Genomic DNA, 126,762 nt, shown 5'->3' on the forward strand with positions numbered 1-126,762 from the left:
TTTGATTAGGAAAATTAATTACATAAGGTTTTACAACATTGACTAAGAAAATGTTACAAATTAAGATATTTTCTTGGCCATTCAATGCAAAATCATCTTTTCAAAGAGAAATATGAATCCATTATCCCTTTAAGAGAATATTTTTTTAAAAAAGAGACATTCTTTATGCAATTTAATGGAAAATCATCTTTTCAAAGAGAAATATAAATCCATTATCCCTTTAAGAGAAGATATCAAAAAATTATTAGTTAAGGTAAATAACCTAATAATTAGGCATATTATAATAATGGTGATAGGATTTCTTGAATTAATAACAAATACTTTCAATAATATAACATTAATAATTATGATTTTAAGGTTGATACTGTTTATGAGTACTTGTAATCAAATGAAATGTATTTCATATATCTGAAAAGTAGCAAACCATGTAATGCAACATTAGTGAACTAATGGTATATGATTTAATGCACAACTATTAGCATCAATTTTTGAAGACCTTTTTGTACACCATAAATAAAAACCATATTAATGTGGTATTATATTTAATTATATAGACCTAAAATGCTAATTATAAATAGATAACTTACCAAACACGCCATTATTAAAATAGTGATATTTCAAATAATCTCTATCTCCCCTAATTGCTATCCATTATAGATAGTGAATATAATTCTTCATTAAGACTAGCTTCAATTGGGGTTCACTTTTGAATATGCACATAATTTTCTACTAAGATATTATACATAAATATAATGTATAAATCAAGGAAGTTTGTGTGAGGAAAATGTAGGGCCTGCCATCGAAGAAAAAGAGTGCAACGGCTACGCCTGAGCCAATGATCGTACTAGGCTTGTTTGAATATCAGCAAAGAGTACTGAGTAGATTATGGTATCAGGTAAGGTGATTATACAAGGCGTAGAACAGACGGTAGTACACCTTAAATAATGCTACTAATGTGGTGGAGAATCAACGGTGGATATTTTCTGTTAACGTCATGCCATCATCTTTGAAACATACACTCTGTCGAACGTTTATCACTCATTAAAAAATCACCAACACAGAACCTTAAATAATGATAAATTTCTACTGACCCCCAAGTTTTCGGTGCATACATGCATCAAAACTCTTTGCATGCAGGCACTTAGTCTTTTCAAGTCCCTCTCCTGGCAGAGATAGTTGAGTAATCCGTTCAAATAATTTTCTTGTTCTAGAGTTTTGACGGTATTTTATAAGATTAATATTTTTTTTCAATATTGTGATAATGTTGATAGATAAAGAAAGTGGTGAATTACAAGTTGAGAAAAATATGACATCACTTAAACACATAATGGATTTTAGCTATGTAAATAGGTATAATTGAATTTCACAAAGAAATAAATACAACCAACGTTAATGTTTAGGTCATATATCTTTTCTTCAATTATGTTTGTTGAAAGTATAATTGTTTCAAAGAGCTTATATTTAAATCAGTGTCCTTACCCAAGCAAGATATAGAGGAACTGATTTATTTAAGGATATGTAATCTAAAATTTAAAGGACATTAACATCATCTTATTCACAAAGAGAGTTCAAGGGCATGTTTTTACTTATTCTACTTGTAAACCATGAAAACAAGTTGCCATTTGTTCAAAAAATGTTTATGTAACGGAATTATATGTCCATATCTTATATATTCTAGTTCCTATTAATAAAAACATATTTTTAAATTTAAAAATCTTATATACCTATGCAAGTTGATTGTTTCATCATAAATGATGTCGTTACCTCCATTGGTCCTTATGTCTAGCTGAAATGTTGCCCATAGATTATTAGATTTAACATAATATTGAAATGATAGAAAATTGATTTCCTTAATACAAACATGGTGAATATAAAACTACTCTGCTACTTGTCTACTTTCATGTATGGAACAAAATGTTATTCACAAGATTTCTAGTTTCAGCATCTTTATATTCAAGTCATTGAAAATATTTGTGTCAAATTGAGGATTACTAGAATAACAACATTTAATTTTGCAAAAGCATTCAATTAGTTACAACAACATTCTCCTATGCCTAAAGTTGATATTTCCTATTCTGATCTCTATTCAGCCAAATAGGTTCATCCATAGAAGTCAAATCGTTGATTCAATCTTGAGTGTTCATGAGAACATACATTCCCTATCAATCAATAAGAAAGATGGATTTTTTCTCAAATTGGAACACCTTAAGGCCTATGATTAGGTTAGCTACCATTTTCTTTGAAAAGTCCTCTCTATTTTTAGTTTCAATGACAAATTTAGTTGGTCTCTCCACTTATTTTGACCCCTAGATTCTTTGTTATTATCAATTGCTCTCCTTTAGGGTTCTTTTCTAGTTCCAGGGGTATTTGCCAAGGAGACCCCATTTCCCCTTTCCTTTTTATTCTCATGGAGGAAGCCTTTGGGTAGATTCATCTAGAGAGATATGAGTTTGGGGCATCCTAAGAGCCTCTCCCCATCCTCTTCTTCCCTAGTTTGTTCTCATCAATGATTTGTTGATGACATCATTATCTTGGGTGATGGTTCTCTATCTAAAGAAAAAACTCTAAAGAGAATTCTAGTTATATATGAAGCTAACTTAGGTGAAAGTAGTAGCCTTCCGAAAAGTTCTAGTTCCTTTTTCAATAATCAAGAGAGGAGGCAAATCAGATTTGTTGCTATTTGAGGGTGTCATATTATGGAGCTCCCCTCCACTTACCTTGGTTTGCCTCTTTGTTTGAAATTTGTCCTTCATTCCTGTTGGATGGTTCTCGTTGATAGATTTCAATCTAAATTAGATAGTTGGAAAGGGGATTTATTGAGCCATGCTATTAAAAGTTTCAATTAATCAAAGCTTCTCTTCAAAATTTACCAGTTTTTGCTATGAGTCTTTTTTCATGTTCCAAATAATTTTCCAGTTAAGATTGATTAGATTCAAAATAATTTCTCTAGATGAACCCTAAATCAAAGATTATATTTCATCTTGTGCCTTGGGATCACGTCTGCCTTTCGAAGAAATTTGGGGCTTTGACCGTCAGGAAAATTAAGGAGTCCAATAATGCACTATTGGATAAATAGTTATGGATATTTTTGAGAAAAAAAATGAATGAACCTATATTGTTTATAGTAAATAGTTGGCCTCTTAAAATCATTTTTGGAATTTCATATTAGATGATAATTTGTTGGCCTCTTGCTTTGTCTTATGGAACTTTATTTCGATCCCTAAAACAATTTTTTTAAGGGTCCTTAGGCAGTCTCTTGGGAATGGCCTTAATATCCTTTTTTGGGATGATTGGTGGTTTGGGGATGGCCCCCTCTCTCTTTGTCTGTGACCTATTCATTTTTATGTGCTCTCTATTGGGAAAATTGGTTGTCGGGTTGCTAATTATATTCACGACTCTAATTGGATTGACTTATCTCTTCTTGATCTAGCTCTTTCCCCTCTATAAGAATTGTTATTTAAAGTCCATATCCCTTCTCTATAGCGTATTGGTTTGATGGTTTGGGTAGGTTCAATAGATGGTTCTTTCTTGATTTTTAATACTTTCAAGTTGCAGACTGCGATGTTCTCCCCCTAGCCCTTTTATGCTTTAGTTTGGAATTCTAATTTTATCTCTAAAGGAAACATCTATTTTTGGCTTCAGGCTCAAAATTAATTCCTTACTATTGATAATGTTTGCAAGAAAGGTTTTGCAATACCTAATGGATAAGTTTTGTGTTTGGATGTGGAAAATGGTTCTTATCATCTTTTCTTTCCTTGCAATTATGTTCGTGTTATCTAGGCTCATTTCATCCATCTTTGGTCTATTGATTAGCTCTTTCCCGCTTTGATTTTTGAATGTTGGCTTCAGTTGTCTCCTCCCACCTCTAATCCCTCTCTTGTTTTTCTATAGTCTCTCATCATATCTCAAATTGCATGTAGGGTGTACAAGGAAAGAAATAATAGAATCTTTTGCGATGTTGCCTACCCTATACAGATAAATTAGCTTTCAAAAGTTGGGTAGCAACCAAGGAGAAATTTATGGAAGCTTGCTTGAAGGACTTGGTGATAGGTCCCAAACTCATCCCTTCCCAATTTAATTTTCTTGTGACTCAAAATTGGCAGCTCCAGTGGGATAGCTCTATTTCTATTCAAATATCTAAGAAAGTGAGAGATGTAATTGTTTGGAAATCTCCTCCTATAGGGTGGAATAAAATTAGCACTACTCGAATAGCCAAGGGTAATCTTGGGCTTGCTATTTGTGCTGAAGTGGCACATTATTATAATGGTAGGTTTGTTTGGATAGTGGCCCTCCCTTTAGGAATCTAGACAAACTATTATGCTAAGGAAAAAGTAGCCTACATTGGTATTAAAATGCAAAAATCTAATGGATATCAGAAAGTCTATCTAGAAAGTGATTCCTTAAACATTATTAATTCTTTAATTGGTGTTTAGGCCTCTAGCTATACAATCAAAAGTTTAATCCTTGATAGAATTGATATGTTGTTAGCAAGATTTGGATTTGATTGTGTGAGAAAAATTTTACCATCAATGTTTCAAATCACACTCCATGATTCTGAAGAACACAAATGATCACTGAGAGGGGGGTGAATCAATAATAATCAGAAATTTAAAAATTTAATTTAAATTGTGCCAAGTCTAAAAACAAACAGATTAAGTAAATAAGAGGCAGACACTTAACACATAGATATACGAGGAAAACACATGATGGGGGAAAACTTCAGTGAGAAATGTTGCTAGAGTCTACTAATCCAATCCAACATCACAATGGAAGAATGATTGCAATATGTTTTAGGGCACCAACCCATGTACTTTATGAGCATCAACCCAAAGGAGCACCAACCCCTATAGTTTATGAGCACCAACCCAGAGGATCACCAACCCTTGATTTTATGAGCACCTACTCAAGGAGCACCAACTCTTGCTCTAAACACCTACTCTAAGATTTACAATGATTCAATAACCAATTTGATACTATAGAAACCTTGTTACAAATGAGTTTTGTAACACCTTTCTCATTTCCAACTGCTTTCTCACAGTATGTTATGCACGTTCTACTACTGTGTTATGCTACTATTTTGATTTCCCTTTTCTTATATACCTCTTCCCTTTTCTATTTCTAACTTCCTCACCTCTTTGCTATATCTTTCTGCCTTGTCTGCTCTGCCTTCTTAATCCTATATTTTTTTCTCTCTACATCGACCTTTGGCTTCCACTTATTTTCTCGTAATCTTCTGAATACATTGCCAACAATATTTTCTATGATGTTATTGACTGCTTGGGCATCGTGTTATTAACACCTATGGAATACAGTTTTCTCCAACCTCTTTTTTTTATCTTTGTTTACTACTATATTTTTGTAGAGCTTCTATCTATTCAATCCTCCAACTCCCTCATTCATCAATATTTTTAACTTCTAAAAGAGCTTCACTTCATGGCAATCTGCATACAACCAAATTTGTCCCTCCAAGAAAAATGAATAAATTAATCTTCTCAACCTCTAAGAAATCCAATCTTCCTATTGATTTGATCCTTCAAACATTATGTTTAGACAACTATCCATCAATGTCCAAGGGGTTGAGCTTAGCTAGTTAAAGAATTGAGTTCTCAATGTGGAGACCCAAATTCAACTCCCATGAGGGACACCTTTGTGTAGAATTATAAGTTGTGACTCTTGGTCTTCCATTGTTGTTTAAAGTGGATTTCTAAGTTGTGACCCTTGGTCTTCCAATTGTTGTGTCTAGTTTGGTGCTCGAAAGGAGCTAGTATTTGTACTAATTTTTCTCAAAAGGAGATGGTATTTGTAATAAGTTTGTAACATGGATGCTCGAATGAGAAAAAAATGAGCTTTGTGATTCTATGATACTTAATACAAAAAACTAGCCATCAATAATAAATGATCCCCTTGGAATCCTTCTAAAATTACATTGTATCTCTGAGCATGGATTATTATTTTTAGTAATCTTGGATTTTGCATTCCATTCGAAGATTTTCATATCATTCTAGAGTTCCTCCACCTTTTGCAATATGTCTGCATTAAATATTGGTGTCTCTTAACCTCTGTCTAAGAGTACTGCAATCAAATTTCATATTTCATGCAATCCCCCATTCGAAAAATAAATCACCAACTTCATATATCCTCAAAATTTATTTTATATCTTATTTATGTACTTACTAAAATATTTTCTTTCGATACATGTGTTGTTGGCTTCAAAAATCAATCAAACATTTTTCTCACAAAGAATCCACATGTCACTTTACCACCTAATGAATGGTGGGACTCATTTACATCATCATCTGCATACAAAAAGTCCAAATGTGAATAAAATCCATGTTGGATTCATGGGTTGCATTGATGTGTTAGTCGTATAACATATGTGTTATACACATCATGAAATAGTCCAAACTATCCTTCATGCGGGCTAGCAGGATAACACACTTTCTACCGATTTCATTATCCTACATCACTTTATTGAAGGCCTTCTAACCCATGTGGGATGGCAGGGTGCCTCTTGATGATATGATGAAAGAATAAGCATCTGGTAGATTACTGAGAGCGGGGGTGAATTATTAACTAGAAAAATTGATACAAACTTCCCAAACTCAAACTCAAACTCACAAAGTAAACTTATCAATGAAATACCACTGTCAAGATCAATAATCATAAGAATACCAGTTGACTATTATAGCAACTTAACAGTAAACAATATCAAACTTGTAAACATCCAAATGCTTCATTTCTCAACACTTCTGGTTATCATGCCTTATCATAAATAATTAATAAAATCAATCATAAGATCATAACCACAAAACGTTCACCACATGACACAAGTATTTATACGTGGAAATCCCAAATAGGTAAAAGTAACAGTGAGATGAGACTCATAAGAAAATATTTGAACTCTTTTGAAGTTCACCCTATTAGGAGCTGAGCCTATTAAAGCTTTTACAAAAGTCCTGTTAAGAACTGATCCTGTTAGGAATCACTCGATTAAAGGAATGACTACAAATGCCTTATTAGAAGAAAATACCCTATAAGGAGTAACCTTAGTAGAGGATTTGAAAATCCAAACTAATGGACCACCTTGTTAGAGGATTTAATAAGTAACTAAGCTTGTTAGAGCTTACCCGATTAGGGGATTTCAATTTTGTTGTAATTGTCAGAAAACAACAGGAGTTTCTTGATCTGTCTAAATAGCACTACATTTGCTTGATTAGATCCATTTAAGCTTCCATCTTCCTTTACTCAAACTGCAAACTCATTCTCCGGTTAGGCAACCACACACTCAACTGATTTCTGCCAACCCTTGCCAACACTAAAACAAAACAACTTCATTAACCTTAAATATAAATCAATTAGGTCGGGAACACAACAAAAATCTAATCCTCTCATCATCGAGATTACAAACAAGTCCATACAAGCATGATCATTGGATTTCATAGCAATCTCATCACATCACATTAATCAAGAAAACCTCAACCGCTCCTTCATTACCGCTTCATCGAGCTCAGTAACTCATCACGCGCTTTGCATTAGATGCAATACATTTTATTCCTTCCTGAGACAAACAAACCTGCCAAAACATTTTGAACTTATCTTCATACAATGAACTTATGTGTCACCATCATTACCGCTCAACATCAAATCATAAACCAACATAACCAATTCAACAACCTTAATCAGTTAGGGTTTAACAAAAAAAACTAGTATGGTTTCCCAGGTTACATAACATAGAAAGGGTTTAACCTTTTACTCCAATTATCGATTCAACTCACAAACTTACAGACCGGTTTACAATAACCTTCACAAAGCTCTTCCTACTAGTTACAAGACAATATCAACAACATCATTAATATCATTACCAGTTCAATTGACATCAATGACAACATAACATATTATTAATGCAATCTTCATGCAAATGCCAACATACAACAGATCTCTAACCATCTAGCACTTGAAAAATTCACTTTGTCTAAGAGAGCCACTTTTGATCAGATCATTGAAAGAGAGAAGAAAAAGATTAGGAGAAATTAATTTTGATAGAAACTTATTTGAAACAAGGTACTAATATATATAGGGTATGTTGCAATACAAAGATTCTTACTGCAAAAATAGATGAAAAGATAAAAGAGGTACAAGACAAGATTGCTAGTATTGCTAACTCTTTTGATGGACTAACTTCACTGACCACATCTATTGATGGACAAATTTGGACCTTGGAGAATCAAATTTCTTCTCTTGAAAGGAAAAAGATAAGATCATTCAGAGAGCCAGAAGTCTTAGAAGTTTGGTGAGTCCAAGATTAGATTCACTTGGTGTACATAAGAGGGAATGCCTGGATATGCTTGGTAAGCCCACACCGGAAGAAGTTAATGAGAAAAAATCACTTGCATATTTAATGAGTGGACTTGAATCTATCTCTGGCACATTCAAAATAGGTTGGGATACTTTTGTAGAGTTATTGGAGAAATCTTACCCGAAAATCTTGAAATTGGTCAAGCTCCAGTAAGACATTTTTGGAGGTATCCAGTGTACAGTTATTATTCTTTAACATTCTTTTTACAATTTTTGGGCATTGATGTCAAAGAGGGAATAGTATACATGTGAAAAAGAATGAAGGGTTGCATACATTAGGGGAAGTTACAGAGTTTTTGGAATTTTGGAGATAGGGAGCATTTTGCATATTCAGCTTAGGAGAAGCAAGGCAGGATGAAACCGATAGTTGAAACCATGACCATTTTTCACATGAGTGTTGTCATCAATGCCAAAGGGGGAGATTGTTGGAAATTGACACTCTATTTGTTAGGTTTCATTATGTTTTCACTGATGGCAACATGATTTTGGGTTTTGGCTTCATATGGTATACTGATAGGCACTTCACAAACTCTACACCAACACCGACATCGACACTAGTAGGATAGAATATTTCTTTGGTCACTGACAATGTAGGCAGACATGGTATGGTAAAGATCATTAGTATTGGAGGCTGACACATCTTGGATCCAACATCGACAACTTGGTTTGATGCTTATTCATTTATGCTATATAGCTGACATGTAAATGTGATATTGTGTATATCTTTGTAAGCCAACATAAGGTATAAATTTGTATAGGGTATATAGGGGAAATTGATTAGATCATTTTGTAATAAGAAGATAACGGATATACATGTAGAATGGATATAGATATGTAATGTAATGCAAAATATATCTGAGAGACTATGTATGTGAGGAATTCATTATAAGGGTTATTCCGGTATTGAGGTTTAGGGTTTTAATCGAAAGAGACAGAGCTTAAACTAGAACTGTATTCTGGCATAGGAGATGCTATATTGAGCAGTTCACACTTCTTTGGATTGTTGTCTAGATTGTTATATAGTCAATGAGGCTCCTATTTTGATAAGCAGTGTACTCTAGGTTGTAAGCCTTCCTGCAAGTGTAGGCCCATCATATATTATAATATCTCTTCATATGGCTAGTGAATTGATATTGTGGGTCACAAATCCCACTGTGGTTTTTCCTCATTGAGGTTTTCCACGTATAAATTTGTGTGTTATGGTTCTCCTTTATGTGTTTGGCTTAATGGTTGCATTACTTCTTTCAATTTTGTTAATACCAGTATGCCTGTTGGTGTATGAATATTGTGTTAAAGCTAAAATATTCTATTTAGGTAGAACACTGATTCACCCCCCTCTCAGTGTTATTGGTTTCCAACATCATTCTGCACACATAACTAAACCTATGGTCGTGGTTGTGATCCTTGAACTCTCTCTTGTCTACCCTATTTTTGGTGGATCGTGGATCCTAAGGTGTCCTCATCCTAGGACCATGATGCCTAGGGTGTTCTATTCCTCCTCAAACTGAACCCATTTTAAATGGGTTAGTATATCTCCCTTCCATGGTGGTTTTGGTTCTTGGTATCTCAATTTTACCATTGGAAGTTCGCCTAATCAATAAATTACCTTGGGAACCTTATATAAGATCATTATTCTTACTCATTTTCATCTGATATTCTAATACATCTATCACATCCACTCATAGAGTAAGAATTTTTTCTCTTCTGACATTAATCATCAAGTATTCAAGGTAACATTTCATCCCACAATATCCTTCAATCATCATGGAGTAGCAAATCTACTTCAATATTCATGCAAACATGTGTGTTTGATTAGGTCATTCATGTTCATATTATTGTGACAACACTTGTGATCACATCTAAAGAACATTGCATCATCATCCATTATAAATTATAGTAGATCTAAGGTATACCATTCAACATTTACTTCAGTATTTCAATTCAAATCAATGGTTAATTCAAACCTAGTGTTTGACCTAGGAAAACCCTATTAGCAACACTATTTCGTTTTGCTTGTATACACGAAATAGATCTAGGATCCATAGATGGACATTATAGCAGAGAAGACAATGAGGATCAGTTCAAACTTTTGTAGAGGCAAAAATTAGAGGACCAAGTCAACCAATGCCACACAGTCCTAGGAATTTCTGATAAACTTCTAGGATAAGATTTTGAGTGAAATCCCAATTCTAAAAGATTATTGCCTGTCTCCATCTAACATCAGAGACCCAATCACTAATTGCCACATTGTCCCATACTTTTGGTATGAATATTCTATCATGGGTTCTTCTCTATTTCTTTTGCTCATACTTAGCTTTGTGTTTGCATTATGTGTCTATAACTTGGTGTTCTTGCTATTTGACGTCACTTCTCTATCATTCACCCTAGATCTAGCATTAAAACACATTTAAATCAATTTCAACTAAACAGAGAAAAAAGAGCTTGATCTATATTCAATCCTTTTGTATTGGATCAATTGATTTCTCCGTTCATTTAACTTTTTATTTGCAAAGTTAGGTCATTTCCTAGTTTACAAGGCTTAACTTGTGAAACCCTAATTTTCCATCCAATACACCTAGTCCTTGAAGACTCCCTTTCTCATTCGCTCTTGAGCAAGACTCGCCTTAATGATGCACTTGAAAAGCTAAATAGTCTTAAGGATTATAGATACAATGAAGCTAAGGAACAAAATGTTGGTTGTGGTATGATTGGTTGGTTTGATTTTCAAGTATTTATTTTTCTTTTTGACTAATGATTTTTTATTTAGATGTATAACGAGTTTGGGCCCTTCCTCCCAATCTAATAAAAGCTATCATGCAATCATCTATCAATATATAAACATTTCTATAATCAATTTTAACAAATTGTAAGAAACGTACAATGCATAATCACCGACTAAATTACAGTACATAAAAACATAATAATAAAGGAAAGCATGTATCCTTTGAAAAATTAGGCCTTTCATATACAATTAGAAGATACATCTACCAAAATCCATAATCCATTTCAATAAAGAATGCATTGTAAATACATTAAGTCGTAGTAGAAGGCAATTGTTCTGTAGTAAAGTCGTACCCAAACTTTAAATTCTACGTGAACAACATGGCATTAATTGGATGATAAAAGGACTAAACCAGAATCCTATTCGAACTGAAAAATAGATTTACAAAGTCTTTGATCTGACGTCAGTCTTTAAAGGAGATGGGTGAATGCATTTGAAGATGAGACAGACGTGCCATCCACATCATTCAGACGTGCCATCTACATCATCCAACTAGTTTCTTTCTTTGTACAGTTAATCCAAGTTTCATGTTGTAGTGCACTGAATGCTCTTTCTTTACACCACACCATTTGGAGGTCAAGTCAGTCGAATTCAATGAGATTGTAGTTCGCAAAGAATATTCCGAATAAATTATATAGAAAAAGTTTAAATCGTTGGTTACGAAATAGACGACATAATTATACATGCATCTGTTAAAGAGTCTCGAAAGTTGTTAGCTTGCGAAGAAGACTTAATGGACTCGGGTGCATTTCCCTTAGACTAAGAACAACATGCATGCATATGGACAAAGTCAATTCAGTCCATTCTCCATATGTATGCTGTGTCATCACGACCTCTATTTTCTCTACAATGATACGTCCTAGAAAAAATAAAGCTTAATAAGTCTGATATTTTATTACTTATGTTGAGTAAAAAAAGTTTTTTTATGTCTTCTTGGAGTTTATTTTATATTTTATTTGAGTTAATTGTTTTGAAAAATCAATTACATGAATTTAATTTTTCCTTATAGTTGTAAGGATTTCTTAATATATGATAAATGTTTGAAGTGGGTGATATTGAAAATGAAGATTCATGTACCACATATCTATGTAGACCAAAGATGTCAACAATTCATGTATCTAGATGAAACATTAAGAAAAATTAGTTTCCCTTAGACATGGTTTTTGAATCCAAAGATCAATTGAAAAATAATATGAAAGTCAACTGAATTATTGAATAGTAAGAAAATAAATGTTCGGTTCTTTAAGGAGATTAAAAAAAAAAGAAAATGAAAGCAAGTGGAGCACCTACCTAAAGATTCTCTTTTTTTTGTCATGATTTGTCAATTCTAATGTTTAGATATAGTTTGTCAGAAGGATTGGTGAAATAGCATGACAAGTTGTGGGAGAATCTAACAAATATTATTTTATTAATTGTACAATTTAAAAGTGATTTCTATGTGTCTTATAAGAAAAAATAAAATAAAAAATAAAAAATAAACAGTCATCAATAATATTCATAGTATTTAGTAAGGTGGTTAAATCAAGTTATAGATTAAGTTCTAATTGTGAAAATGGATGGATTCTCCTATGCAGTTCATTGCCTCCAAAAGACAAATGGCCTTTGTGTTGGCAATTGACACTTATTTGATTGGTTTCAATATGTTTTCATTGATGGCAACATGTTCCAACTTTCATATCTTGGTTTGGTTGTTCACCAGCAAACACTTCACCAGCACCGACAGGTTTCTTCACTGATAGGAAGGATTCTTTGGATACCGACATTGCAGGTCGACATGACTCACATTCAAGTTATCAACATAGGAGGCCAACATCATTTGGGAGATCTGGCAATCGGCAATTGATTTTGATATTAATGTATATATGTAATTAAGTCGACATGTATATTCATTTTATAATTATCTATGTAAGTCGACATAGGGCATGAAAGATTGTAAGGGTATATAGGTCAGTTGATTAAATCATTTTGTGATATGATGTAATGTGATATGTATGAGAGATATGTTAGGTTATGAGAGAGATGTTATGATTGTAATTGAGGATCAATAATGCGAAGGTTATTCTGGTAAGGGTATAGGGTTTCAGAACTAGAACAGACATAGCTTGTACCAGAACTATACTCAGGCATAGGAGATTCTATCATTGAAGTTCATTCTATCCTCTAGATTATAGTCTATATTTTTATGTAGTCAGTGAGACTCCTTTTTTGATGAGGAGTGTTCTCTAGGCTGTAAGCCTTCCTGCAAGTGTAGGCCCCCATATTTTGTAATATCTCCTCATATGGCTAGTGGATTGATATTGTGAGTCACAAATCCAACCGTGGTTTTTCCTCTTTGAGGTTTTCCATGTATAATTATTTATGTTATGGTACTAATTTGTGTGAATGGCTTATTGATTGCTTTACTTCTTTCAATCTTATATGTACTAGTTTACCGGTTGATGAATGCATGTTATATTAAGTTTAAAATTGCATATTTTGGTAGAACACTGATTCACCCCCCCCTCTCAGTGCTCTTGGATTCCAACAATTGGTATCAGAGCCTTGTGCCTCAGAAGAAGAATAACAACTTGAGGGAGATCCCGAATCCAGAATCCATGGATATGAGCTTGGAAAAGAAACTTGAGGTAGCACTTGAAGATTATGATGCTGAAAGGATGAAGAACTTGAAGTTACAAGATGAATTGAATTCTACTCAGGAATTCATTCTGATTCTATAGGAGAGGTTGTCATCTATTCAATCTAGGAGGAAGGAACTATTGCAAAATCAAGATAATGAAGAGAAAGATGCCCTTAATGAAAGATGTCAGAAGCTAAGTCAGGAGAATATGGTCATGAGGAATGCAAGCCCTAACTATGAGGATGCCATAGGAGATTCAAGATCGGAAGATGAATGAAGAAAACCTAGGGAGATCTCTGAAAGATAAATCTAAAGAATGCATCCGGTTGGTTCAAGAAAATGATATGTTGAGAACTATATTAGTGCAATCCCAAAGAAATGAACAAGAACTTGAAAGAAAAATGATAATTATGAGAGATGATCTGATTATTGCAAGTGAGTACAAGGACAAATTCAAGGTTAGTTTAGTACAACTTGATGAATTATTGAAAAGACAAAGACAGAATGGAGATTCCCATGGACTTGGATTTGAACAAGGATAAAGCTCCAGTACTGCAAATGAAGATCAAAACTAGAAGGCACTAGTAAGGCAGCTCAATGCTTACAAATTTAATGGTAGATGCTTTGTTTGTAATAAAATTGGTCATATGGCTAGGCAATATAGAAATAGAGAAAATCAAAACTATAGTTATGCTCCTGGTCAATGTTCTAAATGCAATAAGAATGTTCATAAGACAAAAGATTGCAGAATGAATGTTAAATGGCATGCATGTGAAAAAATTGGACATATGGCTAATCAATGTAGGTCAAGCAATTATACCGGTTTTAACAAAACAATTTAAAAGAACAATGTTACATGTTATGCATGCAACATGATTAGACATATAGCTAATTTTGGTAGAAGCAAAAATCCACTAGTTGACAATGATGGATCAAATGATAAAGGGAAAGAGAAGGTCAATGAAATCTGGCAAGATCATACCAAGAGATGGGTTAGGAAGTCAGATGATCAATCAACAAATGGGATTGCTTTGGTTAGTCAACCGACAGAGGAGGTTGCTCCTACACCGACAAGAAGCTAATCCAGTAACTGAGGCAAATGCCTTAGGGGTGGGCAAAATTCATGATAATAGTGCATATGCCCTGGGAAGGAGTTCTAGAAGATGTTCTAAACATTGGAAACGCTTATCTGACATGGAGATGTTTGACTAAGATCCAGTATCTTTCACTAGAAGTCATTCATATCAATGATGAATTAGGGTTTTTCTTGGAGGTTAAAAGGTTGAATCCACTCCATTTTTTATCACCTTGCATTTAGAGCGATTAAGAGCGATTCAGAGTGAGTCTAAGGTGATTTAGTGTGATCAGATATCTTCTTCAGTAATTTCACCAATGATCAGAAGAGTTCTTTGGGGTTTCACAGACAACTATTTCTTAGGTACTTATCAAATTTATCTTTTAGCATGGAAGCGGGATCATCCTTAGCACCTACTTTTATTACAAATCCTACTATTTTTGAGGTTAAGGACCATCCTAGCCCAATTTTCAAGCAATGTCCGCATATTGCCACCTTGGATCATTCGGTTGGCACATTTTCTTGTGTTCCTGAAGGAGTTATATATGTGGAAGATGTTAGAGCATACATTCACTTCCACATTGGGGATTTGGGTACCAATGATATCAAGAGTATGTATATGAGCAAGTTGATGGGAGACTCTAGAAAGATCAAGCCTGAGTACAAGCATATTGAGGATCTATGGTTTACTGTCATTATGGATATTCCTGAATTTGAAGATGAGATCGTCAGATATGTATTGAGTAAAGTGCATTGAGAATTCATCTGGTTGGATGGACCTTATAAAATTTTGAAGGAGGCTATTAAGGCCATCACCAGTTTACCGTAGATTGGTCAGCATCAAGAGAAGAAGATTTCTAACAATCAGGTTAACAAACTCATCAATGCAACATCAGACTAGCGATCAATGAGGGTTAGCACCATCACAGATAGATACATCAGATTTAGAAGAATTATTATTGGATACAAGATAACTCAATCCAATCATCTTCATTCTTTTTCTAGCTCCTAAATTTATGCCGCACATAAGATCATGAGGGAAAATGAGAAGTTAGATCTTTGTGGATGGATGTTAGATGAGTTGTTAATTAACCTAGGGAAGATCAAAGGAGAGAAGAAGGGGACATTCTGGTATGGGAATTTTATTGTCTGTTTCATGCTATTTTCATTAATAAAACTCCCATTTTTGGGAAGAGACAATTGACATTTGATATGCTGATAGGAAGACAACTGAAATAATCTATTTCTACTTTGGGTAGTCAGTGAGATGATAAGGTTCGGGGTTAATTCAAGGTATTAAAGAAGGCAATAAAATCTAGGGAAAGGATTCCTAAGCATATTGTTGAGAAATACTGAATCGATATATGCTTCATGGTTAAAAAGGATGAAACCTTGATGGAAGCAATCAAGCCTCGGAAGATTTGGATTGAAGAAATGGGTTATGAAGTTGATGCATAGACTTTGGATGCTTATGCAAAGATGTTGATTGATGCACCTATTGATGAGGCTAAGAAATCCTTTGGTACTACAAAATAGAAGGAGCAAGAGGTTGAAACTAAGTTTAACCAGAAGAAGAGGGAGAAACAATAGGGCAAGGCCAACAAATTTGTTCAACAGGTATCTTAGGACATCAAGGCATTAATTGATGTTGTTCCAGAAAAAGGAAAGAAGAGGAAAGAGCCCGATGTTTTTATTGAGCCTATTCCATCAGACTCTGGAACTGAGGATGACATACCCTTAACATTCATGAGGCTATTGAGGAAGAAAGGTGAAAAGTCTAAGGAGGAAGCAAGGAAGCAACCGGTAAGTAAGGTTACAATCAAGGCATCGACAAAGAAGAGAGGTCCAAAGGAAACACCTTCTGCACCATCCGGTAATGAAGAAGAAAGAAGATGGATGACTCAAATCTTGCAATTGTACCTGGTAAAGTAACTATTATTCCATCTAAGACTATGTGTAGAATTGGTTGATGAAATAACTAAGGATGGTATGTTGAAAAATGTACAATTCTATTATGATCATTTAGATGATGATGAATAGAAATAAGTTGAGGAAGCAGTTTTATTATATCTGGATATATATAAGAAAGCTTTGTTGGAAATTGAGAGCCAAATACCTGCACAACTATATGACAACCTAGATGCTAGGAGATTATCAACTATGGAGGAGGATAAACACATTAAGATTCAAGAGTTATTGACTACCTATGCATCCATTACTCTAGAGGAGTTGGATAGGACACTTGAGGTTGTAGACAGGAAAATCTTTCAAAGCAAGCACAAAATAATCAATCTTATGTTAAGAAGGGTTAATGAGATAGTCACTGAGAAACACAAGGCATGGGTTCAATTCTTGGCTACAAACCCTAGTTTCTATAGTTCATCAAAAGCTAAAACTAATACTTCAGACATCCCGGTTAAAGGGAAAGGAGAAGGTATTGTGGGTACTTCATCATCAATTTCAAAAAATATTAAGATATTGGATATATAGCCCCGTGTAGAATCTAATATACAAGACATAGAGGTGATACTGGAAAATGTGGATATACCATCAGATACTCAAAATGTACAGGTTGAGGTCATAGTTCATAAGGAGGAACCGACAGTAATTGATACTGCACCAAGTGGCGAAGCAAACTGCGAAAAAGAGGAAGTTATTAAAGTTAATAAACCATCTGAGGAGAAGAAAGATGAATCTGATAGGGAATCGGTAGTGAGGGCATCATTGTTGTCAGTTGACACCTCACAGGTAGAACAAAAAAGCCTAACTGAGATGAGTTTTACTAAGCTCATGATGATGGTTGCATAGAAGATGATGAAGGAAGGATCTATGGACAAAGGAATGATTGATCAGTCAATCCCAATCTTTCATAGACTTGTCACAGAGTGCCATCTTAATAAAGGATCAAGCCCATCCGGAAAGCTTAAAACAATCACAGAGAATATTTCTAAGGATTTTCAATCTTTATAGCAGATATCTAATCGACAGGCATTGGAGAGGTTCACACAAGCTAAGAGAGCAACTTTTGATCAAATGATTGAGTTAGAGAAGAAGCAGATTAATGATAAGTTGAAGTTGATTGATAATGCTGTAAGGAAATATACTAATATTTATAGAATATGTTGCAACATAGGTTTACTTACAACAGATATAGATAAAAGGATTAAGGATACTCAAGAGAAGATTGTAGGTATAGTCAATTATTATGAAGGATCAAATTCTTTGATAACATCTATTGATGGTCAGATCTTATTGTTGGAAGCTCAAGTTTCAGCTCTTGAGAGAGATAAAGATAAAATCATTAGAAGAGCTAGAGGTCTCAGAGGATTGGTGAATCCCTTGTTGGACTATTTCAGTGTAAATAAGAAAGAATGCATTGATATGGTTGGTAAGCCCACACTGATAGAACTTAAGGATAAAGAGTCATATGCTCACATGCTTAATAGACTTGTATATATTTCTAAAACACTCAAATTAGGTTGGGATATTTATCTAGAGATTTTGGAGAAAGCCTATCTAGAAATTTTCAAATATATTTATCTCCGGTAAGGTATTTTGGGACATTCTTTGTATAGTCTTTCATTCTTCGTCCTGATTTTTGGTATTTTTTTTGGAATTGATGTCAAAGGGGGATGTTTAGGTGAAAAATATATTCTTGACATTAGGAGATATGGATTATTATGTTCATATCATAATCACAGATGGATATTCAGCTCGGGGGGAGCGGTCTATCATTTTTCACATGAGTGTTGCCATCAATGTGAAAGGGGGATATTGTTGATAATTGAAACTCGTTTGATTGGTTTCAATATGTTGTCATTGATGGCAACATGTTCCATCTTTCATATCTTGGCTTGGTTGTTCACTGACAAACACTTCACCGACACCAACACCGATAGGTTTCTTCACTGGTAGGAAGGATTCTTTGAATATCAGCATTGCAGGCCGACATGACTCACATTTAGGTTACCGACATAGGAGGCCAACATCATTTTGGAGATCTGACAATTGGAAATTGATTTTGATATTAATGTATATATGCAATTAAGCCAACATATATATTCATTTTGTAATTATCTATGTAAGCCAACATAAGGCATGAAAGATTGTAAGGGTATATATGTCAGTTGATTAGATCATTTTGTGATATGATGTAATTTGATATATATGAGTGATATGATAGGTTATGAGAGAGATGTTATGATTGTAATTGAGGATTAGTAATGCGAAGGTTATTCCGGTAAGGGTTTAGGGTTTTAGAACTGGAATAGACAAAGCTTGAAGCAGAACTATACTCAAGCATAGGAGATGCTATTATTGCAGTTCATTATATGCTCTAGATTGTAGTCTGGATTTTTATGTAGTCAGTGAGACTCCTTTTGTGATGAGCAGTGTGATCTAGGCTGTAAGCCTTCCTCCAAGTGCAGGCCCCCATATTTTGTAATATCTTTTCATATGGCCAATGGATTGATATTGTGGGTCACAAATCCCATCCTAGTTTTTCCTCTTTGAGGTTTTCCACATATAATTATCTATTTTATGGTATTCATTTGTGTGATTGGCTTATTGATTGCTTTTCATCTTTCAATATTATATGTACTGGTTTATTGGTTGGTGAATGCATATTATATCAAGGTTAAAATTTCATATTCTGGTAGAACACTGATTCACCCCCCCTCTCAGTTTTCTTGGATTCCAACACTTTGTAGGTGAAATTAAGGAAAGATGATTGCAGGAAGTCCTAAATCTGTCTCACCCTTTAGTTGTTAGGGCAATGAAAAAGATCTTAGGTGAGGATTTTCTTCAATTTGATCACAAATATAGGGTAAAAATAGATATTGTTGTGTTGTTTGTGGCAATGCTTCTTCATATGGGCCTACCGAAAGATAAAATAGAAAATATTTGTAGGAAAGTTTTTAAGGTTGAATTGTTGGGAGATTTGAGTAGGGTTCTCAAAATATAGATACCAATTTCACCATTCCTATTCCTAAAGACTATATGGTGATGATCAAGAATAGTAAACCCCCACCATGATTTCCTATTCTCTTCATTGAAGATATGAAACCATTTAAAGCTAGTAAGTTTGGGATCAAGGAGAATGCAAATTTTCTATGGAAATTATTTTGTCTCTCCAAGATTAAGAAAGAGGACTAGATCAATGACTATCTAAAAGATGACAGAATCACATTATCTACTTTAGAAGAGAGGATTAATGCATGGGTGGAAGAGATTCAAGAATTAGCTGGAGATTTAGGGCTTGAACCGTTGGAAGTTGTGATTTCTTTCCCTAGAGTTCTTCTCCTTCAGTTCATCCAATTTAAAGAAGAATCTTCTAGCCATAGAGGGGTCAATCAGGGTATTGATTTGGTGGGACCTAATGTTGTTGCTTCATCTACTTCCATGATCCCATGGATTAAGACAAGTGCTCTGTTTTGATAGATTTCATAAGTATCTTATCATAGATGATGGAGTTTTCTAGGAAGATTTTGAAGATTTCTTAGAAGAAATTTGTAGTATTTTATACCTTGGTATTTATCTAGTTTTATTGGCCCTATTCGAGCATTAGACTCTTGTTCATAAGAAGTTAAGATTAGTTGTAGGTTCTATTTTATATTCCTCACTCTTTCTATGTTTTTTATCTTTATTTATAATATTAAATACATATTCGCTTTGGCCCTTTTTTGACCAAGAAAACAAAAGAAAATATTCAGTATTTAGTTTTGATGGAGAAAGAAAGGTTGAAAAACACTTGTCACATTTTGATCACATAAAGAATTTTAGTTGCACGTATATCATGATGCACTTGATTATTGGAAAGTAACGAATTAAGTGACTCTCAATCTGCATGTTTTATGTCTTAAGTCAACTAGTGTCTACCTTTTCTATTATAAACTATAAAAAATAGGGCTCCTATATGTTTTCATATGAATTGCTAAAGAATTTCAAAGAGTTTTTTTTTTGAAAGATTTCTCTTATATAAAACAGAGTTGGAGCTATTGATTCATTGAAGAAAAATAAAATTGAGCATTGAGGACACCGACAATATTTTTTATTTAATGAAATATCATATATATTCTATTACTTAAATTATTTTTATAGCATGCAAAGAAGAACTAATTTCTATTTAAATAACATTTTTCATAAATTGGATTACTAAAATATCATGGTACGGGAGAGGGACCAGTAGTCATGAGGGCTAACTTTGTCAATATGTAGTAGTCACATGGAATATCGTAAGACCTCCATTTTTTCAGAAATGTAAAATGGCACTTAACTATGTACAACTAAGGTTTGAGGGTGTAACTCATCATGCAACACATCAAAATAACATGTCTAGTGTGAAGTGTCAAAAAAATGACTTTTTCATAGATTCAACCAAAACTTAATCCAAATATCCCTAGAGATTGAATAAAAAAATATCATTTGTAATTAGCATAATATCATATTTTTATGTAAAATGTAACTTTTATGCAACTTAAATGGACCAAATACCTATTATTAATCATAAATGTGTGTTATCTTTAACTTTTATATCCAACACCAAAGGACCAATAGTTGAACATAGAAAATTATTTGTTGTTATTAAAGTAACATATTATTATATAAAATACATCTTATATTGAACACAAAGGGATCAATTGTTGAACATTAAAACCTTTGGACAATCCCTCACATTTCAAGAAAAGAAAGGTTTTTATTGTGTTCACCTTTTATATTTGTGATACAACACATCATTAATATGAAATACTCTAATGCATATACATTGCTACCCCAATAGTTGTACACATAAGAATAATATATTTTCTTCACTATGATAACAATACTTTTTTAGGTAAAGAGATAAAGAAACACTACAATCACTCTAATGTTGTTAATGACAAGAGTAGGAGAAGGAGCAGGAGCAGGAATTTCGGTTCTTTTAGGTTGGAATTTGAATGGTCGTGGTGTGGGTTTTTTGGGTGATGGGGGTTTGGGGGGTTTTCCCCGTGACTAGTCCCTCTCTCGAATCAAACCCTGATCCCACAGATGGGGCCTCAAATGATATGTGGGATGGTGGTACCCTGCAAAATACAAACAATGGTAAATTTGTCATCTCCGACAAATCTAGTGGTGTTGAGGGCCCCAATACTGCAGAGGCTTTTTTTAAGATTTTGTCTATGGAGTGTAATAAGAAATGGGCTTCATTATTTGGGTCTAAACCTAAGGGTAAGGCCATTTTGCCGATTCTGCAAAAAGTTGACCTTGAATCTGGGGCTTTCTCCATCTCTATCCCAGACTATATTTTGGATCAGAATATGGCTTACATGAACTTAGTCTTAGTGGGTAAGTTTGTAGGACCTCTTCCCAACATTGAAGCTATTAGAACCTGGGTGTCTAGAAAATGGAAGGGTAAGGGTCAAATTGATGTTGTTGCTATGGTTGGTGGTTTATTCTCTTTTTCATTCACTTATGAGGAAGATCTTCGATATATTTTGGGGGGTGGTCCCTGGATGCTGGGCAAAGCATCACTGGCCCTCAAAAAGTGGGAACCAAGATTTAATCCCAAAGATTGGGAATGTAATGAAGCCCCAATCTGGGTCAGATTGCCAGGTTTACCCATGGAGTTCTAGGGATAAGAGATTTTTGCAGGAATTGCAGCATGTTTTGGAGAGCTAATTTCAATTGACCCAATGACTATAGCTAAAAAATGCATGGTTTATGCCAAACTACGTGTCAATGTTAAACAATCTACCAATTAGCCATTTGAGATTGATCTTTTTTCTAGGTTGGGCAGATGAGTGGAGAAAGTGGAGTATGAATCCATCTCTTTTGCATGTTTCCACTGTTAAAAAGTGGGTCATAGGGCCAGGCATTGTTCTTCTAAGCCAAAGAAGGTATGGAGAAAGAGGAATGACATGCCGATCTTAGAGAAGAGGGATGCCTTGCCCTCTAATCCCCCTCTAGGAGGATTGTGAAATGATTCAAATGGATCTGTTGATCCCTCTATCCCTCCTCCCATTATGGAAGATGGGTTCATGCCTGGAGTAGCTTCTGTGGTCCCTGCTCCTAGTCCTCCGCTCTTAGAGGAGAATGTTTGGGAACCCCCTATTGTGAATGCTCCCTATAATGAAGGGAATACTCTGAATGCTAACGAGACTGTACCAGATATTCCCATTCATCTGGTCATTGACATGGGTAACTTGGTCGAGGTGAAACCCTAGGTTTCTCTCACACTGCAACCATTCCAAAAGGACTCTTGTCCTTTTATTGATGTTAGACCCAAAAAAAGAAGAAGGAAATCCCCTATTGGCCAATCTACTCTAGCTTCTGGGGGGGTTCAACCAAAAATAGACAAAAAACAAACTGTGGGTTAGATTTATGGGGGGTGGGGAGGTCACCTAATGCAGTTAGTAGAGATAGGTAGAGTCAGGCTTCCATTGTGGACGGAGCCTAGAGAATGTTACCTAAATTGGGGATGGGATCCCCCTCACTTTCCAAATGAAAATTATTTTGTGGAATATAAGGGGATTGAATCATCCCCATAAGCATGATTTTCTATCCAACCTGGTTAGGGATCATAAGCCGGATATTTTCCTTGTTCAAGAGACTAAAATGTCTGGTGGTAAAGTGGAAAAGATTAAATTGGCAATTTTTGGAGATTGTGGTGTTCATTGTGTTGATGCGGATGGTGCTTTTGGCAGTGTCACTACTCTTTGGAACCTGAGATTGTTATGTGGTAAGGTGGTTCTCTCTTCTCCTAATCACAATGCTACTAGATTCTATAATCTTAAAGATGGATCCTCCTGGATTATTTCCAACATCTATGCTCCTAATGGGAGAACTACAAGGAAAGTTCTTTGGTCTTCCATTTGTCAGGCTAGATCACTTTTCCCTAATGAGAAATGGATTATTCCTGGGTGATTTCAACACCCCTCTCTCAAACTTGGAGAAATCTGGGGGCATGCCTATTTCTGTTGATAGTAGACAAGACCTAGCTAATATGATTAATTCTTTGAGCCTGTTGGACCTAGATCTTGTTGGGGCCAAATTCACTTTGTCTAATAGATGTAGTGGGGAGGACTTCATATAGGTTAAGTTGGATAGGGGCCTTGTCTCTCCTAATTGGATACATAATGCTTCTTGTAAATTCGCCTTGACTAGATTAGGATCTAATCACTTCCCTATTTGTCTTTCAGTGATTTCGTTGTCTGGAAGAAAGGCGTACCCCTTCAAATTTGAGAAATTTTGGAGTGGTGGAATATTGATATCCAAGGTACGACCATGTTTCATATTGCTAAGAAGCTATCCAATGTCAAGTCCAATATTAAACGTTGGAACAAGTCCTATTTTGGTAATATTTTCAAAATTAAAGATAAGCTCAAGCAAGATCTTGAGGAGGTTCAGAAGCATATCCAAGATTTTGGGTTTAATAATGACATCTCGAACAAAGAAATTGAGATTTTAACTGAACTGCATGATATTATTTCCAAAGAGGAGGAATTATAGAAGTAGAGATCTAGAGCCTTATGGCTTAAAAGTGGTGACAAAAATATTGTTTTTTCATATGACGTCCCTCAAGCACAGAGCTGCTAATAGAATCAGTAAAATTTAGATTGGCTAGAGATGGATTGATAAGCATGAAGAGATCTGCCAGGAAGCCATCAGCTACTTCACTAATCTCTTATCGGCTGGTGACCCTCTTAATGCTTTGGCCCAAGATGAGATCTTGAAGGAAGTTCCCAACATTGTCTCTTAGGATATAAACATGGAGCTAATTAGAATCCCCTCTCATGCTGAAGTTCGCAATTCGTCTTCTCTTTTGAAGGTAACAAAGTCCCTGGCCCTGATGGTTTCCCTCTATTATTCTTTCAAAAAATTTGGCAAATTTTAGGCTCTAATGTGGTCATAGCAGTGCAAGAGTTTTTTGGGTTCCGCTCTCTTCTGAAGGAGTTGAATACCACCTTCTTTGTCCTCATTCCCATGACACTTGATGCCAGTTCTTTTCAGGATTTTAGACCTATTAGTATATGCAATTCCATTTATAAAATTTTCACAAAGATCTTGGTGCTTAGGCTTAAGAAATATCTCCCCTCTTTAATTTCAAAACACCAGAATGGGTTTGTTCCTGGGAGGCAAATTTTGGATTCCATAATTGTGGTGCATGAGAACATTCACTCCTTATCTATCAATAAAAAACATAGTTTTTTTTTTTTAAATTGGATCTGTTGAAACTTTTTGATAAACTCAATTGAAGTTTTCTTCTCAAAATCCTTAGGGCATTTGGATTTGAAGATAATTTCATCCAAATTATTTCTCAATGTGTGTACACTCCCAAATTTTTAGTCTTGATCAATGGTGTTGCCTCTGGTTTCTTCTCTACATCAAGGGGCCTTAGACAAGGGGATCCGTTATCTCCTTTCCTTTTCATTCTAATGAGTGAAGCTCTCAGTAAAATAATCCAAAGGAAAGTTAGAAAAGGAAATGTTTTGGGCTTACATCCCTCTTCTTAGGCCTCTACCTATTCTCACCAACAATTTGTGGATGATACTTTGTTGATGAGAGAAAGTTTGGTTAAGAAAGCTAAGAATTTGTAAAACACTCTGGACACTTATGAGCAAGGTACTGGACAAAAAATTATCCTGGCTAGAACTTTCATTTTTTTCTTTAACACCCCAGATCATAGGAAAATGAAGATTGCCATGATTATGGAATGTAAAGTTGGGGTTATGCCTGACTCTTATTTAGGTCTTCCCTCTATCATGGCCTAGCCCAAGATTCCTTCTGAGCAAATCTTATTGATAGATTCCAAAATAAGCTGGCTGGGTGGAAAAGTGCTTTGTTAAGCTAGGCTGGTAAGCTCTAGCTACTCAAAGCTATGCTATAGAGCATCTCAGTGTATGCTATGAGTTTATTCAAAATTCCCATCAAAATTGCTGCTAGACTAGAAAGAATTCAAAAAAAAATTGTAGACAGGAATTGAAATTAACAATAGATTGCATCTTGTGTCTTGGAAACAAGTTTGCATTCCGAAGTCCATGGGGGTGTTGGACATAAAAAATTTGAGATAATTCAATAGATCCTTGATGGGCAAGCAATTGTGGAGATGTCTTAAAGAGAATAATGAATGGATTGACATTTTCAAACATAAATATCACATCTAGGGTATCTGAAACACACTAGAATCTTATGACCTTCCCATCTATGTCTGTGATTTATGGAGTAACTTCTTTGGTACCACCAATATTATCTTGCATGGTTGTAGATGGGTGTTGGGGAAAGGAACTAAAATCGGATTTTGGGAGGATTGGTGGATTGTTGATGGCCCCCTTTTGGATTTTGTTTGGGCTCCTCCTTTCAAAGAATTATGTCTCAGAAAAATTGGCTCCTGGGTGGTTGATTATATTAGAGATGGAGCCTAGTTAGATCTCAAATCTATGGATGATGATTTGATACCTTTGCGAACTTGGTTAAACTGTATTCATATCCCTTTCTCTCATGTTTAGGATGAAGTGTTCTGGAATTTCTCCTCTTTAGGTAAATTCAAGGTTGCTGATGCCTACAAGTTCATCTCCAGAAGTTTCTCTCCTTCCCCCTTCTGGGCTGGTATCTGGAATAAGCTTTTAACTCTGAAAATTGACATCTCTTTTTGGTTTTTCATGCAGAGTAAGATTTCTACCATTGACAACCTTTGCAAAAGAGCTCTTCCTATTACTAACAGAGGCTTCCTATGCAAAGAAGCGATGGAAAGTGTTGGACATTTGTTTCTTCACTACTCTTTTGCCATGGAAATATAGAGTTTCTTACTTGATATCTGGAAGACTAATTGGGTCTTCCCTGATACTATTCAAACATTATGGTTTGAATGGAAATGCCCCTTTGACAATCAGGCTTTGGGAGTCCTCTGGAACATGTCTCTTCCTCACATTGCTTGGGGTTTTTGGAAAGAAAGAAACAATAGAGCTTTTAGAGATTTGGAATCTCCTACACTTGTAGTGGATATTAGAATTAGAAATGCTATCAAGGTGAATTTTCTTCACTCTTGCCCCAGTATAAGGACCGACCATCCCCTCCCTACTCTCCAGGATGAGTGGGATATTATCAAATGGTGGGAAATTGGATAGAATATCTCCATTCCTATGCACAAAATTAAATAGTGCAGGCTTAATGTTCTATGGCATCCCCCCTATGGGATGGATCAAAATCAATATGGATGGGGAAGCTAAAGGGAATCTTGGGCCGATTAGGTGTGGGGAAGTGTCTAGGAATCATACGGGTTTGTTGGTTTCTATAGTGGTGCTCGCTTTGGGCACCCAGTCCAACCATTTTGTAGAGGCTAGTGCTGCCGATTTAGGGTTACACATGGCTAAAAGGGAAGGATTTAGAAAGGTCTGGATGGAATCTGACTCACTTAACATTACCAACTGTTTGAATGGGCATATGGATCCTAGCTGGACGATTACCAACTTGATCAAAGATAGTTGTGATATGATTAAAGAGTTGCATGAATTCAAAATCTCTCATGTTTTTTGGGAAGGCAATAAAGCAGTGGATTTATTGGCCAATATGGTGGTGGGCTACATGGTGGCAAAATGGTGGAGGAATCGAGACTCTTTCCCAAAAAACTTGTACAACCTGGTATATGATTATACCATCCACTCGCAGTAATTAATGAAGAACAATCATGATTTGATTAAGTTGTTAGGGAAATGGTTTCCTTTTGATTTCCCTATTTGAAGATCTAAAAACTTCCCTTGTGACTAGATTTTTTGTATTAATTTGTGGCTCCTGTCTTGCTCCTATTTGAAGACTTGTCTTGTGTGGCCCATTTCTTTCTTTTGTTTGGCGACCCGAACTATTATGGGTGGGGACAAGAATAGGCAAGAACAACCCACTTTTGATAAATGGAAGAAAAATAAGGTGTGGCAGGAAATTGTTGATGGGGGAATGGTTCCCTTCTTGGAAAGACTCCATGGCCCTTCTCCTCTGCTCACAAAAATGTTTGTCAACAGGTGGAAGAAAGGGGTTATGAAGGCTTGTGGTGCTGAATTTTAGGTGGATGAAACCATGGTGGGTATGGTTATGTGCTTGGCTATGAATGGTAGAAGGCTTTATAGAGATAGAAAAATAGGGGAGGAAGACATAGCATTTTTTTTTGATAAAGATAAGGAGCGTTTAAGAGTTAATAAAATGGTGGATGGTGGCTACAACAGAAAGGACTTAATGGCTCCCTCGGTGGATATGGCCATGTTCATTATGAGGTACATTATGCTTGGTGGAAGATATGCCAACATCTTTTATTTTCATTTTAAATCACTTTAGGCATGGCAAAGTTATTTCTATTTCATTCTATTTGGTTTCTTCTTTAGAGAATAGTCTTGAAAAACATGTTGAGAATCTGAATAATTTGGTCCTCCATGAAGGGCCTATTGTACTCATTATGGAGTATGCCAAAGCCCATGATGTTGTGCACTCTCTCTTTGAGAAAGGCCAAATCCCTATTACTGATGTTCAAGATGTCTTTGATACGGATATGGAGATGGAGGATAGTGGGAGTGCCAAACCTCTTGTTGACCCTGATTACAAGCTGGTTGAAGAGGATGAGAAGTTGGTCACTCCTAGAACCCATAGTAGTAAGAACCCCCCTAGATGAGCTACAAGTAAATATAAATCGACTAGCAAGATGATCTCTCAAACTAAGCCTTATTCCAAAAAGAAGAAATTGGTTGCTAAAGACTATGATCTGAAGACCTTCGACCGGAAATCAAATTGGACATTCCTCTTCATTTCTTGAAGGAGAAGTAGGGGAATCTACCTAAAGATGTGGATAGTGGCTTACAAAAGGAAATTACTTCGATGAACCTGGTAATGGAAGTGACTAGAAGCTAAGAGAACTACTAGAAGTGGGTGGGGAAGGAGGTTTTTACCCTCAAAGAGTGGATTAAGGAGATAATTGATATCTTCATTGATTCGCCTGATCCTAACAAAATGGAGAAGCTCATGATCATGACCTAGAAGATTTCCCATGATGTGGAAGCTCTGAAATGTAATCATGAGCAAAGAATTGAGAAGGTTGAGCAGTCTATGGAGGATATCAAGAATAACATTAAGAATTTGGTCGACATAAGCAAGGAGTCCATGAGAAATAATATGGAGGGGCTGGAAAAGATCAATGCCATGGTGGCCAAATACAGATTTAATCCTATTGACAATGTCTATCCTGGTGACACTAACAAAAAGAAAGAACTCGGTGGTGAAGACTCTCCTGTGGGTGGCAATAAAACTATGTGCCCTAATTCAAGGACCAGAAGTAGGAGAAGTAATATGTTAGGGTTCCCACATATACTGAGAGGGGGGGGGGTGAATCAGTATCTAACCGGTAATGTAATTTTCTTAATATAAAACATGCAGAACATAAAGTAACAATGTACTGGTATGTAAGAATTAATGTAATAAACAGAATCAAAAACATCCATATGAAAAGAACACCATAACACAAGATGTTTAACAAGGAAACCTGGTATGGGAAAAACCTCAGTGCGATTTGTGACCCACAATATTCACTTACTGGCCAATAAGAGAATATTACTTACAATAGGGGCCTGCACATGCAGGAAGGCCAACTACCTAGAGCACACTGCTCAGTGAGAAGTCACACTGACTTACAATGAGGATTACGCTAATCCAATATTCTATACTGCTTTATAATAGGATCTTTAATGCTAGATTCAGTACCAGTTCTTGCTCTATTCTTTACATATATCCTTGACCAATAATTCGCACATTAGGTCTGCCTAATAATTTTATTTATGATCCCTTACCTATTCTACAAATGTCTACAATGATCTCCTTTATATACAAGAGTCATTTTACAATTTGCCAAGTTGACTTATAATTAATAAACAAAATATTACATATCAAAAATCCTGTCGGCCTCTGTGCCGGTATACATCTTTTCTTCTGTCCCGGTGCCAGTGCTAGTGTAGAGTGGTCTTGTTGATGCTGGTGCACTGTCTTGCTTGAATAATGCTTTGCCGGTAGAATGTCTTGCTGGTGCCATAGGATTGCAAGGTTGCCATCAATGACAAAACCTTCAATCACACACAATATCTCATTGGAGTGTCCATATGCCAAGAATCTCCCCCTTTGGCATTGATGGCAACACTCATGAGAAATTTCAAAAATATATCCAAAAATGTGTAGACGAAAAAAATTAACCAAAAAAAATGAGGGACTCCCCCTGAGCATATGATCCCTGTGTTTTGAATTTTCTCATCCTACTACTCCCCCTTTGGCATCAATGACAAAGGTTAGTAGAGTTTGTAGTTATACTAGTCCATAACCTCAACCTTGTAGTTGGGTAGTTATTATCTAAAAAAGATCACCCAAAATTAAGTTTATACTATCCATAAACTTTTTGCTATCTTTTATTGTGGTTTCAGTTCTCTTCATAGTGCCGGTGAGATGATGCAATTGCTCTGCCGGTGTTTTACTTCCTGGTGTTAATGCCTCTATGATTTCCTTCCATAGAGATGCTAGATAATCCAATCTTGGACTCCGTTTGGATCTCAAGTATTTTGCCTTATTTATTATTGTCTCTTTCTCTTTCTCTTGTTTAAGTAATTCTGTCTCAAAATTTGCTAACTTATCTTCAAAAACAGATAGAATCCTGTGAGTTGACAAAATTGTCTACAAGCTTGTTTATCTCTTCCTGTGTCTTGCTTATCTTTTTGTCTATATCTATAGTCAGGAAGTTTGTTTTGCATGTGTCTTTCTACAGGTTTCTGTACTCTTTTAACAAACTACACAGTTCTGGTAGAAGTGTGTCAAAATCTTTGTTACACTTCTTAATTTCTTCCTCAAAGAATTTTTGTTTCTCCTTTTTTACAATGTCCTTTACAGATTCTACCTTTATTTGCTCAATATTTCCAGAAATGTATTTACATAGTGTATCTAACTATCCTAAAGAATCTTTATTATCTATATTACAATTAGGAGCTATTGTTTTCAAAAATGGGATTGAATCATCTATTGCTTTGTAAGCTTGTGAGCTATAGTCAGTTATTTTCTTGATAGATTCAAGTAATACCTCAGTCACATTTGTTGACTTTGATGGTGACCCAACAAACTGAGTACCGGTGGAAGTGACCATGCTTGTATTGACCTCTGGCAAGTCGGTTTGTGTCTGCATTTCCTTTAGCACTGGTTTTCCTGCTTCATTTCTTACTGGTGGCATCTGTTCTGGAGCCTTTAGCTCTGTTGGTTTCTCTGTTTGTGCTTCAGATTCAATCTTTTTGCCTGTATCCACTACCGGTTGCTCTGTATTTCCTATTACTGGAGGCTCTTTGGCCATATCTGATTTTTCACTTGGGTCTTTATCAACTGTTATGTTGATCTTTTGGGTATCAACATTTACAGTGAATAGGACTTCAGGATTTGTATTGCTATCCTCTATATTCATGCTTTCAGTTGCCGGTTGGTTTTCAGGGATTGTAATTTTTACAGGTGGAGGTAGGTTATCTTTAATCTTTATGCTTGGAGGTCCACCAACTTACCCTTTCCCTTTGTCCTTTTGATATACCTTAATAGGCTTGGGATTCCTATATTCTTCTTGTTTTTCTTTTTCAACCAAAAATATGTCCCAACCATCTTCTATTTCCTCTGAAACCTCTATAACTCTACCTGCCATCAGTGAAATTTGCCAGTGTGCAGTGGAAAAAACTATCCAGTTAGCCTAAGCTATTAGATCATCAATTTCTTTTGGGGAGTTTACCGGATATACTGCAAGTAGTTTTTCTATTTTTATTTTCTTATCCAGTTCAATTACTCCTTGCCTTCTGGCCTCAATTCTTTTGTATAAGTCATCAGAAATTTCATTTAAGACTTGCAACAAAAACTTTTTAAACATGTCCATGTGTAATATTACACTCTCCTCAACTTGCCCTTTCTCATCATTCGATAGGGTGTCATAAATTTTCCCTATGTTCTTCAGTTTTCCTTCCTTTATGATCTCATTTAACAAAATTTCTAGAGGTGCCAAGTCAGTTGTTGTCTTTTTCTTTTTCTTAGGGGTCAGCTTCTTTTTAGGTGTGACCTTTCTGACTAGAGATCTCATAGCTTGTTTCTTCTGCCTTGTCCTTCTAGGTGAAGGAGTGGTTGCCAGTGGGGGATCTCTTTTCCTAACAACTCTTTTAAAAGTTGCTGGTATATCTCCTTCTGAGGAAGTACCTACCGGTGATAGATGAGCTTCAGGTTGTGGGTCTGCCAACTCATTTTTAGTTATGCCAGTTTTCTTCAATATATCTTCCTTTATGTCTTTTGCTTGTCTGGATCCCTTTCTCACAAATGCCTCAACCTTTTTCACTCTTTTCTTTGATTGAATTTGGCTTTCTATGGTTTCAGCACTACCAAATATTTCTTCTTTAGGTTCATTTGGGGCTTCTAGAAGTGCTTTGGCATAAGTTTCAACTATGTGGTCATCTGTTTCATAGCCCATTTCTGTTACCCAGATTGTCCTAGAGGTGACTGCTTCCATCCATATTTCATCCTTTTTGATAACAAAGCATATATCATCTTTGTATTTGTCTACAATCTTCTGTGATAGCCTTCTCATTTTCTTCATTTTTGTTTTTAGTGCTTGGAAAAAGTCATGAATGATGTTTTCCTTATTGTCATCCATGGTATTGAATACTTCTGTCAGTTGCTTTCCTACAGGTATGTCATATCCAAAAAATTTATATCCTATACCGGGAACTTGTTTTGTTATATGAAGCATTAGACACACTAACAGATTTCCAAATCTGAAGGTTCCTTTCTTATCCTTCTTTATCTTCCCAAGGTTGTCTATTAGTTCATCCTTTAGCCATTCACAGATGTCAATTTTTGCATTGTCGGTTATTATGTCATAAGCACTCTTGATGCATAAACTTGAAACTGAGTTGAGTCTATTGGCATGAGTGGCTTTGTAACCTAATATCATGCTTATGAATCTCACATTTGTATCCTTTACATCATTAACCCTTAAGGATCTTTTATCAGATGTTGCACCTGTTAGGTCAATGACTAAATCAATTGAAACTTTCTTGTTTTTATCTGGTCTTTTACCAGTGGTCGGTAACCCTGTGACACCCTTTACTGCTTGCTTGGTGATCTTATGAATTGTATCTAACCAGAAAAATTCTCCATGAACTTTGCTTAATACTATCCTAATCACATCCTTAGGAAATTCAGGAATACTAAGGATTTCTGTGAATCCTAGGGTTTCAATGATTTTGTGTTCAACTTTGATATTGCTAGTATCATCACATATCTTAGTTTTGTACATGGTTTTGATTTCATCATCTCCTAGCTCTTCAATATTGTAGTGTATATACATTCTAGGGTCTTCAGCATATACAACACCTTTAGGGATTTGAGAGAATGCACCTAAGGTATCATCTTTCTTTGCTATTTCAGGGACCGACTAAAATACGGGCCTAGGTCTTTTAATTACTTCCACAACAGTAGGGTTCACTATGTATTCAATTGCAGAGGAGGATGCCATGATCAAATACCTTTTTTTCTGTCTTGGATGAATGATTGCTTGGAGTGTGCTTGCTTCTTGCTCGAAATGCCTTAGCTCGGAAATCTTCACGCTCTCTAAAAGTTTGAAATCACGGTGAAATGAAATGGAGCCAAAACCTTATTTTATAAAGTCTTTTTCACTACCTACCACATTAATTGCTTGCTGGTAATGTATTAGCTTAACTTTATTTGCCGGTAATGAGTGATTTTCAACTTCTTTTCTCTAACCAAGGGAATAATAGCACATGTCTCATTAGATTGCCAAACCCTCAAGATAATTTTCTTCAATTAGATGAAGAACTTCCTGCCAGTGGAGCATTGCTCTATCCTACCAGTGGAGCATCACATTGTCCTGTCGGTGGAGCATTTGTTGGTTCTACCGGTGAGGAGTGTTCCCAATATTTAGATCAGATTTTCTAATCCATTGCTTTGAGAATTCTTGCTTAACTTCTTCAACCTTTTCTTTAGCTTTCAAGCTAGTACTTTTGTTGTCTACCGGTGTACCTTTACTTCTACAAAATTTAGCAATATGACCAATCTTGTTACATGCATAACAAGTTACATTATTTTTCTAAATAGCTTTCTCATAACCTATGTCGGTTTGTGTTCTGCATTGATTTGATAAATGTCCAAATCTTCCACAAACATAACATCTTACATTCATTCTACAGTTTTCAGAGTTATGACCAACTTTGTTGCATTTGGAGCATTGACCGGTGGGAGGATTGATATTTTGATAATCCCTAGATCTACATTCGTTTTCCCTATGACCATATTTATTACAGTTAAAGCATTTTCCATTGAATTTATAAGTATTAGGAGGCCTTACCAGTTTGCTGTGATCCTGAGTATTTGCAGTACTGGAGCTTTCTCCAACTTCAAATCCAATTCCAAAAGTGTCACCTTTGGGTTTTTGATTCTTTAATAAGGTACCAAGTTCTTCTGAGATTTTCTTGAATTTTCTTTATATTGATTTGCAGTTTCCAATTCCCTTTCCAAGATTTCTTTTTGTCTCATTAGTTCATTCGAGTCATTCTAAGTATGCATCAGATTTGTCTTCAACATGTCATTTTCATAGCTAAGTCTTATGTTCTCATTTGCTGCATCACTTAGTCTTCTAGTCAATTCTTCTTCATTCTTCTTTCTATCCTCAATCTCTTTACAAAATCTCATAGTCATATCCTGCATTTCATTTTTTTTTGTCATGATTTCTTGTTTCAATTTGCCTATCATATCATTAAGTGATTCCTTTTCATCATTTTCATTTTGCAATTTTTCACAAAGTTCTCTTCTCTTATTTCTTGTAACAGTAAGACTTTCTTGAAGTGTCTGAATGATATCCTGAGCTACTTTTAAATCATCTTCTAATTTGATATTTTTCAACTTCTCTACATCATAGTCAGTAAGAGTTCCTTCAAGTTGCTTCATCAAATTTTCTATTTTTACTAGTGTCAAGATCTTCCTCAAGCTATTAGGCTTCTAAAAATAGAGGACCAGGGTCTGATACCAATTGTTAGGGTTCCCACAGATACTCTCAAGGGGGGGGTGAATCAATATCTGACTGGTAATGTAATTTTCTTTATATAAAACATGCAGAACATAAAGTAACAGTGTACCGATATGTAAGAATTAATGTAATAAATAGAATCAAAAACATCCACATGAAAAGAACACCATAACACAAGATGTTTAATGAGGAAACCCAGTGTGGGAAAAACCTCGGTGGGATTTGTGACCCACAATATTCACTTACTAGCCGATAAGAGAATATTACTTACAATAGGGGCCTACACATGCAGGAAGGCCAACTGCCTAGAGCACACTTCTCAGTGAGAAGTCACACTGACTTACAATGAGGACTATGCTAATCCAATATTCTGTACTGCTTTATAATAGCATCTTTAATGCCAGATTCAGTACCGGTTCTTGCTCTGTTCTTTACATATACCCTTGACCTATATTTCGCACATTAGGTCTGCCTAATAATTTTCTTTATGCTCCCTTACCTATTCTACAAATGTCTACAATGATCTCCTTTATATACAAGAGTCATTTTACAATTTGCCAAGTCGGCTTAAAACTAATAAACAAAATATTACATATCAAAAATCATGTCGGCCTCTGTGCCGGTATACATCTTTTCTTTTGTGCTAGTGTTGGTGCTGGTGTAGAGTGGTCTTGTTGATGCCAGTGCACTGTCTTGCTTGAATAATGCTTTGCCGGTAGAATGTCTTTCCGATGCCATAGGATTGCAAGGTTGCTATCAATGACAAAACCTTCAATCACACACAATGTCTCATTGGAGTGTCCATATGCCAACACAATAAGGGTACCTCTAGATTCATTATGGAGGACTTGGAGGAAATCAACAAGGTTGTCATCCAAAAGAACAAGGAGCTGGTGCACTCGCTTAACTAAGTGCTTGTCTATGCTTTGTTTTGTTGTCTGTTGTATCTTTTTGCTTTTGAGCTTAGTCTGGGGTGTTCCCCTATTTTGTTGTTGGTTGGCTGATGGCCAATTTCTATAAAACTCTTGGTTTTGCATCCATGTAAAACCAATTTATCTTTATCAAAAATAATACTTTTTTAGGTGAGCACGTTATTTTATTAAATGAGGATCTTAATTTACAAATGATACACTTAGAACGAATAACTATGATATTTTATTTGAAACAAAAATTATTTATTTCACTTGTTAATGTATGTATTTATGCCCTTTTTATATAACATTTATAGGTTCTTTTGCATTCAAGTATTGGTCCATTTTGACCAACATTTGATAATTTTTTTATTTACATGTGTATTATTTATATACAATATATAGTATATCTATGGCAAGACTAGATAGTATAAGCATGAGTGGGTGTATAACTATTGGACCCTATACAACTACTAGCCCCTCTCCCTTAGAGAATATTGGTAGAGGATTTCTCTTTGTAATGTAAAAATATAAAATGTTATATAGATAGTTTTATTATAAGTAATATATCTTCAATTTTCAAAACTTACATTGCTATCAAATAGCTCTCTTTCATATATTTTGAATGTTCTCGTATTTACCTCAAATTCTTTTCTATTAGCCTTTCTTAAAATAGAAAAATAATTTTTAGTTCACCCTATACCTATAATTTTTGCATCATTTCCATTTATTTATACATTTTCATTATGATGAATGTATGAATAGAAATTGTGATCACAAAAAGCAAACTATAAGAAAAGTATCAGTTTAGAAATGACAGTAAAAAAGAAGTAAGAATTAACATAACACATGTTCAAATTTTTTGGTTAGGATTAGGTTTTGGTAAAAACCCTATGCTCTTGGTTTTGGGAGCTAGTTTAAAACCCAGGTTGAAAGTTAGGGGAGCCTGTCAGAACCCTTTGTGTTCAGATTAGGAATGTATGGTTATATGTTGTAATTTGGTGTTTATGAAGGTTATGGGTGATTGAAAACACCCTTGGTACCTATTGAAGGTTAAGGGATCCTTGTTGAAACCCTTGTGCATGAGATAGGTGCTGGATTTTCTGTCATGGCTGAGGTTGGGCTGCTGATTTTCTAAGATTATCTTTCTTGGTAGTATTATATTGTGGATTTCAAATCCTAGTAAAATCTGATGGTTTTAGTTCCCTTCAAAACCTTTTGTAAGGGGTTTCGGGTTCCCCTCAAAACTTGTTTTACCCTTAATCAAAAACTTTGAACATGTGTTATGTTATTTTTTACTTCTTTTTTACTATCATTTCTAAACTGATACTTTCCTTATAGCATGTTTTTGTGATCACAATTCCTATTCATACATTCATCATTTGTTTCCTTATAATTTGGCATCTCTAATTATATGATTTGACCTTTTCTATTTTCATTTATATTTTATTTTGTCACTTAAGGGTAATATTATTTTTTATTGATTATATGTTTAGTTAAAATGTATGTCAATGTTCTCATTATCACTTTATTTCACTCTTACATACTTTATTTATGACCTTGTGTGTTCATGTGTTCCTCTCTATTCCCTTATCCAATGTCATTTTATTATGGTCTATGATTTATGATAGTCTTATGAAATTTTCTATTCATTATAATGGTGTTCTTTCTATTTTGTTATTCCTCTTATCATAAGTCTAATTGTCTCCATATCTATGTCTAGCAACTTCATTCTTATGACACTTATCATATTCACATCAAATGTATATCATCTTTATCACAATTACTATATAATGTTATACTTATCACATTATGTTATGATCTTACTTATGTTTATTGCATATACTCATGATTTCACATATACATATACACATATCACACTTTGGTGACATGCTCAGAATGATTATCTTAACAGTCATGAGTAAAAATATATATTTATCTTACAATTATCTCATTCTATTTTTGTATATTTAAATATAGAGAAAATAAATATTTAATAATGTAATTAACAAGTTTCCTATTCTATACCTAGTTACACCTTTTGTTGAGGAAAGGATAAAAAATAAACAAAAGGGAGAAATGTTCACACCAAAAAATACACTAATTAATACATGTTATGGCAGGGATGATTTTATTTTGATAAGATATTATCTATTTGTTGATTGAAATGCCATAACCTTGCTTCTAAATATTGTTATAATAAATTTCTCGAGGAAAGGTTCATTTATAGATTCTGGTTGTTGTTATGTGGTAATTGATGATGTTGTTGGGCATAAATTTTAGTGACTGATAGTGATTTTTTCACCCAAATAAATTCATGAGGAAGTGGATAGAATACAAATTATACTATGGTGTCTAAGGGACTCATGCCCTCAAAACTTGTGGTAGGGGTCTAGGGATAACACCACTAAACATGGAATTGATGGGTTGTGGGCAACACCCTAAAACCAAAATTTACCCATTATTTAATAAAGGATTCAATTATTATTTTGGTATGATAACCTTTCTTTCTAAACCAACAAAGATGCTTGATATATAAGTAGCATTGAAACATGAAAATCTATGACATTATAATTTAATCTTCACTACATAATAGAAGAAAGTGTGTGGTTATTGTTATGTGGAGTAGCCCACATTGCGTGAACTATATTAAATATTTGTAATGTTATGATTATTTATTTAACATTTTACTTACATTTTATTTTATATTATTTATTGCTTTCTTCCACCTAAACCTAATAGGGATGATGGATGGATATAGTTTGACCTTTTATAATATTAATGATGGGACTTATAATTTATTTCCAAGATCTATGATAAGAATCTCAAACGTGTTATCTTGTGATTGGTTCACATGATTACAAAAAGTATAGTTATGATATAGTGGGTGGATATTTTATCAAATTTTGTTAGCAGTGAGGATTAAAAAATAATTTTTTTCAATGTTTATAATCCTAGAGTAGCCTAAAATATATTTTTATCATTATGCAAGATTGGATTTATTCACTTTAAACAATGTGATGGAGTAAAGTAAGAGTTGTTAATTAGTTAACTAGACCTAATTTTTAAATCAAATAATAATGAGAGAAATTTTAAAGGGCTTATAAACTAAACCTAATTTTTAAATCAACTAATAATAACGAGAGGAATCATAAATGAATTATAAACCTATTTTTTATCTATTTAATTTATCATATAATGTTGATGGGATGATTAGTCTTATTAAATAGATGTGATTTATTTTTATTAATATAGGAGATTTTAATTAAAAATGAAATGATTGAATTAAAATAAATAAAGAATTTATTTTATCAATCTCCCAAAAGTATTCTCATTTATGAATTAAATAATCAATATTTATTTAATTAATATTATAAATTTTTTAGATACATCAATTTTTAATATTATATATAGTTTACAAATCCAAGGTCATTACATTATAAGGAGTCATTACTAATTTTGTTAACTAGTACCACTTGAATCTTTCTAGCGAGAGAAAGAAGATGAGTCTACCATTTGGTTTAATTCTTCTCTAAAATTTTATATAACTAGTACCACATTTCTTGTAAAGAATAAATTTCAAAGGGAATATAAAAATACTTAACCCATTTATTAGGGCCTCCCTAATACCAAGATTTACCCACAATCTAAGAGGAAGGGTCATGTGACCAACCGAGAACAATAGACTTACAAGTAGAGATTCTCAAACTAGAAGCTACAAAAAAATATCAAATATTTTAACTATGTTATCAAATTTTATCAACAATTAAATGAATAAGGTAATATCATCTAGAAAATGAGAACTTAGTAGTTATTCTTTGTTACATAATTAGATAATATACATAAGGAGGAGATAGGACTATTTCTCATGATATAGTGTAGAGAACTAGCCACAATCACAAATAGAGTTTAAGTAATAGGACAACCTAGGCTAATGGCCCTCTAGGGAAAATAGGTTTAGTAAGCTCCCTATTCACCTCAAATTTAGTAAAGGAGCAACTAAAAATAATATCAATTCATATATTAAATTTTGCAGAAAAACTAATGGCCTAAAACATATCTAATACAAAGGGCCATTAAATCTTATTATATGTTTTTTAAATCCCATAGAATCATTACAACATTCTTATTATCATACTTAGCCCAATGCATTCCCTTCCAACTAGTAATCATGTCATAAATTATATATATCTACCCTTAATAAAACCTATTTGATTGACTAAAACTACTTTTTTCAAGACCTCATATATTTTGTCAACAAGTATTTTGGTCAATATCTTATAAGAGACAATTAAAAGAGTAATGGGTGTTTAATTTTCTACTAACAATATATCCCCATTCCTAAGAATCTATTTAATTATGCCTCCATTAATATTAGTTCCCATGTAATTATTTTTGAGGGCCTCATTATACACAACTAACATTTCAAACCAAATCAAAATAATATTGGTCTTCTAAAATTAATAGTAAAACCATCAATACCATTACTAAGAGATGAAATAGTATTTTTATTTTCTTCCACAATAAGATCTCTATCCACCCTAGAGAATCCTTTAAAATAATTTTATTTAGAAACATCATTTGGTAAAATATTTTAGTCTCTTGAGCTCTAGCATTGTCATCTAAGAAGAACTAATTCAAAATGAATGAAATGCCTCTTTCATGAATGTACTATCATTGGATGGCCCAATTTCTTCATTTTTTTGTTAGTATTGACTAAGGTTGAAAAATATTTGGAGCCACTATCACCATCTTGAAATTAGTTTATCTTAGCTCTAATTGTTGCTCCTTGAAATTTGTTGCTCATTTGAGTTGGACTATAACTATTCATCTAGTTCAAGCATTTTTTGTTGTAAGTGTTGGCATTAAGGTGCCTCAACCTTTGAGAGTTTTTGTATCATTTATTAAATTGATTAATTTAATCCAATGCTTCATATTCTATTCATTATAACCTAAGAGTTAAGATTCTAAGTTTCTATTTTACTTTATTTGACTTGATTGTGAGTTGATTTCCTATATGTTAGGTGTGAAACATGAAATTAAGCCACTTATTAATTTCAAACCCATTTACAAAGAGAAATTTTTAAAAAACCTCTTAAAGGTGCACTTGGGTGAAAAATTTCCATGTTCATTGAGACAACTATCAGTGTGATATAAAAACTACTAATTCAAGACTTGCAAGTTAAGAGGAGTTATAATTTATATTTATGGCAACTTCATTTCAATCGTAACATTATGCATGGTGGATGCCCAAATGTGGATTTGGAAATTTTCTATATAGTGGGTGTGTTTGTATATGGAATTTTAAAATTATGGAAGGATAGGTGTTATTGGCTTAGAATATTCTATTTGCAAACTGTAAAAGGACTTGAAATGTTGTTATTTTGGACACCAATTTTCTACCTAGATGTGGGAGATGGTTTTGAAAACCATGGGAACCTATCATTCATGCATGAGATCTATAAATATGTTGGTTCAAAATCTATTTTGGTGAGACACACTTATTATTCTCTAAGCCATCACTACACTATTTTTTTGTAACTAAACCTAAGATATCACTGACTATGGATTTTATTATAATTGTTGTTACTTATAACACAATCAATCTCTATGTTTTGAAGTGTGGGTTTTTTCCTATAAGTTTTTTCCCACATAAATTTGATGTTCATTTATTTATGTGTTTATGTGCTTGAAAATAATTTTTTCTTTGTGCATCTAAATCTACAACTAATATAAAAGTCTATAAGATTTTTTTGCATGCACTCTACTATGAGATCCTGCACTTAGAAGAATTATTCAACACTTAGCTTCCTTTTAGTTGGTATTAGATCCTAGCCAACTTTATTTTTTATTAGGTAAAACAAGTTTTGAAGGGGCATCAAAAACCTTTACAATGGACACCAAATTTCAAGAAAAGATAAACAAACTTAAACCAATAGTAGACCTACAACATTAGCAAAGAAACCAAATCACACAACCAAATAAAAAAATAGGGAAAAGGCCTAAACCAAACTACAATAATTCTTTTAGAATCTCAGTAGGTTCCACGTCCTTATGAATAATTTGGTCATGACTATTCATGACCTCTTTTATCACCTAGGTAGGATCTCTAATAGCCTTTCACTTGCTCCAAGTCTTAGTCAAGGGCCCCTACATCTTGGAAAATTCCTATTTACCTGAACCAACAACAAGGCCAACAACCTCCACCTCTTCACCAGTAGCATTAGCACCCAATTTTGAGTTGTTATCTTTCTTCTTCTTTCAACACGTATATAAGTTTTGGGATTCTTCATTAAGCATAAAGAGACCCTAAACTACTTCCTTGCTAACATTAACCATAGCTTTGATATTTTTGTTAACTTTGGTGATCAAGAATTCTAAGATGTTGATTTTATTCTCTTGATTGGACTTCATATGCTTAACATTGTGAGCATCCACCTTGACAGTGTCAATATTTTCTTGGACTCGTTATTCTCCATCCCCCTATTTCCAATTATTTGAAGACTATCCACCTTATCTGAGAGGGAGCCAAAAATTTTCCCAATGTCATTAATATGTGAAACAAACTAATTGGCTAAATTGGCTTATCTATCAATGGTTTTTATGAGAAATGTCTCCACATCCTCTTTGCAATTCATAGGGTTATCTTCTAGAGTCTCATCCAAAACACCCCCTTGGGAGTCATTACTAGTCTACAAGCCATCATCCTATACATCCCCATCTCTATCCATAGCCTTCTCCTCACAATTAGGCATAACAAACTAGGGTATTTCACCTTCCACATTCTAACTTTCACCCAACTCCACACTAACCCCTTTGGCCTTATTACCTTGAGAGTCCTTTTTCACCTTATAAGGTTTAAGAGCTTCCCCAATATCAACACTATGGCCTAGCCTAGGTCTTTTCTCTTTTTCATCTTTCTCTAGCAAGTTTGAAAAGGGCTAGGTCTCACAGCTGAAATAAATTCCACCTCATCATCCTAAGTTTAAAATCCCTTAGACTAGGAGTGTGAGGGACTTATCTTGGGTTTATTTCAAGGATGCAAGCTTCTTTCTATTACCAATGTGACAGAAAGCCTCTTAATCCAAAACCTCATCCTCAGAACTAGTAGACATATTAGAGTAGTGCACCATCACATTCTAGCCATACTCAGTTTTGGATTTCCTCATTTGGGGATTAAGAGAACTAGACATAGACATAGCATATTCCATAATGAGAAGGATAAGGCTCTCATTGAGGAAAAGGGAAGTGGGTCTTTTTCTATGGTCTTAACACTAGAAATAAGAGAAGAGACTGGATAAAAAGAAAAACAAACAAAGAACTTATGGAAAAAGTGATTTAATAGAATAAAATGGTGACTAAAAAGACTAGATCAAATGGCCATCTAGGATTTTTTAGTTTTGTTATCCTTGTTGGGTTGAAGGATTTTTTGTGCAAATCTTGTTTCAGTGTGATTTTTGGATAGAAAGGTTTCATATCCTTTTTGTAGCTTTGTGATGACAAGTACATATAATAGAGTGGACATGGAGAATTTTAATGGTGGCTATTTAGAGTTGTGGAAACTCAAAATGGAGGATATTCTCGTAGATAGAAATTTATGGGCTGCAATAGATAGAACTAAACCTGAAATAATGGGTCAAGATATATATGATACAATGGACCATAAACCCATGGGTTTGATAAGACTATGTATGGATGATTCTATGCTCATGAACATCCATGAGCACAAAACTAAAAATCACCTTTAGAATAAGCTTGGTGATATTTATGTTGGTGTAAACACCTCCCAGTATCACAATCTAAAAAAAATCACCTTCACAATATGAGAGAAGTAAAAGCGATTTCACCAGAATGAGATGAATTTATTTTGAGATGCAAAAATAATGTACACTAATCAAATGATAGTGTTAGATGCCTAAGTAAACTAAAGAATAGGAAAATGGTAAAAACACATTTACTCCAATAATTTATTAGGGGAAATCCTTTGTAAATAAGGTATTCCTAAGAAAGAATTTGTACTTTTGTAGGATGGAGGAAGGAGGATCCCTTGTGGGTCATATGAATGTATTCAACATGCTTGTTACCTAATTGGGATCTATCGGTATAAAGATTCATGAGAAAGATAAATTAATGCTTCTATTATGTTCTTTCCTAAACTTGTCAAATAACCCTATAATGGCTATTGGAAGTGTAAAGTGGAAAATAGAGCCCTAGTGACTCCCCACCTAGGAGAGAGAAAGGAAGTCACTTGTATGATTTTCACTTGGGGGAAACTTTACATTCAAAAGAGGGGCTTGAATCCAATAAATCCAAATCTAAGGGAGGCAAGGATATGAATTCCTAGTGGATTGCAAGGATTGAAGTGTGTTTTGCCCTCTTTTGTAAATAGGAAAGTTGACTTGTTGATTATGTAGAACAAAGAGAGAAAATGAGTGAAATGAGGAGCTACTGGTCCAGGATCATTTTGTAACTTCGGATCTGAGCTAATTTGAATGATAAGAGTCTTCCCTGCAAATTTGGATAAAATTCGTCGGCACCATGGTGAAAGTGTACATAGTCCTCCAAAAAAATTGTGAAACAAAAAGGGTTTTTCTGCCTTTGTAAGTGGAGTCCAAATCTAAAAATACACCTACACACCTATAACCTACACACATAAAAGAAGGGGAGAAAGGTTGTGGATAGGGGATTTCCTTATTCAAACCTTGGTTGAGGAATCAACCCTGAAAGAAAGTAATTGCAAATGTTGAAATGTAAATAGTGGAACTGTATAGCTTGTAGATCTGGAATTTTTCGATGATGGTTGCTTTGCTTCTTGAATGTAATCACAAGTATTGCATGAAATGTCATGTAAAATGACAAAACCCTAACACACACACATTCTTGCAAATGAATGTCATAATATTGCTCCAATGGATGAATGAAGAAGACACATGAAGAGGAATACTTGATGATGTTGGCAATTGACACTCATCCAATTTAGTTGTGTTGTTATCAATGATGGCAAAACACACCATTTTGTGTTGGTCACTTAACTGGTACTCATCGGTATTCATTGTTTGGCAATCGACACTCAAGTCAACTAGCACCGACACCGGTACCGGTTGCCAAGGGAAACCGGCAAACTAGGAACTGCTATATGAGGTCAACATGGGAGATTGATCTAGTAGGTCTACATGACAATGATCAAAGGCATCGATCTCAAAGTTCAATGAATTTATTTTTCTTTATGATGACATGTAAATAAATTGTAATATCATTATACGCTGACATAAGGAATTTGTTTTTATGTTTGGGAAGGGTATTTAAGTAAGTCCAGTTAGGATATTTTGTGTATGCAATGAAATGTAATGGAATATGGTGATGTGATATTGTGCGAGCAATGTTGATCGACAAAATGCAAATATAGTTTTCTATAGCTGGTCTTGGATATTGGTTTAGAGGTTTGGGAAGTGAAGCAACATACCAGTAAGCTAGTACACAGTGAAACTACTATAGACTATGCTTTAACCAGAACTCATCCAGCATAGCAAATGCACCTTGAGAGTTCAAAATTTTGTTTGTAACTCCATATTTGGTGTTTGTAGTCAATGAGGCTCCCTTTGTGATGAGCAGTGTTCTCTAGGCTATTGGCCTTCCTACATGTGCAGGCTCCTATTATAATATTTATTTATTTGGCTAGTGGATAAATATTGTGGGTCACCAATCCCACCGTGGTTTTTCCTCTTTGCAGTTTTCCATGTATAAATCTTTGTGGTATGGTGTATGCTCTTGTGGTTGCTTAATTTCTATTTGTTGTTATATTCTGTAATGTTTCCTGGTTACTAAAATGCATTGTTAATAGGGTTAAAATTAATTATATTGGCAGAACATTGATTCACCACCCCCCTCTCAGTGTTCTTGGATTCCAATAATTGGTATCAGAGCCTAGTGCCTTGGAGTAAGTCTAACAGCTTAAGGAAGATCCTAAATCTGGAATCCATGGAGATGAGTCTACAGAAACAACTTGAAGTAGCACTTGAGGACTATGATGCTGAAAGGATGAAGAACTTGAAGTTGCAAGATGAATTGAACTGCAAAGGAATTCATTCTTACCCTATAGGAGAGGCTCTCATCTATTCAAGCTAAAAGGAAGGAACTTTTACAAAATCAGAATGTTGAAGAGAAGGATGTTCTTAAAGAACAATGTCACAAGCTGAGTTAGGATAATGATGTCATGAAGAATGAAATGCAAGCCATGACTAAAGGAGATTGAAGATCGAAAGAAGAATGAAGAAAATATTAGCAAATCTCTGAAAGATGGATCTGAGGAATGCTTTAGGTTGGCACATGAGAATGATGTGATGAGAACTAAGTTGGTGCAATCACAAAACAATGAGAAAGAGTTGGAAAGAATGATGTCAATCCTAAGAAGTGATCTGGATGCTGCAATTGAATACGAAGAAAAGTTAAGGGTTAGCTCTGCAAGGCTTGATGAATTATTGAAGGATCAAAGAGACACTGGAGACACAAGAGGTATTCGATTTGAGCATGGAGAAATCTTTGATACTGCAAATCAGGGTAATCCACTAGTCAACCAGAATAAGAAATCATCAGTAAGGAAACCCAAAGCACATATAAATTTAATGGTAGATACTTTGTTTGTAATAAGTTTCATCATATCGAAAGACATTGTAAAAATAGAGCAAATCAGAATAATAATTTTATTCCCGGTCAGTGTTCAAATTGTAAGAAGTATGGTCATAGGATAGAAGATTGTAGAATGAATGTGAAATGTCATGCATGTGGAAATTTTGGATATATGGATAATCAATGTAGGTCAAGGAATGATCAAGGATACAATAAGGCAATTCAGAAAAATAATGTCACTTGTTATGCATACAACAAAATAGGACATATTTCTAAATTCTGCAGAAGCAAGAACAATCTGGTAGGAAATGATGAGATAGGAAAACAAAAGGCTGAAGATATCCAAAATGATCATGAGAAGAAATGGGTTAGGAAATCTGAAGATCAACCGATAGAAACAATCAACCTGGTTACTCAACCGGTAGAACAAAATGTTCCTACACCGACAAGAAACTCATTTGATAACTAATGCATTAGCCTTATGAGGAGGCAAATTAATGATGAATCTTTCATTACCCCTAGTAGAGGTCTCAAAGATTGTTTCAGATCTTGGTGAAGTTAGTTTGGAGATTCACCGACACTGAAATTATCGATTTTGAATCTGGTATGATATGGCGACATGCATTAATGTCAATGAAGAATTAGGGTTTTTCGCTGTATAAAATGGAAATGTTGGTTCATTTTTTATCACACTACATTCAGAGAAAAACAGAGCAATTTCAAGGCAATTCAAATGCAATTAAAAGTATTTCAAATGAATTTTAGTGCATTCACAAATGGATTTTCAAGAGCTTTCACCGATGAAGGTTGTGAGGTATTTTATTAGTTTTCAAGCTATATTTTCTTTGCAATGGCTTCTAGATCATCTTCAGCTCTGGGAAGTGTGGCTACTCCTATTGTTGTTGACATCAAGGATCGTCCATGCCCAATTTTCAAACAATGACCTCAGATTGCAAAGGTCAATGATTCAGTTGGCACATTTTCTAGGGTTCCTGAAGAAGTTTTGTATGTCAAAGATGTTTGTGCATACATTCACTGTACTTTGGAGGATTTGGGTTCTATTGAGATTAAGAACATGTATATTGGCACCTTTTTGAACCATGATGGGTCAATGAATCTGAAATTTCAAATTCTGAAGGATGAGGATTTTACCGACATTTTGGAGATGTCAGAATTTGAAGATGAAATGATTTGGTATGCACTGAGATGAGTCCATGGCGAATTCATATGGCTAGTTTGGCCCCACAAGATCACCAAGGAGGGCATTTACCCTAGACCATCCAACCCCTAGAAAGAAGAAGATATCTAACAATGAGGTAGAGAAGTTAACTGGTGCAACATTTGACAATCGATCAATGAGGATTAGCACTATCAGAGACAGAGCAGTTCAATTTGCAAGCATGATCTTCGGTTACAAGGTAACCCAATCAATCGGTTGAACTTTGTTTCTAGTTCATGCATTTAATGTGCTCACAAAATGATTAAGGAGGATGAAAATTTAGATCTATGTCAATGGATGTTTGATGAATTGATAATAAACTGAGGGAAGACTAAGCGTGAGAAGAAAGGTATTTTCTGGTATGGCAACCTTGTTGTCTATTTAATGCTTTTTTTTTTGAATGAGTTACCCAGAACTGGTAAGACACAATGGGCATTTGATGTACTAATAGAAAAACAAATCAAAGATTCTATAAGGAATATGGGAAAACATAGGGACTCCATTCTTTGTGGTTATTTTAAATTATTCTAGAAAGCAATGAAGAAGAGAGAAAGGGTTCCAAAGCATATTGTAGACAAATATTCAACTGAAATCTGTTTTATGGTGAAGAAGGATGAAACATTGATGGAGGCAGTGCAACCAAGGAAGATTTGGATAACTGAGATGGGATATGAGGTAGATGCAAAGATCTTGGACTTGTATATCAGCTCTTATTGATCCCCAAGTAGATGAAACAAAGAAAGCCTTTGGGACTGTAAAGAAAAAAGAAACTGAAGTTTAAATTAGATTCAGTAAAAAGAAAACGTAAGGAAAGATCAAGAAGGTTGGGGAAGTTGTATAGAAGATGTCTTCTAAGATCAAGCAAATCATTTGAGTAGCTGAAGGATCTTCTTTGACAGTAGTTCAGGCCTAATTGGTAGCAACAACCAGCAAGGGAGTAGAGAAGAGGAAGAAACTAGAGACTTAAATTGCCCCTGTTACATCTAGTTCTGATACTGATGTTGTGGCCTCATAGATTCCCAAGACTTACATTAGGATACCAAGGAAGAAGGTTGAGGAAGTAAAGAAGTAGAGAGTGAAGGTTACCCCTTCGACAACACCTAAAATCATTTTGAAGGGGAGCAAGCCCACTAAGAAGAGGAAACTAGTTAAGGAGTCTACATCTACTCCTAGAAAGATGAAGAAATAAGATGTAGATATAGCTCTCGAATCTGGTAAGAGTATTGAAGTCATTCCCCCTCTTTCAGTTGCTAAGCTGATTGAACAAATCACTAAGCATTAAATTTTGAGTAATATCCAGCACTATTATATACATATGGATGATAAGGAGCAAATGGAAATAGAGGAATCAGTTTTATTGTATTTTGACATTTATAAGAAAGCTCTTTTAGAGATTGAAAAACAGATACCAGCAGATTTGTATAATAAACTAGATGCTAGAAGGTTATCATTGGCTGAAGAGAATAAACACATAAAGGTACAGGAAATATTAACTATTTGTGGAGCTATAGCATATGAAGAGATGCAGGAATGTTTAGAGTTTGTAAATAAAATAATTTTTCAAAGAAAAAACATACATGTGAGTCTCATGGTAGGTAGAGTTAATGAGATAGTTAATGAGACACATGAGGCTTGGGTAAAATTCTTTGTAGATAAACCTGTATTCTTTACTACACCGGAAGTCCCTCAAAATTCTAACACTCTAGGCATCCCGATAGATGATAAGGGGAAAGGTATATTAGAGATGGATAAAATGGTTTTGGATCAGAAAATATTAGAGGATATTCCTCTGTTAGAACCAATTGTACCAAATATAGAGATACCAATAGATAATGTTGAAACTATACAAGATAAGCAGGATACACCAGAACATATCATTCTAGATATAAAGGTCATTGATATGGATACAGGAAATAAATAGGATGAGGATATTAAAGCTTCGGCACCAAATGTACATATTGAAGAGGTTAAGTTTGAAAAGGTTACTATACCAAGGGGCGAAGCCACTGCTGCAAGTCATGAGACTAAATCCTCCAGGAAGATTTTGGACAGTCATTCATTATTGGCACATGACTCATCCAATCAAGTTGATTTTGCATAGAAGAATATTGAATAGCTAAGCAGTTTTGAATTAATGTATGTTGCAGCTCAGAAGTTGCGGAAGGAAGGAACTGAAGACAAGTAGGTTATTGAGTAGGTCATTTCGGTTTTGCAGCAGCTGGCACTGGAATATAAAGTTGATCTGATTGGAAACTCATCTAACAAAATGAAAGGTTTGAGTGAGCATATTTCCAAAGAAGTTTACAACTTTTCAACAGATTTCAAACCAACAACTAGTAGTGAGGTACAATATCGCACGGAAGGTCACTTGTGACAACATGATTTTATCAGGCAAGGCTAAGATGGTGGTGGAAATAACAAAGATTGATAAGGCTCTAAATGAGTGTATATTTATATATAGGTCCTATACTAACACCAACAAACTAACAACAGACCTTAAGGTGAAATTGAAGGCGGTAAAGACCCGATTAGAATGTTTGGCTAATAGTTTTGATGGTACTGAGACATTGACTAGTACCATTGATGGTCAAATTTTGATAACAAAGTCTGAGATTTCTACATTAGAGAAGGACATGGATAGGTTAATCTGGCATGCAAGGAAATTATGAGGTTTGGTGAGTCCCCGGTTGAATACTTTGTTACTTCATAAGAGGGAAAGCATTGAGTTAATGAATAAACTCACTCTGGCAGACCTAATAGAAGATCTTCGTGCATATATTCATAATGGTTTTGTATCCATTTTCAGCATATTGAAGATAGGCTGGGATACATATTTAGGATTTTTGAAGGGTTCTTACCTAGATATTTTTAGGTATATCTAGATCCGGTAATCACATTTTTGTTTGTATAGAATTTGATTTCTTATTATTTTTGCCCTAACTTTGCCATTGATGTGAAAGGGGGAGAGGTTGATGTGAAAAATGGTTGGGACATAAGAAGTAATGTTTAGCTCAGGGGGAGAAGTCTTCCTACAGTTTTTGAGATCAGTTTTGGATTTTTTGGCAGGGAACCAAAACAACACTTTAGTGATCTATTTTTCACACGAGTGTTGTCATCAATGCCAAAGGGGGAGAATGTTGGCAATTGACACTCATCCAGTTTAGTTGTGTTATTATCATTGATGGAAACACACACAAATTTGTGTTGGTCACTAAACTGATAGTCACCAGTACTCATTGTTTGGCAATCGGGACCCAAGTCAACCAGAACTAGCACTGATACTGACAGACAAGGGAAACTAGCAAACTAGGAATTGATATATGAGGCCGACATGGGAGATTAATCTTGCAGGTCTACATGGCAACGATCAAAGGCATCAGTCTTGAAGTTCAATGAATTTATTTTTGTTTAGGCTGACATGTAAATAAATTGTAATATCATTATAAGCCAACATAAGGCATTTGTGTTTATGTTTGGGAAGGGTATTTCAATAGGTTTGATTAGGATATTTTGTGTATGTAATGAAATGTAAAGGAATATGGTGATGTGATATTGTGTGAGCAATCTTGATTGAAAAAATGCAAATATAGTTTTTTGTAGTCAATCTTGGATTGGTTTAGAGGTTTGGGAATTGAAGCAATATACTGATAAGGTAGTACATAGTGAAATTGATATAGACTGTGCTTTAACCAAAACTCATCCAGCATAGCGGATGCACCTTCAGAGTTCAGAATTTTGTTTGTAACTCCATATTTGGTGTTTGTAGTCAATGAGGCTCTTTTTGTGATTTGAAGTGTTCTCTAGGTTGTTGGCCTTCCTGCATGTGCAAGCCCCTATTGTAATATTTATTCATTTGGCCAGTGGATAGATATTGTGGGTCACCAATCCCACCATGGTTTTTCCTCTTTGAGTTTTTACATGTATAAATCTTTGTGTTATGTTGTATGCTCTTTTGGTTGCTTCATTTCTATTTGTTGTTATATTCTTTAATGGTTACCGATTACTAAATTGTATTGTTAATAAGGTTAAAATTGATTATATCAGCTAAATAATGATTCATCCCCCCTCTCAGTGTTCTTGGATTCTAACAGATGATTGCTTGAAGACTGGGATGCTTGAACTTTGCCTATCCTTTATATCATATAAATTGCCACCTCTGTCTCTTCCCCCTCAAATGAGAAGACTAATTCCCTTTTATACATGCCTCAGAGAATTAATTCATCTCGCCAAAGGCTGAAATCGGGGAAGTTTGAAATCCCAAAATAAAGATAGGACCGAAGGGACCTATCTTGGTGCCACCATAAGGGGGGGGAAAAGTGTACCATGCCCTTGTCCTAGGGGGACAGGGGTGCCATGCCCCTGTCCTGCCCTATCTTGGGGTCTGGATAGGGTCTTGAGGCCATCTCAACGCTCAAACAGGAAGGGTTCAAGGTGAAGATGCAGAGAGAAGTCCCAATTGGGAAGGAAGATGTTGTCACCAAGGTGAGGACCTCAAATATGGTTAAAATTACTAGGGTCACAATTTTAAGACACTACATGAAGAATAACAACCACTTTAAAGGTGGAGGATGTAGCAACTTTGTTGTTATGTAAAGAGATGTAAAGGAAAAATTTTGAGATGGCTAAGAAGTTTGTAGTTGCTCATGATAGATCAATGAAGAAAGACAAGAAGAAGGACGAAAAGGGTCAATTCAAGTCTCTACAGAGATCTAAGTCTTCTAGTAAAAATTCCAAAGTAAAATTATAGAATTGTGTCAAATTTGGACATATCTTTAAAGAGTGCAACGAGGACAAGAAAAAGAAAGATACAATTGATTTCTCTAATTTTGACTCAATAAAATCCTCTCAAGGTCTTATAGATACTTTTGTTGCAACCTTGGCAACACATGCATCAGAAGATGTGTGGTTGTTAGACTCATGTACTTATTTCCTCATGACCTCTCACATTTCCCCTTTCTAAAAATTGAATTTGATAATATAACTAGTTCATTCTTATTTTTGCATGCACTAGTATTTAAAAATAATGAAAATATTTTATATAATATTTTTATTCTCATAAATTCAATAGTTCATATTTTAATCAGGAAGAATTAATTATTATAAATTAGTTTGTTTACCCAAAAGAGGTGTGGTTTAAGTCAAGATTATTTTTTGATATATAGAATCTATTTTTAGAATATTTATTATTTCTATAATGAGAATGTATGACAACATATATGTAGGTTGATTACAAGTTGATTGTGTTGGCAACACCAATTTAGGAAAACTAAGAGGGGGGGATGAATCAATTTTCATCGGATCTACAAATTTAACCACAACTATAGATCTGATAAACTACAAAAATAACAAAGATAAGAAAATTGAAAGCACAAAACACAACACCAAGATTTAGATGTGGAAAACCCAGTTAAGGGAAAAACCACGATGGGAACCTACCCACAATAAGATGATACTCTACAGTAGTATCTAAAAATAGTACAATGGGGAATGCACCAACATTCATGCACATTGCCTAAGTTCATTGTTCAAAAGATAATGACCTGGAAGGCTACAATCTTCAGGGAAGTCTCATTGACTTACAACAAGATTCAGACTACAATCCGGAAGGAATAAACTGCAATAATAGCATCTTCAAATGCCCAATGATGGTTTCGATTAAGCTCAATTGTCTACACTACGACACCAATCTCTGCTTAATCACAATGTTGAAGGATGAATCATTTCTTCACACATACACCACTCTCTAATAATGTATAAACAACCTTGATACTTAAATTACATGACAATATTACCTATTTATATAAATCATCAATCTTGACAACAAGGTCGGTTAAACCCTCAACTCACAATTACCAAATTACACCACATGATACAAAGATTAACTACCAAACCATTATAATAATATACATGACATATGATGGACCTAAATATAATTCCCAAACTCTCATGACCATTGGTAATCATGCCAAGATCAATCGCAACACGCTACACCACTAGGAAAACCGTATAACATGAAGAACAACACTAGCTCAACAAAATCACCAATAAATTGCACAACGATGAATGAAAATCACCAAAACAAATAGAACATACTCAGGAAACACTAGCAAGAACATTAGAATCATCAGTAACAGTTGTACCAACACCACTTATCAAATCTTCATCGATCAACATCTAAACCTCAAGAATACTCAAACAACAGCAATTGTTACAAAGAAAAGATAACTTGCGGGGAACCAAATCATGAACCATCTAAAATGAAGATACACAATGCCATCCCAAACAATATCTCAAAATATCAGCTCAAGATTTGAACACACCGGAATATACTGGAGGAAATACTGCTCTACAAAATATTGATAAAAATAAATAACTGCATAACCAGATCATCTGACATGATCAATTAAGCTTTCCAGATCACCAAAAACAATACAAAAAAATATAATGATACTATAAATAATCCATACACCAAACCATGATGCCAATAAACCAATCAGTAATCATCGGAGCGAGAATATGTTGACATCGATGACAAGAACATATCCTAGCAGCAACAATGTTCAACAATCTCCCCCTTTGGCATTGATGGAAACATATGAATGTGAAAAACAATCAATGCAAAGAAAGAAAATATCTCCAACAAAATCCTCCTAAGATCAAGCTAATAAAATAGTTTTTCAAATGCTTCTCTCCCCCTTTGACAACAATACCAAAGATTTCAAAATAGAAATCCAAACTTACTCCCCCCCTAAAATAAACAAGTCATGATTCTCTCCATCATATATAGATAAACAATCCAATAGACTATTCCACCAAAGGAGCAACACAGACTCATCAATCTGGACAAAGAAATTAGACTGTGAAGTCCACCGGATTGATGCATTTCAATGCATCTAGTTCTCATCCAGAGGGGTGGATACCCCAAGCTTGTCTTTCAAATAGACAAATCTATTTGCAGGCAAAGGCTTAATGAAAATATTAGTAATCTACTCCTTTGTAGATATGTATTCCAGCTTCAATTCTTCTTCACTAAATTTTTCTCTCAAGAAATGATATTTGATTGATACATGTTTAGTCTTTGAATGTTGAACTAGATTTTTTGACATACTAATAACACTATAATTATCACAATATATGATAGTAGGATCATCATAGATAACTCTGATATCCTTTAGCATTTTCTTCATCTAAACTACTCGAGTGTAGTTACCAGCAGTAGCAATGTAGTCAATTTCAGCAATACATAAGGATACTAAATCTTGTTTCTTGCTAGCCCTTGAAGCCAATTTCTTACTTAAAAATATTGCACCACCAGAGGTACTCTTCCCATCATCAACATCACCAGCCTAATCAGCATCAATGTAAGCACATAACATGAAATCATCATTTCTCAGATACCACAAACCATAATCTAGAGTCCCCTCCAAGTATCTGAAAAATCCTCTTAATTGCAATGACATGAATCTCTTTCGGATCAGCTTGATATCTAGCAGCCATGCACACAACATACATAATGTTTGGCCTAGTCCAAGTAAGATATAGAATTCCACCAACCATAGATTTGTACAAACTCTAATTATCTTTTGGAGATTTGTCATTTTTAGACAATTTGCAGCTAGTCACCACAGGAGTTCCAACTAGTTTGGAGTCATCTGACCCAAACTTCTTCAACAATTCCTTCACATATTTAGTTTGAGATCTAAAAATACCTTTCCCAGTCTATCAAATTTGCAATCCTAAGAAAAAATTCATCTCTCCTATCAGAGACATCTCAAATTATTTTTGCATATCACCGACAAACTTCATGCTCAAGTTACCATATCCTCCAATGATAATATCATCAAAAAAGACTTCAACAATTAAGATGTCATCATTCTCAATCTTGTAATATAGATTACTATCTATAGTACCTTTATTAAATCCCAATTTCAGCAAGTACTTACCCAATCTAGCATACCAAGCTCTTGGGGCTTGTTTCAATCCATAAAGAGATTTATTCAATTTACATACCATGTCTCCATCATCTGATAATGGAAATCCATCAGGTTACTCAATGTAGACTTCTTCCTCAAGATCACCATTCAAAAAGGCTGACTTGACATCCATCTAATATACCTTGAAATCTTTATAGGTAGTGCATGCAAGCAACAGTCTAACAACTTCAAGTCTAGCTACCAGAGCAAAAGTCTCCTCATAATCAATTCATCTTTCTATGCATATCCTTTGCATACTAGTTTTGCATTATTTCTAAGAACTTCACCAAATTCATTCAATTTATTCCCAAATACCCTTTTAGTACCAATAATATTCTTATCTTTGGGTCTAGTCACAAGCTCCCATGTGTTATTCTTTTCAATATGATCTAATTCTTCTTCCATAGCTCTCATCTAATTTTCATCTTTGTAAGCTTCAACAACATCTTTAGGTTCAATTGTGGAAATCAAACATACCTTTTCAGTAGCTAGCCTTCTTCTAGTCATCATAACTTTATTTTTATCTCCAATAATCTAATTTTTAAAATAATTCAATCTTACATACCTCTGAGTCTTCTGATTATTCTGATTTTTAGGTTCCTGCACCTCTCCACCGATAATAACAAAATACCGATTAATAGTCTCTACTAGATTATTCTACTTCCACTCTTTAGTCTGAATAGGCATTATAACAACATGATGACCATCATCATATCCACATGCTCTGATCTCTTTTCCAAGGTTCTCATCAACCTTAACATTTGCACTTTATACTATATTTCTCAGTCTCTTATTATAGCAACAGTAGGCTTTTCTCTTTGTTGAATATCCCAAAAAAAATCCTTCATTACTTTTTGTATCAAACTTTCCTATCTCCTCATCTCTCTTGATATAACACTTGCTACCAAAAATTATGAAGTATCTTAGAGTAGGAACATGACCAAACCATAGCTCATAAGGATTCTTACTGGTATCACCTCTAATATGTACTCAGTTGAATGTGGAAACAACAGTGATAATATCTTCTCTCTAGTAGATCTTTAGAACATTCCCTTCAATCAACATAGTGCTTGCAGCATCCAAGACAATCTTGTTCTCCCTTTCAACAACTCCATTCTATTGTGGGGTTCTAGGAGCAGATAAATGTCTTCTAATCCCATGCTTCTCATAAAATGAACCAAACTCATTGGAACAAAATTCTCCTCCTTTGTCCGATCTTAGAAATTTCACCTTGAATCCTGTCTCAGTCTCAACCTTTACTTTGAATATCTTGAACTTGTCTAATGCTTCAGATTTTTCCTTCAAAAAGACAACCCACATCATCCTAGAATAATCATCAATTAGCAAAATAAAATATATGTCACCTTGCACACTTCTAACATTTGTAGGTCCACATAGGTCAGTATGCACAAGATCTAGCAATCTATCAAATGTATATTGTTTCATCTTGAAAGAAATTCTTGTTTTCTTACCCATTTGACATTCTTTACATATCAGATTAGCAAGCTTAATAATCTTAAGTAGATCTCTAAAAACTTGTGTAGAACTGATCTTAATCATTGAATCAAAGTTAACATGACACATTCTCCTATGCCACAACAAAATTTCATTAATCTTAGAAATCAAGCAACTTTTCTCACCAGCATTCAAATAAAATATATTACCTTCGGTCTTAGTTTCAGGAGCAATCTCTATGCTGGAGACATTTAGGATCTTGCATTTACCATTCTTGAATTGCAAATCATAACCTTTTTCAACCATCTATCCAACACTCAAAAGATTATGCTTCAAACCTTCAACATACAAGACATCATCAATATTATTCTTATCATCAAAGGAAATAGAGCCTCTACCACAGATCACAAAGGCTTTGTCATCTCCAAATATAACTATTCCACCATCATATCTTTCCATACTCTCAAATTTTCTTTTATCACCTGTCATATGATGTGAACAACCAATGTTAATCACCCATTCATCTTTTTCTTCAACTTTAGCAGCTAAAGATTTCTCCTCAATAGTGTAGCTTGTGGAATCAACAAGCATCGATCCATATTCTTTGATAGCAATAAACACAAGTTCATCTCCTTCTAATTCTTCATCTGTAACACCTTCATCAGCAGCATAGTAGCAGTTCTTATGATGCTTATACTTTTGGTTAGACTTGTAAGGCTTATCATACTTCTCATGCTTATCAAATTTAAACATTCTCTTCAGACATCTAGAAGCAAAATGTCCTTCTTTATTGCAAGAGAAACATTTCAAAGGTGATTTTCCATCATACTTACTAGTTCCTTTAGGCAGTCTCCAAGCAATCAATACTTCAAGCTCATCTAGTTCTCTTTCTTTCTCTTCCGTTTGTCTTCTCTCTCTTTCATATCTAGATATTCTGAATTCATTAGGATCATACTTCTACTTTCTAGATATAGATGTTCTAAATGTTGTCATAGACTTTCCATGTGATTAACCAAATTCGCTCAGCTCAAATGCAGCAATCTTTTCAACCAACATATCTCTTGTTACTGAAGTCACACTTCAGATCTCATCAATAGCAGTTACCTTATGTTTATAAGTAGGAGGCAAAGATCTCATCACCTTAGCAATGATTTCATCTTCTTCAAGGGTTCCATCGACACATCTGATACTTAGGACAAGATCATTCACCTTAGCCATAAAGGGATTTATGTTCTCATCTTCTCCCATTCTCAACATCTCATATTTCCCTTTCAAAATCTACAACTTAGCAACTTTCACTTGTTTGTCTCCTTCATACAAGGTTTCAAGCTTCTCCTAGATCTCATGTACGATCTAAAGTCCCATTACATTTGTCATCTCTGAATCAGTCAGGGCACTTAGCAATGCTTCCTTTTCTCTGATGTTATGTTCAACTTCCTTGATCTCATCAGCTGTAACCAGTCCGTTTGGAGGAACATAATAGGCATTCTTAGTGATCTTCTCCAAGACATCTCAAGTGCACCTGCATCTAGTTCTTCCATATAGCATAGTTACTTCCATCAAATCTTAGACTCTCCTTAAAGATAACACTTCCACTTCTAGTTGCTCATCAAGCAGTTAAGATTCTTCTGGAGGCTCTAGCTCTGATTCCAATTGTTGGAAACAACAATGAAGTAAAAATGAGAGGGGAGGTGAATCAGTTTTCACCAGATCTACAAAATAAACCACAAATACAGATTTGATAAACTACAATAATAACAAAGATAAGCAAATTGAAATCACAATACACAACACCAATATTTTGATGTGGAAAACCCGGTTAATGGAAAAACTATGGTGGAAACATACCCACAATAAGATGATACTCTGCAGTAGTTTGTGAAAATATTACAATGGGGAATGTACCAGCATTCAGGCACACTGCCTAGAGCTCATTGCTCAAAATATAATGACCTGAAAGGCTACAACCCTAAGGGAAGTCTCACTAACTTACAACAAGATTCAAAATACAACCCAGAAGAAATAAATTGCAATAATAGAATTTGAAAATGCTTGATGATAGTTTTGGTTAAGCTCAATTTTATGCTCTACAACACCAATCTCTTCCCAATCACAATATCGAAGGATGAATCACTTGTTCACAAATACACCACTATCTAATATTCTAGACACAACCTTGATACTTAAATTACGTGAGATTATAACCTATTTATACAAATCATCAACCTTGACAACAAGGTCGGCCAAACCCTCAACTCACAATTACAAAATTACATCACACAATACATAGATCGACCATCGAACCAATATAATGATATTCATGACATATCATGGACCTAAATCAAATTCCCAAATACTAATCACCACTGGTAATCATGCGAACATCAACCGTAACATGCTACATGACTAGGAAAACTGCATAACATAAAGAACATCACCGGTTCAATAAAATGACCAAGAACTCGCACACCGATTTATGTGTCACAAAAAAAAGTACGACATAATTAGGAAACACTAGCAAGCACGTTAGAATCATCAGTAATAGTTGTACCAACACCACTTATCAAATCTTCATTGATCAACATCTGAGCCTCAAGAATACTCAAACATCAGCAACTATCATGAAGTAAAGATAAATTGTAGGGCACCAAATCATGAACCATTTGAAAGGAAGATACACAACACCATCCCAAACAATATCTCAGAAGCTCAGCTCAAGATCTGATCCCACTGGAAAATACTAGAGGAAATACTAAACTCTGCAAAGCACTGATCACAAAAACAAACTGCATAACCAAATCATCTGATAGGATCAATTAAGTTTTCTGGATCACCAAAAACCATATAGAAGAATATAATGATACTAGAAATACTCCATACACAAAACCATGATCCCAATAAACCAATCAGAAATCACCGGAGTAGGAATATGTTGACATCAATGACAAAAACATATCCTAGTAGCAACAATGTCTAATAGATAGTTGTAAGTAATGATCTCTCTTGGTGTGCAAGGTAGAGTGAGAATTAAAATATAAATTTATTTATTATTTTCTCACGAAATGGTATGTTTGGATTTCATTCTCTATATATTTTGAGGGTTTTCACCTTTTGGGAATCTCATTTTTTTATCTTATAGAAACTCAACCTAAATTTGTGTAGACATTTGTGTTTTTATATAAACATTATATGATTGAATACCCATTGCAGATTATAGTAAAATGATTAAACCCCTTTGGTGCAAAGATCAATTTCATTCAATTATACCATGTTGGATCTTAAAATATTTATATAATAGTAAATATTTAGTGTGTTCTTTTTTGTGTGTAGTTTACTAGTAATGAATTGTGTAATTTGTGTGGATTTTTATTGGGTGTTTAGTTGGACCATGTTGTTGTACTATATTATTTTTCATGTTATTATTTTTTTGTATTATATAGATTAATTTTTTAGGATGTATATTTATTTCTAGCTTGAATTTCTCTAGTGTTGCCAATTTATCCATGCTTTAGTGTTGTGGTGAGATATTTTGGCATGATAGTTTCAAAATCTTATTGAAGTTATCTTCACTATTGTATCACAATATTATATTTAATTTCATCAAATGAAATAAATATATGAATTTGATGCTATTTTAATGTAAAACAATGTCAAACTAGTTTCCAAAACTTTGGAAAAGTTGATTGAATTTATGGGTATTTAGTTTAAATTTAAATGCAATTGTTAGTGTGTTGAATATTATGATTTAGATTATAAAAAAAATTGATTCATTAATTATAATTCATTTTGTAAAATATTTTATATTTTATATTAAAGTGTTATTAGATTAATGATCTTACTAGCATGTATGAGTTTAAATTAATTTATATTTCTTAGTGACATAGAAATCAGGTATCATAGGTGGGGGCAAATGAAATTTTTAGTTGTGAACTCTAATTTAGAAAATAAAATCATGTTCAAAGAAGAAAGAAATAAATGGAAGAAATGTATAATTTTATTCCAATATAGATAAATTGGCAATTTCCATGGAGAAAATGTGATATAGATAAATTGGCAATTTCCATGGAGAAAATGTGATATAAATAGAATAAGAAAAACTTAGAAGTTAATATAGGAGAAGGAATAATTTATATAGGGAAACGTTTTTAATCTCTAGTTCCATTCTCAATCCTTCAAATATTATGGGCTTACCAAAAAAAGATAAGGAGGTTAAAGTGATTGAAAATGTATACCAAGAAATATCTTGGTAGAAACTATTAACTACATATATCAATGAAAATTTAAAGATTTTAGGAACATTTTTTCTTTCTAATTTTAATGAACATCTTGTTAATGAACATCTTAGAAAAGAAGGGTCTTTTAAAATATTTTCTCATAGTCACAAAGATGATGAGCATAAGGTTTCTAAAATGAATGCTCTAACCTGAAATGACATTGATAAGTGTTTTACAAAGCCTTTGTTACAAAAACTACAAGATTTCTCCATACTTAACCCTATGAATGTCTATAATTTGAAAGGATGGATGAAGATGATTATTTCAAGGAGCTTGTATGAATAAAAGACCATGGCATAGTTTATGCTTATGTGTCTAAATTTAAATGTTTAGTAGTAGTAATGATAAATATAATGACATAGTTATTTATTGAAGGGTTCGAAGAACCCCTCAAGGAATTTGTGAAGCTCATTATGATTGCAACCTTTTGCCTTGTTGATCCTTTCTGTTTGGGAGTTTGAGCAATAGTATTTTTAAATGAGGATGAGATCCCATATTTGTGACTTCACCAATTCATAGCTTTGGGTCAAAAGTGTTTCATGTGAAGTCAAAGAATGTGTTGTGCCCCTGTCACCAATCAATTAAATGTTTATCGAGCCGTTTTAAATAATAATAATAAAATATTAATTATTGATATTTATTTTCTCAAAATAACAATAGATTGTGGCTAGGGTGCCTTTTTAATAGCTAGAAGTTATTTTTATAAGATATAGTATAACATCGGGAATCTATAACATCATTTATGAAAGGTGTAAATGTAAGTTGACAATTGTAAATAATAGGTTATTTTGCCATGCAAGGTGGAGTAGAAACACAAATTTAAATTTATTTATTATTTTCAAAACAAAAAGTGTATTTCAATTTGATTCTCTATATATTTTGAGATTTTATACATTTTAGATATCAATCTTTTTATCATACAAATACTTTAGCAAAATTTGTCTAGACACTTGTGTTGACAAAAAAATATTCTACAAATGAAAACCCATTAGATATTAGAATGAGAGGAAAGAGAAAATTAATTTATAGATTATATTGTATTTTAAAATATTTTTGAAATAGTTTAGTTTTGTTGTGCTCTTTTTTTTTCTTATAGATTGTAGGTAAGGAAGTATATGTTTTGGATGCGGTTTCAATTGCATTTTTTATGGACTTCGTATTATTATATCGCATCATTTTGGACATTATATTTTTTTTAATATTAGTCTACATCTCTTTTGTATGCTATGGTTAGTCATTCCCAGCTTCAAGTCATCACTGTGTATTTGTTGTAGAATTGTTGTGAGACAATTTCGTGTGATACTTTCTGACTCTTATTGCTACTATGTTTCCTTATATTTTTGTATTCACTTCATTATTGTAGTGGCATAGTTTACGTACTTTTCTTACATCATATGAATGGAGGAAGTTGATGGTATTTTCTATGTAAAACTAGTTGCTTAAATAGTAGAGAAATTAATGGAATTTGTGGGTGTAGACACCTAAAAATGGTCAACGCTTGCGGAGTCATACTTTAACATTTGCGCATTGCCTCATTTTAGGTTTTTGCGTCGCATTAACATTTCTCCTATGTTACGCACTTGGTTTTTATCATTTGCGAGCATCGAGTCATTCTTCTACATTCTTCATTCATCTCACTCTCACATTTGGTCTTGTCGACAACAATCTTCAATCATGATTTTGGTCAATCTTATCCTGTCGCATCAATGTGCGTGCTAATTTGTCATCATTTTGGACATCGTCAATCCTAATTAGGGTTTTGTCCTCTTGTCAATCTTGTCGTTTTGCGATCGATTTGTCATCAATCGTTATCATTTTAAATCTTGTCGTTTTGCGTTATCATTTTCAATCTTGTCATTTTGCGATCAATTTGCCATTGAACGTTGTCTGTCTCAATTATGTCAATTTGGTTCAATTAGTCATTGTTCCTCGTCAATTGGCGTATTTATCAATCAAATCATTTATCACATTGGTCCTTTGTTAATCAGAATCATGATCGAGTCAATTATCTTTTATCAAGACCTAATTATTGTCCTTGCATTTCTAATTTAACCTTGTTTGTTATTTTCTCTCCATTCTCCCTCTAAGTTAAATAATTTATTTATTTATCCTAAGTCTTCTTGTCACAATTAAATGTTTATTTAATTGGCTAATTAATTCCTCCTATTTTTGTAAATTAATTAATGAATGAGAAATTATTAATTAATTTACCTAATTTGCATCAATTTTCTAATTTCATCATTTCTAATTTCCTAATTTTCCTAATTCCTAATTTCCACCTAATTAATTTTTCTCTAGTTCTCCATATTTTTGTGCTTTGGTCGAAGCATGAATTTCTCATGCATCATACTATTGGCATAGCAAGATGTCATAGGCTTTTAGTCCTCTAACCTTTGCATTGGCAATATGTCATAATTCATGACATAGAAGGTGTCATAACCTTCTTCCTTCAACTCAATTTTGCCATTTTGAAATCAATTGCCTATAATATCAATTTCATGCTAATCTTGTCTTTTCTCCAATTTATCTATAAATTGGATGAATTTCTTCAATCTCGGCTAATAATAATCACTTGTTTGAATTACTTTGTTGAATCAATCACGCTTTGAGTATTCTTGTGCCAATGTCAATCTTGCTTTCACATTAGGTTTATGCACTTGAAGGTGAGATCCACAAACAAAGGCTATTTGGAGAAGAAAGAAGGACAATGGAGCCGCATGAAGGAGACATTCAGATCTACATCTGGTTTGCTTAGTTTTTAGTTTTGAATGTTTTGCTTTTCATGTCTTTATTGAGTGTGTTAGGATAGATCATTGCATTTTAGCTTTCGTGATTGAGCTAGATTAATATTTTGATATTTGCTTTGATGATTTCCGATTTCCTAGCTACAGTAGGTCTCTTGGTTAATGTTTTAAAATAATTGTACATGGCTTGAATCTCATAAGTCCCCCGAAAGCCTTTGACTACCACTTCTCTCGCTCAATGGGGTTTAGTTGTTATGAGTTTCTCTTAACTTGAAATAAGACATATAATTATTATTAGCACTTTGAGAATTAAATCAAATAACGTTTAAATAGAGTATACCATAACTGCCTTCTAAACATTTTCTTATCTGCGTTTTATCCAGTGGACATCACGTCTGTCTAGAAGAATGAATTATTTTTCGTTCTTGTGTCTTTCTAATTTATTATTTCTGAGTTTCCTTATATCATACTCTCTATTTGGACAGAGCTTTGCTCTTTCTTCGGCAACTGCATACGGAGGCAGAACATGGGTCAACAATCTGCAATCCGGACATTTCTTGGCACCATCATATTATGCAGATGCACTCGTCAGGCCGATTCTTCTGACCAGTAATATCTCATATAATGATATGAATCTGCAGTTTGGATGCGGATTCTTCTGCTATAGTCGTCCTTGTGACACAGGCTACCTGTTTGCAACCTTCTTTGTTATCTACGAAGATAATGGTATACTGGCTGACATGCAAATGGTGTGGAGTTCAAACAGAGACCAGATGGTGCAAAAAAACGCATCCCTAACACTCACCACTACCGGAGAACTTATGTTGAAGGATTCATATGGCACACTCGTCTGGTCTACAAATACGTCCAGCCACGATTTTCAAGGAATGGAGATACAAGAATCTGGGAGTCTTGTTCTGTTTAACACCTCCGGTGGAATCATGTGGCAGTCTTTTGATCATCCCACTGATACGGTGCTGTCAGGGCAGAAGTTCAAGGTGGGCCAAAATCTTATTGCAAACACTTCTCCTACTAATACAAGTCAAGGTATTTTCCACTGTTCCTTATCTATCCGCAGCTTCGTTATGCTTATAGGCCTGGAAACCCCTCAAATATATTATAGATATCCTGATCCTCCTTCATCCGTGGAGTTGTCTTACATCCAGTTTGACAACGAGTCTTTCTATATGCCGCCATTAGGGAAAATTAGTATGCCCAACGGTTGCCTCTACTTTAAGATTGATTCATACGGGCATCTGCAGTTTTATTCAATCATGAAGACCATAGGAAGATCTACAGTTGAGTATTTGTCAACCATTTCAAATAGTCTAGGCCTCTGCGACTATCCAACTCCATGCGGAAGCTATGGCGTCTGCAGAGATGGGCAGTGTAGCTGTCCAAAACAGGGCAATTATTTTGTTCAAATTGACGCCACAAAGCCCAATTTAGGCTGCCTTCTCCACAGACCTCTTGTATGTTCGAATATATCTAGACGCAGTAACTGTGCTCGTGGTCATCACCTTTTAGAGCTGGAGCATACTTCGTATTTTACTTATAGTTACAATGATCCATCCATTCCACAGTTGGTCTCACGGGATTACTGTAAAAATCTTTGCCTTGCAAATTGCTCTTGCAGAGCTGCATTTTTCAGGTATGGTTCAAACTTTTCTAGTGGTTATTGTTACCTGGAGTCCAATGTCTACTCTCTGAAAATGAGTACTCAAAATGATGTATTTTACAACTCCACTGCTTATATTAAAGTTCAGTCAAGGCCTAAGCAGATTAAGCATTTGGTTATAGTTATCATTTGTACTGCCATTGGTGGAGTGTCTCTCCTGTTTCTTCTTTTGTGTACATGGATAAGTAAACGTAGAGAAAGCAGTAAGGAAAAGGATGAAGATGAGGACAAGGGTGCAGATTGGCCGGCAGGCTTGCCTATGCGCTATTCATTCCAAGAATTACAGAATGCTACAATTGAATTTAGTAAAAAGTTGGGAAGCGGAGGATTCGGTTCAGTTTATGAAGGCGTCTTGCCTAATGGCTCAATGATAGCAGTGAAGCGTCTTGATGGAGCAGGTCAAGGGGAAAAGGAATTCAAGGCAGAAATGGAAACTATAGGAAAAATTGACCATCTTAATTTGGTAAGACTAAAGGGATTTTGTGCAGAAAAGGCCTATCGGATGCTGGTATACGAGCATCTACCAAATGGGTCTCTGGATCGATGGATATTTTCCAAAAATATGCTGGACTGGAAGACTAGATACAAAGTAGTTCTGGATATTGCAAGAGGATTAACATATTTACATGAAGAATGTCGAGAACAGATAATACACTTCGACATCAAGCCTCACAACATTCTCCTCGACCAACATTTCATTGCGAAGATCTCAGATTTTGGCTTGGCAAAGTTGATTGACAGAGAGCAAACTGAAGTGATAACCCTGCTGAGAGGTACACCAGGGTATATGGCGCCTGAGTTACTAAACATGCATTTCACAGAAAAGGCAGATGTATTTAGCTTTGGCGTTGTGGTGGTAGAAATTGTCAGTGGAAAAAGAAGCAGAGACCTTTCAGATAACTGCTTGTTTTCAGTCTTACAAGTTAAAGCAGAGGAGGGGAGGTTAATAGATTTGGTATATGAGGGATTTGTGGATGCTGAAACAAGCGTAAGAGAGGAGGCAGTAAAATTGATAAAAGTGGGAATGTGGTGTGTACAAGAGGATTTTACGAGGCGGCCAGCTATGTCGACTGTGGTGAAGGCGTTGGAGGGTATAATAGACACGATGGATGATGTTCCTTCCTCGATTGCAGGATTCAATCCTAGTTACGAAACGGAGATCTCCTATGCTCTTCTACCTTCGGAGCTATCAGGACCTAGATAGCCTATTAATTTGTTTAGAAAAGCCAACTACAACCTCTGTTTTAGTATTAATATGTTTGAATGTTTAGTTAGGTTTCTACGATCCAAATCCAGAGAATTAGGTAAAATATATTTACTTAAAAACGTTAAAAGGGACACCATCGGCTTTCCCTGGTAAAAAGTCTTTATAAGATTTTCCAAATCTGTTGGTTTTAATGTTCAGTAGACTTCTAGCATGTTATAATAATAACTAAATGTGAGGCCAATTAACAATTATTTTGGAAAATTAGTCATTAAAAGTATTTTTGTCTGTTAAATATTTTAAAGTTACTATTTTTAAGATAATATCACAAGGGAAAATTAAAAAAAAATATATTATTTTTCTACAATATCATGTTGACTTCACTTTTTTTTAATGGATAATAAAAATTATTCTCTTAAATTTAAAATAAATATATATTACAATTTTTTTATTGCTATTTTTTAAATAATATACAAACTAAATTAAAAATTCTACATTACAAAGTCAACGTGGAGCTTTAAAATATTTGTAAATAAAAGCCTTTCCTAAGAATAAGAATTTGAATGAATATTAAAAAATCTAATGATATGATGTAATAATAATAATTTAGTCTTAATAGTTATGTTTCTTTCCTAAAATGAATAATAGAAATAAAAAAATAAAAAATATACTAATAATAATTTAGTCTTCATAGCTTTGTTTCCTTTTTAATGAATTTAATAGGAATACAAATATAGACAAATACAATAGTAAGAATATGTAAAAGTATAATAATATAATCATATAATATGAACAATAATTTAATACTAATTACAATATAATAATTTAATATTTTTTTAAGTGGAATAATGGAAAAATAAAATCACTACCTCCATAATGATGTGTGGACATATTTTACTTATTTTTTGAAAATTTAGGTATGGTAGTTTTATATTATTTTCAAATTTAAAGCAAAATTTCATTATTAGGTGGTCCAAATTGAAAAAATGTGTTTGTATTGATGATTTTCATCTACAAATGTGTAGCATAGCTTTGAACTTTTACCCAATAGTTGTTGAATCAAAATGATGGAATTTTAAAGATCTCCCTCTCATCCAAATGGGTGGCTACAAGAAGTTGAGTCCCACTTTTGGGCAAAAAGTGGAAGTGTTTTCTCTGTTTTTCAAATTTTCTATCGATTGATGTCAAAATTTGATGCACTTACAGATTGAATCTCAAAAAACTTCATTAATAGAAAATGTAGTGCTCGGAGTCTACTTTTCAAATATGTAATTTATTTTAATACCCACATGATAGAAATTGTCTTTTAGTAGGCATGTTTAAAAAATAGTTTTTTAAAATGTCTATTTCAGGACCATACCACACGTGTACGGCCACCCTTTTCTTATGCAAATAAATGAATTTTTGCAAATCCTTCTGGGAAATGATACCTAAGACACCAAATATTGATGAGAATATTTTTGCTTATGTTTTTATTGAATATATTTTTTTTATTAATTTTTAACAGATAATAAAGTATATCTTCAAAACATTGGGTGTACGACCACCATAATTTGATGAAAATTTCATATTTTTCAATGTATTTTTTTTAATATTCAAAATAATTGTATGTAGATCGATGTCATATAATTTATTTTTCTAAAATGCTAAAAACAAAAAAGTTATTAAAGTTTTAGTGAACCTCTGTATTTTAGGTTTATGTTCCACTTTTGATGAATAAATAATACAAAAATAGTAAAAATAATCTTATCACTATGAAATTTACATTTCTGAAATCAAGATGCTAAAAAATCTAATGGGTTTTTGTTTGGTCAAAATATTCAATCACAAAGGCCCTCAAAAAATTAGGCCAGGGTAGAAATCTGATGTCATTTTACCGTAGCCATTTTTTTGGAGGTCCAAGCATAGGCTTGGTAGGACCAAGCCTATGCGAAGCAAAAAACAATGCTAAGGGTTGTTTCTCACCCCTAATTTTAACAAACAGGCACCCATTTTTTAAATTCAAAAAATGGGCTCCCGTTTCGCTTTGTACCATTGAAAGTGAAACGAGCACCCGATTCTGAAATGGGCACCCATTTCGCTTTATACCATTGAAAGTGAAACGGGCACCCTATTCTAAAATAGGCACCCGTTTCATTAAATAACAAGCACCCATTTCTGAAAAGATCCGGTGGGCCAGAATTTGGCCCACAAGCACAAATCCCAATGATTGAATGATTTTTCAATCATTGCCTGACAAGTACAATTTGCAAAGAGAATATTTTGATTAATCATTCTCTTTTTTTCTCTTATGGTCAATTTGGTAAGGAGATCGATTCGAATTCAAAATTTGGTGCAGCCATGGGATCAAATCAACGTAGGAAGAGGCAAAGTAAGGTTCTGACAACTGAGGAGATTGCAACAAATAGGGAGAAGGAGGCAATACATCAACAAGAGATAAGATCAAGAATGAGACAACTAGCTTCAAGTTCCACAATCGTTTCAGAAGAGGAGAACATCAATGAGACCATAAATGTTGACGAATGAAACACAATAGAACCATTTAATTTAGGTGCAAACAATTTGTGGACTTTTAGTGGTAGATTAACAAGGTCTGATATGAAATTTACTGGTGAAGTCAAAACTTTGATCAAAAAGTTTTGGCACGATAATATGAGAGTATCACCTAATGTTAGAGATGTTCTTAAATTAAGAGTTGGGTCAAAAATTCATGATCCACATCCAAAACACCTATTCGACATGAGTCAAAATGAATTGTACAAAAAAAAATTGGATGATAAGGTGTTGACTATTAGCATTTGTCACAGGTCTTTTGAAAAGTGTAAACCTTGGTATGTTCGAATTAACAAGGAAAGAGTCACATGTTGTTGCAAAACTCATGTTCAATTTCACTACCATTATGATGTATTTCAATATATATGTGTTACCATGCATAGTAATGGAATGTTCCAAGAATGTGGTATAGATATACACCTGAAACTATAAAGGAGTTTATATCAAGTTTGTTTTGCAACCCACCAAATGAGAAATTTTTTTTTCAATGCATGTGTTTCTGGTGTATGTGATATATGTGGCAATCTTTCATTGTTGGATGAATGTTTGCATGAAAATATTTCAAATGATTTTGGACAACAATTAGTTGATGTTAAAATATTTAAAACTATTGAGTATCCACTGAAGGATGGAAAGGTTGGAAGACGGTGCAATATAATCACTGAAAAAGTTAGTGTTCACGCATTTATGAATGAATTTAAGAGTAAGATCGTACCTAAATATGTTAAACACACTCAAAATGCTAGATGGCTCGATGGTCAATTTCAAATATGTAAGGATACAATTCCTATTGGTAGTATACTTTCATTTGTTGACTTTGTAGAGAACTATAGGCTTGCACCACAAGATGGGGTTCAATCACAATACTACAGTTCAATGGAAGTATTGATTTTTGTCCATATTGTCTATAGGCATGCACTAGATAGTACAGAAGAGGATCAGAAAATTTTGAGACAGTACCATTTCTAAATGAGTGATAATAAATTACACTCATATGAGTTTGTCCAATATTGCTTCAAGACCTTTTTTGAGAATTTGAGGGAGAGAGAAATTCAGATGACACAACATCTAATATGGTCAAATAATTGCACAGGGCAATTCAAGAATGCTAGAATATTTTATTGGTTGAGTAGGATTCATAAGAAAACTAATATCGAACACATGTGGAGTTTTTTTGAGGCTAGACATGAGAAAGGAGATCATGATGGTGTCGGTGCATGTGTTAAGAGATCCCTTCACAGAGAGCAACTCAAATTCAATGAAAAGGATAAATTTAAAAATGCAAGTGCAATTGTGGATTGGTGTACTGCAACTTTACCCATAGGATCAAGTCAGAACTCTACAATTAGATGTTTCTTATGGCTACTTAAAGAAGAGAATATCCTTCCAAGATATGATTTTGATACAATCAATGGGTCAACTAGGTGGCATTCATTTAAGAGTTCAAATTCTAACACTTGGACTATATGGACTAGAGAGCTTGCATGATGTTGTCAATTTTGTGTTGCAGGTGAATGGGAAGAATGCGAGAATATTGAATGGGTTGAAGAATGGAAAAAAAAATCCTTAACACCGAGTGAAACACAATGTCAATATGTTAGAAGAAATGAAGACCTAGATCATGCATTTGCATCAGAAGATTATGATCATGTTTCAGACCTCATACAACCTGGTAATTTAATTCAATTTATTGTTTATAACTTTAAATTATATATTTTTATGTATTGTCATATAATTTATGATTGTTTATAACTCTATAGACCCATACATACATTCCCACAGCTCATGTAAACATGTGCTAAGCTGGGGGTAGCCCTCACCTCGCGCAACTGCTGTTCCAAACTGCACGACATGTCACTCAATGAACCAAGAGCAAAATCCACTACTTGATGATGGGCAGGTGCTGGAACAACCGGTGCAGGAAGAGGAACCAAGGGATCATCGTGCACATAGTTTCTAACTCTGTCACTCAATTCGACCCCCCGCCTATCCTGGGGCATGCCTCTCCCGACCCCCTAAAATGATCTAATATCAGAGTAATTGGGTTTTTTACCCAATTCAAATTCGGCCCACAATTTTTTCAAAAAATACATGGGGACCTCATGATTGGAGTAAGGTAGATAGTCAAAGACCATCTGCCATCGCTCCCAAAAGTGTCTAGCTATGCTTGGGTGCCTACACCATCGAAACCCAATTGGTTGTATGTTAGGCCATCAACGTAAAATGCACGCAATCCCTCCCTCCAACTACAATAGCTATCCAGCTCGCTATCTAAAGCCTGTACAGACTATCGAATCCCTTGCATACTATTTGCAAGGTGTAACAGTTGCGGAGGTGGATGAGGCTCGAGTCTAATGGTATGGATATCTCTAATCAAAGAATCAATATTCCTCCTAATGGTCTACCTCAGCTGATCGGGTGGAGGTGGAGGTGGAGGTGGAGGGGGTGGAGGTGGAGGTGGTGCTAGACCTAATAGCTCATCTATCTCAAACTCATCCATTATGTGAAAATAATCTGCATATATATACAAACATGAAAATTTACAATTACTATTTAATTTACATTTCACCTTCCAAAAAAACTTATAATTATATACAATTTACCAACTTAAATATAAAAAAAGGAAACTCACATAGATCTATATTATTAATACGTGGGTCTATTTTAATAATAAGCATCATTTAAGAAATATTATCCTCTTAAATCAAAGTATAAGAAATATTCTACAAAATAAAACATCATAATGCCCATGCAACTCAAACAATACTTTTTAAGATCTAAAGATGCATTAGTATAAGTTCCATCAAAATCATAAAAATGATCATGAGAGAGAGAGAGAGAGAGAATAGATAATGAATAAAATGACTCCACTAATTTAGATAATGAATAATCATCTCCTCTAGACTCCACTGAGGGCTCATTCTTGATTAAGATATTTTTTTAGTTGGCATTTTGGGCCATCATGGTGCATTTGTATGTTTGTTATAGAGAGATGGATGATTACAATACCTATGATAGTTGTACTTTGGGACCCATAATAGTTGACGATGTTGTCATGAGAGGCTTCTAATCATAGTTTAATGGTCGCATTGTATACTTCATCTTTTCAAAGAAGGTAACTTCCATGCAATTACAATTTAGTACCCTTGCAATATTTAACCATTATCTTCAATTAGGCTACCACTTTATATTTTCAACTTGATAGGAATCGATTCAACTACTCTATTTTGGTTTTAAATAGATCCATTAAAGTCATAAGTTATATCTATGAACTTGTCAATACATGTACTGCTTTGTTGTGTTCTTTTCTAGAATCATGGGATGATATAGTGATTACAACTAGTAGTACTACACTAAGTTGAAGCTTGAATAAATAGTAGGTTCTCTACTCTTAGAGGAGTTAAAACAAAGAAAAACTCTAATTTTTTAAAGGATGCATTGGTTATTAGAGGAAGATAAAAGGATAAAGCAAAGAGAAAATATAAGAAAAAGGACAAAGATCTAAATCTAAAGTGAGATCTAAGTCTCTCAATAAATCCTATGTTAAGCTAAGTTATAATTATGTCAAGAAAATCCACATAAAAATGAATGCAAGAAAAATATTACAAGAATGAATTAAATGATGATTTAGATTCAATAAATTATTAGGATGACAATAGTGATATAATTTTTATATATTTGGAATGCATATATATGAGGATACATGGGTGATTAAATATAGAGATTCTTTCCACATGAAATTCTATTTCTCATTTAGGCATAATTTTACATTTAGTATAATTTTTTAAGTTCAAAAACATCTTTAGATGCACATTGTAACATTGGTACAAGGTGGACTTTAGGAGTAGTTGAAATTTAGTATAATAATGTCATTTTAGAAACAATTGGGTTACTTCACCAATAATGTCACTTTGATGACAAGTTGAAACTTTGACAACTTCTTATGACACTTTAACAACACTTAATATTACTTCAATAAGAGCTAAAATTTAGTGGAAATCTATCACTTTGGTAGCCATTGGACTTTATGGAAATATTACCTCTAGGTTGGAATTTAATATCTAGCATCTCAATGACTCAAATTTAGAAAAAATGCTTTCAACAACCATGTTTTCAAAGAAAAATAGGAATGGCTGCAATTTTTTCTTTTCTAAGGAGTATAAACAATTGAAAGCATTGTGTCCTGGCAAGGATAGGGAGATCACTAAAATGATTGGTGATTCGTGGAATAATCTAAAAGAAGAAGAAAAATCCATGTTTTCAACAACCATGTTTTCAAAGCACAAAGTTTGGAAAGAAGAATGTTTAGTAGTAGGCTTGTTCCACATGTTATTAAAAATATAAGGACTTGTAAATTCAAATTGGCTATGGAATGTTGGCATTAGGAAGTCTAACACTGACTATGTATCTAGTCTATGTGGTGGTGCAATTAGTTGGATGAGTAGGTGACAGGTTGTGGTTTCTCTTTCCACTATTAAGTCAAAGTATATGACATGTTGTCATGTTTGTAAATATATAGTATATCTTTAGAGATTGGGCTAAGTTAGGAAGTAGTGAGGATTAATAGTGATAGTTAGAGTATTATCAAATTTAAGAACCCTATTTTTCACACACATAAAAAAGCACATTCATATGCATTATCATTTTAAAGTTCAATTTAAACATAAATTAAACATCAAAACATAAATTAAACATCTAACTTTTACAAAAGAATCCTATAATTAAATACAACATTTAGAAATATAAATTAAAACATTCAAACTTTTACTTATGATTAAAATAGAGAGAGAGAGAGGGGGAGAGTAGGTAATTTGATATACAACGAGTTAGAGAGAGAATAGATAATGAGAGATAGAGAGTAGGTAATGATAGAAATAGGGTAATGAAAGAGAGAGAGGGTAACACGAGAGAGAGAGAGAGAGAGAGGGGTAATGTTTGTGAGAGAGAGAGAGAGAGGGGGGGTAATGTGTGTGTGAGAGAGAGAGGGGGGGTAATGAGAGATTGAGAGAGAGAGAGAGAGAGAGCATAATGACAAAGAGGGTAATGTGTATGTGTGTGTGAGAGAGAGAGGGGGGGTAATGAGAGATTGAGAGAGAGAGAGAGAAAGAGCATAATGACAAAGAGGGTAATGTGTATGTGTGTGTGAGAGAGAGAAGGGGGGTTTATTGTTGATTTTCATCTAGGGTTTATTGTTTGTTAATTTTTAGTTTGTTGTTCATTTATTTTCTAGGGTTTATTGTTCATTTTTTTCTATCTAGGGTTTATTGTTTGTGTTAGATTAATCTTTTATTAGCTAATAATTATTTATTTAATTATTAGTCTATTATACTCTATTCTTAAGCTAAACTTAGGAATCTTATAATTCTTTAGGCTTTTCACCTTTACGGTTTCGAGTATCCTCTTATAAGGATTCTCTCTTTGTATTTTCATAACAACTATAATTATTGAATTGCATTCTTGTTGCACAATCAATATGACTCCTCTTTTTTGGATCTCTGGATTCTGGCCTCCATAACTTTTTTGCTTCTCTCTTTATGTGACAGGTTTGCATGCAGGTGATCTTTGGGAGTTGTAGAGTTGATTTTTCCTCAGCTCCAATATAGTATTAGAGCTCCAGATCTGCATGCCCCTGTTCTCTTCATGAGAGATTTTGGGCCTTGTTCTTTAGATCTATGTATTTGGGGGTTTGCGTAATTATTTTTTCCATTTCTAGGGGTAGCTGATTTTTTGGTACATTTTGGTGCCAAAAGGACCTCACAGTTGGATTCAGAAGCCTGATTCCATGAATTTTGATATATAATTTGCCTATTTTCGGTTAAAAGGGCATGATTTTTTATTGGCACATTTTTTGAGGCACGAAAATCCATTCGACTGTACCTACAAATGTGTCAGAAAATTTTCATCAAAAAAAAAAACTACAAGAGAGATTTTTTTCTTTGGGCTGTAACTTGGTCATACGGAGGCGCTTTTCCAAAAACCTTATATCGTCGGAAAGCTCTTTCCGATCTCTATCCAGATCTTGAGGTTTGAACTTTAGATTTTGCTTTTTGATGGAATTTTATGCTATCAAAGCTAGAGGTTCCCTTTTTGCACTCTAGGAGACATCACTTGAGCATCTGAGGTCCATTTTTTGAACAATTTATATTGTTGGAAATCTTGTTCTATGTAATTTTCAGTCATATGAATGTTCTTTCCATATTCTACTCCAGATATATTTATTCTATTTTTTGCTTTTCAGCACTCTGGCGAATATCTTGAATGTTTCAGGTCCTGGGATCTCTTTTTTTGAGTAGGATGTCTTGTTTTTTGTTGTTCTTTCTATTTCCATTTTTTTCTCTCTTCTTATCATTGTAGCATTTTATTTATGCAAACACATTGAGATAAAGTGCCATCATGCATTGTATACTTGGGATCTTGCACATCTTGTGCCTTACTATACATGCACTACTTATAAAGTAACATGGAGGGGTTGATGTTTGCCTTTGTTTTCCATCATCCTTTGTCATGTGAGTATTCCTTCCACGACATTAGCCTCATGATGTGTGTCAAGTGAGTGTTCCTTGAATGACACTATATACTTTATCTGCACATTCGTTGTTCCTAGTTCTTCATCATGCAGTTCTTGTTGCCCGTTATTTTCAGTGTCGCTCTCCCTCTCCCTTTTCAGCATTATGGGGAGGTTTGTCCTATTGGTTGTAATGCTTTCTTGGTTCGATTGATCAGCGCTTCAAGGTATGGTGTTTCATGACATCTATATCTTCGAGTTCAGTTGTTTGTCTTTATTTGTCCTCTGATTCAAGTAGTGTCATTTGAGGGTACTCATGCAGATTACAGTCTTCAATACCTGGTCATGTTCTATTTCAGTGGAGGTTCTTTAGATCAGCAGTTACTCTTTGATAGTGTTTGTAGCTATTTCATGCTTTAGTGGTGTTCTTCTTGCTTTTTTTTGTTCCTATCTTCTGGAACACTCTTGTTTGGAGGCTTCTTAGTCCTTCACTTGAGCTTTCGTCTCTTCTTGGAGAGGAGTTTTGTTCCCATAGATTTTTCTCTTTTTTCTCCACTTTATAGAGATTTTATTGTACTTGGGTACAACATCAGGCCTAGTTGTCGGGACCCATTGTTACTTTCATCATTTTTTTAGAAGCTTTTTTAGTGCTTAGTTGTTTTTTAGCTACTCCCTAAGTTCATCTTAACGGGGGGTGTTAGAGTAATATTTTATTAGCTATTAATTATTTATTTAATTATTAGTCTATTATACTCTATGCTTAAGCTAAAATTAAGAATCTTATAATTCTTTAGGGTTTTCACCTTTAGGGTTTTGAGTATCCTCTTATAAGGATTTTCTCTTTGTATATTCATAACAATTGTAATTATTGAATTGCATTCTTGTTTCACAATCAATATGACTCTTCTTTTCTGGATCTCTGAATTCTGGCCTCCATAACATTTTTGCTTCTCTCTTTTTGTGACAGGTTTTCATGCAGGTGATCTTTTGGAGCTGTAGAGTTGATTTTTCCTGAACTCCAATAGTTCATTTTTTTGTTCAGGGTTTATTGTTTGTTTTTTGTGTCTAATCTTTATTGTTCATTTACATTTTTGTTTTTCTTTTTCCTACAATTTTAAGTTTTTACTATTTTTTACTTTTCATGTTTTTTGCAATATTTAAAAACTAAAAACTATTTTAAACATGAAATTAAATAAAATAAAAAATGTTTTTCAAACTTCAAAACACTAAAATTAAAAAATAACAATAAATTAACATTCTTTTATGAAAAATAATAACAATAAATTAACATTTTTCTATGAAAAATAATTAAAAGAAATTAAAAAGAATATAGAAAACAAAACTACGTACTCGAAAGTAGGTAAAAAATGGTCTGGGCTGGGGGGATCAACTGGGATGAAAAAAATGGATACCTATGCTCCTCTGAAATGTTTTTCTTGTTTTTGAAATAGTGAAAATGATGGAAAATGGTTTTAAAAAAATAAATAAATACATTCAAGAAACGAGCACCCTTTTAGATTCGGGCACTCGAACCAAAACGACAGCAAGTTTTCAAAAAATGTGCACCCATTTTTTAATGCCTCAGGCACCCGAAGCAAAACGGGTGCCCAATTTGCAAAAATCGGGCACCCGTTTCTAGCGAGCTCTTTTCTCAACCCGCAGACTTCCATGGGATTAGGACCCAACTTTGTGCATTTACCCAAATATATGATTAAATTATAGCAAATATCATCACTATTTACATGTGTGTGTATATGTACTAGTAATTAATAATACAAATAGCATCATTAAATTTAATTTTTAAGTCATAGATAAAAATATATTTATATGAATTATCTTTATGGTCTTGTATGTCTCTATTCTATCTTATGGCCATTTGTAATGTAATTTTTAGTGGGATTGCGGCCCTTTCATTGTTTATTGATAAAAAAAAAACCTATATTGAAGTAGGTGTACCACTTCGTAAAAAAATAGACAACAATATTTCTTTTGTTTTGTAGCCTTTTATATGGTTGTTTTTGAAACATAACAATTTGGACTATAGTGCATGAACAAAAGATGCGCTAGTTTAGATGTTCTTGGTGTTGAATGAAGCAATACCATCTCATTCATGGTCTTTTAATATTCTCAACTATAAACAAAGTGTACTAGTTAGTCAATTTTTCTAAGAGACGTTATAATGATAATATGACATTGAAGAGAAAAGTCAACAACCATGCATGCAAGAGGAGTAACAATGAGAAAATTAGATAGTTTTCAATTTTGATTCATAGGTTCACTAGGTCCATGTTGTGGCATGCTAAAACAACACCATAGAATGATCTCATTTGAAAATAATTATATATTAACTCTAATTGAAAACCATTTCATAGTTGTTCTAAAAATAGAATGTTACCTCAAGGTTTCTATGTGGTCAATGATCAATGAGCTTCCACCAATACTAAAAAAAATCATTGAAAAGAATGGATCAAATTTTTTTTGTTTGCAAAGTAGTAAGATTGGAGGAAGAGTCAATAAAATAATATTTTAATCTCTATTTATTAATATGCAAATTATTTGTTTCTTTTTACAACAACCCATCAAATAAAATTGCCTCTACTTCTCATGACAAAACCTATTTTTTTCATCAATGGGCCCTTGTTCTACTAGTGAAATTGAAAGGTTCTTAATGAGCCCACAAGATATTGAGTCTTGTTGAATGCAAGGCTCTGACATCATAACGGATAAGGTTAGGATTGTTCCCTAGGTGAATTTGGTAGAGTGGATACCCCTTAGTCCTTGGCTCTTAAATGAAGAGGATGATAAAACCTCCATAGTGGGGAGTGGGCATTACGATTGTGAGTGGAGGTGGGGGTGAGGGTTTTATAGGATCATAAAATAAAAATATGTACATGCTAATTCGATCCAAGAAGTAAACTAGAATTGGATAAAATAATATTACATTTAAATAAAATATATACTTTAAAAGGTAGATTATATTCAATCATATACATTTTGCAAATAAATATATTGTGAAAAATGGATACATTTTGTAAATTTATGAATTGATAATTTATAAAAATGTTTAAATAAATCTATATCTAATCAAGAATCAAGATATATGTAATGGATGTCAGAATAGGAATTAATAATAAAATTGATATGAAAATTATTTAATAGATAACTTACTATTTAATCAAGGTTCCTCAATAAATCTATATATTGGTATTGAATAAATTTTTTAAAATTAATTAATATTAAATTAAAATTATTCAATGAATTTATAGGTCAAATCAATGTAGAATTCAAATCTATAAATATTCATTTTTTTATTAAATTTACTTTTTATATATATGGACATTGAATCATGATATTTAAATGAATTCATATATTTTAATATTAAATCAGTACACTCGAATGAATCTATATTCATCACAATGATTAGATATATTTATCTATCAACTCAATAGAGAATAAATATTGATAAAAAATAAAATTGATACATAAGAAATGTTATTAATCAATATCAAAATTTTCTAATTAAAATTCAAATATGATAGCCAAGAAATATGATCTAAGGTTGCCAACTTTTATGATGAGATTTCAATACTGTACATGAATGGAGTGAACTATAGGTGGTGCTTCGATATGAATATTTTTTAAGTCTAATGTGATAATTCAATTTTATTTAATTTTAATATAGTATTAGACAAATATGCATTTAGGGTTTTAGAGTGAAGTATAGTAGCAATAGAGTTACAAAAGTGGACCAATAGAATGGTATGAATATATATTCTTCACTTCTTAAATTTTGCCCTATTTTATTTTTCATGTATTTTGTTACACCAAAAATAAGTTACAACAATATTAAGAACTACTTAAAATATCAACTATAATATATTCTAAAATTTAAAGAATCTAAATTTAGAATTTAAATGTACATAGCTAGATTATACTTGTACTTAGCTGAAATACTTCAAGTAAAGAGTAGGATTATCATCATTAGAGGTATCACCTTAGCTTAGGAAACCAATCCACGAGTTAAATTAAGAAACCAATCCATGAGTTAAATTGTATGATATTTACCTCTTAAAATTAAAATATTTTAATATCATTATTTTTAATAACATAGGGTTGAAATGAAAATAGGAATGCCTACAAATAACTTCTAGAACCTAACATAATTAATAATTCTTATATATCTTATATAGAAGGGTGTTTTAATTCCAAATCCACCTAAGAAGATATGACGAGTCTATTTTGGTGAAAATTTGGAATTACGCTTTCAATTAAGATAATAAAATTGCTAACAAGCCAAACTAGCCAAAACATTGAAAGAGGTTTGAATCCAATAGATCTAGTCACAATCCAAATAAGGGAAGGGCTGAAATTCTGATTAAATTCATTGGTTATTAATAGTTACTCTTTTTTTTAAATGAAAAGCAATATATGGCTACATCAATAGAAAAAGGACAATATTTTTATTAACTATTACAGCACATATAGAGAGTTATCTCATTTTATACATTTATGTTTTCTAGTCTCCAAATATGAAAAGACAACACATAAACAAAGAGGCAAGGGGAAGAGTAACGGTTGGCAATCATTCGACTTCGCACACTTAACACCAATAACTCTTAAGTTCTATTTGATTGAATTTTGTTGATAAAATGCTCTTAAATCACTAAAATCAATTTTCCGCATTGTATCTAAAATGAGTATTTAAAAGAAACAACCAATTATATATATGAAATTAATTAATCTCTAACGAAAATAATAGTTCGCTAAAGGTTTTAAAATAGGGCATAGAACTTGACCTAGAAAATATTGATGTCAATGAGCACCAAGATTAATTTGCAGAGGATTTTCAAACTTGGAATAGAACATGACACAAAAATATTGGCATCGATGAGCAGTAATGAAGAAACAAATGTGTTGTGACCTTTATCAAACATAGAAATAAAAACGAAAATAGTACTACAAATCTCCCTCGGTTGTTATAACAATACTTTGTGAATAAATTCTCTTCAAAAAGTTGTAATTTCACAATTCAAGTGACTGAATTTTTCTGAAAAATTAGGTGCGACTGAAAATGTCAAGAAAAAACAATTGTCACAATGCGTGGTACTGAAAGTCTACAAAATGAAGATTAATTGTGTGCTTGGAAGAGACAAAATGATACTTGTATGTATTTCCATTAGCAGTAATATATGACATCTTGTTTTTATTTGTATTAGGATGAGAAGCAATACGCTTAGTGTATATTTTGAATGATCATGTATGCATTTAATTTGCGAGGGGATAACAGAGAGAATGTTCTGAGCCTTGATGTCGAAATGTATTATCTGTTCTCGAGAATCTTCATGTAAGTATGCTAATCCCCTCCTCTGCTTTGATTTGTAACAGTGGAAACAATCCGTTCTCTGAAAGCTCTCTGTTTCTTTTCCCGCTGACAGTTTCTACCACCATAACAGCAAAGCTGAATACATTCGGCCTTCTCTGTGAAATGCATGTTCAGTAACTCAGGCGCCATATACCCTGGTGTCCCTCTCAGCAAGGTTATCACTTCACTTTGCTCTCTGTTAACCAACTTTGCCAAGCCAAAATCTGAGACTTTGGCATTGAAGTTCTGGTCCAGGAGAATGTTCTGAGGATTGATGTCGAAATGTATTATCTGTTCTCGACAATCTTCATGTAAGTATGCTAATCCACTTGCAATATTCAGAACTACTTTGTATCTAGTCTTCCAGTCCAAAAAATTTTGATGCTTCTTCTTGGAAAATATCCGTTTACCCAAAGAGCCATTTGGTAAATGCTCGTATACAAGCATTTGATGGGCTTTGTCTGCACAGAAACCCTTCAGCCTTACCAAATTAAGATGATCAACTTTACCTAGAGTTTCCACTTCTGCCTGAAATTCTTTTTATCCTTGTCCTGCTTTGTCAAGGCGCTTCACAGCTATCTTTGAGCCGTCTGACAAAACACCTTCATAAACTGAACCGAATCCTCCACTTCCCAACTTCATACTAAAGTCATTTGTGGCATTCTGCAATTCTTGGAATGAGTAACGCAGACGCAAGCCTGCCGGCCAATCTACACGATTGTCCTCATCTTCATCCTTTTTTCGTCTGCCTTTTTAATACTTACTTATCCTTGTACAGAAAAAGAGAAACAGGAGAGCAGTAACCGAATAGTTAATCTGCTTAGACCTTGATTGAACATTAATATAACCAGTGGAATTGTAAAACACGTTACTATGATTGTTCATTTTCAGACAGTAGACATTAGACTCCAGATAACAATACCCCCTAGAAAAATTGACACCATACCTGAAAAACGCAGCTTCGCAAGAGCAATTTTCAAGGCATAGATTTTGACAGTAATCTCGTGAGACCAACTGTGGATTGGAAGGATTATTGTAACGATAAGTAAAATAAGAAACATGATCCAGCTCCAAAAAGTGATGACCATGCGCACGGTTACTGCTTATGGATGTCTCTGAGCACACAAGAGGTCTGTGGGGAAGACAGCCCAAATTGGGCTTTGTGGCGTCAATCTGATAAAAAGCATTGCCCTGTCTTGGACAGCTGCATTGCCCATCTGTGCAAAAACAGAATTTTCCACATAGCGCTGGATAATCGCACACATCCAATATGCCCAGAAAGGTTGATAAATAGTCAATCTTAGACCTTAGTACCACTTCTAGAATTGAACAAAACTGCAGATGCCCATCTGAATCAATCTTAAAGGAGAGGCTACCCCTGGGTATGGGAATTTGCTTAAACGCGATACCATTCTCACTAAAGAAATATACTGACACGTTGTCCAACTGGAGATAATATAAACTCACTGGTGAAGGTGTAAAAGTGTACGTAAAATACCTTTGAGGGGGTGCAGTGTCTGTAAACACACCGAAGCCATCGACAGACAAGGAACAATAGAAAATACCTCGGCTTGTATTAGTAGGAGAAGTGTTTGCAGTAAGCTTCTGCCCCACTTTCAACTTCTCACCCAAAAGCGCAGTATCAGTGGGATGATCAAAAGACTGCCATATGATTCCACTGGAGATGTTAAAGAGAACAAGATTCCCAGATTCTTGTATCATCATCCCTTGAAAACCATGGTTGGATGTATTTGTAAACCAAACAAGACTGCCATCTGCATCCCTTAGCACAACTCCTGTGGAGGTGAGTGCAAGGGTTGCGTTTTCTTGCACCTTCTGCTCTCGGTTTGAACTCCACACCATTTGCATGTCCAACAGCTTACCATTATTGTCTCTGATAACAAAGAAAGTTGCAAATAGGTATCCTGTGTCACAAGTGCATCTGCACAAAATGATGATGGCAAGAAATCTAATGAGTGGATACTGTTGATCCATGTGGTGCCTCTGTATGCAGTTGTAGAAGAGCGAGCAGTGCTCTCTGCATATTGCGAGCACGATGTAAATAAGAAACTCAGAAGTAATGACATATCTGGAAGGGTCAGAGCGCAGGAAAGAAAAAATGTTTGAAGGGCATATCTGGAAGTGGAGAGCTTTGATAGTATAAAATACAGAGGGCACGTAGCTATTTCAAACATTGAATGTCGATTTGGTGCCGTCAATCGAAAAGAGAAATTATCGAAGTCAAAATTCTGGATAGTTTACAGTCGTTTAGTTTACCAAGCCCGCAAAAGGTTCCTGCAACGTACTTTTAGTCCGCCCATTATTTTACACTGATGGACGAGAAAATCCAGATTTGCAAGACCATCTATGAAAATATTGAATTTTGGAGCTCAGTGGAGCATTTCATGACATGATTTTCTACATAGTAAAATTTTTACGTTAATCATGGATATTGAATTTGGACGTTAATGAAAGTCACTTCCACAAAGCACATAACCGCAGCTTGAACTAGTGATTGTCATCCATGACCCAATTGGCAATAGCTTTCTAGATAGAATCGTACTCAATTAAGAATTCAGTAAAGTGGTCAAACACACGACTAAAATATAATAGAGTGCAAGGCTTGAACTTAAGCTTAAGACAAGTTAAACGGAACACAACAGGTCGCCATAATTATGAGTTAGAATTTGTTTAATATAAAAAAGAAAAACTATGGAAAAATTACAAAGCACAACTTTTAACACTAGTTTAAAACATTAAGCAAGATAAAAGAAGTTTAAATAGGGTCCATTGAATTGTAAATTCGATTAAGATCATAAAGAAGTAAAGTAATATGGAGCAAATAAATAAATAAATGGTTGGCAATTTTAAGGGGAAAAATAATTATTTTGGAAGTGCGTTCCCATTCTTGGTCATCTAATGTGTGGAAATGTTTTACTAGAAAACATAGGTGCATAGACATTTAAAGGGAGAAATTTTAAGAGGTAAAAATGGGAACAATATTAAGGGAAATGGAAAATTAATTTTCATTTTTGTTCAATAAGTGAAAATATTACCTTTAATTCTTATAAAGGTAGCAAATAAGTTGACTTTATTAATATATTTTTAATAGTTTTTTGATATAAATATGTATGAAGGAAAATGAAATTTATAATTTTATATTGAAATGTGAAATAAATATTAAAAAAAATATTATATAATATTTTTTATTTTATTTAGTCTTTGTTTCATTGTTGGTTTATTATTGTTTCCATCTTTTATCTTTCTTATTTTGTTTTTGCTCATAGGTCTTTTCTTTTAATCTTTTTTCATTAAATTGATCATTTTATCCATTAGCCTTAATTGTATTGCTCTCTCTATTTCTGTCTCTGTCTTTGTCTCTGTCTCTGTCTCTATCTCTGTCTCTCTCTCTCTATCTTTGTCTCTGTCTCTCTGTCTCTCTCTCTCTATATATATATAGATAGACAGATACATACATACATACATACATACATAGTGTAATGGGGTGGAAAGTGAATGATGGAGAGATAAAGAGGAAAGATTTTCTTCCCACCGAGGAGAGATGAAAGTTTCACTGCGGATTTCCCTTCAAACACTTTTTCCACATTACATTTAAAAGAGGGGGAATTCACTAGATCCAATCTTTGAGGTAAGGTATTGAATACTAAATGAATTGATAATGAGGTAGAAATGACAAGCTAACCCCTTTTTTAGAATGGAAAATGGTTGAAGTGTGTGTTTTGAGACTAAATATAAAAGTAGCAAAGAACTAGTTATAACTTGAAATAGAAGCATGGGATAAAGTTGTGCACTTGGATCTAGCTATAATTTGTCGAGACGACACTGCCCTGTGAATTTGAGGAAAATTTGTTAGGATCGTGTTGAAAGTGCACACGGTCCTCCGAAAAATCTAGGAAACAAAAAGTGTTTTTACGCCTCTGTGAATAGAGTCCAAATCTACAAATACAGTTGTGCACCTAAAACCTACACATAGAAAAGACATGAAGAAGGGATTGGGATTGGGAGTTTGCCTTCAGGTCAAACCCCACTTTCGGAATTAACCAAATGATGAAAAAAATTACTTGCAAGTAAATGTAAATGAAAGACTGAAATGTAATTCACCTCAAGGGAGGTTGTAGGTAGAATTGCTTGTGTGAAATTGAATGTTGAAAGAGATCTCCTCTTCAATGGTTGAATCCTTGACTTGAATGCAACACCTAGCCTTGAAGGGAGACTTGAGAATGCTCAATGCTTGAAAGGAATGCCTGAATGCGTGATCTCATGTATTCGAACTTATGCACTTTCACCTTATCCAACTTATGCAAATGGGAGGGAAAATGCGACATATATGTTCGTGAATTAGGGTTAATAGGCTAATTTTTCGTCATAGGCTGACATAGGGAAATTTTTCCTACTAAAAATGCAAAGACCAATGCACATTTTGAATGAAGGGGCCCGAAAATAGGGTAGGGACAAGGGCGCCATGCCCCTTTCCTAGGAGGACAAGAGCACCACACCCCTATCCTAGGGGGGATAGGTGCACCACACCCCTATCTTGCCCTTATCTCAGGATAGGAAGTAGGTTCAAGTAGTGCGGGAGGCAGAAAAAGTACAGTTTTGGGGATTGAGCAAGTCTCGGGTTGCCAAATCAGGCTTAGGGATTCAATTCACCAACATGACGACCCTAATATGGTCGAAAATTGCAAGGGTCATATGACACTACATTTAGCCCCCACTCTAGCAGGAGTATAAGCGTATGCCCAAACTGTTGATAAAGTACAAGGAAACAAGATTAAAAGACCTCTACCATGTCAAGGAGGCAAGATACACCAAGCCCCTAGTGGACTAAGGATCTTATGAATTTGATTTATAAAGTAAAAGGGAAGATCGAGAAGAGAAAACCATGACTGCAAGTACCAAGGTTCCCCTCACTATGAGTCATGAAAAGAAAGGATACCAAAATCATAAAGCAAAGCCAAGTTCACCAAGTAACTTTAAGTATCAAGAAGGAAAATATGATCCGAGTGTATGCCCCCACGTTAAAGTGATCACGCACACCTTATTTGGAGCGATTTATTTAAGGTAGGATACAACCAAGAGAGAGAAAAAAGAGGGAGCACATTATCGCAAGGATTAGCCCTCAATCAAGGAATAAACCCAAGGATAATGAACACAAAACATGAGATAGTTTCACTTTCCTCGGGGTCAGTATGCTATATGATACCTCATGTATATCATATATGTATCTACATATGATGATCGTCATTCCCCAAAGAAAGGAAACTTCCTTGGAAGAAAGGGAATAGAAGGGTGTCTTTTTGAGTCAACATGAGAGAGACCGAAAGAGATCTCAATGCTTTGCATCATCCTCTGTGTGTGTAAAAAGTGGACCTGTATCTGTATCTGAAATACACAACACTTCAATTAAGTTATTAGATGCATGGTTAGTAAATCAATAATCAATGAATAATAAACCATTACAAAGCAACCCATTGCCTTCTAGTAGATGTGAGTTTAGATTGCTCTCAGATTGCTAAGCTATCTAGTGACTAGACAACACCTAAACAAAGGATTTTTAAATCTATATGAGCATGAATATGAGCTAAATGGATGCAAGATTTAAGCTAGATATGCAAGATTAATCTAACATGATTTAAGCAATATATGAATATTTAAGCTAAATGATTTAAACAATATGAAATAACTAATATGCAATATCTCAATGCAAATTCTCAATGAACTTAGAGCAAAAACAACATAATAACAATATATTCTCTAGGATTTTTGAATGAGAGATGAGAGCTTGAATTTATAGAAAATTCAGAAAGAAACCAAAGGCTGAGATCAAATGATGACGAGCGGTCAAGATTTTTCAAGAGGAAGCACAATCCAGGTGAATTGATGTGATTGGATGCTTTTCTCAGTTTTAAAGGAAATTGAACTAAAGTTAAGATAAAATCAGAAAAAACTGATTTATTCTCTATTTCATTGAATTTTAATATTTAATTGTTTTAATTTCTTTCTTTGAGATTATTCATCAATTTTTAATTTTTTTTTCAAGATTATCTCCAATTGATTTCTTTTCTCAAATTTTAATTCTTTTTTGGTCAATTAATTCCATTTTTTTATTTATTTCCGTTTTTGAAGATTTGATGGCAAATTGATTTATTTCATTAAATATGCTAGGATATTCAATAAAATAAATAGGATAATTGTTTTTTAAAATTATTTACCTGGAATGATCAATTAATTAAATAAATATTTAATTAATATTGGTTGATTAATTTGCCATGTGAGATTTGATGATTAAACAATTAATTGTGTGCTCAATATTTATTTAATTGACTTTGGTTAGGACCTTGGTGATGTTGTCAAGATTAGGGGCTCATGGTTTAGATGACGATTTTTAGGGTATTACATCCTCAAGTAGATGTTAAGGGGAAAAATAGAAGAACATGGATACACATAAAAGAATAATCACAAAAGAGCTTGAACTTGATTGAACTAGACATAGTCAGTGAAGATAAAATCAATCTTGAACTTGATTGATCAAGATACGATGAGCGAAGATAAGCTATCCAACTTGATTCAATGCGATGAAACTGAATACCTACTTAGATTGAGTGTGATAGAAGATACTCTTTAAACCCTTGATTTAGTTTAAATGATTAATCAGCTTGTTGAAAAGCGATGAAACTGATTAACGTTAAGAGATTGATTTAGATGAAGACAACGTCAACTTGATTTGAAGAGATAAAACTGATATGCCCTTAGCGATTGATTTGATTCAGATGATCGAGAGGTCTCAACTTGATATAAAGCGATGAAGTTGAGATGCTCCTAGGGAGTAGGTCTTATTTGATGTTTAGAAAAGATTACCTGCTCGACTTGCAACAAAGATTTTTGAAAGAAATTCTCGACTTTGAGGTCATGAGTATGCCCCCTTGAGAGCAAAACCGAAAGATAGTGAGGGTACACGATTATAGGTAAAAAAAAATTTGTAGTGATGATAAGTTATTTGAGCACAAAGATTAATGTTGAAGATTAAAATCAGAATTAATGTGAGAATTAAATTGAGATTTAGCGTTGATTGATAAAAAAGGTGCTAAGTGGTCCAAATTGTGAAATTGACTAGGAAAATTATCTCAAATTTTGATTTCAATCCCGAAAATAGAATAAGAATGGGTGAATTAGCTAAGGGTACAATTTTCGTGTCCATCGAAGCAAGTTGAAAAATTAGGGTTTTGGCTATATAAGGGGTAAAAGTGTCATTTTCAATTCATTTTAACCCTCCAAGTTTGAAAACTCAAAAAGCCTTCTGTGAAGAAAATGGTGGTCCCTATTTGTGAGCATCGATTCAGGCACCAGAGACGACATAATCGACCTCGACACTATGAGCCAATGGTAAGTGATCAATCTTAAGCCTCTTTATGTTCTCAATTTTTCATTTTTTTGTTCATTTTTCATTTTTTCGCACGTTTGAAGTAGGCCCTTCTCATTTTGTCATGCGAGACAAGATCCTATCTCATACGACAAATTGTTGAAGTTTGTTTTATCATTTTAGGCCATTATATTTGTCATTCTAACCCCACCCTTCTATCGTACGACAACATGCATAAAAGACCATTTTGTCCTCTAGAGTCTAATCTTTTATCATATGGGGTTCTTTTGTTGTACGAAGCCCAATCCTGACTCATACGAGTTGATGTCCTTTTGTGTTTTGTCATTTGGGAAACAGTGAGCATTTTTTAAGGTCTAAACTTGAAATATTGATTTTGTAATTGACGTAGTTGGATTTGTGTGATGTTTTACTTCTCTTGTAGGCTTATTTGGAATGTTTTCTGATACTTCGTTGTTTTGATTTTTGTAGGTTCGATTGCCTCTTGTGCTCTTTAGATGTGTTTATCCTCCTACCATGACATTAGTGCGACAGTTATCGGAGGTTGATCAAGGTCATATTGATTTGTGCGGCCTTACACACCTTCTTGGTTTACTAGACATCTATGTGAATCACGAAATGCTCACAACATTGATTGAGTGATTCCATTCAGAGCAGAATACCTTCCATTTTCCAGTTGGGGAGATGACTATCACTCTTGAGGACGTATATAGGATCCTTTGTATCCCTTTTGCTAGGGATAAGGTAGATTACGATGCAGCGCTACTACCTAGATTACAGGCGGCCAGGCATGTCTTCAAGGATCCTGATATATTGACACATTCCATCAGTTGGGACATTATGATGAGAAGGTATAGTGACGAGTTTCCTCTGGCTTGTGTTCTAGCAGGGTCTATCAATTTTTTTCTGATGCCAGATAAGGGACAACAGGGATTCTAGTGTGGATGGGGCAAGATGCTAGAGAGATTGATGGAGACCCCTCAGAGACTTGGCTGGGGTTCTTTCATATTACCCCACATTCATCGCGAGATGCATGAGATTGTGTATAGGGAGGGAAAGAGCATGGATACAGGTGTGTTGATTTTATAGGTTTGTGCTTGGGAGCACCTCCCAGTTTGTTAGCCGATTGTAGATGATAGCAGAGAGCTAGGGCAGCCGATTGTATATAGGTATGCAGGTTATGTTATGCAACACCATCTGGGGAAGACTGATTTTTGGTGACAGTAGCTAGATGACCTTATAGTCGTGATATGGAGACCTTATAGGGTTCTAGAGCCATGGGATGACTAGCATCTAGTACGCAGGGATCTTTTTGTTATGTGCCCATTTATTGGTAGATCGCAGACTATAGTAGAGAGATTTGTAGTTTCTCGAGTAATGAGGCAATATGGGAGGCCTCAGGGGATCTCGCAGGAGTTCACAACATATGTGCATTATGCTAATGAGGAGAGGCGGGGATGGTCACCATGGTTATCATATGCCTTAGGTATGTAGGAGCTCACTGGTTTACATTGCTTCAGATGGGATTACATGGATGATGTTGTGGATGCGAGGGTATTACCCTAGTATAGAGATTGGTTCCAGCAGCATCCATTCCCTAGGTTGACAGATCCAACTGAGCAGGCTCCTTGTATTGAGGAGATTGAGGATGATGCCCCAACATAGGGATAGGGATAGAGGCAGAGAGCCGAGGATCCGAGGTGGGTAGGTGGTGATCCTGGAGCTAGTAGGAGTAGGGTTCCAGCTGGGGTTGGACAACAGAGAGGTGAGGGCGGATCCATTGGGAGGATAGGTGTGAGGTTGGGCAAAGCTGAGGAGGAGAGAGCAGTGCTGAGACAAGTCTGGTAGAGGAGGGAGGAGCAAGGTGGAGTTGGAGATGGAGGTGGGGGTGGAGAGCCTGCGAGAGAGCAGGGTACTGACGTAGGATGGTCGATGAGAGCACGTCTTATGGAGCTACAATCATAGTTGATAGTGGCTCGGACTCAGCTAGTGGAGCGAGATCGATAGCTAGCAAAGCTTAGGGCTGAGCGCGATCATCAAATTGCAGAGATGAGATTAGAGAGGAGAGCATAGACAAACTCTTTGCATCAAGAGGTCCTTCACCAGATGAGTAGGGTGGCATACTATGCTGCATCGTACAATGTAGCAGTTCCAGTTGCGTAGCAGGTTGTCCCCTACTTGCAGTATATGGCATGATCGGAGGGAGCTTGGGCACCTCATCGGGATCCTGGTCAGCAGGCTCCACCTCCTCCACTAGGAGATGAGGGAGAGGCTGAGAGCTAGATATTCTTTTGGTAGCTCTAATATTTTTTTGTAGACATACCCATTTTTTGTAGCCTATATGATTCTTTCTCCGATGGGAGTTTGTATATGTCATTTGACATCATTTTGTACTCTGAGACTTTATGCGATATATATATATATATATACGAGATCAATTTGAATTTATTATACTTGTGCTGATTTGATTATGAGATGCTTTCTATATGCTTTATTCTACATGTATGCATTTATTTCCAATAGGGATGTATGTAATGCAAATGATCATGGATGTCTATTTTTCTTTCTTTTCATATGCAGATAAATGAATGTGAATGAGTATTGAGTAATGTAATTTTTTCATTTTTTCATGCAATAAGATGAATGCAAATGAGTAATAATGAAATGTATGAATCTGTATAAGATGCTTATGTATGCAGCTAACATCTCAAAACACAAGTACTCGATCGGAGAAATGATGAAAAGAGACCACTTAGCGAAGAAATAATGATGCTTCCAACTCTCATGCAGAAGATAAAGAGATCATTGTTACCATACTGAAATCACACTAAATTCACAAAATACAGAATGAAATGCAAAATGATATGCAAAATGCAACCTAAACCTAGTCATTGGATTTAAAAAAGCTTAATTTTCATCATTGAGTGTTTTACAACCACAATAGGTAGATTTAGAGTTCCTTTCTTTTCATGTGCAATATTAATTATCTTGTCCGCAATGACCCTTTTTTCGTTCATATCCTTGGATAGATTACACATGGACCTAGATTGTGCAATAAAGAAATTCCCTCAAAACAGACAAAGAAATGATGGGAACATCCCTGTAGCATTCAAATAAGAGGAGTTGAGGTATGTGTGGCGATTTCACCTTAATGTGAAGGCATTTATCACAGACACCCAATTGATTAGATGTTTTCAATTCATTAGAATCATTCCTACAAGTAGAAAACAAAGAAAATATTATGCCCCCAATCCTTTCTCCTCTTAGTCAAGATAAACTTCCTCGAGTTACTCAGAGGGATAATAATCAAAATTCAATAAAAGACAGCACACAAAGAAAATTTTCATGCATAGCTCAAACTGTTTAGTGATTGTTTTCCATTATGTTTTTTTGCTTGTTTACTCAATGATAAAACTCTTCAGTAGTTAGGAGATAGGTGACTAACTTAGAGTGGATGATTGGGTACCACTGACAGAAATATGACTTGGTTGATACTGCTTAGGACATGTAAATTGATCAGTCGATTACCCTAAGACTAAGACATTGATTAGTTTCAAGCCATGAGGGTTCCAACGAACTAAGATGTCACAAAAGTGACTGAAATATGTACAAGCGAAAGAAAAAATGTATGAAAGCAGGAATGCCAACATTGCGTTGATAAATGAAGTGCTTGAGTCCAAGAGGCGCCTATTTGCTAGGTTTTCACGTGCTTGGCAGAGATTAATTTTTTTTTTTTAAGGACTTTTTCTGACTTTTAGGATTTCTTCAGGACTTTCTTTTATTTTTAGGATTTCTTCAAGACTTTTTATTATTTTTAGGATTTTGTTCAAGAATTTTGTGATTTTTTAGGATTTTGATGTTTTCTCCTAGTGTCTAGCAAGGTAAAAGGGATTTTGAGTACATGAAAGGATAAGAGAATGATGATGGACACTTTCAAGGACTATCTCACAATGTTAATCAAAGCATAGGGTCCAAATATAGCAATGTAAACCAAGGATTTTAGCGATGTAAGGTAAGGATTTTAGAGATGTAAAGCAGGGATATAGTGCAGCGAAGCAAGGATATATTGTAACGAAGCCATATGGTCCAAAGAAGTGGCCATGTCAAGATGTTTGTGGAAAGCATGTTTTTGCATTTTGTCCATAGTATTGATCAAGATCAAGGGATAGATTTGGATAGGAGGCAAATATGATAAGCAAGATCAAAAGGGAGTAATGAAGGATGTAAGTGAGCAATGGAGAGGAGCTAAAGGGTCTAGATCAAGCATAATAGATAGGACACATGAAGCCTATAAAGATCCTGAACCTTGTCAAGTTCAAAGGTGGAAAAGGGGTAGATAGAGCGGATGAGGAATAATGGAGGATGAAGGATAATAGATGGATGTACATGGATGGAACTTGCCCCCAATGTAAAGTGCAAAAGGATAATGGATTACACATGATGCTTGTTTTCCAGGTTTTCATCATGGTACTTGCCCAAGGCGCCACATGAAGTGGTTTTCACAGAAGGACGAATTTATTTCTCTTTACTTTTTTTTTTCTGAATTTTTTTTTTTCACTTTTTCGTCATTTTTTTTCGTTTCGAAAGATAATGGAGGCATGATAGGGAATGGAAGAAGGACCCCAATGTCTCGCTTCTTTGGATGGTACCCTTAGAATTTGAGTTACAATAGACCATGGCTATGAATGTATGCTCAAAGATGTTGGCAGGATAATGAAATGAAACTAGGGCAAGGATTTATGCAAAGGATTGGATAAGAGGGATGGAAGGGTGAAAAAGAGGTGTTGGATAATGGATGGGATGTTGGAAGAATTGTGTATGGATAGATGGAAATGCTGGAAAGATCAACATTGGCACATGCCTTGAGGGATGGTGGACATATTAAGGAGAAGTGAATCTAATATTTTGAGATTTGGATGGAGGAAAGGTTACAGATTTTGGGGTATAAGAACCTAAAATGGATGAAGGAGATGATGGAGGAATAGACTCGGAAGGTTTGGATGGAGGAAAAACAATTTTGGATGCTAATTTTGATTTTTCTTTAGACTGTTGTGCTTCAAGAAACCACTTAGGGATCCACATGGTTTTTAAATTTTTCATGTTTTTGTAGTTCCTTAGAGCGCATTGCTTGTACAAGTGCCTTAGGAACCCATATAAATTTTGACTTTTCTTCTTTCTTTGTGAGCCTTTGTGGCATTTTGTATTTTTCGTTTTCTTTTTGGAACATATTTTTCTTTGTTCTGACATGTCGATTAGATGGGACTTGTTGATCCTTGAATACATGTGGATTACTTGACTGATGACTTTTATGCTTGGTATCCAAATTGCTTGGAGGGAGATGTGTGGATAGATAGGAATGATATGGAGGTCTTTTAGATGGATGGAAGGTACTCAAAGATGTGTGCCTTTGTTGATCCTGCATAAGGGATGGAGGGATATAGGGACCTAGAATGGATGGAAGCGATGATGGGGAAAGCATATATTTGGATTTAACTAGAGAAATGTAGGATTTATGAGAGATACCATCTTGAGAAATGTCCCTAAGGCCATGAACTTTAACATTTTATTTAATATGGAGGGGTTCTAATATACCTTGTCCATGAATGTCTAACCCTTTTCTTTGATAATGCATGCTTTGAAAGATCTTTTTAACAAAGGGTTTCTTCTTACTTTTGATGCTAGAGGCAAGTCCGTTTTGAGGTGGAGGTGGCTTGCAAGGTATGATAGGATTGTGGAGTGAACATGGAGGATTATGACAAGGAGATGAAGGGATACTTTGATCTTGACATGGAAGAGGACCATTGGATAGATTAGGAAGGGTGTTTGACTCTTCATTTTGAATAGGATCATTTGAAAAGGTGGAAGAGGCATCATGATCTTTCTTAGGAAGTGGATTAGGAATGGGATTTGGAAGGATGCTTTGCTCTTGAGATAGAAGGAGTTCATCTTGGAAGAAATGGAAAGGTATAAGGGGATCATCATGGGATTCTAGTGAAATAGGATCTTTTTAATCATTAGATGGGATTGAGGCATTTTGGTGTCTTGATCTTGATTTATGATAGGACTTGTTTCTTCATTTTTTAGATTATCTTCTTGACATGGAATCACTTCTAAGGAAGGGGTAAGATTGTGCATAGATGTAGGGGATTCTTGGAAGGTCTTCATATTTTGGCATGATGGGGAAACATTTTGAGTGGGACTCTTTGGAGTGGGTACATTTGGAATTGAAGTGTATGATGGTATAGGATCTGGGATTTTTAAATCTTTAGAGGAACTTGTATTAGCATTGGGATTAACTTGGATTTCCATAGGAGATAGCCCCTTAAGGTAAACATGAGAAGCTTCATTGTTTGAAGGAGATGAATACATCATGGAAGGGATGGGGGCTACATATGGAGCCTTGCTAGACATAGGTTCATGATTTTGATTATGCTTAGAAGTAGTTCCTTCTTTTTCTTTAGGTGAGTCATTAGGATCTTCAATTTAAATGACACATTTATCAATGAGATCTTGAATCTTATGTTTTAATTCCATACACATTGAAGTCTTATGTTTGTTATGCCTATGATATGCACAGTAACTACTTAGAACTTCACATCCCCATGTGGTCTTTTTAGGCAATATGAGAAGATTGTTCTTAAGAAGCTCTTCCAAAGCTAATTCAATAGATTGCCCCAAAGGTGTAAATTGTCTATCTAGGGAATAGATGTCTTTTTGTCTTGGTGAAGTTGTTTTGTGATCTTGTATGAGATTTGGTCTTTGATTCTCAATTATTTGTTGTTCCATCTTATGTATTTTTTTAGCATTTCTTGAAGTCTAGTGGTCTTGATATCATGAATTTTTATCTCAAGAGGTGTCATTGAGTATTTTTGTTGAGCTTGAATGTCATATATTTTTCTCTGGAAATCTTGAATTTGTTGAGTTAAGGTATCCATGGGCTTCTTACTTTTGTCATAATTTTAGAAGAGCTTTTGGTTTGAATAGGCATTTACAACCGATGGGACCGAGAGCTAGATGTGTTGCAGAAGTCAAGATCAAATTGTAGCTAGTTATTCGTTTAATGTACTGATTGAGAGAAGTTACTAAGATCTAGTCTAGTTTCAAGAATGATCTATCTTGTGTAAGACGTTATCTAAGTTAACTTAGGTTTTGATAAGATGTTGTTTGAACTAGCTTAAAGATTATCGATAAAATTGTGCAATGCAACGACAGGGGTACACTATCAAGGTTGTTTATGCTCAGGAGGGTGATAACTAGTTTTCGGCTCGCTGTAGACTGTTTTAGGAAGGTTTGACTATTTTGGATTGACAAAATCAAAATTCATATGACAGGATTTCCAGGACCGGACGGCAATATAATAGTTCCAGGACGACAACAGTTTTGTTTCATACGAGTTGCTGCCTAGTACCGTATGACAGATGGGTATGCCTAGAATGACAAAAGATTCAATGCAATTACATATCATATGACACATGATTTAGCTTCAAATGACAGACTGTTGGGTTTCATAGGACAAAGGATTGAGCTCAGAAGAAAACTAATCAGACTCATACAACACATGATATGGTGCAGGATGATAAATGATCAGATTCGTACGACTATTAACAGGACAGAGACAAAAATTCTGAGTTTTTCAATAGCTGAGTATGACCAATTCTAAGATGGACTAATTTTTTACCAAGATAGACTAGTTTTGGACAGAATTTTGACTTAGGGTAGACTAGTTCTAACACGGATAGAGTTTTTGATCACTGAGTTGTTTCTTGTTTTCTCCAATTTTGGTATTTTAGTTTTAGTTTGAGGGATAAAAACATAGAAAACACGCAATATGAATAGTAACTCCAATCACAACATGGAAACTCTATGGAAGTTGGCTTAGAGAAGAAAACCTTTGCTTGCTAACTTAGGTACACACCCAATAGCTAATCAGAATATGATCGTTGACTCTCACGCAATGGATTCTCAACGCCGTATTAGCTGACTCCAAATGCTAATGGGGGCATGATATGGCAAGTGTCTTGGGAGAGTTACTATCTCTCTTGCACAAAGATTATCAACCTTTCAGAGCTGAATTGGGTAGCTTCTAATTTTAATTGGATCTAGTAAGGGGTTTGTTCGGCACGTCAAGGTATAAACTCAATTAAGAGGTCTCCCAGCCTTGAAAACCAAGGTTCAATATACCTGAAGGTACTGAGGAGCGCTATTCCTGAGCACTATCGTTGACTTTATTTTCATCGAATCAAGTTTATTTTATAGTGGGTTGGAGTACTTGGCATTTAGCCGTTCCCACTTAGGTCGTTCCCCTCACACCGACCGTAACAACTTTAAGAGTTTTTAAACCCCCTAGGAGGGCAGGTCTGCTAAAGATGTACAAATCTCAAACAAAGAAAATGCCTCAAGGGTTTGGATTTCTGATTGTCTAAAAAGACAAGAGCATACTCTCCTACCTCTCGAAATTTACTTAAAACATGAAATACATATTTTTTCTTTAACCAGATAGCAAGTTAGGTGCCTAAAAATGAATTTAAAGAATACATGATGTTTGGTTGATTCTCTTTAGGCAACCTACAAAACCAACGCATCAGTAGTCATGTTGTTTTTTTTATTCTTTGACAGGCATATGTGTGATTGATAAATTCTTTGACAAGTGTTCTACAAGAAATTGGTTAGGCTGTGAAAATATTAGGCAGACAGAAGACAATTCAGGGTTAGCATCAGTATCATCAAAGTCTAATTCAAGAAAAACCCTGAAAAGTAATTTGTTTTTTAAAAAAATTCCTAATCTAACTCTTCCAACCTGGAAGAAATTATTAGAAACTTGCAAGAAGAAAAATTTAGTGAAATATCAAATCTCTTGGTGGGTTTACACAAGCCTATTTTCAAATCTTGGTTACAAATTTTTCTCTCCTAATGCTGAAATGCCTTGAAATTTGACTGTTTGAAATTTGGAAGATCCTCCAAAAACTAGATTTTGCATTATAACTTCTAGATGTCCGAAACTCCTATCAAACATCCTAACAATATATATGGAATACAACTTAAAGAGAAGAGGAAATTTCAAGCAAACTCCTAAAAAAAAAAACTCTTTGTTTTCCATACGACCAAATAGTAACTCATACAAGTATTCTCACCTGACCATACGAGAATTCTCATAGAACCAAATGAGTAAACACAAAAGAATATACTCGTACGACTATTTCCAGGAGCCGAACAACAAAATACAAAATCAAATATTCAGAGCAGAAACTCGTACGACCCCATTTTCTGATTCGTACGATAAAACAAAGACATTGACAGAATGTCGTACAATGCAGTAGTACCACTCGTACGATATTTCGCAGAGATTGTATGGATAAAATCTACAGGATAAAAAAATGATTTTGAGGCTGAAAAAGTAGTCTTCTGCCCCATGGTGGGAGCAAAAAATGTGTGTGTGAAAAGTGGACCTGTATCTGTATCCGAAATACACAACACTTCAATTAAGTCATTAGATGCATGGTTAGTAAATCAATAATCAATGAATAATAAACCATTACAAAGTGACCCATTGCCCTCTATTAGATGCGAGTTTAGATTGCTCTCAAATTGTTAAGCTATCTAGTGACTAGACAACACCTAAATGAAGGATTTTTAAATCTATATGAGCCTGAGTATGAGCTAAATGGATGCAAGATTTAAGCTAGATATGCAAGATTAATCTAACTTGATCTAAGCAATATATGAATATTTAAGCTAAATGATTTAAACAATATGAAATAACTAATATGCAATATCTCAATGCAAATTCTCAATGAACCTAGAGCAAAAACAACATAAATACAATATATTCTCTACGATTTTTGAATAAGAAAGAGCCTGAATTTATAGAAAATTCAGAAAGAAACCAAAGGCTAAGGTCAAATAACGATGAGAGGTCAAAATTTTCCAAGAGGAAGCACAATCTAGGTGAATTGATGTGATTGGATGCTTTTCTCAGTTTTAAAGGAAATTGAACTAAAATTAAGATAAAATCAGAAAAAAATGATTTAATCTCTATTTCATTCAATTTTAATATTTAATTGTTTTAATTTCTCTCTTTGAGATTATTCATCAATTTTTAAATTTTTTTTCAAGATTATCTCCAATTGATTTCTTTTCCCAATTTTTAATTCTTTCTTGGTCAATTAATTCCTTTTTTTGATTTATTTCCTTTTTTGAAGATTTGATGGCAACTTGATACATTTCATTAAATATGCTAGGATATTCAATAAAATAAATAGGATAATTGTTTTTAAAAATGATTTACCTAGAATGATCAATTAATTAAATAAATATTTAATTAATATTGGTTGATTAATTTGCCATGTGAGATTTGATGATTAAAGAATTAATTATGTACTCAAGATTTATTCAATTGCCTTTGGTTAGGACCTTGATGATGTTGTCGAGATTAGGGTCTCATGGTTTAGATGACCATTTTTAGGGTATTACATCCTCAAGTAGATGTTAAGGGGAAAAATAGAAGAACAGGGATACACATAAAAGAATAATCACAAAAGAGCAAGAATGGAGAGAGGGAGAACATATACAGTGATAATATTGTTAATCTAGCATGATATCCACCTCTCAATCTTGCTAATCACTATTTTAGGAAGGTGAGAAACATGATAGAGGAGCGACATCGAGCACAATAGATGGAGATATCACAAGATCAAAACAAGGACTATGCTCATGTGGTAAGTCACTTTGTCCAACCCTAGGAGTTAGGATTAGGGTTTATGAAAATTCAGCTCATAAATGCTTGTCAACATCAACATATTCATAGTCACTATCAGAAGCATTAGGAGTTTTATTTCCATCATGAATAACATTTTGACTCATTTCCTAATCTATATTTATAGAGAGGAGTATGAACATGAATAGGAGTAAAACAATCACATATTTTTTGCAATTTATGATTCAGAGACGTAGGTTCAACATCTTGCTTAGGAGAAAAGGGAATCATATCAATTGTTGGAGTCTTGGGAGATTGAATATTTTGAGGAACAACTTCATGAGCTTGAGCACGACACCTTCATCGGTGGTCTATTGTACAAATATTTTTTTGAGTCTTAGTGGAAGGTTGGGAAGAAGGAAAAACATTTTTTAAAGGAGAATTAATCTTGTCTTTCATAGTTGAAGGCTTAGGTTGAGGTCTTTTAGGTTGGACAAGAGGAGAGGTGGGCCTCTTCTCTCTATAAGAGGAAGGAGGTGGAACTGTACCATATAAAAGAGGAATATTAGGTGTAGGAAGGAGACCGGATCCATCATGGGGAGGTGGTACAGGTCTAACCTTAGAAGAAATTTTTTTATTCTTCTTAGGAGAAGGCATAGTCACATCCATAGGAATAGGTAGAGGATCTTCCTTAGGAGGAAGATTAGTTCTATCTGTTAGGGGAAGGACTTCATCTTCAACAATGGTAGGAATGCCAATTGCTGGGGATCTAGGTTGGCTTAAGGATAAGATCATATCTTTCTTCCATTTTTGATAAGATTGGAAAAGAGCATCACTCCTTTGTAGAGGAAATTAAGATTGCTTAGGCCAAAAGAAATCAATAGGAACACCTAGGCTTCTTTCGGATGGTTGAAATAAGCTATGGTTAACGGTTATGATTTCTCCATTGTGGGGACATTTTAAACACTTATGAATCGGAGAAGCAATAGCCTTCATGGAAGATAGCCAAGGGTAGCCCAACTTCACACAGAATTGCTCGGAAGAAGGAATGATAACAAAGTTGACATCCATAGATTTAGTGTGAACTTCAATAGGAAAGGTGATAGAACCAATTGTAAGAGAAGAGAATCCATCAAATAACTTCACAACCACATTAGTGTCATCATAAATTAGTTTATGCAATCGTAGAGTGAAAATTTACTCCTCAGTGATGACATTAACCATGCAAGAGGGATCAACAAGAGCACCATGGCAAGGTATGTCCTTAACCTTCACAACAATGTATAAAGGGCCACAAGGTCCTTTAATGGTCTTACTAGGGTCAAATTTAATACAAGGATCTATAGGTGTCTCTTGTTTCTCTACCACATTCACGAAATCTGGAGCTCTGGTAGTAAGATCAGAAGGAGAGAAAGAGGTATTTTCAGTCTCAATCATGTTAGAGGTATGAGAAGGAAATGGATCAATAAATATCTTAAGATTTTGATTAGGAGAAGCTACAAATTTATTTCCCTTATCATTCATACCTGCTACAAATATAGTATTATTATCAATCAAATCTTGAATCTTAATTTTCAATGCAAAATATTTCTCAATATCATGACTAGGCTGACCATGAAATTGACAAAAGGAACTGTTATCAAAATAAGGGGATGCTAGCTTAGATGGGTCAACTGGTTTTGATAGGAGGAAGTTTGATAACATTTCTTTGTAACAACCGAGACATAATACTATGTAAAGATTCATTCAAAGGACTAAATTGTCTTTCTCTTTTGAGAATTTTAGAAATAGGAGGCACACCTATTGTAGCATTCACATTGTTGTTGTCGACTATATCATTGAACTTGATGAAGCCTTTTGTTGGTCTAAACTTCACAAATGGTTGTTGAACACTCTCCCCCTTATCACTCGGAGCCATAGGAGTAGTTGCTCCATTTGACTCATAGCTAGTTGATAATTGTGGAGTGTTGCGCACAACTGCAGAAAGGAAGTAAACTCAGAAAAAAGAAGCTTTTCCTTAATATATTTTTACAAATTAGAAATGAAATTTCTTTGAATATATTTATCAAGTACAGGAAAAGAAATTTGAGCACACAAATGTTTATATCTACTAATGAAATCAGACACTTTTTCTTTAACACCTTGTTTACAATGCATTAAATCTGTCAAAGTGATTTTAGGACCAATGTTGTTTTGAAATTGTTGAATGAAAGCATTTTCTAATTGTTGAAAGAAATGATAGAATAAGAAGGCAAAGAGAAATACCATTGTAAATCCTTATCTCTTAGTGTTCTTGTAAATAGTTTTGCAAGTAATCTTTGATCATAAGCAAAATCAGTACACAAGGTTTAAAATGTTTTGCCATGCGTTAGAGGATCACCTTTTCCATTATAGAGTTCCAATTAAGGAACCTCAACATGCTTAAGTGGCACAACCTTAACAATATCAAGAGAAAGTGGGAACGCAACATCAAATGTGGGCACACTAAACTTGGATTGACTCATGGAAGAAATTTGTTGTTGTAAGGAAGCCACAGTTTGAGCAAGATTGTTAATGGTCACTTCGGTAGAAGAATTGATGTTAGACATTTGTTGATTGAGAGGGTGGTGTGATATTATTGAAAGAAGGAATTGATTGAGAGTAAGCTAGTGGGACATCATGATAAGTAGGCATTGGTGATGATTGAGTAGGAAAAGGGACACTTAAAGGAGGAATAAAATTGTTGAATGAATTGCCCCCTTGTGTCACATTGATTGGTTGATGGATAATAGGAACTCTTATTGAAGACATAGGCAAAAATGGACGATTAAATTAAGAAGGGGGATTGCCCCCATAACCAATTGTTGTAGGAATGACATTTTGAGATGAAGTAGCCATGATGTTTGAGGTAAAATTGGGAACAATAGTCATAGGAGTAGTCAAAGGAATATAAGAATTGATTTGTATTGAAGGTTGTGAATAACCTAGGGTTTCGGCCCAACTCTTTATAGGCATGACATTAGAATCAAAAATATGAGCAATGCCACATAATATATCAATTACATTCTTATCACTTTAAATCATACACTTAAGGCCTTTAATTAATGGAAGAGCTTCACTATTAGGGTACTCTTGGGACATCCATTGTTGAAGGTTATCAAATTGATTATCCAATTTTGAAAGTTGATCTATGGAAACTCTAGTCAAATAATATTCTTGTTCATTATGGGATTCATCAATTGGATAGATAGGGACATGATTAGGATGGGAAGAATTACCATTATCCTCATTAAAGAAGTCACCAAAATTATGCTTCATCTCCTTGGTAATTAAACCTTGGGAAGCCTTAATTCTAATACTTCATCTAATGGGGATAGTATAGGTAGGACTAATAGTGGTAAAACTCATGCACTAGAGAGAAAATTTGAAATTTTCGATTTGAATTTTGAATTATAGGAGCAAAGTTTACAAAAATTGAATAATGCAAAATTTGAGAAAAGAATAATTAGACAATTTTGAACTTTGTTGAAAGAAGAAAATGACACAATTTCCAACAATAACTTTATGATAAATGAAAGGAAATTGGAATTTAAAATTAGGCCCAATGGGATACCACTTAATTTTAAGATTGACAAAAACAAAATTTTTAAAATCAGGGCAGATTAAAATTAACCCCTTAATTTAAAAAAAATTCTTTAAATTTGAGATGTTGAATTTTGAAGGTATTTCCATTTTTAGAGAAATCAAAAGTTCACAAAATCAGCCAATCTTTTGGATTTAAGGTATTAAATACAGTCATAATAGTCTCTCAAAATTTTGGGAAAAAAGTCGGGGACTATTTTGAAAGTGCACATGGTCCGACCAACTTTTTTTGAAATTTTCAAGGATAAAAGTTATGATGATTTTAAAGCTAACCCCCAAAAAATGGTGGATTTTATGATCTCTAGATAGGCGAAAATAAGGTTTGAATGTGAAAATAGGACCCCATTAGGGTTTTGAAAAAAATGAGGAATTGAATGGCAAATTTGAAAAGGGTCAAACCTAATGGATAAGGACACCTTGAAAAATGTTTAGAAAACTAAAATTGACTAAAATTGATTGAAATTTGCACAAAATCCAATTAAATTTGAAAGTTAGGGTTTTAGGACCTAACCACTTAATTTTTGAAATTTTGAGTTTTGGAAAATGAGGGAAATTGAAAATTTGATTTTTAGGAAAGACGATAAGTTTGAAAACAGTCACAAATCTGAAAATTAAATGAAAATTCAATTTTTGCACAATTTCAAGATGATTTTTGAAAATTAGCGTTTTGACAATCAACCTCATAATTTTTTGAATTTGATTTACAAATTGAACAAGACAATGAAAAAATTGAATTTGACAAACAAAGCAATTTTCAGATTTAAGACAATAGCAAGCAAATTTTACAAAGCACAAGTTTAGTTTCAATGTTAAGAACTAGGGTTTTGAATGAATTAACCACTAATTTTGCAGAAAAATAAAATTTGTAAATGAAAAATATGCAATGATTTGAAATCTCAAGCATGTAAGACGTCGCTTTCACCTAAATGTAATGGGGTGGAAAGTGAATGATGGAGAGATCAAGAGGAAATCTTTTCTTCCTTTTAAGGAGAGATGAAATTTTCACTGCGGATTTCCCTTCAAACACTTTATCCACATTACATTTAAAAGAGGGGGAATTCACTCGATCCAATCTTTGAGGAAAGGGATTGAATACTAAATGAATTGATAATGAGGTAGAAATGACAAGCTAATCCCTCTTTTAGAATGGAAAATGGTTGAAGTGTGTGTTTTGAGACTAAATATAAAAATAGCAAAGAACTAGTTATAACTTGAAATAGAAGCGTGTGATGAAACTGTGCACTTAGATCTGGCTATAATATGTTGAGACAAAGTTGCCCTACGAATTTGAGGAAAAGTTGTCAGGATTGTATTGAAAATGCACATGGTCCTTTGAAAAATCTATGAAACAAAAAGGGTTTTTCCTCCTCTATGAATGGAGTCCAAATTCACAAATATAGTTGCGCACCTGCAACCTACACATAGAAAAGAGAGGAAGAATTGCCTTCAGGTCAAACCCCAGTTTTGGAATTAACTAAATGATCAAAGAAAATACTTGCAAGTAAATGTAAATGAAAGATTGAAATATAATTCACCTCAACGGAGGTTGTAGATAGAATTGCCCATGTGAAATTGAATGTTGAAAGGGAATTCCTCTTCAATGGTTGAATCCTTGAATTGAATGCAATACCTAGCCTTAAACGAGGACATGAGAATTCTCAATTCTTGAAAGGAATGCTTGAAGGTTTGAATCCACGATCTCATGTATTCGAACTTATGCACTTTCACCTTATCCAAGTTATGCAAATGAGAGAGAAAATGCGACATATATATTTATTAATTAGGGTTAATAGGCTGATTTTTTGTCATATGCTGACATAGGGAAATTTTTCCCACTTAAAATGCAAAGACAAATGCACATTTTGAATGAAGGGGCCCAAAAATAGGACAGGGATAGGGGCACCACGCCCCTATCCTGCCCTTATCTTAGGACAGGAAGCAAGTTCAAGTAGTGTGGGAGGCAGAAATAGTGCAGTTTTGGGGATTGAGAAAGTGTCGGGTCTTCGATCAGTCTTGGGTATTCAATTCACCAATGTGAGGACCCTAATGTGATCGAAAATTGCAAGGGTCACAATTTATCACACTACGCATAGATAGATAAATAGATATATGGGTTGATAGATAGATAGATAGATAGATAGATAGATAGATAGATAGATAGATAGATAGATCAATAGATGGATGGATGGATGGATAGATAGATAGATAGATAGATAGATAGATAGATAGATAGATAGATAGATAGATAGATAGATAGATAGATAGATAGATAGATAGATAGATGGATGGATGGATGAATGGATGGATGGATGGGTGGGTGGATGGATGGATAGATAGATAGATAGATGGATAGATAGATAGATAAATAGATAGATAGATAGATAGATAGATAGATAGATAGATAGTAGGTAGATAGTAGGTAGATATATATTAGGTAGATAGATAGATATATAGGTAGGTAGATAGATAGGTAGGTAGATAAATATATAGATAGATAGATAGATACATAGGTAGGTAGGTAGATAGGTAGGTAGGTAGATAGATAGATAGATAGATAGATAGATAGATAGATAGATAGATAGATAGATAGACATAGAGAGGTAGACAGATAGACACAGATAGACAAATAGATGGGGGAGGGGGGGGTTATTTAGCAATAAAACATCAATTAAATAAGATATCATTAATAATACCTTATTAATGATATCATTACTAAGATATTAGTAATGATGTCTTATTTTAATTAATGTTGTCTTTGTGTTTTTAAATTTTTGGTTTGTAGGTTTTTGAGTTATTGAGGTTTTATTTTTCTTCTTCTTCTTTTATTTTATTTTTATTGTTATTCTTTGTGTTTTCTTCTATTGTAGCCTTTTTCTTTTTTTATGTTTCCTCCTATTTTTTGGTTTTGATCTTCTCGGGCTTTTTTTTAGTCTTTTCATTCCTTTCTGCTTGAATTGTGTGCACTTTTCTCACCACCCCTCCCCTTGGTCTTTTTATTTAGTCTTAGTTTGTAATCTATCATTTCTTTCTTTCAATTGTTCTTCTCATCATGGTTCATAGAGCATGACCCAAAATATTGATGCAAAAATACTTACATAGTTTAATCCAAAAATCTTTCATAATAAATTTGAGATTGTTAAATTACAATGAATTGCATAGATTGAATTTAGGTATACATTTTAAAGTGTAAAGTAAAATTTGAATTTATAATTAAATTGATAATAACTAACATAATAATGAGATATGTATAATTTGAAATAATATTTATTAAAAATATTTATATATTTTCTTTATATATCTTTTAATTTTATTGTTTTTTATTAAGATAAATTGGGTTTTTAATGAGGCCCAAACCTGGTTACAAAGAAAATAGGGTAACTGACTAAAGAAAAAAGGAGTAATATAGTGGAATCAACTACTCAAAAGGACAACAAAATAAAATGAGGCAACATTGAACAACATAAAAATGGTAGAATCAACTTACCAAAAGGATAACACAACTACAAAGAGACAAAATAGAACATCAAAACTACAAAATAAATTATAATAGAACTTGGGACCAAACTTCAACCTAAGTGGAATATTTTGTGAGGGAAGAACCATTAAGGATCAAATTTTTTTCTTTTGATGAACGATTATCCATGAAGAATCATCACTGAAAGTGGAAAACTTTGGAGTAGGGGAGGAAGCACCTATTGAATACATAAAAGAAGGTCCACCTTAATTAGCATCCAGGGTGGAGGGGGAGGCCTCACTTAATGGACATTGAGAATCAAGGACAACTGAAGGAAGAGGAGAGCAATCTAAGTCCCCATATGTAGGGGCAACTAGAAGATAAACCTAGGTAGTCAAATAAACTGAAGCAATAGGAGGAGATATCGAATCAACAAAGTTCTTTCAAGCATCTTTCAAAGAAGTAGGGAATAATGTGACATGGTAACTATTAGTGTTCTTCCACCAGATGGAGGAAAACCTCAAATGGAACCCATGGGGATAAGTGAAAGCCAAATATCTTGTGGTGGAACATCTATAGTAGAAGAAAATACCTTCATAGTCAACCATTTGAGTCTAAGGTCACTCGCCCACCTACAAACTAATCTCTTCTACAACACCTTAAAAAGATCAGTTTCGATCAATATCCAGGCATAGGACATATGAGATAAATTGCTAGTAGTTAAATCTGCCTTTAAAAAGTGACTCAATGTGTCACAAATAACCTCATGGGCTAGTTTTGGTTAATTTTAAATGAGGGGCAAGCTAGATAAATCGTACCCAAATTGGTGACATATCGATAGATTCTTTTGGTGGGTTCAAGAATAGAGAGAGCTAGTGAGAACCCCATTTCTAGTCACCCATAACCAAAATTGTTGGAATTGGTTGTAATTTATGTCAAAGAAAGAATGATGAGATTGTTGGAAATATTGTCATTGATGTCAAAGAAAGAATGAGATTGTTGGAAAGATTTTCATTGATGTCAAAGAAAGAATGAGGAGATTGTTGGAAACGTTGTCATTGATTTCAAAATAATATGGTTTAAATGTTTTCATACAATGTGAATCAAAAGACATTTTTCCTTACTAACCCTGCTAGAAGAAGCACCAAATTGTTCTATTTGTAGTTACAAGTTCAGAAATTGATTCTTTAACTCATTTTTCTAAGTAGAGATATTACCAAAAGATGATTTGCTCCATCTTCTTAGATTCTTTTTCAAATATTTTATTTTAGTCACAACCCTAAATATACTAGTACCTGTGAAGTAGGTATTCCACCATTGGATGATCAAATATTTAAAATTAGGGTGACAGAATGACATGTGCTCAAACTGGAAGGGGAAGAGATGACCAAGTTTAATAAAATCCCATCTAAAGAGGATGAGATAGTGATTAGAGACAAAACAAATTTCAAAGGAGAGACAACATAAGATGGAAATGTCCTATGAGGTAGAGAGAATGCATAAATCAAATGTAACTTAAATAAGGCTATCACCTAAATAGAGGTTGAACCAAGGATAATTTCTACCTTCCATATATAGGTCACCCAACTTCCCTTTTAACAAAAAATCATGGAGATCTAACATACTGTTAGAAAGTCCTAAAGAACCTCCCCATTATAAGGATATGGAGGAGAGTTAAAGTCTCCAATAAGAATCCAAAAGACATTTCCTCATGTCGTTAAGGAGAGAAGCCCAAAAATTCCTTATTGAAACCAAATTGTTAGGCATGTACACATTAGTGGGAATCCACTCCATTATAGAGGTTTCGTCCATAAAGGAGATATGTTGGAAATTTGTCTATTGACTCCTCAAGGTCCCCTTGAGATTGCTAGTTTCCACATAGTAGCCAAACCACATGAAGCACCATTAACACTTATGGAAATGTAATTAGAGAAGGGCCAAATTCACTAGATTTTTAACCAAAATTTGTTTATGGGAACTATTTAGAACCCTAATACTCCATGAAAGGAAAATAATTTATTTTGACCTTCCAAGAGAAGATGTTCTTTAAGGTATTTTGGCTACCATTAGCCATGTCTCTAGCTGCATTGAACTACCTCACTATTTAACTAAACTCCTATCAACCCTAGCTTGAAAATATCCAATCTCAAGCATCCTTCGATGGATGAAAAATATTACACAACTCTGTTAAAACCCCTCCTAAAAAGACCTAAAAACCTAAACCCTAAGGCTTTAAGCCTTTTTAATTTCTCCCAGACTTTAAAATTCTAATATAAAGTTGATTAGGTCAGCCACTCAAATCACTTAAACATCCACCAGTTGGAGGGTCTTCAGTCATTTAGGGTTGCTTTTCCTTTTTCCCTTTACCAGCAAGCACTAGGTCCATGGATTTTGTCATTTCATGAAGTGAGGGACTTATCATTTTGTCCTCCTCATGAAACCGCAATGTTGGAAAACAATAACACTAAGAGGGGGGGGGGGTGAATTAGTGTTATACTAGAATAGAAGATTTTAGCTTTAACAAAATATTCATACACAAACCGATATATCAATATAAATAAAATTGAAAGAAGTAATGCAACCAATAAGCCAAACACATAAATGAGAACCATACAACATAGATTTATACGTGGAAAACCTCAATGAGGAAAAACCACGGTGGGATTTGTGACCCACAATATCAATTCATTGGTCATATGAAGAGATATTACAATATATGATGGGCTTGCACTTGAATAAAGGCTTGTAGCCTAGAGCACACTTATCATCACAATAGGAGTCTCACTGACTACATAACAATCTAGACAACAATCCAGAGAAGTGTGAACTCCTCAATATAGCATCTCCTATGCTAGAATACAGTTCTGGTTTAAGCTTTGTCTATTCAGATTAAAACCCTAAACCTCAGTACCAGAATAACCCTTACAATGGATTCCTCACATACATAGTCTCACAGATATATTTCACATTACATTACATCTATATATCCATTCCAAATATCTATCCTCTATCATCTTATTTCAAAATGACCTAATCAATGTCCCCTATATACCCTATACAAATTTATGTCGTATGTCATCATTACAAGGATATATACAATATCATATTTCATGTCGGTCATATAATATAAATGAATAAGCATTAAAACAAGTTGTCAATGCCAGATCCAAGATATGTCAACCTACAATACCAATATCCTTTACTATACCATGTCAGCCTGCATTGTCAGTGACCAAAGAAATCTTTTATCCTACTGGTGTCGATGTCGGTGTAGAGTCTGTGAAGTGCCTGCTGGTACACCATATGAAGCCAAAGCCCAAAATCATGTTTCCATCAATGACAACATAATGAAACCTAATCAATAGAGTGTCAATTTCCAACAATCTCCCCCTTTGGCATTGATGGAAACACTCATGTAAAAAATGGTCATGGTTTCAACTATCGGTTTCATCCTGCCCTACTCCCCCTGAGTTGAATATGCAAAATGCTCCAATACTCCAAAATTCCAAAAAATCTATAACTCTCCCTAATGTATGCAACCCTTCATTCATCTTCACATGTATACTACTCCCCCTTTGACATCAATGCCCAAAAATTGTAAAAATAATGTAAAAGAATAATAACTGTACACTGAATACCTCCAAAAATGTCTTACCGGAGCTTGACCAATTTCAAGATTTTCGGGTAAGCTTTCTCTAATAACTCCACATAAGTATCCCAACCATTTTTTAATGTGTTGGAGATAGATATAAGTCCACTCAATAAATATGCAATTGATTCTTTCTCATTAACTTCTGCAAGTGCGAGATTACCAAGCATATCCATATAATTCCCTCTTATGTACACCAAGTGAATCCAATCTTGGACTCACCAAACCTCTGAGACTTCTGGCTCTCCAAATGATCTTATCTCTTTCCTTTTCAAGAGAATAAATTTTCTTCTTGAGAGTCAAAATTTGTCCATCAATAGATGTGGTCAGCGAAGTTAGTCCATCAAAAGAGTTAGAAATACTAGCAATCTTGTCATGTACCTCTTTTATCTTTTCATCTACTTTTGCTGTAAGAACCTCTATATTGCAACATACCCTGTATATATTAGTAGCTTTTTTCAAATAATTTTCTATCAAAATTAACTTCTCCTCAATCTTTTTCTTCTCTTTGTCAATGATCTAATCAAAAGCAACTCTCTTAGCCAAAGTGATTTTTTCAAGTGCTAGCCAGTTAGAGATCTGCTATAATGATTGAAAATATTTAAAGATGTGTTTTGTTATTATCTTAAGTTTTCTGGAAGGGCTCTCTTCATTCTCAATCTTACATTTTAGGACCAATCTATGCAAAATAGTTATGGATTGATCTATAATCCCTTTGTCTATGGTTCCCTCCTTCATCAGTTTCTGAGTAGCCATCATCATTAGTTTTGTGGGACTCATCTCTGTGATGTTTTTCTTTTCCACTAGAGAAGTTTCAATTGTCAATAATGATGTGCCAGCAACTGGTTCCCTATTGGATTCCCCTGTTTTCTCTGGTGATTTAACTTTTATTGCCTCCTCACTTGCACCGATGGCTTCACCACTTGGTGAAGTCTGTGCAACTATTGGTTCCCCTATAGGAATAGTATCCTCAACCTGTACATTAGTATCTGAAGGACAAGTTTCCTCAATGTCAGTATCTTGTACAATTTTCTCTGTATTAACTGGTGTATTAGTATTTGTCTGTGCATTTGTGTTAACCGGTGGCTCAATTTCCACTATCTTGATATTCTTCAAAACTGAGGGTGGAGTACCCATAATTCCTTTACCTTTCCCTTCAACTGGTGTATCTACAGTATAAGTCATTGTCTCCAGTGAAGTGAAGAATCCTCTATGCTCTCCCAAAATTGTTATCCAACCCTTTTGTGTCTCCTTTATTATCTCATTCATCCTTCCTAACATCAAGCTAGTTATTCTATGTTTGTTGTTAAAAACCTTCCTATCTGCAACCTCAATTGTCTTGTCCACCTCATCTGGAGTTATAGCAACAAATATAGCTAAAATTTCTTGCATCTTAATGTGTTTGTCTTCTTGCATTGTAGATAACCTTCTATCATCTAACATGTTGTATAGCTCTATCGGTATTTGATTTTCTATTTAAATTAATGCTTTCTTATAGATGTCTAAATATAGAAGAATTGCTTCCTCTACCTCTCTTTATTCATCATCTTCAAATGTATCATAATAGGACTTAACATTTTTCAGCATCCCATCCTTAGTAATTTCATCTACAATTTCAGCACAAGTATTAGGCAGAATAATTGTTACATTACCAGTCTCTAGTGCCAAATCAATGTCATTCTTCTTCCTCCTTCTGGTAGTACCAGATGCAGCTGATGGTGTAGACTTGGGTGCCTACTTCTATGCTGGTAATTTGATGGTAACCTTCCTAACCTCTTGTTTCTTTTCTTCCAGTTTAGGTTCTTCTGGTTTCTTCCTCACAACCCTTTTGAATGCTAATGGTGTGTCATCTTCAAGCTCAAAATCTGCAGTCACAAGTTAAATGTGAACTACCATATCCTTTAGCTTTCTCTCTTTCTCAGGGACAACATCAATGAGTTCCTTAATGTCCTTTGAAACCTCCTATACAAACTTGCTTGCCTTACCTTCTTGTTTTTCCCTCTTCTTTTGGCTGAACTCAGTTTCAACCTCAAGAGTCTTTTGTTGTGCTGTTCCGCAAGGTTTTTTTGCTTCATTTATATCTGCAACAAGTAGAATTTTAGCATATGCATCAAGAGTTAATGCATCCACCTCATAGCCCATTTCAGCTATCCAAATCTTCTGGGGCTTGATTGCCTCCATGAAGGTCTTATCTTTCTTGACCATGAAACATATGTCAGTAGAGTATTTCTCTACTATATGCTCAGGTACTCTTATTCTAGACCTCATAGATTTCTATAAATCTTTGAAGTTACCCCATACCTTATCATCTCTAAGAATTCCCAATGCAGCAATTGATTGCTTAATTTGTCTTCCTACTGGGATGTCAAAAGCCCATTGCTTCCTTCCAGAACTGGGAGTATCATTAAAAAATTATAACATTAAGCAGACCAACAGATTTTCATACCAGAAGGTGCACTTCTTTTCAACTTTAATCTTCCCTAAATTGATCAATAGATCCTCAAGCATCCAGTCACAAAGATCTAACTTGATAGTTTCTCTCATCATTCTATAAGTGGCCAGAATACATGAACTTGAAACTGAATTCAGTCGGTTAGAATGAGTTACCTTGTAGCCTATGATCATGCTTCCAAATTTGATGTTGGTATCGGTGATGGTTCTCACCTTCATCGATCTCTTGTCTGATGTGGCATCAGTGATCTTCCTTACAAAGTCATTTGATACTTTCTTATCCGGATGTTGCTCTACCAATGGGAAACCAGTAATTTCCTAGATGGCTTCCTTAGTGATTTTCTAGGGTCAGTCCAGCCATATGAATTCCCCATTTACTCTTCTTATTACATATCTGACAATCTCATCCTCGAACTCCAGAATATCCAAAATATCAGTGAACCCTATATCTTTGATGTGTTGATATGCTAGTTTGATTTTACCAGATTCTCCCATAAGTTCATTCATATACATCCCCTTGATCTCTGAATTGCCTTAGTCTTCTATGCGATATTGAATATAGGTCCTAACATCTTCCACATATACCACTCCCTCCGAGATGCGAGAAAACCAATAACACTGAGAGGGGGGATAAATTAGTGTTATGCTAGAATAAAAGATTTTAGCTTTAACAAAAAATCTTTTCACAAAACATTCATACACCAACCAGTATACCGGTATAAATAGAATTGAAAGAAGTAATGTAAGCAATAAGCCAAACACATGAATTAGAACCATAACACATAGATTTATACATGGAAAACCTCAATGATGAAAAACCATGGTGGGATTTGTGACCCACAATATCAATTCACTGGCCATATGAAGAGATATTACAATATATGATGGGTTTTCACTTGCAAGAAGGCTTACAACCTAGAGCACACTTCTCATCACAATAGGAGTCTCATTGAATACATAACAATCCAGAGAAGTGTGAATTTCTCAATATAGGATCTCCTATGCTAGAATACAGTTCCAGTTTAAGCTTTGTCTATTCAGATTAAAACCCTAAACCTCAGTACTAGAATAACCCTTACAATGAATTCCTCACATACATAGTCTCTGAGATATATTTCACATTACATTACATCCATATATCCATTTCAAACGTCTATCCCTTATCATCTTATTTCAAATGATATAATCAATCTCCCCTATATACCCTATACAAATTTATGCCTTATGTCAGCTTACAAGGATATATATAAAATCATATTTCATGTCAGCTATATAACATAAATGAATAAGAATTAAAACAAGTTACCAATGTTGGATCCAAGATGTGTCGGCCTCCAATACTGATATCCTTTACTATACCATGTCAGCCTGCATTTCCGGTGACCAAAGAAATCTTATATCCTGTCGGTGTCGGTGTTGGTGTAGAGTTTGTGAAGTGCTTGTTGATACACCATATGAAGCCAGATCCCAAAATCAAGTTTCCATCAATGCCAACATAATGAAACCTAACCAATAGAGTGTCAATTGCCAACACGCAAAGCCTTGGTTTTAATAGAAAATAGTGGTCACGCCATTTCACAGAGGTCTCCTCCTAAGGTGGAACCCAGCCTATGAAATGGCAAAAAGGCCAAGTCTTACCAGAATAAGACCAACATAATACCTTCATGTCATATCACCATAAGCCCACCACATGAAAGGAAGATGCCTTTTCACATGGTCATAATGGTCAAGTTTGACAACCGCTTGACCATATTGGTATAGCATAAATATTTCTCTATTTCACCATGAGTGTGGCCCATGGTGGGGCCCCCTCGGTGAAATTTCGATAAGGGGGCTCCATTTGGCCAAATTACATAAGGGTTTTTCCTTTTTATGAAGACATGGGGTGCTAACTTTTCAAGCCCTATGAAGCAGCGAAAGAGGAAAGTGAACCCACTCAATACATGGTGCTTTGTTAGTTGTCAGATCTTCATAAAAGGTTGAATCAACAATTATGTTTTAATCTTTTTGTTGGGCCTTGTGTATGCTCTCATTTGGCTTGTGGGCCTTGTGTATGCTCTCATGGGCTTTGTGGGCCTTGTGCATGCTTTTATAGTAGCAACTCAAACTATAGATGTGGAACCTCAACTATCTCTAGATGTTGAACTGGCTCAAGACTATGTCTATATGTTGAACTAGCTCGAGCAGCTTACCTCCCCTCACTAGAGTAACTTGATCGAGGGGCGGTGGGTGGATATAGGATAAGTCCTCCCAACCACCCTCAGTTACAAGGTTTTCCTAGGGTGGTTATTGACCCAATGGTCGAGATCCTTTTTCTACTCAGTCGGTGCCCCAAATGCAATCAAATTTTGATCCAACTGCCAAATCTCATCACCATTACTCCAGAGGTGACCTAGTGGCTCATTTTCAAATGCAACCCATTCCCTTTTAATTCATTTTCAATAATGTTTTTCTCTACCATGCCACCATTATAGACCTACACACATAGATTTATTCTCCTGCAAACTTTTTTTTCCTCTTTTACAGATGACGATCATTTGCAAAGGGTTATCACATATCATCAGATCCATTTTGTTGATTTGATCCTTCTCCTTGAGATTTTTGTAACCTAAGCCTAGGTGGGTTAGGTTTTTCTTCCATTAGTTCAATTTTGAGTTATGCCTCAAAGATAAAGGAAAATTTTGTAGTTTTCTCAAGATCTTCTTTCTTTTTCTATCTCAAAATAGTTGTTTTCCTTGATTTGTAAAATTACCTTGCCTCACATTAATATAATATCTTCTCTTACCTTATTTAAGTTTGAACAAATGTGTGTATTTTCTTTTAACTTTTTGTTTAAATGCATCTCTTTCTTGTTTTCTTAAGCACAATTGATAGTGTTGACCCCTCTTTGAATGGCACCTGAGAACTATCTCTATTCCTCTTGCTATTTTTTAGAATTCCAACCTTCACTCATCTTTTTAAATCTGATTTAGGTAGAAAATACTGCATCCTTTGGTGGTTCTTATTGATGTTTAGTGCACTTACAGGCATGGAAGATCAAACTTTCAATCTAAAGGTGAACCTCTTTCCCTTTCATGAATTCCTCCTTCTCCCTTTTCCCCTATCAAAATCATTAGATTAGGTCCTATTTGCACTTAGATTGATAAAGAAGTCGACCTTCTCCGGAGACAACCTCACTTTTGCAAGTCCCACACTTGGGAGGTTGTTTCCATGTTTCACAATGTTGATGATCAAGGTTGGTGATCAAGGGTGCAAACTTTTATGATGATAGGTTTTGGCATGCCCGGTGGGACACACATTTTAATTCTTTGCTAAGAATCTAGTTCTTCTCTTAGCAGTTCAACCTTTGGAGGAAATCAATCAAGCACTTAGTGACTCTAAGGATATAATTTAGACTCTTGGTGGTGACCAATCACTACTTTCATGCCAAGAACACACACTAGATCACTATCTAGAAGTAACTTTCAATTCATTCAACTCCCTTATTCAAATTATAGGAAAGGAAGGGGTATACCTTCCTTGTCACCTATTAGGGGTCTTGGGCTCAAAGAACACTAAGAGGGGGCAGTGAATTAGTGTTCTGCCCACAAGATATGATTTTACTCTTTTACAACATACACATATAAACCGCTAAATGAAGAAACATATAACTTGAAGAAAATAAACCATCCACATAAATGAGCACCATAACACATAGAATTTATACGTGGAAAACCTCAAAGAGGAAAAACCACGGTGGGATTTGTGACCCACAATATCAGTTCATTGGCCATATGAAAGGATATTATATAAAATGGGGGCCTGCACATGTAGGAAGGTACACTGCCTAGAGCATACTGCTCATCACAAAAGAGTCTCATTGACTACAACCTTCTTCTTAAATAAAACAATAATAATGAACTCACAAAAAGTATCTACTATGCCAAAAAGAGTTCCAGTTATAGTTCTCCTTTGTACCAGTTCATAAACCTTGAACACTTCTACCAGTATCTCTTCTCCTCCAAGAATGATTTCCATACTATCTACAGATCATTGCATGATATAAAATTTGCATACAAATGATCTACACACATATACTTTGCATTATATAGTTCTGCTATTATTCTCCTATGTCGCTCTATATTCAAAAATGACCTAGCAAACTGACCTATATACCCTTACAAACAATAAGCCTTATGTCGGATTTCAATGTATTACAAAAGTTATACAATGTCAGCTTTATACAATAATTTAAAAAAGGATTTTATAAATAAAACTTCCTTCGGGTCCAAGCTTGGTGTCGACTTCAGTCAAGTGCTGGATGTCGATGCCGGTGCTGGTGTAACCCTGGATTCTCTAATGTCGGTGTCTACCGGTGAATGCCTCCTAGTGCCAATGTATGTCGGTGTAAGATTCCTTATGAATATTGTTTCCAAGTAACCATGTTGCTATGTTGCCATTAATGACAACATATGAATCCAATGAGTGTCAATTTCCAACAAGGGCAACCCAAACAAAAGCATCTACAACCCTAAGGTCTCATTCTACCCCTCTTATTATCTAACCTTCTCAGCCAAGGGGCCCTTCCATCCATATCAATAGACCCATATTTTCTATGGAAATTCCAAGATCATATACATTTGTCACCTTTAATGGTGGCAACCCTTTAGTTTTAGCCCAAAAGAATGACATCCTAGTTGCAGCCCTAAGGCTATATGATTCTTTATTAGGGAAACCATTGTCACTCCTAATGAGCACATTCAAGATGTTGCAAGAATCTACATGGTTTTTGATGTCATGAAGGGCAATGTTGCAGTGAGGCTCCTAGTTGTATAGGGGTCTGCCCTCTAACTCCATTCACAACTGAGATGAATTCGGAGAAAAATTATGCAAACAGTTTGAAGACAAAAGTGACCATTTGACACTTGTGGAGTAGCTAACTACCATCAAGAGAGAACCCCATGAGTTCATGGGTGATTTCAATTATAGATTCCAAACGACATGGGATAGAATTCCATCATTAGTGAAGCCCTCTTCAAATCATGCTTTCTTATATTTTCTTAGGACCCTTTGAATAATGACATAGTTGCAATGATTCAATCAATGGGAGGAGATGATCTTCTAGGAGCTTATGATATCACCATTAGGGAAGAGAATTTTTTTAATAAAAGTAGCAAGTTATCTCTTAGGCCTTCAATACCTTTGTTCCCAGAGGCTTCTATGCAACAAACTACATAGGCACCTATACCAATGGCATCTACAACCCATTTGCTCACACCTACACCAATTCCATTATCTTTAGAGTTTAGGGAGTTGTAGACTTTGTTGCACACCTTAATAGAGAAAATGGACTAGAAGATGGACCAATGAAAGTAGGGATTTAAAAGTGAACTAGTTTCAAACAAGAGATAGCTACCATAGACCAACATGCACTACCAATCATCAAACCAAAATTATCAATAGAGGCCTAGTTACTAAGGGAAGAATCAATGGAGTAATGCAAGGCCCTTGAATAGCTTGAATCACTCAGTTACAGGAACCTCAAAAGCTTTAGTTCTAATGCAAAACAACCTTTCTCAAAAGCAAGAATGGTGTAATCAGTGCAATCAAGCACATAATTAGAGCTCATGTTAGAATGGTGACATTTCTCAGACCTTAGTGGCACATGAGGGGCCAACAACATCAAGGAAACGACAATTCAACGATTTCTCTAATCACTCACAAGGAGATTCATCTTTCATGAATTGGCAGGAGACTCATTTTTGTGGGATAAATCAGACAAGTAGGGACAATATGGCCAGCAATACAAGATCCAAGAAAAGGGCCATAGACCCTAGTGTTACTTATACCGTAATATTCCAAGCTCCACAAGCCACCATGAAACCTCTAATGCCAAAGACACCTAATAAGGTGGAATCTCCAAATAAAGAGAAGGATTTGACTCAAAAGGTTACACAAGGGGAGTAGCCAAAGCTTCCTACAATATCAAAGCTTGATATTGTTTTTACAAAAGCTTCTACTAGGGTTGTCATTCCTTTCAACATAGTAGAACATATGAAAATGGCCAACCATAGTGTTTACATGTGGGATGCCCTTTCTATCCCATCTTAGAGGGACCTACTTCAAGAGGCCCTCAAGGAGATAAATGTTGCACAAGATCCAAGCAAAGGTGGTAGATCTACCACTCCTACAAGCTTGGTGTAGCCTTTGTAAGCAGAAAATCAATAAGCCCCCCTTTTTATCTATCATTAATCATGGGAGATAAACTTGTTCATAATTATATGATAGATAGTGTGGCCAGTAGTTCAGTTATGCCTAAGGGAGTAGTTGACCACCTAGGTATCAAGTATGACCCTATAAAAAGAGGGGTTGTGCAACTTGATGGTATATTAGTCTAGACTATGGGGTCATTGAGGATTTAAATCTAACCATTTAGGACAAGATATGGCACCAAAGTGACCATTAAGGCTAAGTCTATTGCCAAGGATCATATTGAGCCCTATACCCCAAGTCCTATCAACATGAATTATACTCTCCATGAGGAGAAAGAATAAATTTTAGTAAGAGCCTACGAATCAGTTAGAGGAGGTTCCTGGTTGGCTACTTGATGAGTGGGAAAATGCATTTCAGTTTGATCCCACTAATGAGATCAAAGATACAGGCCTAGGTACATATTGTATGCATGAAGAGGATGCCCCTATTCCTAATCTATCCAAATAAAGAAATGACATGAATGGATTGTGGGATAGGTTCTTTGATGGCTCAAGGAACAAGAATGGTGCATGGGCCAATGTACTTCTTATTTCTCCAAGAGGGAAGAAATATTACTTTTCTTTTAGACTTCATTTTTGCTGCACTAACAATGTAGCTGAGTATGAAGCTCTAATTTTGGGTCTCCATATAGCACAAATAAGAAGGACCAAATCCTTAAAGGTGTATGGAGATGGTTAGGTGGTTGTAAATCATATCAAACCCCAAATAATCATAAAGAACAACCTTCTCAAGTCCTAGAAGAATAGAGCATGTGATCTAATTGAAGGATTTGAAGCCTTCAATATTTCTAGTATCCCTAAAAATTAAAACAAGCAATCCAGATAGGTTAGCAACAATGGACCATGCTCAGCATGACATTCAATCTCATGTTGCAGTGGAGAAAGATCATCAAGATAGACTTGTGGTGAGACCTGTTGTGCCTGATAACCATGTAAATTGATAGGTCTTTGATTCTGATTAGTAGGTTGTGAGCTTCCTACAAGATGAAGTAGAGTTCTCACACAAGAAACAAAGAATGTTGTAGGACTAGTATGGAGATCAAATTATGTAACTGATCTCAAACAAGTTGCCCAAGGGATTGATCACCTTGGAAGGGATCTTCAACTCTGATGATCAAATGAAAGGTAGAGCAATGAATCTGGCTATAAGGAAAGGAGACTAAAAATCAATATTCATGGTGGAAGGAATAGCTATTAATACCGAAAAGGTATATTCCCAAATAGATCAAAATATTTTTGTCAATCTTTGTCAAGAATACGGTGATGTTTTTTCTTTTACATATGAGGATCCAAAGGGGTTCGACCCTACCTTAGCTTAGCACACCATAGAGCTTGATCCTAATGCTAATCATGTTAGACAAAAGAAAAGACCTATAAACCCCAAAATTGAGCCTTTGATGAGAAAGGAGCTATCCAAGCTTATAGAATCTCGTATTTATTTTCCAATCAAGAAATCTTCTTGGGTAGCTAATCTTGTTCAAATTAGGAAGAAAAATGGGGAAATCAAATTGTGTGTATACTTTAGGGATCTCAATAGAGCCTCCCTCAAGGACCATTATCCCCTCCCTTCTATGGAACAAATTTTTGCCAAAGTTAGTGGCTCAGAAAGATTTTCATTCTTGGCTGGATACTCGGGTTATAATCAGATCGTACTCTAGGAATCAAACCAATTTAGGACTACATTTACTACTAAATGGGGAACTTATACCTATTATAAAATTCCTTTTGGACTATCAAATGCATGTGCCACTTTTCAAAGAGCCATGAATATGGCCTTTAAGGGAGTATTAGCAGAATTTGTACTTGTATATCGTGATGATATCACAGTATATTCCAAGAATCCAATAGACCATTTTTCCCACCTTGAGAAGGTATTTAAAAAGTGCAGAGATTATGGTGTGTCCTTGAACCCCAACAAGTGTGTATTTGCTACTAATCAGGACAAACTATTAGGACACAATGTATCCAAAGACGGTCTGTCCATAGATCCAAAGAGAGTGGAAGCCACTGTGTCTCCTGCACTCCCAAGTCACAAGAAAGGACTTCAATGCTTCCTTGGAAGGATTAAATTTATAAGAAGGTTTATCCCAAACCTGGCTGCTATGGTAAAGCCTCTCACAATCATGCTAAAGAAGGATTTACCCTTCAAATGGACCAAACAAAGAAAGGAGGGATTTGATTAGATCAAGTAGGCTATTCCTCAAGCTCCTACCTTGGTCAATCCAAATTATAAGAAAGATTTCATCATCTACACCTTGGGAGGAGAAGCAAGCATATTTGTTGTCCTAACATAGCTAAAACAAGAGGGGTTGATGTAGCCCATAGTTGTTTTCAGTGAAGGCCTAAAGGAATATGAGCTCAGGTATAGATATTTGGAGAAGTAGGTCATCATAGTTGTGAGATCACTAAAAAAATTTCACGCATATTCTCTCAAACAGCTGGATTCAACTCCTAGTTCTTCATGCCAATGTGAAGGATTTTCTTCTCAACAAGGACATAAGTGAGAAGAGAGCTGGATGGATCACTAAGGCCATGGAGTATGACCTTGATATAAATATTACTAGGTTATTAAGGGGAAGAGGCCTCTGTGAATAGTTCAATTCATCTTTTGGAAAAGATTCAGAGGTCTCCCTCTTGCTGCAAGAAGAAGAACAACTTGAAAATTAGGAAAATGTGCAAACTAATTGGTTTGAGAACATGATTGCCTTCCTAAGGGATGGCAACTATCCTCCTTAGTTTTATAGAACCAAGAGGAGACATCTTAGGTTGTTGTCCACCCCCTATTGTTTGGTGGATTGGATTTTATTCAAAAGGGACCTAAATGATGTCTTGCTAAGGTGCATCAAAGGTCATCAAACCAGTAGGTTTCTATAAGAGTTTCACAATGGATCCTCGAGTGGTCATTTATCAACAAAGACCATAGCCATGAATATAATTAGAGTAGGCTACTATTGACCTTATTTATTTGGTGATGCCTACAAGTGGATCAGGAAGTGCAAAGAGTGTGCACTTTTTGCAAGAAAAAAGAGATTAGCAACTTTGCCCCTTCATCCTATCTCTGCTAATCATCCCTTTTCACAATGGGGGCTTGATTTTATTGGCCCTATCAATCCAATTTCAAGTACAAGCCATAAGTGGATTTTGGTCACCACAAACTATTTCAAAAGGTTGACAAAGGTGGTTGATTTGAAGGATGCAACTGAGAATTCAGTGGTTCAATTCCTTGAGGGGATTACAACTAGATTTAGAGCTCCTTCCATAATCATATCAGATAATATTGTCTTTTGTGGGATCTTAGATTAGTTTATGGGTATTCCAACATTATGTATTCCCGAAGATGTATTCAATTATTATCCCCAAGGTAATGGCTTAGCTAACTCATCCAACAAGAATCTCATTAGGATCATCAAGAGGACTCTGGAGGACAATCACAAGTTATGGCACCTAAAGTTGGGATCAGCCCTGTGGGCTAATAGAATCACTCCAAAGAGAGCTCTAGGTAACTCTCCTTTCATGCTAGTGTATGGATGGGAAGCAAGGCTTCCCTTATCCCTTGAGTTACCATCTCTTGATTTGGCACATCAGTTGGAGCTCCTGGAAAATGATGCCATGTCGGTAAGATATGCAGAGCTAACTAAGCTTGAAGAAGTCAAACATAAGGCTATGCAAGCCCTAAATGTCCATCAGGACAAGTTAAAGGGTATTTTGACAAGAAAGCCACTAATAGGAACTTCAAGGTTGGGGATTTTGTCCTAAAATTAGACGTTGACAAAGAGAAAGTAGGGAGCCACTCAAAATTTGATGCAACATGGAGTGGTCCCTATGTGATTATAGGCTAAAAGGAGGCTAATGCTTTTAATATAGCCTCCTCTCCATTGCATTGAATGGTTTTCATCTTAAGGCATGTCTTAAAGGAGACTTATAGAGATCTTGTAAATATTATAAATATGTTTTCCAACTTTTCATGATGTGCCTGTGCATAGGCCCTCTCTTACAGAATGGCCAATTTTTTATTTTTGTAGGTTTAAGGGAGGGTTTCCTTTTTGTTTTCCTCTTGTGACTCTATGCCCAATGAATACCTTAAGAAATTTGGTCTTTCCCTAAGCAGGCTTAGGGCCCCCTTTGAGTCGCCAAAATGTTGACCTAAATTCCTATCAACTCTAGCCTGAAAATATCTTATCTAAGATATCCTTCAATGGCTAAAAAACACTACAAAACTCTATTAAAGTCCCTCCTAAAAATCCCTAAAACCCTAAACCCTAAGGATTTAAGTCTTTTTAAGTCCTCTTGGTCTCTAAAATTCTATTTTGAAGTTGACCAGGTCGATTGGTCAAATCACTTAAACGTCCACCAACTAGAGGGTCTTTAGTCGTGTGGGGCTAGTTTTCTTTTTTCCCTTTACTGTTAAGAACTACCTCCATGGATTTTGTCATTTCATGGAGTAGGAGACTTATTATTTTATCCTCTGGGCGAAACAATGAAGGCTTAGTGGTAACAACAAATAGTATTATCGTCATTTCACAACAGTCTCCTCTCGAGGTGGGACCTAGCCTGCAAAATGGCAAAAAGGCCAAGTCTATCCAAAATATGGCTGAGGTGGGACCTCCACACTACATTAGCACGCGCCCACTATGAGAGATAAAGATGCCTTTTTTCATGGTCGCAACGATCAAGTTTGATCGTCGCTTGACCCCATGATTTGGTGAATATGTTAAGCATAACGGTGATATAGCATAAAGGTTTTGCTATTTCACCACGAGGGCAGCCCTTGGTGGGGCCCCCTCAATGCAATAGTGATAAGAGAGCTCCACTAAGCCTAGTTACATAAGGATTTTTCCATTTCCCAAAGACATAGGATGTTGAATTTTCAACCCCTACGAAGCAATGAAAAAGGAAAGTGAACAACGCCTGATACGTGGTGCTTTGTTAACCATCAAATTTGTATAAAGGACTAAATCAACAGTGATGTTTTAATCTTTTTTTGGGCCTTTGTGGAGGATTTCATGGAGAGATCTCATGCATCCATCTTCACATGAATCTCTCAAATCAGTGGTCAAATTTCAAACTTGTAGGGGCCATTAAAATTTTAAATTCTCTGTTTGGGGTGGTTGTTGACCTGATGGGACCGAGGTCCTTTTTTGACTTGGTCGGTGTCCTAAATCCGATTAGATTTCGATCCAACTATCGGCTTTCATCACCATTACTCCAGAGGTGATCTTGTGGCTCATTTTTAGATGCAACCCATGCCATTTTGAACATTTTTTGCTCTACCATGCCACCATTATACACCTATACACAAATATGTCTTCTCTTGTAGACCTTTTTGCCTCTTGCAAAGATGATGATCATTTTTAATGGGTTATTGCACACCATTAGATCCTTTTTTTCGATCTAATCCTTCTCCTTGAGATTTTTTATAACCTAACCCTAGGTGGGTTACGGTTTTCTTTCCTTAGTTCAATTTTGAGTTATTCCTCAACTATAAAGGAATTTTTTTCTAGTTTTCTCAAGATCTTCTTTCTTTTTCTATCTCAATATACTTGTTTTCTATGATTTGTAAAATTGCCTTGCCTCACATTAATAGAATTTCTTGTCTTACCTTGTTTCAATTTGAATAAATGTTATATTTTCTTTTACCTCTTTGTTTGAATGCATCTCTTTCTTGTTTTCTTAAGCATTTAAGTGGTAGTTTTGACCCCTCTTTGGATGGCACTTAAGAACTATCTCTATTCCTCTTGCCATTTTTTTAGAATTCCATCCTTCACTCATCTTTTGAAAGCTGATTTAGGTAGAAACTAGTGTATCATTTGGTGGTTCTTAATGATATTTAGTGTAGTTACAGGCAGGAAAGAATAGAGTTTCAATCTGGGTGTGAACATCTTTTGCTTTCATGCATTCCTCCTTCTCCCTTTTCCCCTCTCAAAATCATTAGATTAGGTCCTATTTGCACTCAGTTTGATAAGGAAGATGTCCTTCTCCAGAGACACAACCTCACTTTTGCAAGTCCCACACTTGGGAGGTTGTTTCCATGTTTCACAAGGTTGATGATCAAGGTTGGTCATCAGGGCTTCAAATTTTTGTGACAACACTCACATCTCTAGCCAACTTTCTACCCAATATTGAATCCTTGCCAATGTTTGCCAACTTTCTAACACCTTCTTTTAAAGTGTTAGACAAAGGGTCATCCTTAAAAGGTGTACATGGAGAGACAAACCTCTTCTTTACCTCTTGGGGATCAGCCAAGGACATGGGAACTTCATCACATGAAGGAGTGATCTGCAAAGGAGAGGTCAAGGGGGGACTCACCAAAGAGGGAAGCCCCCTGACAAAGTTCAAAATCACAAAAGGAATGATATCCAAAATAGAATGTGGAGAGTCAGAGTTCTTAGACTCACCAATAACCAAAGAAGTAGAATCCACTTGTGTATTCTAAAGATAGAGCATAACCTCCAGGGAGACTTCAAGAGGAGAGTCTAGGACCCAAAGAAAAGGATCCCTATCCTTATTGACATCCAAAGGAAGTGAAGTATCCTCACTCATGGATTTATTAGAAATCACATTATTGTTATCCATCCTCTTCGAGGATTAGCTTAAATAAAAACTAGAACCAAACACCTCAATACCTAGGTTGGGATTCTATGAAATTTTACCTTTTTCCTTAAACAAAACACATTTGTGACCACTCTTTCGGAAATGAATACTGAGATGCCCTGTTCAAGAACAAATCTGACAATAAGGGGTCAAGTTTTCATACTCAATCTGTTGGATCTAGGAACCTATATGTGACTTTAGTTCAATCAAAATAGGTAAAGAGGAACTAGGAACAACACTAATACATAGAACAAAAAACACCAACTTGGCTCTATTATTAGCTACTAAATCCAATGAGATATACTACCCAGAAGAGTTAGCCATACTAGAAATAGTTTTTGCATCTTAGAATTCAAGTCGAAGGTCTGGGAGATGGACCCAAATAGGTATAGCCCCTTCAATATGCTTAGGTTCAAACCTCAATTGCCACTTACAGAAGAGGAGTTGTTGCTTGCCAAAGAACCAAGAACCTATAGAGAAGATATGAATAAAGTATTAATGGAGAAGGAGAAACATATCATAACTTTTGGGAGAGTAAAAATAGGGAGACTAGCCTTCAATGGCCACTTAGTCGTAGTCCATTTTCAAACTGTAGAAATATATGGTCTTCTACCCAAGAACTTACCTACAAGAGAGCTTTCCATTTTAACTAGCGAGTAGTCTATTGAACAGTCTTTGATATTTAGGTATGTGCCCTTGTTAGTGCACTCCACAATGACCCCATCCATAAGAATTAATCCTCCATTATTAAAAAGCTCTTTCTAGCTACTTTAGGGATTGTTTCCCTCTATTTCCTTTGAGGAAGGAATAGACCCACTTTTTCCCATATCCTCATTGATATTATGCATAGGAAGAACACCTATGAAGGCCCCACTCCCACTAGAAGGTTCTTTCTTACCAAGGATTTCAAGGAAAAGGAGAAGATAGTTCACACGATAAGTTGTGTCCTGAGATGATCGAATGAAGGATCTCATATCCTCAAAACCCGCATCCTTCCCCTGCTCCTCCATGCTTGCATCTCCTCAAACATATCCAGAAAACTCCTACTCTCCACTTGGAGAAATCATTCAATTTTGTTTTTAGAATTTTTAGAATTCATATATAAGTAAGCAATTAATTGTAGGATGAAAAAGTTAAAAGAGGAAAAATAAACAAATAAATGAAAATGAATTATCCAAAGCTAATAAAACACAAAACCTATGAGCACCCTATTATGAATGTGGGCTCATAGTAGGTATCTAATTATAAATAGACCATAATTATTTAAATGTTT

At 34.7% G+C, this 126,762-nt stretch overlaps 3 protein-coding genes across 3 annotated transcripts; 1 reads left to right on the forward strand and 2 right to left on the reverse strand.

Annotated features, from left to right (window-relative positions):
* Positions 1-22,829: 22,829 nt before the first annotated feature.
* Positions 22,830-66,960, forward strand: LOC131037152 (G-type lectin S-receptor-like serine/threonine-protein kinase SD2-5). The gene is made up of 4 exons (XM_059208586.1): positions 22,830-23,004; positions 28,176-28,417; positions 28,879-29,073; positions 64,564-66,960. The coding sequence occupies exons 1-4, from the start codon at positions 22,830-22,832 to the stop codon at positions 66,958-66,960; spliced, it is 3,009 nt and encodes a 1,002-aa protein (XP_059064569.1).
* A 14,411-nt stretch (positions 66,961-81,371) lies between these two features.
* On the reverse strand, positions 81,372-81,827 carry LOC131037159 (G-type lectin S-receptor-like serine/threonine-protein kinase SD2-5). The gene has a single exon (XM_057969217.1). It carries the CDS (start codon positions 81,825-81,827, stop codon positions 81,372-81,374), a length of 456 nt encoding a protein of 151 aa, XP_057825200.1.
* A 93-nt stretch (positions 81,828-81,920) lies between these two features.
* On the reverse strand, positions 81,921-83,701 carry LOC131037164 (G-type lectin S-receptor-like serine/threonine-protein kinase At2g19130). The gene is made up of 3 exons (XM_057969230.2): positions 83,658-83,701; positions 82,327-83,562; positions 81,921-82,125 (listed from the first exon to the last, which is right to left on the reverse strand). Exons 1-3 carry the CDS (start codon positions 83,699-83,701, stop codon positions 81,921-81,923), a joined length of 1,485 nt encoding a protein of 494 aa, XP_057825213.2.
* Between the last annotated feature and the right edge of the window lie 43,061 nt (positions 83,702-126,762).

Source organism: Cryptomeria japonica, chromosome 7 (genome assembly GCF_030272615.1).
Source record: "Cryptomeria japonica chromosome 7, Sugi_1.0, whole genome shotgun sequence".
In the NCBI taxonomy this organism is placed as follows: domain Eukaryota; kingdom Viridiplantae; phylum Streptophyta; class Pinopsida; order Cupressales; family Cupressaceae; genus Cryptomeria; species Cryptomeria japonica.

What these genes read in the sequence shown, in the direction of transcription:
- LOC131037152 (XM_059208586.1), top strand. Translation starts at nt 22,830, where the DNA reads ATGGAAGATGGGTTCATGCCTGGAGTAGCTTCTGTGGTCCCTGCTCCT. An exon ending in TTGAAGAGGATGAGAAGTTG is followed by an intron (nt 28,418 to 28,878) that starts GTCACTCCTAGA and finishes AGAATTGAGAAG; the next exon opens with GTTGAGCAGTCTATGGAGGA. An exon ending in TCGGTGGTGAAGACTCTCCT is followed by an intron (nt 29,074 to 64,563) that starts GTGGGTGGCAAT and finishes CTATTTGGACAG; the next exon opens with AGCTTTGCTCTTTCTTCGGC.
- LOC131037159 (XM_057969217.1), bottom strand. Translation starts at nt 81,827, where the DNA reads ATGCTTGTATACGAGCATTTACCAAATGGCTCTTTGGGTAAACGGATA.
- LOC131037164 (XM_057969230.2), bottom strand. Translation starts at nt 83,701, where the DNA reads ATGGGCGGACTAAAAGTACGTTGCAGGAACCTTTTGCGGGCTTG. An exon ending in AGGAACCTTTTGCGGGCTTG is followed by an intron (nt 83,563 to 83,657) that starts GTAAACTAAACG and finishes TGTTTGAAATAG; the next exon opens with CTACGTGCCCTCTGTATTTT. An exon ending in TGCGAAGCTGCGTTTTTCAG is followed by an intron (nt 82,126 to 82,326) that starts GTATGGTGTCAA and finishes TTAAAAAGGCAG; the next exon opens with ACGAAAAAAGGATGAAGATG.